The sequence below is a fragment of the Anolis carolinensis genome, chromosome 1 (genome assembly GCF_035594765.1).
Source record: "Anolis carolinensis isolate JA03-04 chromosome 1, rAnoCar3.1.pri, whole genome shotgun sequence".
Taxonomy (NCBI): Eukaryota; Metazoa; Chordata; class Lepidosauria; order Squamata; family Dactyloidae; genus Anolis; species Anolis carolinensis.
In genome coordinates, this window is record NC_085841.1 from 157,781,161 (window position 1) to 157,903,146 (window position 121,986).

A 121,986-nucleotide genomic window follows, 5' to 3' on the forward strand; every position below is an offset into this window, starting at 1 on the left:
ACATACCTTGTTCCTTATTTCTATTTACTTTGGTCTCCTCCCCCCCCCCCCCCAAAAAAAAAAAACAATTGCAGCTTATGGTTATTCCACAAGTGAAGAAGAATATCACTTTCCACCAGAAAGTTTCATTTGGGGAGTCAGTGGTCAGAAGCTTTGAGTAAAATGTGTAAGAGAAGTCAATCAATTCAAAGCCATGATTATATACTAATCATTAACTTGGAAAAAAATCCTGGCAACAGTTGGGGGTCAGAAGGCTACTCTGTTTCTAGGCATTATATGTTTGCCTTTGTATATGCTGGAATCCGCCCTGAGTCATGGAATACAAATATATTATTATTATTATTATTATTATTATTATTGACACAATGACATTGTATGACACAGCAAACAAGATAGATATGCTGGATTTCGTATCACAAAATCACAAGTCGAACACTTCCCAAGTGTTTAGGACTGTGTGATGTATTTTCGGATGATGCGCGCAGATACCTGTAAGGTAGTCTTTTGCAGTCGGCAGATTGTAATTTTGTCAATGTCCATTGTTTCCAAATGCCGGCTGAGATCTTTTGGCACGGCACCCAATGTGCCCATCACCGCCAGGACCACCTGCACTGGTTTCTGCCAGAGTCTTTGAAGTTCAATCTTGAGGTCCTGATAGCGGCTGAGTTTTTCCTGTTGTTTTTCTTCAATGCTACTCACCTGGGATGGCAACATCAATGATCCAAACCTTTTTCTTTTCCACAACTGTGATGTCTGGTGTGTTGTGTTCCAGAACTTTGTCAGTCTGGATTTGGAAGTCCCACAGTATCTTTGCGTGTTCATTTTCCATTACCTTTGCAGGTTTGTGATCCCACCAGTTCTTTACTGCTGGGCAGTGGTACTTGAGGCATAAATTCCAATGAATCATTTGGGCCACATAGTTGTGCCTCTGTTTGTACTCTGTGTGATTTTCTTACAGCAGCTGAGGATATGATCAATGGTTTCGTCAGCTTCCTTGCACAGTCTGCATTTTGGGTCATCAGCTGATTTATCGATCTAGGCCTTAATTGCATTTGTTCTGATGGCTTGCTAATGGGCTGCAAGGATCAGGCCTTCTGTCTCCTTCTTCAGTGTCCCATTCGTAAGCCAAAGCCAGGTCTTCTCCTTGTCAGCTTTTCCTTCAATTTTGTCAAGGAACTTTCTATGCAATGTTTTGTTGTGCCAGCTGTCAGCTCTAGTTTGTAGTGCGGTTTTCTTGTACTGGTTTTTTGTCTGCTGTGCTTTGAGGAGTTTCTGATTTTTGACTTCAATCAAAGCAGGTTCTTCACTTTGCTTTACATATTCTGCCAGGGCATGTTCTTCTTCTTTGACTGCTTGTTTTACTTGTAAGAGTTCTCTGCCACCAGATCTTCTAGGCAAATATAGCCGGTCAACATTACTGCGAGGGTGCAGTGAATGATGAATGGTCATGGGTTTTCTTGTTTTTCTGTCCAAATTGTCCAATTCCGCTTGTGTCCAATTTATAATGCCAGCAGTATTATTATTATTATTATTATTATTATTATTATTATTATTATTATTATTATTATTACTCTGCCTGTCCAGAGGACCTTGGAGAGCCACACAAACCCTACAGAATAAAAAAAGTTCCAAATACTTCCAACAACATCTTGCCAATGCTGAATACACTTTATCTATTTTTTAAACTTCTCTGGCCTATCTGAAGTCCCCAAAAGGCCTTTTTTCAACCGAAAGTAAACCAGAAATGGGGTTGCTTTCTGTTGAAATAGATAAGCCTAAAATGGCTTGTGGTCACTGAATTTTTTTGGAAAAAATAAGGCAGTACATCTCAAGGTATCTGATATGGGATGTGAGACTGCAATTCTTTTTTTGCAATGTGCAGGGGCCTGTACCATACAGTATTTGTGCCCAGGGGCTACTGTTTTTTTTCATTAATGGAAATTTGCAAGACTAGCACCAATGGACCAGCATTTTGATTTTCACTGCCCCAGGAGACATTTAGGGGCATTTAAGCCAATCCTTAAATGCAATCAGCAAAGGACAACAACAGAATTTCCATAGCTTAGTAACTTTGGGTATTGTTCTAAAGTTTAGATTAAATCTGTTTTCTCACACTTTTATCAGTTTGTTCCAGTGCTACCGTCTGGAGCAAAAGATTACAAGTCTGTTTCATCATCTCCATGTTCTCATATCCCTCCCCTATCCTAATTTGGATTTTGTCTTCCTAAATTATGAATGAGTTTGGTCATGGTCAAGATTCTGGAGGCTGAAATCCAAAGACTCTAGAAGACCAGAGATTGAGAATTACTGTTTTATATCAAACCATTTCTGATGTTTGGTATTTCCCTCTAGTTCTCTCTCCTTCAAGGAAAACTCATGTCTTTCAATATTCTTCCTGGGACTTGATTTCCAGACTCTTCATCATCCTGGTATTGGAGGCCCCGATGGCTCAGTGGGTTAAAGCCTTGTGACTTGAAGGTTGGGCTGCTGACCTGAAGGCTGCCAGGTTCGAATCCCGCCCGGGGAGAGCGCGGATGAACTCCTTCTGTCAGCTCCAGCTCCATGCGGGGACATGAGAGAAGCCTCCCACAAGGAAGGTAAAAACATCAAAACATCCGGGTGTCCCCTTGGCAACATCCTTGCAGATGGCCAATTCTCTCACACCAGAAGCGACTTGCAGTTTCTCAAGTCGCTCCTGACACACACACAAAAATCATCCTGGTCCTTTGTCCTTGGATGCAGTCGTAATTTGACAACCCCTTTCTAAAAGTGTAGCTTCTAAAACAGGAGACGGTACTCCAAATGCATCGTGATTATCACAGATTTGAGCAGGATTACTGCTTCACGTGCTTTAAGCAACTTGCTTCGGCCAATATAGTCCAATATTGTATCAACTTTTTCTGGAATAGCATCACACATCTTCAGTGATCCACAAAGACTTTTAGGTCTTTTCCCCTATGAATGGCTGCCAAGCAAGGTTTTCTCGGACCTATGCTTGTTCTTTGTTCAGATTTCTTTTCTTTTTAATTTTTTTAATCCAATACAAGACTTTAATCCCTAACTATCATCTTGTTATTTTGGGCTCAATGTGGTAGTCTGTCAGGATCCTTTCCAGTTGATATTTTTCCCTAGTGTTCTCTCTTCCAGGCAAACATATCGTCTTTCAACATTCTTTTCAAGACTTGAATTCCAGACTCTGTGAAAGTAGGTGTCCCTACTAGCTGTGTTATCTACAAATATAATAAGCAACCCCACTCCCTCCAGATCATTTATGAAAATGCCAAATAACATCGACTTTTGGACCTGCACACTTCCCTCCAGGGGGATCCTGAACCATTCATGAGCTCATGTGCACTTGCCCAGCCAGCCTATATTTTACTGTCTTATCAATAATGATGTAATGGAAAACTCTGTCTAAAAATGTTTGGATTAAATCAATTTAAATTACTTATGGCAAACTAGTAACTCTTTCCAGAGGGCAAGCCACAGGAGGTTGGCCTGGCATAACTTATTCCTAGAAGGTTCCAAAATCTTTAGGGGCAATCATGGGGCAAGGTTAGGTGGCCCCTCTACAAGACTTCCATGCTTACAAGAGCCTACAGCGACCTATATCAAATGCAAAAAGAAACAAAAAACTGATGTTGCAGAGTCTCGCCCCCTCAGAATGTACATCATGTCATTCTATCCAGCTTGTTTGTGCAGTCTTGTGTTCAACTCCGAGTTAACTCTTCTCCAGGCTGCAAATTTCCAGGGTCAATAGTTTCACACTGCTATTGTGTCACCTCACATCCAGCCGCTTGTTCACATTTCAGGAATAAGGCCCAGCAATGAACACTAGGGGTCACTCCAAAGTAAGAAATGAGCCCCAGCTCAGGCTTTCCTTCAGAAAATATTTTCAAAAGATTATTATTATTATTAACTAGCTATACCCGGCCATGCGTTGCTGTGGACCAGTCTGGTTCAATGGGAAAGAAATGATAGAGAAATTGTAGGTTTCAGATATATCTGATTTCACAATGCTTATGGGTAGGCAATATTTGTGGTGGTTCCATTGTCTGTGTAGATATAAAGATTGTCTGGTTTGGAGACTCTGGAACACGCAACATATTATTGTCCATGTGATAAGCAATCCGTGTTCAGATGTAAACCGCAGAATTCTAAAGATTGCCTCTGAGTGTAAACATAGATAGATGTCTACAGAAGAGATCACAGCCCTGTTTCACCATTGCCTTACCACTAGCTACTTTCAGTTGGACAATGGATTCTATGAACAGAAGGATGGAGTGGCCATGGGGAGCCCCCTCAGCCCAGTAGCAGCAAATTTCTATATGGAATACTTTGAAAAACAGGCCCTAGAAACAGCACCAAAAAAGCCAACTGTTTGGTTCAGATACGTAGATGACACCTTCACAATTTGGAGCCATGGAGAGGAAGAACTCAGCAAGTTCCTGGACCATCTTAACAGCATCCACCCAAACATCCAATTCACCATGGAAAAAGAAAAGGATGGAAAACTGCCATTTCTAGATGTTCTGGTCATCCGCAAACCCAATCAACAATTGGGCCACACAGTTTACAGAAAACCTACACACACAGATAGATACCTTCATAAAAACTCCAACCATCACCCAAGTCAAAAAAGGAGCACAATCAAAGCTCTGACATATCGTGCACAAAGAATCTGCAAACCTGACCTCCTCCAAGGTGAACTAAACCACCTAAATTGGGCTCTTCAGGCCAATGGATACTCCACCACAGACATCAGAAGAGCTGCAAGGCCAAGAACAAGCCATGAGAGTCAAGACAAAGATCCACCCAGAGGAAAGGTGTTCTTACCATACATCAAGGGAACTACTGACCGCATAGGCAAACTGATGAAGAAGCACAACCTACAAACTATCTACAGACTCACAAAAAAAATCCAACAAATGCTACGGTCAGCAAAAAACAAGAGGGATCCTCTCTCCTCTGCAGGAGTCTACCGTATGCCATGCAGCTGTGGACAAGTCTACATAGGGACCACCAAACGCAGTGCCCAAACACGAGTCAAAGAACATGAAAGACACTGCAGACTAACTCAACCAGAGAAATCAGCCATAGCAGAGCACTTGATGAACCAACCTGGACACAGTATATTATTTGAGAACACAGAAATGCTGGACCACTCCAACAACTATCATGTCAGACTACACAGAAAAGCCATTGAAATCCACAAGCATGTGGACAACTTCAACAGAAAGGAGAAAACCATGAAAATGAACAAAATCTGACTACCAGTATTAAAAAACTCAAAAATCAGAACAGTAGATGGGAAGCAACACTCTGAGGGCAGAGGAGCTCCAGGGACGGCTAATGACTCTAAACAAAGGATGCCCTCCAGGCAAGAGACAAACCTTTCCAATGCTAATTAAGGTGATTAACTGCAACATTCACGCTGACTTCCAACTGACAAAGAACTCTTCTCACACCCTGGACTCTCCACAGATATATATTAACCTTCCTTGCCTAGTTTCTCTATGCCTCACAACCTCTGAGGATGTCTGCCATAGATGTGGCGAGACGTCAGGAGAGAATACTTCTAGAACATGGCCATACAGCCTGGAATACATACAACAACCCCATAGATAGAGAGATCTTTCTTTCTCTGTCCTCCCTTTGGGAAGAATGACAGGGGGAGTGGCTTCCACATTGGCCATGCCCCAGTGTTGTTTCCCTGCTGGGAGAAGCCATAGGGCCCTCCCAGGGAGCAACCCGTGCCTCCTCCTCCCTATTATTGAAAATCTGGCTACCAGTATTTAAAAAAACTCTAAAATCAGGACAGGAAATAAAGAACACCACTCAGAAGACAGAGGAATTCCAGACATGAAACAATCAGAGTCAGCTAACACCTTCCAACAAAGGATTCCCCCAGGCAGGAAGAAGCCAGGCTTTGAAACTGCAAGGCTATCCAATGCTAATCAAGCTGGCCAATTGCAACATTTACACTTAGCTCAAGCAGAAAATAATTCTTTCTCCCACTCTGGACCTTCCACAGATATATAAAAACAAGCCTCCTACAGAACAGTAAAACATCTAGGCATCCCCTGGGCAACATCCTTGCAGATGGCCAATTCTCTCACACCAGAAGTGACTTGCAGTTTCTCAAATCGCTCCTGACACACAAAAAATACAATAAAAATATAATTATAATATAGTAATATAATGTGCTGCAGGATGTCCCGCAACAAAAATTGTTTGCAGCTTAATAAACCTTTCCCCATGTTTTTATAATAGTACCCTAAGAAATAATGACAGTGATAAACCTAGGAGCAAAAATCATGGTGTAATACTGACTTGGCCATGGTGGTCCATGCCTTAGTTACCTCCAGGATGGATTATTGCAATGCCCTCTACGTGGGGCTGCCCTTGAAGACGACCCGGAAACTACAACTAGTCCAACGATTGGCAGCCAGACTGCTAACCAGAGCAACTTACAAGGAGCGGTCAACCCCCCTGTTTAAGGAGCTCCATTGGCTGCCATTCACTTTCCGGTCCCAATTCAAGGTGCAGGTACTTACCTACAAAGCCCTGAACGGCTTGGGACCCTTCTACCTCTGCGACTGCCTTTCCCCTTATGAACCTGCACGATCTCTTCGATCATCAGGGGAGGCCCTCGTCTCGTTCCCTTCACTATTGCAGGCTCGGCTTGCTGGAACGAGGGAAAGGGCCTTCCCAGCTTTGGAATTCGCTCCCTAGGGAGATCAGATTGGCTCCAACCCTGTCTGTCTTTGTGAAACAGCTGAAGACATGGCTATTTCAGTGTGTGTTTGATTAATTCACCAACATGATAGACTCTTTCACAGAGACATTACTTCTTAGCACTTTAATCCCTTCCTACCTTACCTTATCCCATATTATCCCAGTTGACTCTCTGACACTTGTTTATGCACTTTATTAAAGCTTTAGATATTGTGTTTTATATGCCTGACCCCTTTTATCTCCAGTGGTTGATGCTGTATTATTACTCATTTGTTCTGATTTTATGTGTTTTATTGTGATTTTATAATGTTTAAATTGTTTATTTTATTTGATTTATGTTATTACTGTTTTGTTTTGATATTCATTGTAATTGCTTTATTCTGTTTTGTTTTGGGCATCGCCCCATGTTAGCCGCCCCGAGTCCCTTTGGGGAGATGGTGGTGGGATAGAAAAAAAAGTATTATTAATAATAATAATAATATATTCTAATATTCTAATAATATATATCAATAATTTAATACAATTATAATAATATAATTATGCTGTAATACAGTTATAATATGATATTATAATATAATAATATATTAACCATAATAAAATATAATAATAATGTAATACAATTATAATGATATAATAAGTAGTGGTATCTCTCAATCACCTTGCTGGGGCCCATGAAAAGGATTTTCACTCTCAGTATCCCTCCTTTCCATTGTTAGGCCACAGAGCCTCAGTTTCACATAACTCACCAAGCCGAATTGAGTGGCGAGGAGACAGGACAAGCCATCCCTTGTGGCCCTGCCCACACTGGTTGCTGAAGGGTGGAGACTCCTTGGCCATTGCTGGGTAGATGCGGGGAATGCTGTGGATGTAGCCTATCTGGATTTCAGTAAGGCCTTCAACAATGTCCTCCATGATCTTCTGGCAAACAAGCTACTCAACTGTGGGCTAGGCAAAACTACAGTTAGGTGGATCTGTAATTGGCTAAGCGAACGAACCCAAAGGGTGCTCACCAATGCGTTGTCTTCATCTTGGAAAGAAGTCACGAGTGGAGTGCCACAGGGCTCCATCCTGGGCCCAGTTCTGTTCAACATCTTTATTAACGACTTAGACGAAGGGTTAGAAGGCACGATCATCAAGTTTGACACCAAACTGGGAGGGATAGCCAACACTCCAGAAGAAAGGAGCAGAATTCAAAACGATCTTGACAGACTAGAGAGATGGGCCGAAACTAACAAAATGAAGTTCAACAGGGACAAATGCAAGATACTTCACTTCTACAGAAAAAATGGAATGCAAAGATACAGAATGGGGGACGATGCCTGGCTCGACAGCAGTACGTGTGAAAAAGACCTTGGAATCATCATGGACAACAAGTTAAACATGAGCCAACAATGTGATGCAGCGGCGAAAAAAGCCAATGGGATTTTCGTTTGCATAAATAGGAGAATAGCATCTAGATTCAGGGAAGTCATGCTATCCCTCTATTCTGCCTTGGTCGGACCACACCTGGAATACTGTGTCCAATTCTGAGCACTGCAATTGAAGGGAGATATTGACAAGCTGGAAAGCATCCAGAGGAGGGCAACTAAAATGATCAAGGGTCTGGAGAACAAGCCCTATGAGGAGCAGCTTAAAGAACTGGGTATGTTTAGCTTGCAGAAGAGAAGGCTGAGAGGAGACATGATAGCCATGTACAAATACGTGAGGGGAAGTCATAGGGAGGAGGGAGCAAGCTTGTTTTCTGCTGCACTGCAGACTAGGACGCAGAACCATGGCTTTAAAGTACAGGAAAGGAGTTTCCACCTGAACATCAGGAAGAACTTCCTCACTGTGAGGGCTGTTCGGCAGTGGAACTCTCTGCTCCGACTGTGGTGGGAGCTCCTTCTTTGGAGGCTTTTAAGCAGAGGCTGGATGGCCATCTGTCGGGGTGTTTTGAATGAAATTTTCCTGCTTCTTGCAGGGGGTTGGACTGGATGGCCCGCGAGGTCTCTTCCAACTCTACTATTCTATGATTCTATGATTGTTGTCTACTTGATCGCAAAGTACAAGGAAAGGCACAAGGATTATGTTCACATATAAAATAATAATTGAAAATGCAAATATCGTGCCTCTGGGAAAGCAAGTCCCTCTACTGCAAACCCCAGCCAGCACGCTTTCCTCCCAGGCAGCGGTTGCATTACATTTGTGCCCAAGAGGCTGCCGTAGCTATCCATTTCTGCGCATGCGCCTCAGCTGCCAGGGAAGCGCTCATTCCTCAACAATTATGGCGGCTGTTTGGAAAAGGAGCTGTATGCTGCCAGGAGTCGCCCGCAGCAGTAAGTGTAACTTTGGCCAAGGCGCCTCGGCCCCGTATTCTGGAATGCCCTTCGTCGCTCTTAGTGAAGTGGAAGTCTTCTCACCACCCAAGATAAATAAAAAAGGGTCACTTTTTTGGAAGGGGGAAGCGGAAGTATTGTACCAAAGGGGTTGGAGCTGGAACTGGCGCCCATAAATTGGAGCGCATCAGCCTGAGGCTCAGGGCGCGTCAACTCTGTAGAATGAGTCCGGTTTGACCCCGCTTTAACTGCCATGGCTCAATGGCAGAATCCTGGGCCCCTTCCACACAGCTGAAATAAAATCCCACATATTCTGCTTTTAACTGGAATATATGGCAGTGTGGACTCGGATAACCCAGTTCAAAGCAGATGTTGTGGATTTTCTGCCTTGATATTCTGGGTTATATGGCTTATATTCAGTTTCAAAGCAGATCATGTGGGATTTTATTCAGTTGTGTGGAAGGGATCTATGTTATCTGAGTCCACACTGCCATATGATCCAGTTCAATGTGGATTTTATACAGCTGTGTAGAAGGGGCCATTGAACACACTCAGGATATATATCTGGAGTTTATTTCCCAAAGATACCACATCCCCCCCCCATTTTTTTTTTGGAAAAACTGAGTTATAACTGGCAGCACATTGTTTGCTACGAGTAGAATATTATGTACAGATCAAAACTATCACAAGGTATCAAACCACTTTGGTATGGGGCCTGGAAAATGGCATTTTATAGCAAAAGATTGCTCCACAGATATGTGTGTGTGTGAGAGAGAGAGCGCACATGCCTTCAAGTCATCTGGTGACGAATTTTGAATTTTCTCCCCCTCGTTCAGCAAGGATTGCCCCGGGCCCTTCCACACATCCATATAACCCAGAATATCAAGGCAGATAATCCACAATATCTGCTTTGAACTGAATTATCTGAGTCCACACTACCATATAATCCAGTTCAATGTGGATTTTATACAGCTTTGTGGAAGGGGCTAACATAAAAATTCTGATCTCAGATGTTTCTGTAAGGCTGCGGTCACAAGCTGGGCTAGGCATAAGCTCCTTGCATTTTGATAGCATTCCAAGTAAATTTTATGGAGTCAGATTGCAGAGAATAGTTTGTTTGAATATAAAAGAGGCTTCTTAATAAAATGTAGTCCAGTATTAACACAAGCTTTTCTTTTGAAGGGTGCCTTTCTCTTTCTTTTGAACGCCTCAGCTCTAAAGATGAAAAATCAACAAAATTTAAGCCACCTCCAAAACCAGTCATTGTGGATGAGTCAAAACTTCATGCAACAGAAAGAAAGTAAAATGATTTTTATTTCACATATAGTTATGCCACATTTCTTTCATCTAAAGCAGTGTTGCCATTTTTAACCAAGCTGTTTTTGTGTTTGACAGGTTTCTCAGTCCTGAATTCATCCCTCCTCGGCAGAGAATAAATCCTTTGAAATTCTACATTGAAAGGAGAGACATGGTGCAAAGGAGGAAAGTAATGAATATTCCAGAATTCTATGCTGGTCAGTAGCCTGTCATAGAATGGTGGTTATTGAATGCCTTCGATTCACTTCCAACTTATGGCAACCCGAAGGCCTATCTCGGGGGTGGGGGTGGCAAGATTTGTTTAAAGGGGGCCTTTGCTTTCATCTGAGGCAGAGAGAGTGTGACTTGCCCAGGTTCACCCAAAAGATTTCAATGGCTGAGCAGATTTCCAGAATCATAGTCCAGTACTCAAAGCACTCAACCAAACTGGTTCTCTGTATATATCACAAAAATGGTTGTGAATTTGATAGTAGTGTCAATGTACCTTGAAAAAGATAAATTCCCAAATACCCTAAAACAAATTTTGAGTCCATGGTATTCCAGACTCAGCAATCTATATATATAAAAGAGTGATGGCATCACGGCGATTCACAAAACAACAAAACTACAGGCCCCCCAACCTCAAAATTTGACAACACAACCCATCATCCACGCCTCAAGGTTGATACAACAAAAAGAAAAGAAAAATAAAGTCCTAATTAGAGGGAGAGCAATAATTTTTTTATCCAATTGCTGCCAGTTTAGAGGGCTAATCTCTGCCCACTTGGTTGCCTAGCAACCAAGGGACAGCCAGGTTTCAGTTAGGGGACAGGCAGATTTAGGCCTCAGACTTCTTCCACAGATTATCTAATTTGCACTGGATTATATGGCAGTGTAGACTCAAGGCCCTTCAACACAGCTATATTACCCATTTATAATCTTATATTATCTGCTTTGCACTGGATTATCTTGACTCCACACTACCATATAATCCACTTCAGTGTGCATTTTATACAGCTGTGAAGAAGGAGCCTCATATAATCCAGTTCTGAGCAGATAATATAAGATTAGAAATATACAGTAGAGTCTCACTTATCCAACGTAAACAGGCCGGTAGGATAAGTGAATATGTTGGATAATAAGAAGGGATTCAGGAAAAGCCAATTAAACATCAAATTAGGTAATCGTTATACAAATTAAGCACCAAAACATCATATTATACAACAAATTCGACAGAAAAAGTAGTTCCATGCGCAGTAATGCTATGTAGTATTTACAGTAGAGTCTCACTTATCCAACACTCGCTTATCCAACATTCTGGATTATCCAACGCATTTTTGTAGTCAATGCTTTCAATATATCGTGATATTTTGGTGCTAAATTCATAAATACAGTAATTACTACATAGCATTACTGTGTACTGAACTACTTTTTCTGACAAATTTGTTGTCTAACATGATGTTTTGGTGCTTAATTTGTAAAATCATAACTTAATTTGATGTTTAATAGGGTTATCCTTAATTCCTCATTATCCAACATATTCGCTTATCCAACGTTCTGCTGGCCCGTTTATGTTGGATAAGTGAGACTCTACTGTGCTGTATTTACAAATTTACCACTAAAATATCACAATGAATTTAAAACACTGACTACAAAAACATTGATTATGAAAAGGCAGGCTGCGTTGGATAATCCAGAACATTGTATAAGCGAATGTTGGATAAGTGAGATTTTTCTTTAATATGAAATAATTACTGGGATAGAATAATGCAGAACAATATAATCTCTAAAACCAGGACAGTAAATAAACAGGGGAATTCCACACAGGAAACAATCAGGGCCAGCTAACACCTCCCAACAAAGTATTCCCATCATCAAAGTCTGGCAAATCCTCTGTTTTCTCAGGGCCACAGACAGTAGAAGCACATAAAATATTGCAAACAACACCACTCTGAAAACAAGGGAATTCCAGACAGGAAACAATCAGGGCCAGCTAACACCTCCCAACAAAAAATTCACTCAGGGAGGAAACAGCCAGGCTTTAAAGCTGCAAGGCCATTACATCCTAATCATTTTTCCTAATTGCAGCATTCATACTTGCCTCCAACAAACAAAAAAAACCAATCAGAAATATTGTATATTCACAACCTTTAGGAAATAATATCCCCTGATGGCGCAGTGTGTTAAAGTGCTGAGCTGCTGAACTTCTGGACCGAAAGGCCACAGGTTTGAATTTGGGGAGCGGAGAGAGCCCCCACTGTTAGCCCCAGCTTCTGCCAACCCAGAAGTTCGAAAAAATGCAAATGTGAGTGCATCAATAGGTACTGCTCCGGCGGGAAGGTAACACCGCTCCATGTAGTCATCCCACATGACCTTGGAGGAGTCTACGGACAACGTCGGCTCTTCGGCTTAGAAATGGAGATGAGCACCAACCTCCAGAGTAAGACACGACTGGACTTAATGTCTGGGGAAAACCTTTACCCTTGACCTTAATTACCACCAATTCCTCAATACTTTATTCCCCATACCACCATACTTCGCCACAGCAACGCATGGCCGGGCACAGCTAGTATGTACTATAAATCAATAGAGTACTTTCCAATTCTCCAGTAGAAAGTTACTTTTAAAAGTCCTGTGAAGTGTTGTGTTTCTTCGGATTAATAGATTATGTTACCAAATTGGATGTACAGAAGAGTCTCGCTTATCCAACCTTTTGCTTATCCAACGTTCTGTATTATTCAACGCAGTCTGGCTCCCACCTGGTTCCATAGCTGTTTCTCTAAGCTGCAATGTGCAGCGGGTCAACACGTCCAACAACAACACAAGTGCAACCACACTCCCAAACAAGTGGCAGACCTGTTGTAAAACATGATGTTTTGGTGCTTAGTTTGTAAAATCATAATGTAATTCGATGTTTAATAGGCTTTTCCTTTATCCCTCATTATCCAACATTTTCACTTATCCAATGTTCTGCCGGCCCATTTATGTTGAATAAGTGAGACTCTACTGTCATTTTAAAACAGGTTCATTTTCAGTGTATTCATACCAAAAGCACACATTCACAACTTGAACAGTGTTTCACTACTCTTGCTAAAGTTATTTTAGTTTTAGAATATGTAGTCTGCCCTTTTTTGCATTGGTATTCTAGGCAGATTCCAAATCATTATTTGGAATTGGTTTGGACATACCAATATGTATGTATTAATTTAAATATCAACACAAACAAAGAGAACTAAAATACTAATAGATTTTAAAATAGCGAACACTAGAATCATAAAGTTGAAATGTACCCCAAGGCTATCTGGTTTAATCTCCTTTGAGCTCAGGAATCTATCACTAAAGTACCTCTGAGAGGTTGGCATCCAACCTGTTTAAAATCTTCCATAAAGTAGAAAAGTCTACCAACTTCTGAGGGCCCTTCTACACAGCCCTATATCCCAAAATATCAGAGCAGAAAATCCCACAGTATCTGCTTTGAACTGGGTTATCCGAGTCCACACTGATGTATAGTCCAGTTCAAATCAGATAATGTGGGGTTTTATTCAGCTGTGTGGAAGGGCTTAACTAGGAGGAACTCTCGTAATTTGAAGTGGGCATGATCTCTGGTCTCATGACAAAGCAGTAGCATGGTAAATAATGATAAAATATCACTGTGGGCTCAGATTACTTTCTTGGAATTTTACTTAAGGAGAATTAACCTTGTGGTGTTTGATCTTACTATATTTTTCTAGATATTGCTTAGTTTCTCTTTACTCCTTGTAGGAAGTATACTTGCTGTTACTACAGCAGATCCCTATGCCAATGGAAGGACCAGCACTTTCGTAGGACTTTGTGTTCAGCGATCAGGAAGAGGACTTGGTGGAACCTTCGTACTTCGAAATGTAATAGAAGGACAGGGTAGGTACATGTTGTTCGACTAGGTGGCTCTCTTTTATGGGCAGAGGGAAGTGCTAGAAGCAAACATTGATTCACATGGCTCTGCAGGTACATTGTGTAGCCATGATAGAAATACATTTGAGGTTAGTACAATCTGAAGCCATTCTGGTTTATGCAAATAAATTAGATGTTGTGATTGAGTGATTCTGTTAATATCAAGTTAGTGTTGAGCATAGATCTGGATATTTCCAGTAGGCTTTTGATAACTTTTAGGCAGTAAGCTAAACTGATTGCCAATTACATGACTACTTTCTTTATTTGTTTGGTATATAGCAAGGACGGTAAATTGATGGTATGGATCTTTCAATCACTGGCTATAGCCACATTTTACTATTATTTAATTTGAGTTTGCTTTTATATGTGTGGTTTTATGTAAATGTGTTATTGTTTTTAAGTATTGATATATTGGGTATTATTTATTGTGTGGCACCTTTGTGTGATATTTTGTAAGCAGCCTTGCGTCCTTATGGGAGTTGGTGGTGGGGTATAAATAAAATGTTGTTGTTTTATTTAAGCATTCAATTGAAAGTGTGGACTATTACAAATAAATTCTATGGGAAGCCTAGTCTGTTAGCTGGAGTGCAGTCAACTGTTTCATATATAGTTTACTACTTGTAAATTCAATCTTCTTGCCAAAAGCTGTATAGCTCCAGATTTCTTTCTCCTGGCAAAGTTGTCCTACAGCAGCTATAACTATTATCCACTTTAATAAATTCATTCTCTGGGCCAGATACAATACTTACTAAAACACTTTTTTTAAGGTATTGAAATTTGCTATGAACTGTACAACCCTTTAATCCAAGAAATCAAGGTTCTGAAACTTGAGAAAAGATTGGATGAGAACCTGATGTATTTACGAGATGCCCTTCCAGAGTACAGCACTGTTGATGTTAACATGAAACCTATACCAGTTCCATTGAATGAAGATGTTCCTGTTAACAAGGTAATATCAAGAGATAACAGATAAATGGGGCTAAATGCTAGCTGTATTTGAAGAGAATCTTGCATTGTGAATGTATTTTCTGATGGACCTAATTGCTTTGTGGCTACTATACTACTATACTCTTTAATAAATTCTAACCACCAAAGCAAGTAACTATGAGCCATTGAGTCAGTATCTCCCATTGTGAATGGCTAGCAACTTTTTTGACAGAAGAAAACAATGCTTTGAAAAAAATTCTTATAATTATTATTTCCAAACACTAAAAACACTGCAAATTTCTAAGGATTACTTCTTGAAGATCGCCACTTGAACATTCCCAGTTTGAGAAGAAAAACTAATTAGCATCTTTAGGGAGTTCTATAATAAGATCTTTTGGGCTGTTGTCTTTGTTCTATTATTAATTATCTCTGTGTGTTTCCATTCTGTTATAACCAAAATAAAAGTTTAAATACAGCTCTAAATCTTTATGATAAACCATAACAGAATATAATGCATATTAATTTCTGTGCTCTGACAAAAACATAATTGCAAGCCTATTATCAGTGCTAAACATTTTCTGGATGACAAATCCATAAGTAGTTCCAGAGTGTAAAGAAAGCCCAGTGGCAATTTCAGAGATGATTGGTATGAGAAACTATTACAAGTCTGTATAATATAATATACAGTAATAAAAGACAGACTAAAACAGCAAAATGCATGACCTAATATACTTTACTTTTCATTGCATTAGATGAAGGTCAAAATGAAACCAAGACCCTGGTCGAGACGCTGGGAGCATCCTAGGTTCAATATCCAAGGCATCGATTTTGACTTATATCTCCACGAAAAAGCCAAACAAAGAGTAGAAAAGTGGAAAACGCCCTGGAATGAATTTGATATGATGAAAGAGTATGATACATCAAAAATTGAAAAGAAAATCTGGGAAGAAGTCAACAAAGAGCTGGAGGGGAAAGTATAGAAATCATGGAAAACTTTATCTAGGAAGATCAATGCTGTTAATTTTGCTTTATTGTTTCTTCAGTGATCAACTCTTGAAAAATATCCATGTATGTAAAGTATATTGAAATAGCTGTTTCTATGTAAGCTATACCTATTGACTTCAAATAATGACTGCTTATTTATATTATTTTGTGGGTTCATTTTATATTTATTAGATTTTACATTTAAAATCCAATATATAGGGACTAACCTTGGACCTGAAGGAAGTGATTCGGTCCATTTGTGTCTACTATTGTAAGAGTAGCAGAAAACAGAAATCCTGTTATATTTTGAACTCAGATGTACTTCTGGAGTAGGTATGCAGAAGAAAAAGAAATATGTCAACATGTTTCAGCCTTCCAGTTCCAATAATCTCTGATAATTCATGTTGGCTGGGATTGAGGATGAAACATCTTGTGTATGGAATGTGAGAACCATGAATCAGAGAAAACTACACATTGTAAAACAAGAAATGGAACATACAGAAATTGAAATACTTGGGTTGAGTGGGCTAAAGGGAATTATTTTGAAACATATAATAATAGTGCTTTACACAAGAAATGAAAATCTAAGAAAAAATGTTGTGACATTAATAATGGGGATAGATATTGCCAAAAGAGACAAAGGATACAATGCAGACTGAGTGAATAAGAAGACTTTAGGGGGGGAAAACTCCATCAAGATAATTATAGTTTAGGTCTATGCGCCTACTACAGAGTTAGAAGATGAAGAAATTATATGATCCTATGCTAGAGTCTACAAGTAAAGTTATCATTCACTAAAATAGCATTACAGTACTTCTTAATAATTGGGGATTGGAATGCAGTTAGTAGGGAAAAAGAAGATTATCAACGATTATAAGAAAATTTGATCTAGGATCAAGAAATTGAGGAGAGTGACTGAATGGATTTTGAGATATCAACACTGACATGCTTCAAAAGAGCAAATATGGCCAATATAGAAATTAAATAAGACTACATAATTGGAAATGGAAGATGGAGAAGCTCCATTTTTTGTAAAAACAAGACCAGAAGCAGATTGTGCCATAGACCATGAACTACCAATATCAGAAAATAGAATAAAGCTAAAGAACAGAAAAATGCCATGTCAAAATACAAACTGAAGAATATGATATAAAAATAGATTAAATATGATATAAAAATTAGATTTGCATTATTAAATCTGATTGAAAAATGTTGGACTGAAATTAGGCACTGTCAGGAGGGATGCAAAAAGACACTGCAGCCATAAAAAAAGAGAAGCCTCTGTGGGTGACAGATAAAACTCTTCACGCAGAAAACAAATGACTTCTGCAAAAGGGAAAAAGTAACTCCTATAAAAATCAATACATAGAAATAGAAGGTGACAACAACAAAGAACAAGAGATCTATTCCACATAATCTAAGAAGAAAATTTAAACCAAGAGTGGGAATGCAGTACAACCAACAGGGGAACTTGTAAATGACCAAATAGAAATAAAAATCGAATGGAAATCATACTTGGAGTACTATATAAAGATGACAGGATGGCAGATTCATTCAAGGAAGAACCATTTGAAAATGAACTTCCAGTTTTAGAAAGCGAAATGGAATCTGCACTCGGAGCACTTGGACTAGATTTCACTAGGACTAGATTTCATCCCAATAGTTGTTTCAAGATACAAAAGCATAATCCACTGTAGTTCTAACTAAAATCTGTGAGATTGGAAATGTTTACTATGTATTCCATTTCCAAAGAAAGGGGACACGAGGTATTACAAAATTCTACATCACTTTAACTGCCATGGCTCACAGTTATGAAATCAAGGGAGTTGTAGTTTAAGAAGATCTTTAACCTTTTCTGCTAGGCTGCTGGTGCATCACCAAACTATAAATCCTAGCATTCCATAGCATTGAGTTGTAGCAATTAAAGTAATGTCAAGCAGGGTTGTGTCATGTCAGCAGCAGTGAGCTTTAAATGTAAGGTTGATTTTATTGATTTTTCAATAATGATTTTAATTTAATATTTCAAGATTTTTTTCACACAAGAGAGGAAAATGGAACAGTTGGAGAAAAGGGGGGAATCAAGGGAAGGTGGGGATAGTTATTATTGTTGTTTAATCAATATTGTTATTGATTACCCCTTTATAAATATCTAGTATGTCACTGGGGGGAAAGGAGGTTGAGGGGATGGAGACCAAAACATTGTACAAAATTATAGCTGTTACATCTAATCTGGCCACGATGGTACACGCCTTAGTGTACCGTCTGGATTACTGTAATGTGCTCTATGTGGGGCTGCCTTTGAAGCATGCTCAGAAAGTTCAACTGGTCCAAAGAGCTGCAATCACGTTGCTCATTGGTCTGGCTAATGGGAGCGGTCCCCCCCCCACCCCCACTTTGCAGCAGCTTCACTGGCTGCCAGCCTGTTATCGGGTACAATTCAAAATGCTGGTTATGACCTTTAAAGCCCTAGATGGTTCAGGTCCAGGCTATTTGGACTATCGCATCCCCTTGTATGAACCTTCGCGGTGGTTGCCCCTCGATGCTGGAACTCACTTCTAAGGGAAGCCAGAATGGCTCCCTCCCTGCTGCCGCAACGGCAGGCTAAAACCTTTTTAGTCAGGCAGGCTTTCAAAGAAGGTTTTTAAGATTGTATGGGGCTGTTGTGATATTATATGCTTTTAATGATATTCAATACTGTTTTAATACTTGTATATTTTTATATTTTAAGTTGTATTGTAACGCTTTAGTGGTGAGCCGCTTTGAGTCTCTGTTTGGAGATATAAACATAATAATAGCCTGGCTATTATTATTATTATTATTATTATTATTATTATTAATATATATATATATATATATATATATATATATATATATATATATATATTTCACAACCATCCAAACAATGAATTATTTTTGTTTTTTTAAAAAAATGTTTTAAAATTTATATGGGGCTGGGTTCTGTTATTGTTAGCTGCCTTGAGTTCTTATGGGGGGAGAAGGCAGGATAGGAATAAGTTCGTCATAATAATGATTATTATTTATTTATATATTGTGCCAGAAGCAAACTGAGGGTACAGTTGTAATATATTTAAAACAAACAAAGTTTAAAAACTTGACATGATACTAAATGTTCTTTGACCAGTAGCTGGCCACTTGTAGTACCTCTGGTGTTGCTATAAAAAGGTCCTCCATTGTGTATGTGGCAGGGCAGAGGCTGCATTGTAGTAAGTGGTCTGTGGTTTGCTCTTCTCCATACACAAATGTTGTGGACTCCACTTTGTAACCCCATTTCTTAAGTTTGGCTCTGCATCTCGTGGTGCCAGAGCGCAGTCTGTTCAGTGCCTTCCAAGTCACCCAGTCTTCTGTGTGCCCAGGGGGGAGTCTGTCATTCGGTATTAGCCATGGATTGAGGATCCAGGTTTTAGCCTGCCACTTTTGGACTCTTGCTTGCTAAGGTGTTTCTGCGAGTATCTTAGAAAACTATTTCTTGATTTAAGGCGTTGGTATGCAGGCTGATATCCGAACAGGGAAGGACCAGAGATGTCACTGCCATGGTTCTTTCATTATTGGCTGCTACTTCCTGGCGGATGCCAGGTGGTGCAATACCAGCTAAACTGTATATTTCCAGTGGTGTGCGTGTAGACATCCTGTGATAATGCAGCATTCCAGGGCCAAAGAAGCAGATGGCGAAAACAGAACGCCTACCTCAGGGGAGCGTGTTTACTCCATCAATGTTTAACATGTACACACATGAGCAGCTACTGCCAGAAAGGACAGAAAGTTTCATCAATGCTGACGATTGTGCCATCACCGCTCAAGCAAGGAGCTTTTAAATGGTTGAACAGAAGCTCCTACTACATATTACAGAGAAAACCAGCTGATTCCTAATCCATCTAAAACACAGATGTGTGCTTTTCACCTTAAGAACAAACAAGCATCTCATGCCTTGAGGATTATTTGGGAAGTAATCCCACTAGAGCATTGCAACAAAACAAAATACTTTGGAGTTATCCTGGACCGTGCCTTGACTTACATGAAGCCCTGCTTGACTATCAGGCAAAAAGTGGGCGCTAGAAACAATATCATACGAAAGCTGACTGGCACAACCTGGGGATCACAACCAGATACAGCAGTGGTTCTCATCCTGGGGTCCCCAGGTGTTTTGGCCTACAATTACCAGAAATCAGTATCAGTATGCCAGCTGTTAGGATTTCTGGGAGTTGAAGGCCAAAAACATCTGGGGAGCCCAGATTGAGAACCACTGAGATACAGTGAAGTCATCTGCCCTTGCGCTTTGCTACTTTGCTGCTGAATACCCAATAAATGATGATGATGATGATGGGGCACTCTGTCCATGCTCCTGGGCGCCCCTGACTTCTCCAAGTGGCATCCAGATGTGTGGAGAGGGGTGTGCAGGTGTGGTGGGAGCTCACCTGGCGCGACCCCCCCCCCTTCCTCTCTCGCTCCAGGTCTCCTCCTCTTGACATTGTCCAGGCCTCTGCAGTGCTCTGGTTGGACCTCAACTGAGGCCAAGTGACTGACAGCTCGGGCACCGCCTCCGCCCGGACAAGCCCCGCCCCCTGTTCCCACAGGGCGGGGTTAATTGGAGGAGCAGCAGCTGAAGAGGAGGCGAAGACCCTCTCCAAAGGTGCGATATTGCGTGCGGTGCACCCTGGGGCTCCCTCCCTCTCTCCCCTGCTTTGGCCTCCTTCCCTCGTTGCCCTCCGCGCGGGCCAAATTCAGCCATGAGCGAATCTCCGCCCTGCCGGTGTTTTGGACTTCAACTCCCATAATTCCTCGCAGCCGGTACACTGGCTGGGATTTCTGGGAGTTGAAGTCCAAAGCACCTGAAGGGCCGAAGTTCGCCTATCCTTGCTTGTGAGGCCCTTCACATCAGGAACGCAGGTTTCCTTCCGGCCCAGAGAGAGGGAGAGAGAAGGGCCCTCGCCTTAGAGCGGGCTTCTCCGAGGCTTCAGGGCAGGAAGGGCATGGGCACACTTGGGCCCTGAAGGCGGGCGAGTGGGTGCTAGCCTTCCCTGTGGCCGCCGCCATGTTCTGGCTTTGACGCAGCCGCCCTCGAGGGGGAGAGAGGGAGGCGGAGCAGAAGCTCCGGGAAGCAGCTCGGAGGAGGGAGGGTGGCAGCCAAGCAGGGGCTGACTGACTGACGGGCGGGCAGGCGACGCAACAGGTAGGAGCACAGAGAAGGGCTTCTTCCCAAGGAGGGCCCGGCTCTGGCGTTGGCCGCGGCGGCACTTGGAGGAGGAAGGAAGGCAGGCAGGCCTAACCCCCCGAAGGAAGGCGCTGCCTGTGGGCGGCTGGGTGGGTGGGTGAGTGAGCGGGTGCTGAGAGGAAGGGCCGCTTCCGAAGCAGAGCCGGGCCCTGGCGTCCTTCCCCCTTCCTTCCCTCTCTCTCTCTCCCGGCCCCGTCTCCCTTCCGCCTGCTGTCAGCCACGGCGACGCAGGTGCACAGCGAGGCATAGGACGCTGCCATTTCCTCCTCCTGGCCTGCCTGGGACTGGTTGGGGGACGGGGGCGGGGAGAAAGGGGCCTTGGTGGCCGGGCGAAGGGGCGGCTGCTGCTGTTGCTGCTGCTGCTAATGGTGGCGATGATTGCCCATCTGTCAAACGCCTTGTTGCCTCCTACAGGCAGTCCCCAAGTGACGAACAAGATCAGTTCTGTAGGTTTGTTTAGAAGTTGAATTTGTATTCAAGGCGGAACAGGGACACTTTGAAAGTGTAACTCCCACCATATATGTGTGTGTGTGTGTATATATATATACACACACACACACACACACACACATAAATATACTATATATATTTGTACATCTGAAGTTGGATTTGTAGGTAAGTCTAAAGAGGAACACTTTTAAAGTGTAACTCCAGCCATACATATGTGTGTGTGTCTGATCTGTACATCTGAAGTTGAATTTGTATGTAAGTCTAAACAGGGACAGTTTTAAAGTGTAACTCCAGCCATATCTATCTATCTATAAAAGGTAAAGGTTTTCTCCTGACGTTAAATCCAGTAATGTCTGACTCTGGGGGTTGGTGCTCATCTCCATTTGTAAGCCGAAGAGCCAGTGTTGTCCGTAGACACCTCCAAGGTCATGTGGCCAGCATGACTGCATGGAGCGCCGTTACCTTCCTGCCGGAGTGGTATCTATTGATCTACTCACATTGGCATGTTTTCGAACTGCTAGGTTGGCAGAAGCTGGAGCTAACCGCGGCCGCTCACGCCGCTCCTGGGGATTGAACCTGGGACCTTTTGGTCTGCAGCTCAGTGCTTTAATGCACTTCGCCACCGGGGCTCCTACCTATCTATCTATACACATTATCTATCTATACACAGAGAGCACTGAACCCAGCTGACAACGTATCTGGACCAAATTTGGCACACTAATCCAACATGGCCAACTACGAATACTGGTAAAGTTTGGCAGTGGTTGTCCTTGACATAAGGGAGTTGCAGTTCACCTGCATCCAGAGAGTACTGAACCCATCTAACGACAAATCTCAGCCAATTTGGCACACAGACCCAACACGGCCAACTGTGCATAGTGGCAGGGTTTGGGGGTGATTGATATTGGCATCAGGGAGTTATAGTTCACCTGTCTTCAGAGAACACTGAACCCAGCAGATGACGGATCTGGACCAAATTGGGCACACAGACCCAAGATGGCCAACTGTGAATACTGGCGGAGTTTGGGGAGGATTAACCCAAGACTTTTGGGAATTGTAGTTCACCCACATCCTTATGCAGGAGCATTCATAAACAACAATAGTAAAGACTGATTTCTTTCCTAAGAAATAGTGTAATATATGACCAGACTGATATTACTTAATATCCAAAAACAAACAATGCCCTTTTCAAGTAATCCGGGCACTACCAGGTACCCAAGCTATATATGTGTGTGTGTGTGTGTGTATCTGTGTATGTATATGTGTTTGTGTGTGTATATATATATATAAATGTATGTGTGTGTTTTGGATGGCATAGGTAAGGGTTAACACCCTTGTGTGATGTTTCTTTTGCTGTCTGTGCCCCTCTTCAGAAGATTTCCCCTCACTTTCTGTCCCTGTGATAACTGGATTTTGGAAAAAAAATGGCTTGTTGTGGAAACAGGGATTGGTGTTAAAGTTTCATTGAGACTCCTTTCCCCATGATAACTTTTTCAGGAGTACATTTCCATTCCAAGAAGTAAATTTCTCTTCTTGTTGTCTCACCACCATTCTTGTAAGTCGGATGATTATTATTGAGGGACTGCCTATAATGGCAGAACTGACAAAAAACCCTTGTTGAATTCCTTGATTGTAAATTGTGCCATTTGTAGGTGGCCAGTTTTAGGTTCCTGGATGTCACTGTGAAGAAGGATCTGACCTGGGGCAACCATATGGCAGCATTGGTTAAGTGTGGCTATGTTGAATGACAATGTGACATTGGGTGCTCGGTGGTGGTGGTGGGGGTGGTGTGTGGAGGGATGGGTGTGTTGTTTTGTGGTGTATGCAGGGGAAGGCATGTAATTTTACTGTGCAATAGCACAATGACAAATAAAGCTATTCTATTCGCTATTCAATCCCTCTATCAACTTGCTGGCCATCAAAACAGAGCAAGCTATGCTTCTTTAAAAACTAAAATAATAAATAGTTCTGGGAAGATATATATTTATCCCCTGTATGAAATTTTGTGAATTTGCAATCTTCGTTGGTGTCTACTTTAGAGCTCTCTTGCTAGCGAAATACTGTACAGGCAGTCCCCGAGTTACAAATATCCAACTTACAAACAACTCATAGTTAAGAATGGAGGTGAAACAACAGAAAGTGGATGAAATCTACCACTCGGAAGGGAAATTCACTTCTGAAAGAGTTTTCATTGGGAAAAGGGGTCTCCACTGAAGTTTTATCGCTAATACTTGTTTCCACAACAAGCCAAATTTTTCAAAATCTAATTATCACAGGAACAGAAAATGAGTTGCAATCAGGCTTAAAGGCAAAACAAACACCACAGAGAACACCTTCCCTATGCTATCCAAAGTACACACACGCACATACACACACACACATATGCCTAGAGTTACACTTAAAATGTCCCTTTTCTGATTTACAAATAAATTCAACTTAAGAACAAACCTACAGAACCCAGCTTGTTCGTTATTTGGGAACTGCCTGTGCTCATTTGTATGTATTCTGTCCGTTTTAAATACAATAAGAGACAACAGGTTCCTTTATGAAATCCTCCAGATAAATTTCATCCATGAGATGGAGGATGAAGAAGAGGGGGAAAAACCCCACAGATCCTGAACATGTTCCTGTGGGAACTGTTTTTCTTTTCTTGGTAATGAATCTACAGCTGATTAAGAGTCTGGCAAACAAGGGTAAGGTTGTGCAGTTGTAGGTAACAGAAGCGTAAACAGAGGAGCTCTAGTTTAATGCCATGAACTAGAACGTAAAGGGGAAGGTTCATGAAGCTTCTAATTTTCAAAGCCAGCATCAAAATGTATAATTACTTGTCAAACCAGAAGTAGATTCTGGTCTGAGTTAATTAAATTACTCGGTTATCATTCTAGAAAATAATAATTAGCATTAGTAGAATAATTTTATCTTAGTAATCATCATGGAAGTCCTGATGTACTGCAAGGAGATAAAAGGACCTCCTTGTTAGTGACATGCACATTTTTCTTATCATGGATGTACCTGAAATAGGTGATTGTTGTGCAAGCAACTGCTGAACAGTGTATGGAAGAAGATACTGTACAAGTTTTCACTTGAATGTAACTATTAATAGCTTCAAGGCTACAGGAAGCTCCTTGTCAGTGTTCAAAATGCAACTGTGCTGAAAAATTATCTAGGAACACACACATTTTGAAACAAAACAGTGACAACAAGGAATTTTCAATGTCACCTGAAACCAAGAAGCATAGAAAATTAATTTTTGAAAAATGAAAGACAGTAATGCTATTGTTCAAATGCTTTATGGTAAGCATGCCATGTTACCCAAATTAGGAGGATAGAAATTCTTTTACAATGTAACACTGTATAAGTTTATTTAGAAGTTTATTTATCTGGACTCAGTGAGGCATATTATGTTATATATATTTACTGGGTTATAAACTAAGAATTCTAGTCTTAGTATTCTTATATATGGAGCCCCTAGTGGCGTAGCGAGTTAAACATCTGAGCTGCTGAACTTGCTGAGTGAAAGGTCGGTAGTTCAAATCCAGGAAGCAGGGTGAGCTCCTGCTGTTAGTCCTAGCTTCTGCCAACCTAGCAGTTTGAAAACATGCAAATGTGAGTAGATTAATAGGTACTGTTCCGGCAGGAAGGTAGCAGCGCTCCATGAAGTAAATTATTGACCTGATTTAACCAAAATATTTAAGCTTAGTTTGGCAGGATTTCTTCATGACAAACTGGTGCCGGCTCCTATGCCGGTGTCTATGGACAACATCGGCTCTTCGGCTTAGAAATGGAGATGAGCACCAACTCCAGAGCTGGACACAACTAGACTTGATGTCAGGAGAAAACATTTACTTTTACTTTATTCTTATATACCATGGTTCTTTCCTTGTTCTTCTCCCCCTCCCTTTTTTCAGATCATATTCTCATTCTTTTTCCTCATTTCTATTCCTGTAATTATCTGTATTTATACAGATGTAGACATTTTAAGATCAGCAATAAATACTATTCCTATACACACTCCTTGTAATTCCTCAAATAAACACATCCTTTTCTTACATTTAGCTCTTCCCAAATATGTTGCTTTTATGCATTTTAAGATATATTTGTTACACACACACAGATTTTACCTTGAGCAGGTCATTGCAAAATCCATAATTTTGGCCCCTTAACCTTCCCTTGATTTATATTTGAGGCTGGCTTATACACATATAAACTGTATATACTCTGCATAAATAGAGTAACCCTAACTGATTAAACTGAAGATAAGTTGAGCAACATTTGTTGCAAAAGTTCACTTGTATGTGGTGTTTTTCATATAGGCTGAATGTTACAACAGGAAAACTACTCAACTCTGTCTCTTACTTCAGCATCTACAGATTCTTTTTTATTCTAAGTTGGCTTATGAATCATTATTTATTGTATAGAATACTATTTGAGCCTCATACTGAACATCCTAGAAGAGATATAGAGTTGGAATGGGTTGTACAGGGCATCAAATCCAGCCCCTGCTCAATGCATGGAATCCAGGTAGAGCATCTTCAGCAGGTAGCTGCCCAGCTCTTTTTGAAAATATCCAGAGAAGGAGACCACACCACCTCCCTGGGAAATTGGATCCATCATCTAACACTCTTGCTACCCAGAGGTTCTTTCTAATGTTCTGTTGAAATCGACCCTCCATTCAGTCTGGACCTAGGAGCAGAGAACAAACCTGCCCTGTCCTCTTTGGGACAGTGTTTTGTAAGTGCCCTTTGTGATTGCACTCTTTAGATATTTAAAGAGTGTAATTATGTTGCCCCTCAGTTATCTTTTCACCAAGTTATCTTTTCACCATCTCCCTCAATCTTCTTTATTTTGTTCTCCAGGCATCACTGTTATTTTTGTTGCCTTTCTCTGAATTTGCTCCAACTTGTCTATATCCAGCTTACAATTAATGATGCGTTTAGAGTGTAGTGGGATGATTACTTCCTTTGACTTCAAAACTGATATTTGGGCTTCCAATTCTCAGAAGCCCTAGCCAGTTTGTCCAGTGGTCAGGAATTCTGAGAGTTGAAGTCCACACCTGGAGGGCCACAGGTTGTGCACCACTAATTTAAACAATTGATAAAGTATTTGAAGAGTGTTGATCTCAGACAAACACTCTGTGTGAGAGGGAAGCTTTATTTTGAAGTGCAGCCATTGATGGTAACTCTTTGGAAACAGTTTTCCAACCAATTATGGATCTATCTATTCCACATTAAATCAGTCTGCTAATCAAAATATAACAGGGAGCTGAAGTTTAGATAAATGACATCTATAGCATTCAGACCAACTTCTAAATTATTGACCTGATTTAACCAAAAGATCTAAGCTTAGTTTGGCAGGATTTCTTCTTGACAAACCGGTGCTGGCTCCTATTAATCACTGCATTGTCATCCAGATGCTCACAAATAGATCCTTTGTAATCTGTTCTAATATTTTTCCTGGTATTTAGGTCAGACTGGTTAGCCTTTAATTTCCCAGACCTTAATTTTTATTCTCTTTGAAGAGAGGCACAATGTTTCTTCTTCACTAGTTTTCTGACATCTCACCTTTTTTACAAGATTTCTCAAAAATCATGGAAGGTGGTACATCAGAGAGTACACCAGCAAGTTCCTTCAGTAGTTTGGGATGCTATCCGTCTAGTTTGCAGATTTGATCTCATATAGATTAACTACCATAGGTGATTCCTGATTACCTTCTTGTCAATCTTGTTTTGCAGTCTGTATTCCTTCTAACAAAGTCTCTTCTGCTGTATGTATACACCCAGTTCTCTCTTTTTTTTTGAGGAAAAGAAAACCTCATGCAAAATAGGTGTTAAGCAATTCTTCCTTTTTGCTGTGCTCTGTTGACATTTTACCACCCTTACTGAGCAGTGGCCGTCTGTTTCCGTTATAGTTTACTCACTTGTTGTTGCCCCCTGCTTGCCTAGGCAATCTCAGCTCATTCTAAGCTTTAGCTTTCTTCATACTGTTCCTATAAGCTTGGACTATGAATCTGTATTCTTTGATAATTTATCATTCCTTCCCTTATTTATAAATATTATTTTTTCACTTTCTCTTTGCAATTTCTGCGCTTTTTGGTGTTTTCAAAATTTTCCAATTTTTCTTCTTCTATGGGATTGTTTGTGATTATGTTTTGAAACTGTTTCATTAATTCACATTCTTGCTGGATATCTTTTTCTTTTAGCATTTTAAACCAAGGTATTTCTTCCAGTATTTCTGGGAGTTTGATAAAATCACCTTTTTTAAATCTAAAATCTGTGCTTGACTATGTGCTCCTTTGTCCTGTCCCACAACTATGAATTCTAATATTACATGGTCACTTCCCTCTACTTTGATTCCAGTGACCAACTTCTCCATATTGGTTAGGTCCAAGTACATGGTTGCTAACCCCCCCCCCCCTTGCTACTTCCTCTATGCTTTTAAAGAGGAAATTATCTGTACGGCTTGCCCATCAGGAATTTGTTGATGACCTTATAATTGGCAGACCTAGTCTCCTAGCAAATATAAGGTTAATTGCAGTCTCCTGTAACTACTAATTGTTGCATCTTTGAAATTACTGATATTTATTTCTGAAAAGCATCATCTACCCCCTATTTTTGGTTTGGTGACATGTATAGAATTTAACCACAATATTGTTTGTATTTACTTGCTTCTCTATTTGTTTTTACCCAGATGTTTTGATTTGTCTTTGATGTACACTATTATTCCCCCTACTTTTTTGCTACATCTATTCTTCTTGAAGCAGTTATATCATCCTTCAATTATTGTAATCTAATCATAGGAGCCATCACACCAGTTGTTTTTTACACCTATAAAACCATACAGTAAGCTCTTCTGTAATGCATGTTTGTACACAGTTAGTTAACACAATTAGAGAAATGCTGTCTACACAACACAAACTCCTAACTGACGATAATGTGACTCCATCTTGAGCATCCAAAATTGGTGCATCTCTGCTCTGAATTGTTAAGCAGCAACCCAACCTATCTGCTTATAGACTTAAGAAGTGAGAAGCTGAAGTGAGGTAGATGGAAGGAATGGGAAGGAGCACTTACAAGCCAAGGATGAGATTTTAATCTAGGACAGGAGTGAGTAAAGAAGATAGAAAGAGGGGGTGGGAGCATTTGAAAACCAAGAATGAGATTTTAAGCAAGAACAGGAGTGAGGGAAGGAGAGGAAGCATTCGCACAACATTTGACTGCTGCATCATGTCGATGCTCATGGTTGATAAGGCACAACAAATATTATTAGCTGCTTAAAGTATTGGGGATCCCTTTTCAGCATGGCTCCAGAGGCCGGGGAGTACTTTGACTTACCTTGCAATAATTACTTATCTTCATTTTTTTTCCAAGGATAAGAGTCAACATTTATGCTTATAATTAAAGTATATTAGTTAAAATGTGTGACAAACTAAATATTTTAGCTACTAGTCATATATTTTGAGATCTGCACCTAACCCTAATTTTTCTCATTAGTCTTGTTATTTTTAGAATGTGATTTTTTAAATAAAAACTCACTTTTAAAGAAATGTAACTATTTTGTTATAGCAGAACTTACTGCACAAAACTTTCTGCATTAGGACTTCAAGCTCATCTTGTTTGTATTTGAAACTTGTGTGTTGGCATATAGACATAGTAAAGGTAAAGGTTTTCCCCTGACTAAGTCCAGTCATGTCTGACTCTGGGGGTTGGTGCTCATCTCCATTTCTAAGCCAAAGAGCCGGCATTGTCTGTAGACACCTCCAAGGTAATGTGGCCGGCATGACTGCATGGAGCGCCGTTACCTTCCCGCCGGAGCGGTACCTATTGATCTACTCACATTGGCATGTTTTCGAACTGCTAGGTTGACAAAAGCTGGAGCTAACAGCGGCCGCTCCCGCCGCTCCTGGGGTTTGAACCTGGGACCTTTCGGTCTGCAAGTTCAGCAGCTCAGTGCTTTAACACACTTGGCCACCGGGGCTCCTATAGACATACGAAACCATATTTATTTTCACCTATTAATTTACTATTAGTTTTTACTATGGATCCCATTTTCTCCCTCCTCTACAATTCACATCCTTGTATTTAGAGCTGCTTTTGGACTGTTGTTTAAAATACTCTTTTAGCCACAAGAATTTAGTCTAAAGCCCGCTTAATCAGATTTGCCATACTAGTATCTAAAGCAGTGGTTCTCAACCTGTGTGTCCTCAAGTTTTGGCCTTCAACTCCTAGAAATCCTAACAGCTGGCAAACTGGGATTTCTGGAAGTTGTAGGTCAAAACACCTGAGGACCCACATGTTGAGAACCAGGTATTATTCTTTATCTTTATGTGGTAAAGTCTTCTTATATAGATCTGGCTATTTCTGACTACATACATCTTGACTTGCTGCTGTCTCTTCACTTCTCATGGTGTCCTCCATAGGTAATGGTCTACTATGTCTGGGAATGATGAGAGTTGTAGTGCACATACAAAAAGTGCCAGTAGAAGAAGCCTTTGAGTTTGTGTATCTATGACATTGGTGCCACAGGCACTAAGAATAATTGCAGACAATCACTCACTGTGACACCAAGCAGCTCCCAGTGTGAGCATACCTTCCAAAGTTAACACACCTCTGAGAGCAAACTTGCTTAGATACCTGGGTGCTGGCTACAGACTTTTTAGGCCAATTTGTTCAGTCCACCAATTCAAACCATGCCCAAAAACTAGCACTTGTTCCAAGCATTGGAATATCCAGTTCATTGAGAGCCTTAAAGCCAGTGCCACATACTGAGACATTCTCAGACTCCTAGCTAGATCTGTTCCTGGTCCCCAGAAGTAACAACAGTTGCTGTGCTGTACTAAATTTGCTAAAAGTAATTTATTTTATCAAGAATTTGAAGTTACACGTGAAGATTTTTTGCACAATGCTAGAAAGCAGCAGAGACTATCTAGATTTCTGAAGACCTGTTGTCATATACCTTTTCATTCCAACAACAGGAGATTTCTGAGATTCACCCACCTCAATTTTAATTTTCAATACCATCCTTCTGGTTTGGACTGTCAGCATCCACTTGCCTTAAAAAAACAGGAAGAGTAAGTCTCAGAACCACTGGCAATAATTTTGAGAATTCCCTGGAGAACAGTAGAAGTTCTAGCACACTGGAGGAAGGCAAAGGTCCCCATCTTGAAACGGGGGGAAACGAGAGCCCAATTACTGCCCAGTCAGCCTGACACCAATGCCTGGATAGATTCTAGGGCATATCTTTAAATAGAAAATTTCTAAGCACTTGAAGCAAATCAGAAAAGACACCTGGGATGGACCAAGTGGCCAATTTATAAAGAAATTTTGATAAAAGTGAAAGGGGAATTTCAATTAAGACCTCAAGAGGAAATCAGACAAAAATACGACAAAATATCATGGTTTCAATACGCTCAAATAAAAGAGCAATTTGGAAAACATAAAGGTTTGGGGTTTAATGAGAAAGAAAGTTTTTGGGACAATGTGATACAAAATGACAAGAAAGAAATTACTAAGATTTATAAAAATTTACTAGAGTGGTCCCCAGAGCCAGAAGCAGTGAAAAATTGTGCAATAAAATGGGCAAGAAATTTGAGACGCCCAATCAAAATGACAGAATGGGAGACAATTTGGAAGAAAAAATTGAAATACACACATGCCATAGATTTACAGGAAAATTGGTTCAAAATATTTCACCGTTGGTATTTAACGCCCAAAAAATTAGGATTAATGTACAAGAATATGCAAAATAAATGCTGGAAATGTAAGATACAAGAAGGGACTTATTTTCATGCCTGGTGGACATGCCCGGAAATGACGAAATTTTGGAAGATGATACATCAAGAAACACAAAAAATATTACAAAAATCACTTCCTATGAGTCCAGAATTTTACCTCCTAGGTTTAACAGAAAATATAACAAACTTTAACAAGAATGATGATATAATTTTTACATACATATCTACAGCCGCAAGAATAACCTTTGTTAGATTGTGGAAAGTAGAAGAAACCCCAACAAAAGAAGCCTGGTTGGAAAAAATAAATGAAATTTATGATATGGACAAACTGACCTATTTAATGAAAGTAAGTTGAGGTAAACCAATAAGAAAAACAGATTGGAAGCTTTTTGAAGAATATAAAAACAAAGCAAAGGATTAAAGAAAATTTAAAAAGGAGAATCCGAGAAAAGAAATCATAAAGCGACCAAAATATAAGAAATAAATGATATTACAAAGAAGAATAACACCGCAATAAGTAGAAGAAAACGGAAGACCACAAAGGCATTCATCCCCAACCAACCCATACCCCCCTTCCCCCTATATGTGTGTGTGTGTATATATGAGTGTGTGTGTGTGTGTATCTTTCTCTTTCGTCTTCTTCTTTATCGCTCTTTCCTTCTTTCTCTATCTTTTTCCTTTCCCTGAGTTCCTTATCCCCATATTTTACTCATGTATATCTAAGAAAACTTAATAAAAAAATTATTTTAAAAAATTTCTAAGCACTTACAAAGGAATATCATGCCCACTAAAAATCAACATGGATTTCTCAAAAGCAAGTCCAGACTGTAACTTTACCAAAAGGGGGAAAACATCAAACTTAGTAGATAAAAGGAATGCTGTCGATGTCACATATTTTGATTTCAGTAGGGCATTTTGACAAATTCCTCCATGATATTTTCATGAAGAAACTAGTCAAATGTAGGCTAGATAATTCTACTGTTAGGTGGATTGGGAACTGATTAATTGGCCAAATCTAAAGGGTGTTTGCCAATGGCTTCTCATCCTGGAGAGAAGTGACCAGTGGGGTGCCTCAGGGTTCAGTCCTGGGCCCAGTACTATTCAACTTCTTTGTCAATGACTTAGACGATGGAGTAGAGAGCATGCTTATCAAATTTGCAAATGACACCAAATTAGGATAGCTAATACCCCAGAAGACAGCATGAGATCTCAACAGATTAGAGAGCTGGAAGCAAGACTAACAAAATGAATTTAATCAGGGAGAATTGTATGTTACTACTCTTAGCCAGAAAAAATGAAATGCACAGATGGTGACATCTGGTTTGGCAACAGTACATGAGATAGGGATCTAGAAATCTTAGTAGATTATAAAATAAGCATGTGTGAGCAAGGAAGTAATAATACAACTTCATTCTACTTTGGTCAGACCTCACTTGGAATACTGTGTTTATTTCTGGGCATCACAATTAAAGAAGAATATTGACAAGTTGAGACGTGTCCAGAGAAGGGAGACCAAAATGGTAAAAGGTTTGGAAGCCAAACCCTATGAGGAACGGCTGAAGGAGTTAGGGATGTTTCACTTGAAAAAAGAAGGCTGATAAGGGAAGTGATAACCATGTTCAAACATTTGAAAAGATGCCACATTGAGTGGGGAGCAGGCTTGTTTTCTACTGCTCTGGAAACTAAGGGTATCTATCTAACTTCCATGGCTCAATGCTGTAGAATCATGCGAGATGTAGTTTTATGATGTCTCTAGCCGTCTCTGTCAAATAGTTCTGGTGCTCACTGAATTACTCCAATGATTCCATAGAATTCACCCTCAAACACGGATCAATGGTTTCCACCTATAGGAATAGCGATATTGGGAATATTGGGAATAACCTCCTGATTGTAAAAGCTGTTTGCCAGTGAAATATGCTGCCTCAGAGTGGGATGGAGTCCCCTTCTTGGAGATTTTCAAATAAATACAGGGTGGTCATTTGCCAGGAGTTATTCAGTTGTGTTCCTGCATGGTGAGGAGTTAAACTGGATGACTCTTGGGGTTTCTTCAAACTCTGCAGTTCTATGTTTACCAAATTCCTGGTGACATTGTGGCTCACCCTGCAAAACAGGGAATTTGGAGTGTGAGTGTTTTTAAATTTCTAAAGCTATCTTTCTGTTGCTTTCAAATAAGATGCAAAACATACATTTCCAAGTTGAAGTGTGAACATGTGATTCCATTTCTATGTAATTAGAGCAAAAAGATGCCTGAAGTATACAGACAAGGAGGAAAACATCAATTTTTGCTGCAGGCAGGTGACTTAACTTTAAGATAGGGGGAAAGGGAAAGGTTTCCCCCTGATATTAAGTCTAGCCATTATCAATATTCTGCAAGACTAAATGCAGTAGCTACTGTTATGTTGACCCCTAGCTTAAAAGAACAATGTGTGAGTCATTTTATCTCAAGATTTTCCTTGCAATTTGTCAGCATTTGGTTGCCAGTTTTGGCAACATGGTAAAAGTTGTAGGATATCTGGAATGACTGGGACTTTGCAGTCATAAATTTAATAAGATTGTTATGGTATGAATGTTATGGTATGGAATGCTAAGCAAACAAAGTTTTACATCAGCGCTATGCCAAATAATATTAGACAAAGGAAATAATATTCCTGAAATACATGAAAGCTTGAGTATCAAGTAAAGTAAATCTCTGATCTATGAAAGTTGTTTCCTAGCCTCTTGTGATGACTGGTGAATAAGATTGTAGTGATTATATGTTCTTTCTCTTGGGCTGAATATTTTCTTCAGTTGTCAAGTTATGAAATTTTGTATTTTATGTTATTTCTAGTGTTAGCCTGTCCTACTGCCTGCATGGACTGTTTGTGACCTTGGTATCTTTGATGGATAAGTTCTTGGACAGGTGTAGATAAACAGACATCCTTGTCTGTTTATTTTGGACTATCGTGTTTACTGGGTTTGATGAGAGTGGCTCAAAGGATCTGGAAGTTAACTTGTTGTATCCTGTAGTCTAATATATCTTTCCTCATAGGTTGTAGACAGCAGTATTGTTCCTCTTTGTTTAGGGTTGTGGAATTGGAGTTGGACACAAGTTTGGGTGGACTCAAAATTGGTAGATATGTATCAACTCAGGCTCTGGCTTCAAAATAAAACTTCATAGTACAGTAGAGTCTGACTTATCCAACATAAACGGGCCGGCAGAATGTTGGATAAGCGAATATGTTGGATAATAAGGAGGCACTAAGGAAAAGCCTATTAAACATCAAATTAGGTTATGATTTTACAAATTAAGCACCAAAACATCATGTTATACAACAAATTTGACAGAAAAAGTAGTTCAATACGCAGTAATGCTATGTGGTAATTACTGTATTTACGAATTTAGCACCAAAATATCATGATGTATTGAAAACATTGACTACAAAAATGCGTTGGATAATCCAGAACGTTGGATAAGTGAGACTACTGTATTTTTAATTTTGTCCCACAAACTGCTTTCGAATTATAAACAAGGTCAACTTGTACATGAGTATATATGATAAATGCCTAGTTTGCTATATATATTTCATGGGAATTTAACAATGTTTTCTTGTTCAGAAAATTTAGTCAAATATTTATATTTTATATTTTATCAGTCTAAATCGCTTGATGATGATGGTGATGATTAACATGGCGATGCTACCATTTTGCTAAAGAGTTGGAATTGAAATTAAATATTTGGCAACCTGACTCCACAGTCCTGCTTTTGTTAATCAAATTAACTTGTCCAGAGACAATCAATTATTTGTTGTCATCTATAATATTGCCTAAAGTATTCATGCCAACTTGATCTGATCTGCTATAAGATGGTGTGGTGTTCTGGTTCTTTATGAGTAAGTTGTTCGGCAATGATGAAACTTAACTGCCTACATCTCATAAGCATCTCCTTGTGTTGTGGTATTGTGTCATAAAATATTTGCTGCGGTTGGACTTTTTTCTAATATATATTTGACTATTGAGTTGAATTTCATCATTGCTTAAACCATCTGTAGATGTCCACATCATCTCATTTTATTCTTCCAAGTAATTCACAAGTGCCTTGATCTAAGGATTAAAACTTTGGCCCTGTGGGAAATCAGGATCTGAATCCCCATCATTCACAGAAACCCGCTGTGTGACTGTGTAAATCGCAGCTGAGGGGGAAAGCAATTTCTATAATACTTTATCAAATGTAATTGCATTGGGCTTAAATCACTGTGTAGGATTAAATTAAGTTTCCTCATCTGTTGGTAGTTTCAGCAGTTGATAATTTACTTTGCAGAGAAGAAGTTTCAGATTTTGAAATATTTAGCTTTCACAATAATATTACACTGGAATGGTGACTCTTGGTTTACTCATACCTCCGGTCTAAGGCATCAACTCTATCACTTTTAACACTTTCTTTTTCAACTTGCCTTTGCATGAACATTTTCTTCTAACTTGAAGAGACAGAAACCTCCCAGTTAGGACCAGAGTGAAAGGGGGCTGGGATTCTGATGATCCATATTGGTGGGCTGTGAGAAGGGGTCACTCTGCCAAAGGACTGGAAACAGCATTACTATTCTGCTGTGAGTTTGAAAATACTGTCTGCTTCAAGACTTGTTTATACTCAGTTAAATAATGTTGCCTTCCATCCAGAATCAATCCAGCATTTTCAACAGAGGTTTGAAGACTTGTATTGCTTGTTGTCAAGCCTGTTGACTGAGGAGGATGACCCTTCCTTTTGCTTTATAGGGGTTGAGATATATTCAACCCTTGTTGCAATATTAATGGTATAATGTTGTTAGATTGCAGATGGCTGACAGCTAGCAAGAAACACTCAGGATCATGATGGCACAGATTCTTACAGGCATAAATGGTAAGTAGCTTACTTAGGACGTGTTCTGAAGGTAAGGCACTGTATTAATATGCCATGACAGCATGTAATGTTTGACAGATACATTAATTGTTAGAATTTTGGTGCAGAATTTGATTTACCCTATGTGCATGTTTTCTGTGGGTTTTCAACACAAACATCCACTGTAACATAATCCTCCTGTAGCAGCTGCTAATTCTCCTGTATTGAAAGATTGTGACATACACTATAAACAATGTGATAGTCCTTTCAGTACTTCACCTGTGAATGGCAATCTATGTCCTTGTTAATCAGACCAGTTGAAATTTGGAGTATTTTGATATAGTGAATCTACTGTAGTTCTTGTTAATTCATATCACACTAAGAGAAGGCAGCATGTGCAGGGCAGCTGTTGTAAATGCTTGCTGAGAAATCAGTCCCAGTGTTTTCTTGAAGGAAGCCCTAATAAATATATACAGGCATTCCCAGAGTTACAAACATCTGACTTAGAAGTGACTCATAGTTAAGAACGGGGTTGAGGCAACAGGAAGTAAGATAAATCTACCCCTAGAAAGGGAAATTCACCCCCCAAAGAGTTATCATGGGACAAAGGTGTCTCCTCTAAAGCTTTATCACCAATCCATGTTTCCACAACAAGCCAAATGTTTCAAAATCCAATGATCACAGGGTGAAAAAGTGAGGTGAAATCTTCTGAACAGGCACAGACAGCAAAACAACCTCCACAGGAGTGTTAACCCTTCCCTATGCTATCCAAAGTGTTTGTGTGTGTGTGTGTGTGTGTCTGTCTGTCTGTCTACACATACAGTACATACAGTATATATGGCTGGAGTTTTAAAATTTAACTGTTCCAACTTACATTCATACCTTTCTTGTTCGTAGCTTGGGGTCTACCTGCATAAAATATTTACTGTCATGAGTTCTGTTTCTATTTGGTTCACCAAGAAAATGTCTTTTAAATCACTCATCGCGAGTCCATCTCATGGCGCTGGTTATCAGAATGCTAGTTTACAATTTTATTACTTTGGAAATCAGTTTTGAATTTTTTTCTACTATTTTGTCATCCCACTGTTTTTGTTATAAATGGAAAGCTGACTACTCACAAGGGGAATAGTCTTGTATGCCTAGTACCTGCTGTGCTAGTCTGTGATGTGCCAGGAATTTAAAATGCATATATATTCTTGAAACAAATAAGGTTATTTTATTGCAGATGTTTAGTATTGCAATGAATAGGCAGAATTAGGATAAATGCTTATCAGCTGATAGAAAATTTTGCTTTTCTGCACATGATCAGGGCAACATTTAATTATTGGACAAATGGCAAACTGCATGCTTGTGTTTCCTATGTGAGATAAGTAGAACATGTTTTTCCTTCAAGTAAGTCAAAGAGGTGAGGCACATTCTTTCCACATACCTTCCCACTCTCCCATAAGCTTCAGTGTGATGTTGTATAGTACTGCTGCTTTATCACTTGTAAAACACACATAACTAGCTCTTTTTATTTGCCAATGAATTGAAATAACACTTTAGTTCAGAAGGTTAAAATGCCACTTTGATTTTTATTAACAAAAGTAACTTTCCATTACCATAAAGGCTAAATAACTATAGTTTACTCCACTGTTTCTTAAAGTGTGGGTCCCAACAGTTCAATGTTGGGGTCAAATTTTTTTGGCAACAATAAAAAGTTTCTGAACGCCACCTATTTGCATAACTCTGTTAGCAGTGTTTACAGTGGACTCCGTAGAAAATGCTTCAGCTGTACTCCTCTGAAAGGAAAAACAGCCTGATTTGTTATCAGGATATGTTTTATTTTATACCTATTTTATTTATATACCTACATTCCTGAGGTCACATAAAAATTTCTCATGTGGAAAGGGATTGCAAATAGGAAAAAGTTTAGAAAGCCCTGGTACTAAGGGGTATTTTCTTGCTAAGGGCCGAGGCAAATTAACTACTAACAGATCCTGTTCTCCCTACCCTCCTCAGAGAAGGGCACCCTGTGAAATAGTGCAAAATACTAGTCTGTCTTCCTCTTCCTGGCACCATTAATGTTAACAGTAACTTGACTGGGTGGCACAGTCTCTTTCTTCCTGTGGCATTTTTCTGTGGCTACAGCAGGCAGGCAGAACATTCAGTGGATTTCCATATTTGATCAGAATCAGTTCTCCCAATTTTAGGATTGTATCTAGCTATCTGAATAGTCCTTCAGATGCCTGTAGCTTGGTGAGGTTTCTTCTTGTGATTGTGGGACCTTTTCAGAAAAAAAAAACAGAGGAATTGTAGTAGCTACAACCAGAAAGGAGGTTAACTTGCCTCCTTTGCCTTCTTTATGAATTTTAATTGTCTTATTGAAAAGGTGAGGTATTTAGTTTTGTTAGTGATCATAGTGTAACAGGGAACTTTCAACTGCAGAAGCATCACTTTTGTTTCTTTTCTAATTTGTTTTTAACTTGATTCCTGGGATTAAAGCTTCAAAATGAGCAGGTGGTCCAACAAAAATGTGTACAGAAAAAAACAAATACCAAAATATTAGGCCAATTATTATAACTATCAAGTCTGCATTTCTCAAGATAGAAACTCTGAGACTGAGTGGGTGCAAGTGGATTTCATCTTACAGTACAAACAAACAGTGCCTGATCCTCATTTCTGAAAGCATAAGATTGGCTGCAACTCCAGTCTGTCTCTTGCCTTGGCAAAATACACAGTCTGCATAGAACAAAAGGGAATGCAGTGCAGTCACCCCCAGGAGTTCCAGTTCCACTGCAGGGATCTGTGCTGACTCTGTGGTTAGCACATAATTAGCAAATCTGAAGTTTTTTTTAATGAATTGTTTTATTTTTTACTACAAAGTTACTGATATAACGGTATCTTTTAGGGAACTGTTTTCTAACCTTTTCCCTCAATTGACCCTCCATGTGCCACCACTGTTTTTCAAAGTGTATTTCCTTTGTCTTTCAGGAGGCCCAAACATGTGGGCAATCACTTCTGAAGAAAGAATGAAATATGACAAGCAGTTTGACAGCCTTAAACCAATTGGGGGTTATGTTACAGGTTGGTGTATGCTTCTGCAATCAATGGCCTTTCTTTTTAGAAACTAAAGAGTTAATTCACAAATTTGACTTTGGCTCAAATTTGCTATAATATACTACTGGAAATATGAGAGTTGTTTCAGATTTGGCTGCCCCTGTCACTCAAGTTATTGCTCTTCTGTAAATTCTACATGGAGTTGTACTGCAACATTAACACTGGGAATATAACACAATTCTGTGTTTTCATCATGCCAATTTCCATCTGTACTATTGAGCACAACATAAGGAAGTGATGGGGGGGGCGGGGGGAGGAAAGAGACTATTGACCTTATATTCAAAATTCACCCTCAATATTCTTTACATAAAAAAAGAATTTTCTAGAGCCATTGCATTCTATTGTTGTTGGACAACTCCTTTAGTAGCTTTTGTTAGAAAGCTGGCTAAATTGTTCTGGCAATTGCTCCCTGATTTAAAAAACACAATCATAGGTATCCTGTGGGAACTCATTTTGTTAGATGAGAGTAGCAACTATCCAGGTTCTCATGACAGACCAGGGTTAAAAAGTTACTTTCAAAGTTACATTATTTCATCATTGAAAAACTTCTTGTGCCCCTTGTTATGGCTAGAAAGGAAAAACATTTGTTATTTATCATTTTGGTTCCTCTGTGTTGTTATTGTCGTTCTTATTATGATTATTGGAAAAATGTAAAATAGCATAAAAAACAGCTCCTCTTCCCTCCACCCCCTAAGGCAGTCATAAGCAAACTTTTTAGGGAAGGGAGCCACATGCTTGTCTAGGAGAGAGGGTCACCAATTTAGACTATCAGCCCAAGTGAGACCACACAGTTAAAAAGTGGGGGGGAAAGTCCCACACCACCCTTAAAAAATCAGTGAAAAAGTTTGACCCTACAAACTGAGAACACCCTCTGTTTTCAACTCAGTGACTGAGCTCAAATGCTGACAGAAGCAGTTATATAGAGCTAGTGGTTGTTAACTCCACCCTCCAGCCAATTAGTGACTAATCAGAAGCCCCCATTCCTTAGACTAGGCTCAGGTGGCTTATCAGAAGCCTCACCTCTTTAGAGTAAGAGAACAGGTAATTCAACAAAGGCCCCACACTTTACACCATAAGTTCAGGTGAGAGTACACTACTCAAAAGTACAAAAATCCCACACAAACCTTAATAATTTCAGTGAAAGAATAAAAGTTAAGCCCATAAATAACATACACTCTTTGCTTTCATTCAGTGGCTAAGCTCATATGATGATAACAGCAGATATATAGACCTAGTGGCTGCTAGCTCCACCCTCCAGCCAATTAGTGACTAATCAGAAGACTAGAGGTCTGCTCCTTTCAACTAATTAATCGGGTGATTCAGCAGAAACCCCATCTCCTGTAAATTAAGAACTCAGAAAAATATGGACAAAAGAGTTCCAACTGGAATCTTTTGTCCATATTTTCTCCAACACCATGGAGGATGATTGTTGTTTATTTTATGTCATTTCACAGAACGTAAGAATTGTAATGTTTTTCTCCTGGGTAATGCCAAGATGGATCTCAAGAGATGTGATGTATGCCCTTGCATATATCACTTCTGATATTTGTCAACCTGTCACATTTTTCCTATTGTTATCCCTTCATATAATTTCGCTAGAAAGGCCCTGACATCTTTTTTCTTCATAATAGTATCTATGCTGAAATCAATTTCACCTTATCTGCATCTTGTGCTATTTATTTAGCACAAGCTCAAACACATTCAGTCTCTTATCTTGGTCATATTTGTATTTTGTCAACTAATTCCTCTCTTGTATTTGGTTTGTTAAGAACTGGTCCAATCTTTTATAAGTAATGTGTCCCCATTGGACACAATGTTCTTTATTGGTTGCTAGGGTTCTACAATTGCAGTACACAACTTCCACCACATACAGTTCTCCCTATCATTTGATCCACCAGTTTGGTTGTCTTTGTTCAGTCCTTTGTGTCTAGACAAGTTTGACACCACTATGAAAATAAAAAATCTGATTCTGAGTTTAGGATTCTTGTCTGTGAAACAGAGGGTAATCATTTCTATGTCAGCGGGGATGATGGGTAGCAGAGTGAAATCCAAAAAATTCACCATCCCGGTCTGCCTCCTTCTTTCCAGACTGTTTCCCCGTGTGGAAAACAGCACTGGATAAACTCACTCCAGCAGACGAAGTCCAACTGTTGATTAAACTTTATTTACATGATCTATATACAAATAGAGTCAATTCAGTCCTTTCCTCCATGAGTGCTTGCCGAAAGCACCCATGCATACACACAGCACATTGCTCATCGCTGTTCTCAGCTCTACACAGGAAACCTTACTCCCTCGCATTCCACAGGAACCAAGATAGTACGTCCCGGTCAAAACACACTTGACCTCATTGGTCCTGTGATACATCAATCATAGCAGACTCTCATTAACTCCATAATTGCTGAATCCAGATTGATTTTAACATTTCACAATACACAATACCCTGACATTCTAGAACCTGAGGGGTATGGTAATAGTTTCAGAATTAGCCCAAGAAAAGGTTTTTATGCAATGGAAACAGTATTTTTCTGTTCAGAAACAACATTTCTGCACAGAAAGCAATTTTTCTGTCTTTTAAAAGAAAACAATGTTTTGTGTGAGGAAAATGCTGGCTTTTGTGTACTTTTCATTGCCATTCAACATGGCCTCTACAGGACACCATTGTTAAAGGCAGAGGGTTGTGCGGGTCAGGTTCGCTGGTATTTCAAAATAAAGCTTTAAAACTGCCCAGATCGTAGAAGTAATGTTACCATTGACATAATGCTTTTTGGCCTAACAAAGAGGCAATGCCATTTCAGGTGACATTGTGAGTATTTCCCCCCCCCCCCCAAAAAAAGGCTATTTTCTTATTGTCCTACACTAGAGGTGAGCAATTCAGGTAGTTGCAGGACCCACAGTTCTACCCCTGTGACTTGAGTTGACACAGAGATTACGTTAAAAAAAAACTAAACAGGTAGTGGCCAGAAGTCCTTTTCTGGTTTTGGAATACATATATTCTCTGAGAAGAGTGACAATTTTGTCAGGACTTCAAAATTGTATAAGGAAGTCAATTAGTTGGAAGAAATGGAAATGTGCACCTCTACAGGTTCAGATAGGCTTGCGGTGTAGTGAAAGGGAATCTGTGAAATTTACATCTAAGCTAATAGACCCCCAGAATGAAAACCACTCCCTTTAGAGTCTAGCCTCATCAATAAGGTTATCTGCTCCTACTCTTCTCTGCTCCTTCCCCCAATTTTGACTTTGAGTGGCTGTTACCTCTACCCCCCCCCCCCCCCCACAGCAGCCTACGTGAAAGAGTTTTCCATCAATAAAACAGAATTTCTTCTCAGGTCTACCCTTCCATACTTAAAACCTCCTGGATAATTAATAGATGCATAGCCAGACCTCAGCACTGTGAAAATAAAGGTCCTACACTGCAGTGGATCATTTTTAGGAAAACAGTTGGAGATAAATGGTTAAACACATGTTTTTTATAAATACTGGATCATCATCTACACAATTAAGTTTCATCCACTAGTGTAATCTGAATGGTAGGATAGACATAGAGAAAAAGTATGTTACCTGTACTTTGCAATTCCTGGTGTCAAAGCACTTCACATTTAAAGATTCTGTTTATTGCAGAGCAACTATACAGCTTTTAGCTGACTTATTTTTAATTTGATTATAATTACATTTGTCTTCCTCTTGTTATGAACTCCTGAACTATTCAGGAAGGTCATGATGCAAATGCTACCTTTACATACTGCTTCTACTAACAGTTCCACAATGTTTGACCTAACTTACATTGATTAGATTGTAGAGGGGAGACTGGTACCTGTAGTAGGACTGGTTCCAGGTTATGATGGGAGCTTTTGGCAATGTGCTATTGGATCTTCAACCCATTCTCCTTGCACCTTCCCATCAATCCAATTCTCTACTATGCTTTCAAGATAGCAAATGGGCAAAGGCAGACATGTAGCCGGGGGGGGGGGCTTGAGGGGCTTCACCCCCCCCCCCCTGAAATTCTCAGGGTGGTCTGCGAGAAGGCCTTACATTTATTATTTAAACTGTTACGTTTATTCATACCATGCTCAATATATCCCATATGCATGGGGGTATTGGGATAATGATACAAAAGGTTTGCTAGGGTAGGTCTTCTCCCACTCAGACTCAGCCCCCCCCCCCCCCCCCGAATCAAAGTCCTGGCTATGGGTCTGGGCAGAGGTGACAGATACATGCTCTGTGAGTAACATGTTGAGAATGGGCACCGTGGTTCCTCTCATAGAGCAATTAAATGGTAGTCTCTGGCTCTTCATACATACACACCCAGTGTCCTCTCCCCTACCTAACACCCACACCCTATCAAGCAGCCAATTCATTCTCTTTCATACTCACCTGTGTTCTCCTTTTCAGTGATGTGGTAGTAGAGGTTGAGGACAGCGAGCCCACTTTCCCTACTACAACACCTAAGGGAAAGTGAGTAGTTTGATTGGCCAGTGTGGGGGTCAAAGTACTGTACCTAAAAAGCATACACCTGGCTAAATGGGGGCACCCCTCTGTGTTATTTTTTCCTGCTTTAAAACAGGAAAGATGGGTGTGCAGGATCAGCTGCTGCCCTATAGAGTGGCACCCAACCAGTCACTCTCCTGCTTCCCTTTCCATGTTGCGGCTGCTAGAATGGCAGAAAAGTATGGTTGAAAGTGGAGTGTGGTTGATTAGGACAGTTCTGCATTTGTGCTGTCAAGACTCAGACGCCAGTTAACATACAAAACAAAGTTTATTCCGAAGATAAGCCAAAAAATAACATAAACACAGGAAATATCCTTGAAACACTTCACTTTTCAGTGTTTCGAGAGTAGATTGGACAATAATAACTCAAAAACGAGCCACGCTAATTTCCCATGCTGGCATTCAATAAAAAACTAAATAACGCTTCAATTCAGCTTTGGAAAACAAATAGAGTTAATTGCTGGAAAATAAACAAACTAGAAAAGCAGTAAAGCTGCTTCCACGGTGCAGATAAGCCGAGAGCCTCAAAGGGATAATGAATAGCCGTTGTCAGAAGAATCCAAGGTCAGGTCAGGAGGCAGCAGAAATTCCGAAAGACAAACCAATAGTCAGAAGCCGGGAGTAGCCGTCAGTCAGAGGGCGTAGACAGAAGCCAGGTCAAATTCAATCCAAAGTCCGAAGAGGGTGCAGTCATCCAAAACAGGTCCACGATAAGACACAGCGAGAGCCAAGCCAGATGGTATCAGCAGATCCGAATCACAGTCCAAGTCCAGAAACACAGAGATCCCAATGGCACCTCAGCAACACCTTGCCACACGCAAAGTGCAGTGGCCAAACATTCCCATTTTATTCCCCTTCCTCCTGGGTGACCAAACGCTCACACCCAAACACCAGATGTCCCAAATCTACTCAGAGTCTGAACTCCACACAGCTAGAGCTCGTGGATCTGGAGTACCTAGCAATTCGTCGGAGTCCCAATCATCCTGCCCACACTTAGCCCCATGAACACTTAAAGAACCATCCTCCCTTCTCCAAGCATCCCAATTGGGATCAGCTCCTGCAGAAACCCCAGGTTCAGAAGTATCCATAAGCCCCAAATCCCCAGACATCTCCGGTGGCTGTGCCCATTCAGTGCCCGCTTCCCCAGCCACCACCTGTTCCTCAGCATCCATCTCCCCATCTGAATCTTCCTCAGAAGATTCCCCATATAGCTCTCTAAGTCGCTTCCTGCGCAACTCCTCCAGTGAACCCTCATCACGAGGGTTTTTTCTTCCTCTCCGAATTCCATCACCATCAACCATAATCCCCGAAGGCGCAGTCACAACATGTGCATTTGAAATACTTCAGAACAAAATAATATTTCTGTTTTGTACTTCAACATTATGTGATGCATAGTGGAAATATCTACATACAAATAGCATTTTTGAAACATTTATTTGGAATAGCACAACAGACTGAATTATATATGAAAAATAGGTGGGGATCACACGTGGAGACTTGCAAACCACTGAAATCTGTATGCATGGCAGGGGGGGGGGGAAACAGAGCAGGAAAGGAGACTTGTTCTCTTTCTCTCAGATTCTCCCCAACCATTACTTTCGGCAAAGCAGTTGGAGGGAGAAGATCCCCTCAGTGAGCAAGATCTCTTTCTCGCTGTAGTAGTCCTTCTAGGCAAGTAAAAAGAGTTCAAGCACTGTTGTTTTTTATTTGTAGTGCTCCCTTGTTTTATCACTACTTTCTCCATCCCTTTTCTCTAACAGCAACCAAACTCTTAAAATTACACAGTACCTTTTAAATATCATTTGGGGTATAGTGGCCAGCACCCTGTTTGGCTCTGCATAGTTCAGTAATTCCACATGCTATGCCACCACTGGCTGTTCACTGAATCACAGACTTATTGTAAAACTAATGCAGCTCCCCCATGACTTTTCAATGTTTGGTGGAGAGTGGCAGGTGATCTGCAAAGGCTCTCTGGGGTGGAGGATATTATAATATGGTTATTTGGACCTGGTGACAGGACTGTAGCCAGTTTTTCTTCGGGTCTGCCCCCCCCCCCCCCCACACACACACACACACCAGGCATGGAATGATGGGTGTGTGTGTGTGTGTGTGTGTGTATGGACTGCAGTTTTATAGTTAGTCCAGCAGGGTGACTTTCGTTATTGTGGAGGGAGGAAGAGAATTCTGTCCTCAACATCAACCAAAAAAGGACGTTGACTTATACCTGCATATGCTGCTAACAGGATGCCAGCCACTGTCTAGAAATATCCATGCAGGTGCCTAATTGCGTACACCATGGAAAAGAAAGAAACTTCACCAAAAAGTGATTCATTTTTGATGGTGTGCTTCAGGGAAGGGGGGAAATCACCAGGTTTTTAAGATTTAGTCAGGGGCTGCTGTGATTTTTAGTTTTGAATATTTTAATGGTTTTTAATAGAATTTTTAAAATACCAATGATATTGAATTCTGTTTTATTGTTTATGTATTTGTAGATGTTAAAATGTACTGAAAAACTTAATGTAGGCTGCTATGAGTCTCCTTGTTGGAGAGCAAAGTGGGGTATAAATAAACATGATTTTTATTTTTATTATTATTACAGAATTGTATCACGATGCCTTTCCCTGTCTCTTTCCTTTTTGTTTTCATATAGGTGATCAAGCTCGTATGTTTTTCCTGCAGTCAGGCTTACCATCTACAATCTTGGCTGAAATATGGTAAAGATATATAGATATAAGTATGTAGATAATTGATATTGTGAGATTAATGATGTAGTTCTTACAAATGTTGACTTAGAAGTAAGGTCCACTGTGCTCAGCAGTGCTTACTGCCAGCTAAGAGAAATATGTCAAAATCTGATCTGTAAAAAGAATACCTTTACATTAAAAGTAGTAGAAATACCAGATTTGCTTGAGTTAGAAACCCTTTAATCCCCCCGCCTTGCTTGCAAGTTTGCTAGCACTCTCACACACACTTTTCTACTATTTCCCCTTCCAGACCCTATGGGTCTTTTTCAGATTTCCCAGGCTTGCCTGTGGCCTTGTCCATAAAATAGATTAGTGGATAAAGACAGTACTGCAAGCTATTAAAATTTAATTAACTGTTATCATTCTTTTTAAAAAGCAAAACAACATGCATTTCCTACAGGTCTCTTTAGTGTCCATGCCAAGTTTCAGGTGGTCTTGGAGCCAGCTGCATATGCAAGCATCCATGCATGCACACCCACACCTGTTCTCTTTTATAAATACAGATTTCGACCAACACAAAATATATTGAGTGCTAAATATGGGTAGATATAGTCCTAGTTGGGTGCTATTTCTAAAAATGAGCTAAATTGTTTCAGCTTACCCTTCAATTAAATTCATAAAAATTAAAAAAGCAAAAAAAAAGCAGGACATTGTTTTGTAGAGTTACTTCTCATCCTTAAGCAGTGGGTCACAGTGAAGTACAGGCAGTCCCTAAATTACGTACAAAATAGGTTCTGTAGGTTTGTTCCTAAGTTGAATTTGTATATAAGTTGGAACAGGTACAATTTTTAAGTGTAACTCCAGCCAAAAAATATTATTTTATCTTTTGTGTTTGTTTTGCTGTCTGTGCCCCTGTTCAGATGATTTTACCTTACTTTCTATGCCTATGATAATTGAATTTTGAAAAATTTGGCTTGTTATGAAAACAAGGATTGGTGATAAAGCTTCAGTGGAGACACTTTTTCCTCATGATAACTCTTTCAGAAGTGAATTTCCCTTCCAAGGGGTAGATTCCCCTAACCCTTCCATCTTAACTTTGAGTTGTTTGTACGTCGGATGTTTGTAACTCTGGGACTATCTGTATAGCATTTCGCCAGCAAGAGCATTCTAAAGTAGACCCCAGCGAAGATTTGCAAATTCACAAACTTTCATACAGGGGATAAATATATATCTTCCCAGAACTATTTATTATTTTAGTTTTTAAAGAAGCAGATCTTGTTCTCTTTTGATGGCCAGCAACCCGGAAGTTGATAGAGGGATTGAATAACAAATAGAATAGAATAGCTATTGAACAATAAAATTACATGCCTTACCCTGTACACACCACAAAACAACACATCCATCCCTTCCCACAACCACCACATAGCCCCCAGTGCCACATCAGTGTGAAACCATGGAGTTCAGCATAGCCACAGCTCTAGGATAAAAGCTCTCCTGTAATGTATCCTGCCTGTAATAGTTGAACTTGAACATCACAGGATTCCATGGTTTCTGCTGAATACAGTGCAGGACCTGAATTATGATCCGTTTTCCAAATATTTAAAGCAAGCAACAGTGTACATTATACCTTTTCTCTCATTCACTTGCCCAGAGAGTATCTTAAATACAGGGTGGACCAATCACATAAGAGTTTCATCAACTCAAGACTTGCCTGCTTGAAAATCTCCAAGCTGCTATTGGCTCTCTTGGAAGCATGTTGCCCTCTCCCTAGTTTCCCTTATGACTTTGTATTTTTACTCAAACATAGATAGAAAACACTGTTTTCCCCCCTGCAGCTTTTCTCTGAACTTCCCCATTTTCTCTTCCTGGATGAGTGTGCTTCTGCAACAATTGTGATTGATATTCATTACTTCCCAAACATTTGTGTAGCAAAGTATTGTACATTGTCTTTCTAAACACACATTGTATGCAGTTGACCACATGGAAATTCATTGGCCTCTCTAAAAAAAATCTGTATACCACCTGTCTTTGGTGCAGTACACTTTGGATTACCTCTTTTGAAGTATTTTCTCCCTTCCATTAATGTTTTTTTTTCAAATCTGCTAATGTCATTGTGATAGATAGTAATCCACTCAATCATATTTAATTTTAAAAATATGCTCTATGCCCATCCTTTTTATTAATTTAAGGAACAGTCAACCAAGTAAAAGTTCTGAGGAGACTAGAGGCTTTATATATGATACCATCCTCTCCTCTTTCGGACTCTTTGCTTGTTCATTACCCACAGCTGAGCGTTTTCCATCATCTTGAACATACCCTTTCCTAATAGGTCTCTTCTCTGGAGTTGGTCCCTGACAGTAGACCCTTCTAGCAACTGAACTGGTACCTCAGTAGTTCTGGAATTCCCATCAAGCCCTTTGGAAACAGGGAGAAAAGGTGGAAATTGAGACAGTGGTGGAAATAGGATTGATTACTTGGGATCACTCCAAATTCATTTGTGTCATTTATGGGACTTGAATAATCCATAGAAAGCCAGTGCCCTTCCTCTAAAGAGTAATTTGAGTAATTTTTACAAGGAATTCTGAGGTTGAAAAAATGCTATTTTGGGAACTAAAATCATCACCAGAGGATTAACTCCCACCTTTTGATTTCACCTCATATTTCTTAAAATCACCGCCATGTAATGGAAAAAGGCGACTGGGACCTCTGCAACCAAATGTATTTATTTCACTCACAGCATTTCTGTGTGACTTTCTAGACCAAATCTCACTCAGTGTGATGTACAAAAATAATCAAAAGATAAAATACAGAAAAAATAAATTCATTGCAATTATAAAGCTAAAACAATCCTCCAAAACACTGTCTATTGGCCAGCCCTGGAAATCCAGTAAGGTAGAGACTCACTTGGTGTGCATATATTTTTGTTTTTTAAGGGCTCTCTCCGATCTGAACAAAGATGGGAAAATGGATAAACAGGAATTTTCCATAGCCATGAAACTCATCAAATTAAAACTACAAGGCCAGCCTTTGCCTGTGGTCCTCCCTCCAGTCATGAAGCAGTCACCAGTATTCTCTCCCTTGATTTCTGCTCGTTTTGGTAATGATGAAATCCAGTAAATATTTGATGAAAGTAAATTGTTATATTTGTGAAAAATATTTGCTTAAAGTAGAGTCATCCCTCTGCATTTGTGGATTTGACTTTTGTGGTTTTTTTATTTTTATTTTTCATGGATTTGATTTAAATGTTCTCTTTAGGAATCTCTAGGTCATTCAGTGCAACTCTATGGTGAGCTTTAGCCAGATGTTGACTGTAGAAGACCTAGAGATTCCTAAAGAGGACATTTCTGTAAGAATTTCTAAATCTTACAGTATGATTCTGTGCTCAGTTCCTGGTGGAAGTTGAGTTGGACTGCAAGATCTGGTGAATCCCAGATAAGTGTTCTCTCAGGTAAAAAAAAGTTCTTTAAATTCATGGGTTTTCACTTTCACAGGGATTCTGTGCTCCCAATTCCAGTTAATGTGGCGGAGTGACTATGGCTAAATATCATTTTGTTGTGTCAACCCACTTCCAATATAAATCTTATGAGTGCAATAAGGAGTGGTATTGCAGTGCTTCTCCTATGCTTTTCTGGCATAATGATAATAACAACAGCAACAATCAGAAGTCAAGTAAGCAACAATGACTTGTTTGATGTGCCCAAGAGATCTTGGTGTTGGCTTTTGTTGCTGTTTGGCTTTTAATGCCACATGCAGAACTTCTTTTCACACCAAGAGGATTTTCAAAAACAATGTTAAGACAAGAAGGTGTGCTGTTTTGAGTGAAGGAAATTTAATATCCTCCGCTCTTTCAGCAGAGGTACGTGTTCAAAGATTTGTTTTCCTTTTTTTACCAGTGGCCATCCATTGTTAAAAAGAGCACCTTGATTATATTACTGGGATGTATTGTATGGTTTTGTGGAGTGGAGGAAGGAGAACCCTGTGCTTGTCTAGCGGCATGAATAAAACACAACCATTTGTGGTCAAAGGTTTTTTTAATTGAAAATTAATTTGTTAGAACTTTAGCATTTTGACAGATACGTTGCAAATATTATTTTTTTAGTTAATGTTTCATTATGTAGTGTTCCTGTAAAAAGAATACAATTTAATACAGAATGCATACTTGTGAGGATAGATCAAATATAAAAACCATTTAAAATAAAATATTTAATAAAATACCATTTTAAATGCCTCTCAATTGCAAATACTATGATTTAAATGAAATCCCAGGAGGGAGTATTTACATTGCTCTTATGTGTTGCCTCTAGGTAAGCTCAGCTGTGTATCCCCTGGGAGAGAGTCCCATATAGTAAGGGCCACTCATAAGAATGCTGACTATTGAATTCTTCTTTCAGGGATGGGAAGCATGCCGAACCTGTCTGTTCCAACATCTGTTCCAACAATCACACCATTAGCTCCCATGTCATCTTTTGCTTCTGTAACTTCCATCCCACCCTTGGTCATTTCTGCTCCCCTTCTGCCTTCTGTCAGCACATCATCATTGCCAAATGGGACATCCAGCCTCCTTCAGCCATTACCCATGTCGTACTCTTCAAGTAAGTATAATCACTCTGTATTTAACATAAAGGTTGGCCTAACAATTGATTCAGTGGGTTGTATTAAGGGGACTTAAACAAGTGTCATTTGCCCTGCTAAACTTAAGTCTTTGGGGTTTGTTAAAATCAATGCCAGTCTGTTTTCCTGATTCTGTTTTCCCATTCAGTCAAATATGGAAATTGCTTTTCCCCAAATGAGTAGGAAGAGTTACAGGAATCCTTATCTTTAGATGGGATAGATCAGAAATTGGAAATTGCTAAAAGGTCACTGTTAATTAGAAAATGGATTTGCTAATGTTAAATAGTCACTTTTTCATTAAATAAAACAAAGCAATCTGTGACAGGAGTGTTATTTAAGTTGATGTAGTGGTGATGATGCCCACACACCCTCCTCCCAGCAAAGAAGGCAAAGAGGAAAGCAAAGGGGGAGATAACTATAAAAGGCTTTCACAGCTAGAATCACTGGAGTGTTGTGTGGTTTCCGGGCTGTATGGCCATGTTCTAGCAGCATTTTCTCCTGATGTTTCACCTGCATTTGTGGCTGACATCTTCAGAGAATCTGAAAATGCCAGTCACAGATGCAAGCAAACCGTCAGTAGAAAATTCTGCTAGAACACGGCCATACAGCCCGGAAACCACACAACACTCCAGTGATTCTAGCCGTGAAAGCCTTTTATAGAAACCACACAATACTCCAGGGAGATAACTATCAGATCAGCATACCAAAGGATCACTCTACAATGGGGGGTGGGGGTTGGTCACTGCTGTGTTCCCAGTGGGATGTACACACCCCGCTGCTATGTCCATATTCTTTTTGTGGAGCAGTGGGAAGGATAAGCATTGAAGGCAGCTCATTCTTCCCACTGGAGGTGAGGATCGGGGTGGGTGGCATGGGTCTGCCAGGGCAGAATGGGTGTAAAATTTGCATTTGTCCTCCTCTGACTTGAAGTTATCACCTCACTGGGATTAATGAGAGCTCTCTTTTGAGGGGGCTGCACAGGAGTGGTGATGGAAGTGGAGATGTATATAGAATAAATAAAAAAGAGTTGGTTACATACAATAGATCATTAGCACGCCACATTGAGAATCCTTTCAAAGCTGCCCCAGCTCTATTTGGCATGGAATCAAATGTGTGCCATGATGTGGTATATGACCACTTTTGGTATTATCCTCAATATCATCTTTGACTTATATCTTGACCTTAAGGCTGTTTCCTACAATCAGTGGTGGTGGTTTTGCTTTCCAGTTGGACTGTTAACTTGCTATTAATTCGTATCCATTTCCTCTTATTTTAGCTTTGCCTCATTCCAGTTCATATAGTCCCATGATGGGGGGATTTGGTGGTGCCAATATTCAGAAGACACAGTCCTTAATCGATTTAGGATCCAGTAGGTATGGATATTCAGGCACAAGATTTTACAGACATACATTTTTTTTAGTAGAACCACCATTCTGTTGATTTCTGCAATCTCACTGAAAAGAGTGTGCTTGGAAATGCTGAAGCTATTATTGTATATTCAGGTATTGAACATGTTAATTTGCAAAATAATAATGTCCAATTTGAATGTTGCCTGTTTGCATATTGCAGTTCAAATTCTTCTTCAACTACCTCACTCACTGGGAATTCACCAAAGACTGGATCTTCAGATTGGGCAGTTCCTCAGGCTTCCAGGCTAAAATACAGACAAAAATTTAATAGCCTTGATAAAGGAATGAGCGGATATTTGTCAGGTTAGTATTCACATACACATTCATAGTCATGCCCACTAGTAAAGCAAATTAATATTTGTGGAATGCATGATTTGCTTATGATTGCATGAAGTGGGATAGACTATTACACTATTTGTCTATTAAAGCTTATTCACTATCACCAAAAGAAATTATCAAGTCGAGACTCTTCCTGTGGTAAGATTATAATTTTCCTCCTGTGGAGACAGAGAAGCTTATGTTTTAGGGCTGCTTTTAACCTTCATGGGAACCAGGCTAGCATGTATTCAAAGCAATCTTAATACACGAATAAAATGAACTTCTGGCTGATCAAAAATCCCTAAATATCTTCCAGTTTCTAAGCAAAGAGAAAAGAAGAAATCATTTTTGGCTTGAAATATAAAATTAAACATACATTTAACTAAAGTAGGCTGACATGTATTCCAAGCAATCGAATGCCTGAATAAAATGAACCTTCCCTCAAAAAACTTAAATCTTTCAGTTTTCAAATGAGGCTGGATCTGCACTGCCATATAATCTAGATTATCAAATCATACAATCCAGATTATCTGCTTTGAACTGGATTATATGAGTCTATACTGCCATATATTCCAGTTCAAAGAAGATAATCTGGATTTTATATGGCAATGTGAAGGGGTTTGAGAAAGTTTCTTCAAGAACCAGTATAAAAATTAGAGATGGTGGGCTATTTCTAATATAAAATTAAACGTACAGTTAACTAATGAAATCCTTACATACTGAAACATAAATCCCGATAATTGATTACCAGGTAACTTAAAGGCACCACTCTTGACTCTTTTTGAGCTGCTCAGTGGCATTCCAAGATATCCCAAAGAAAAGTGTTTCTGTGAAAGATGGATATCACAATTGACCACTCCATATCTTGAGAGGTTCTGATTATTCATCCTACAAGGGGTTTCCTTCATGTGCCTTGGAAAGTCACTTTCCTCAACCCAGTGGCTTCCTAATGGGTTGGCGTCCAATTCCCAACTAGACACAATTCTGTCTGAGCTGGAACTAAAGTTGTCACACATTTGGAGAATGCCAGTTGAGGAAAGACTGTTGTACGGGGATGCATTTGTGGGAAATGTCATCCTTGGCTGAAAACTAATGCAGATATTGATACCTATTGATGGTATAGTCATGCCCAAGCACGTTCCCTGTGTGGTAGGATGGATGTGAGAAAGATTGGATTCCCACAGTTTTATTCATAAACAACTTTGTAAAACATTTCCAGGCTTTCCTTGTTATGATTGAGCCTCATGGCTCTGTTACTGACAGACGTGGGCGTAAGACTCCTCGAGAGTCAGATACTCTCGAGGAGCGAGAGAGAAAAAGACTGCGAGACATATTTGCAGCACCATCTGACGAGGAGTCTTTCGAAGGGTTTACGGAGAGAATGGAGGAGGGGCTGGTTAGCTCAGAGGAGGATGAGATGGATTGGACTCGGGTAAGGGAGGAAGTGGGTGCCACTGGCCATGATGGGACAGAAGATGAATGGGGACCTTCAGGATTAGACCCATGGTTTAGCTGGAGGGATGGGACGGGATCCACAGCTGGAGATGCTGTTGGGCGTAGTCAGAGGTGTTCCAGCTCTGACGAGGAAAGTGATGAGGAAACGCCCGGGTTAAGGAGGACAGCTGACAGTGATGAAGATTTGTAACTGGCATAAAATGGGGCTTGGGAGCAATTGCAAATTGCGTTGGGCAAGGTAATCTGGGCAAACGCTTGGGATCCGTGTGTGTGTGGGACGCTTCCCTGAAGACTTGTGTGCTTTCCTGTGCTGTGACGTAAGTTGATTGGAATCCAGGGTCAGACGGCGGGAGGGATTGTGTGGGCATTTGTTTGTGCAAACCTGTGCTTACTCTTATTAGCTTGACCCTCCGTCGTCTTCTTGACGGACGCCATCTCCTGCTTTGAGAACTCGGACTGAACTGACCACGGCTTGTCTTCCCCCCTTCTTGGACTTGGAAAAACTACAAACGTCTGCTTCTGGCTTTGATCTACGGAACGGAACTGGTCTACTCAACTGCTACAATCCTTGGCTGATTTACTCGTGTTGGAGATCCTGTCTGCTGTGTGTGTGGGGGAGCGACGCAAGTTACTCTAAGCACAGTGTTGGCAGCAGAGAGGAATCTGCTGCCAATTAGTTGCATTCTTTGTATCTTTTGTTCCTTGGCTTTCGTTTCGTTTATACCCAGGCTGACGCAAGCAGTTTGTTTTTACCCGGATTAAACTCCGGTTTAATCCGGTTTATCTTTTGAACATTTACTTTTGCCCCTTTTTGCTCCTAAAGGCAAAAACTGCCTGGCCCTTGTGTTTTACGGGCATTTTTGAGTTCTGTAATCTAATAAACTCTGTTACTTTGAATCTTGTGGCGTTCTGTCCTTGACAGATTGCCCAACGCCCATAAAAAGTTTATTGCAGCAATAAACCCGTCAGGAAGACGATGGATGAGTTGAGGGCCAAAGTAGACCAATTGCAAACGGCTTTTACCGTTAGCCAAACAGCTCAGGCTGTGAAAGGACATGTTTTGACTCCTGAACGCTTTGACGGAACCAGGTGCAAGTTGCCAACCTTTTTGGCACAAGTGGAGCTTTATTTTTCTCAGCTCAGTGCTCATGCTTTTCCTACAGACACTAGCAAGGTGGCCTTTATTTTGAGTTTGTTGACCGGTCCCGCAGGACAATGGGCCACTAATTTAATTTTGGGAAATGACCCAGTCAAGGACAATTTGAATAATTTCAAAAAGTTGTTAACTGATACTTTTGGGGATCCTCTCCGCACGGAGAACGCTGGGTGGGCTCTGTATCGGTTGAAACAGGGAAAGGGGACTGTTTTGGATTACTTAAATAAGTTTAACCTGTATCGCCACCAGCTGGATTGGGGGGAAAATGCATTCATGCTTTTATTTACTGCCGGGTTAAGTGATATGCTCCAGGATGAATTAGCACGCTTGGAGCCGGCTGAAAGCTGGGACGCCTTAGTAGCTAAGGTGCTGCGTTTAGACGCAAGGTTCGAGGCTCGTAAACACTCAAAAGCAATGTGTGCGCCACCCATGCATGTAACCAGGGCACCTGTGGTGATGGGGGAAGAGCCCATGGAGCTTGGGGTCTTTAAAAAGCTGTCTACAGAGGAAAAGAGCCGTAGGAGGCAGCTGGGCTTGTGTTTGTACTGTGGGAATGCTGGGCATTTTGCCAAAAATTGTAATGTGAAACCTTCCCAGCTTTCGGGAAAAGGCCAGCCCTAGTGCGACGTGAGTCCAACGCACTAGGGCTCCTCAAGCAGTCAACTGAGGGGAGGAAGCATGTTTTCGTACCCATTACATTATCTGTTGGGGGAAGGGAACTTGTTTCTACTTTGGCACTGCTGGACTCAGGGGCTACGGTCTCCTATGTAGATATTGAGTTTGCTAAGAAGCATGGCATTCCTAGAGTGCGCAAGGCATGCGACGTGTGGGTGGAAGGAGCAGATGGGAGACTACTGGAGACTGGGGTGGTTAACCATGAAACCTCAGCAGTAACGTGGGAGGTGCAGGGAGTAACGGGAACGTTTGTGTGGGATATTACGAGCTTGCCTAGATATGATGTGATCCTGGGGATGGATTGGCTAGCTGTAGTAAATCCACAAGTAGATTGGGCAACACGTAAAGTGATCTTAAAGAGGCAGGATTGTTGCACTCTAAATGTTACTCATTCTGATATGGAGGGAGTGCCTGCTGAGTATGGGGAGTTCTTTGATGTATTTTGTAAAAGAGAAGCGGACAAATTACCACCGCACAGGCCATATGATTGCGCCATCAAGTTGGCAGAAGGTGCGAAACTGCCAGCAGGGAGGCTGTATGCCTTGACTGTACCGGAAAGGCAAGCTTTGCGGGAGTTTCTAGATGAAAATTTAGCCAAGGGGTTTATTCGCCCATCTAGTTCTCCAACTGCGGCACCAGTATTCTTTGTAGCCAAAAAGACTGGGGAACTTAGGCTGGTCTGTGACTATCGGATCCTAAACAAATACACCATTCGGGATAGGTACCCGCTCCCTTTAATCTCGGAACTGTTATCAAGGGTGCAAGGGGCTAAGGTCTTTACCAAGCTTGACCTGCGGGGGGCCTATAACTTAATCCGTATACGGGAAGGGGATGAATGGAAGACGGCATTTAACACGTGTTTCGGATGCCACGAGTTCCGAGTCATGCCTTTTGGGCTTTGTAATGCTCCTGCGGTATTCCAGAGGTTCATGAACGATGTGTTCAGGGACCTAATTGATCAATTTTTAGTGATTTATTTGGATGATATCTTGATTTTTTCTAAGGACGAGAAAGAACATCGTCAACATGTCAAGCAGGTTCTGCACCGACTGCGGGCTAATGGGCTTTTCGCCAAGGCTTCCAAGTGCGTCTTTCATGTGCCTGAAGTGGAGTTCCTAGGTCATGTAGTGTCAGGTAGGGAACTTAAAATGGACCCACATAAGGTTGACGCCGTCAACTCATGGCAGGAGCTGAAGACTAAGAAGGATGTACAAAGGTTCTTGGGTTTCGCTAATTACTACCGGGAGTTTATTCCGAATTTTGCAAAGCTCACGGTACCTTTGACGCAGCTTCTGCGCAAGAAACAGCCATTTGTGTGGGGGCGGGAAGCTCACGAGGCGTTTCTACAACTAAAGTCTAGTTTTCAATCGGACAACATACTAACCCATCCTGATGTTGACAGACCGTTCGTGGTAGAAGCGGACGCTTCTAGCTACGCGTTGGGGGCTGTATTGTCTCAGAAGGATTCCTCAGGGACCTTGCGTCCCTGTGGATTTTACTCGCGGCAACTAACACCCTTCGAGCAGAACTATACCATATGGGAGAAGGAGTTGTTGGCGATTAAGGTGGCGTTTGAGGTGTGGCGGCACTGGCTTGAAGGGGCACGGCACCAGATCGTGGTCAGATCTGATCACAAGAACTTAGAGCACTTGCAAACAGCAAAGAAGTTAAACCAGCGTCAAATCCGCTGGGCTTTGTTTTTCTCCAGGTTTAACTTCAAGGTGCAGTTCGTGGAGGGGAAGGCAAACTTGCGGGCCGATGCTTTATCCCGCAAGCCGGAATTTAAGACCAATGAGCAGGTAGTATGTCAGACCATCTTGCCTACTGCCTCTCTGTGTGTTGTAGATAATGAGCTTGGGTTACATGACCAGATCCTTGAGGCTCAGAAGGATGATGTGTGGACTCAGGAGCAACTGATGCTGCTCTCTGCAGGTAACCGTACCATACTGCCGCATCTCCAGGATCAAGACGGGGTATTGGTGCGTAGGGGGCAGGTTTACGTACCAGTAGGGACCCTCAGGTTGGAGGTGATTAGAGCCCACCATGACGAACCCATGGCTGGGCACTTTGGCAGGTTCAAGACCGTACAGCTTATCACCAGGAGCTACTGGTGGCCAAAGATGCGGCAAGACATTCTGCGCTTTTGTGACAGCTGCGCCGTTTGTCAGCAGAGTAAGACGCCTGTTGGGCGCCCTAGAGGGTTGTTATCGTCTTTACCTGTTCCGGAGAGGCCATGGCAAATCATTTCCATGGATTTTATTTCAGATTTGCCTAAGTCTGGGGGTTATACTTGTATTTGGGTGGTGGTGGATTTATTTAGTAAACTGGCTCATTTTATTCCTTGTTCAACCATTCCGGCGGCCCCTACGTTGGCCTTACTATTTACAAAGCACATCTATCGTTTGCACGGAGCACCCGAGGTGATTATTTCAGATAGGGCTCCGCAATTTGTGTCACGCTTTTGGAAACACTTCCATGAGTGTTTGGGGACTAAGTTAAACGTGTCTTCAGCTTTCCATCCGCAAACGGATGGACAGTCGGAACGGGTTAATGGGCTCTTAGAGCAGTATCTGCGTTGTTTTTGTTTAGATCAACCCACGGCTTGGGTAAAGTGGTTACCGGTGGCGGAATTTGCTTACAACAATGCGGTGCACACGTCTAGTCAGCATACGCCATTTGAGCTAACTTATGGTTTTCACCCACGGGGAGGTGTGGCGCCGTCGACCAATGTGGTCTCTTCGGACCCTGTGTACCGCTCTTCGGAAATGGCTGCATTGCATGATGTTGCCCGTCGCTTACTGTTGGAAGCTAAGGCAACGCAGAAGACTCAGGCTGACCGCCACAGGCAGGCAGGGGAGGAGTTGGAAGAAGGGGATTTGGTGTGGTTATCTTCCAAACATATTAAACAGGCTGGGGGAAAGTTTGCGCCTCGGTATTTGGGTCCCTTTCCTATCGTTAAAAAGATTTCTTCTGTTGCGTTTCGTTTGCGTTTACCGTCTAGTTTAAAGGTCCATCCAGTCTTTCATCGTTCGCTGTTGAAACTTGATACCTCTAGTCGTCGTGGTGCTATAGCGGAGGGTATCACTGCCGCTTCTCCGCCATCGGGGGAGGAGGCCTTTGTGAGAGGGGATAGTGTTATGATTGAGCCTCATGGCTCTGTTACTGACAGACGTGGGCGTAAGACTCCTCGAGAGTCAGATACTCTCGAGGAGCGAGAGAGAAAAAGACTGCGAGACATATTTGCAGCACCATCTGACGAGGAGTCTTTCGAAGGGTTTACGGAGAGAATGGAGGAGGGGCTGGTTAGCTCAGAGGAGGATGAGATGGATTGGACTCGGGTAAGGGAGGAAGTGGGTGCCACTGGCCATGATGGGACAGAAGATGAATGGGGACCTTCAGGATTAGACCCATGGTTTAGCTGGAGGGATGGGACGGGATCCACAGCTGGAGATGCTGTTGGGCGTAGTCAGAGGTGTTCCAGCTCTGACGAGGAAAGTGATGAGGAAACGCCCGGGTTAAGGAGGACAGCTGACAGTGATGAAGATTTGTAACTGGCATAAAATGGGGCTTGGGAGCAATTGCAAATTGCGTTGGGCAAGGTAATCTGGGCAAACGCTTGGGATCCGTGTGTGTGTGGGACGCTTCCCTGAAGACTTGTGTGCTTTCCTGTGCTGTGACGTAAGTTGATTGGAATCCAGGGTCAGACGGCGGGAGGGATTGTGTGGGCATTTGTTTGTGCAAACCTGTGCTTACTCTTATTAGCTTGACCCTCCGTCGTCTTCTTGACGGACGCCATCTCCTGCTTTGAGAACTCGGACTGAACTGACCACGGCTTGTCTTCCCCCCTTCTTGGACTTGGAAAAACTACAAACGTCTGCTTCTGGCTTTGATCTACGGAACGGAACTGGTCTACTCAACTGCTACAATCCTTGGCTGATTTACTCGTGTTGGAGATCCTGTCTGCTGTGTGTGTGGGGGAGCGACGCAAGTTACTCTAAGCACAGTGTTGGCAGCAGAGAGGAATCTGCTGCCAATTAGTTGCATTCTTTGTATCTTTTGTTCCTTGGCTTTCGTTTCGTTTATACCCAGGCTGACGCAAGCAGTTTGTTTTTACCCGGATTAAACTCCGGTTTAATCCGGTTTATCTTTTGAACATTTACTTTTGCCCCTTTTTGCTCCTAAAGGCAAAAACTGCCTGGCCCTTGTGTTTTACGGGCATTTTTGAGTTCTGTAATCTAATAAACTCTGTTACTTTGAATCTTGTGGCGTTCTGTCCTTGACATTCCTAATACAAGAAACTCTAAGGTCCCTACCACACAGCTGAATAAAATCCCACATTATCTGCTTTGAATTGGAATATATGGCATTGTGGACTCAGATAACCCAGTTCAAAGCAGATATTGTGGGATTTTCTGCCTTGATATTCTGGGTTATGGCTGCGTGGAAGGGCCCTAAGAGGGTCATAATTTTAAAGAAAAGAAATTGCTGCTAGAATCCCTTTATTATATGTTGTTATAATAAATAATTTTTCTCAAGCAAACTTTGAATTCGTCAGCCTAAAATGGGGAAATGGAACTCCATTTTATATGTAGAATTGAAATGATGTTTGTGTCTGTGGATTTTCATTACAGTACATTGGGCTGCGTTCCTTTACTCATTTATTTGCGAATGTGTCCTACTGACTGAAGTGGGACTTAGGGCCCTTCCACACAGCCATATAACCCAGAATATCAAGGCAGAATAACCCACAATATCTGCTTTGAGTCCACAGTGCTATATATCCCAGTTCAAAGCAGATAATGTGGTATTTTATTCAGCTGTGTGGAAGGGGTCTTAAATTCAGAGTATAGGATTGTATATTATACATACAGTATTATGTGGTAAATATATCCTGGAGGGCTAGTTCTTGAGATTTGAACAAATGATTTGCTTGCTTTATTTTCTATAGTCTGCATCACTACTAATATAAAATAGATTTTATATTAAAATATTTGATTTACTAAGGATTCCAGGCAAAAAATGCCCTTCTGCAATCAAACCTATCCCAGACCCAGTTAGCTACTATTTGGTAAGTTGACATGTGTACTGATAAGACCCTGATAATTTTGTACTATTTGTAATAGAATTAAAATGTTGCTAAGCATAGGGTATGTTCTAAAGAGATATAAATAAAATACAGCAAACAAAGATATCCATATTGTGTATTCAGTAATGTAGTATTTTTAATTTTATATTTATATCCTTAGAATGCTGATGAATTTATTTCATTTCTTTCAAATTTTTGCTGTTTCAGTTTTGTGTCTGTTTAGAATAAAGAATATCTGATGGAATAAATAGGTGAAGGATTTCCTATTCTCAAGGGAAACCCTAATAACATTTTGCCACTCAAGATGCATGGGCTTTATTTTCCAGTTAAAATAAGCAAAATGTAAGAGGGCATAGCATGGTTCACGTCTTCACATCCTCCAAATATCACGTACAAAGTTTAAACCCTTCCTATATCGATTTGTAAGATTAACTTTTTCAGAATTGGTCCATTTGATTATGTATCTTGGATAACATTGCACCAAGCAGATATTGCTGCCTCTTGCTCTCTTAGCTTTGTTAATGCAGCACATTGTTCTATCTTTCCTAGGTCACTTGCTGACATTGATGGTAATGGGCAGCTGAAAGCTGAAGAGTTCATATTAGCCATGCACCTAACTGATGTGGCCAAAGCTGGGCAACCTCTCCCATTAACTCTCCCTCCTGAATTAGTGCCACCTTCTTTGAGGTGCATAACACAAGGTGACATGTTATTAAAATTCTATTATGAATGCTAAATGATATAAAATGTAAAAAACAAATACACTGTTTCTTCCCTCCAGAAGTGAAAAAAGTGTTGAAAAAATTAATTGTGTTCTGCCAACATACCAGAGAATTCAAGAAGAAGAACCTCCCCAAAAAGCTCCAGGTAACTGTGGGGTTTAATGTTAAGAGTAAAAAGCACTGATTCTCTACTATCTCTGTCCCGGCACTGCTTTTGCCTTTTTGAATGCCTCTGTGGGGAAATGATGGTGGTCAAGGATGGCTGGTCTGCCAGAAGTGGTGCTGCTTCTTTCCTATCTTCACAGAATGATTCTAAATTTGTCCATGGGTCATACCAAAATTGAGAATTTTGGCCCCAAAACCTGCCCTTGACTTATACATGAGGTCAACTTATACATGAGTATATAGGGTAAAATTCATGAAAGATAACCAACCAAAGAAGGCAAGATGTGTAAAACTTGATGCCTTAAAAAAATCAATAATAGGCATTTAAAATTTAAAATAGGATTTTTGTTTTTAAAATCATGAATAAACTACTATATTTCTCTCTTGATTCTCTTCTAGAAGTAATCTTTAAAGTATAACTAAATCAGAGATATGTCAACTGAATATATACTTCATTCACATAATTAAATATGGGCATTATTTAAGCCAGTGGTTCTCAACCCGTGGGTCCCCAGGTGTTTTGGCCTTCAACTCCCAGAACTCTTAATAGCTGGTAAACTGGTTGGGATTTCTGGGTGTTGTAGGCCAAAACACCCGGGTAACCCACAGTTTGAGAACACCGGTTGAGAACAGCCTTTTTTGAAAACTCCAGTTTGTAAAGCATTGAACAGCAGTTACCAATCGTGGCTTCAAGTTCAGGACTGTTTTTTCAGCAAACTGCAGGTTTACATGATGAGAAACATAGCATAGGCTGAGTGAGACAGTCTCCATTGGAGTGGAGCTAAGCCAAGCAAGACAGAGAAGTTAGTGAAGGCAGAGGGGCAATATAGGGAAGGAAGACAAGAGGTACCTGCACACTTAGCCACATTTTACAATAAACACTACTTCTTTTAGGTTCTCCTAGGAGATAATAAGCTTCCACTTTCCACAATTTTAGTCAGAGAAGGGAATAATTCCTTTTTTAAAATAATGTTTTTATTGAACATTTCTAATTTTTCCATACAAAAAAGGGGGATTGGGAAAGTCAGAGGAAGAAACAAGAATAAAGAAGGTGGAGGTAGTAGGGGTCGTGAGGTTATTGTTAGTGAGTTTACAAATACCTGGTGTGCTGTAGAGGGAGAGGGAGGAGGTCTGGGGGAGGGGGAAAGTATTGTACAAAGTTTAAATTGACACATACATTTCTTCATATCAATTACCATTACATTCATTTCCCAAAATATTTTTAGTCTATATGTCCTCAGTAGCAGAGAGAGTAGAAATGTTGTCCTCTTGTTGTCCTCTAACCTTAAGTGTGCTCTTTATATCTTCTTGTTATTCAATGTTATTCTAGTCTTCTCTCCCAGCTATTCACCATTAAATGTTTATCTTTATTATTCTTATCAGATTGTTTATTTTAAATCTTTTACCTAATTTTAATTATTACCTAATAAGTCTAACAGTTTAATTTGATCTGCTAGTAAATTAGTATTGTGTAGACGAACATTTACTATATTTTACTATCGTCCTCTCTTCCCTTTTTAAACTTTACACAAAGTTTATATTTTTCTATACAGACAATCCAAATCTACTTGGGAGGTGCTAATACAACAATTATCTAAAATCTCTTAGATGTGGGGTAACTAAGTTGTACAAAATATGTATATAGGGATAGTTCCTTTTTGGTGAGAGTTATGGTACAGTATTCACATTGACCGATAGATAAGCCGACCCAGGTATTTGAAGCAATGTTTAATTATAATGTCTACCTTAATGCATGAGTATATACAGTAGCTATTTTAAGCAAACAGCAATGTTCTGTACTTCATTGTGTTTGCAAGGAGAACCAGTGTTTGATCAGTTTTTGTGGATGCCATTTGCTTTTTCAAAATTTAGCTACATTTGAGGATAAAAGAAAAGCAAACTATGAGAGAGGGAACATGGAGCTTGAAAAACGACGGCAAGTACTTCTGGAGCAGCAGCAACGAGAGTTGGAACGTAAAGCTCAGAAGGAAAGAGAAGAGAGGGAGCGGAGGGAGAGGGAGCAGCAGGAGCAGGAGCGGAAAAAGCAACTAGAACTGGAAAGGCACTTGGAAAAACAACGTGAGCTGGAAAGGCAAAGGGAAGAAGAAAGAAGGAAAGAAATTGAAAGACGGGAGGTTTGTCTGCTCAGTCTTTGTCCTTTAAATTGGACAAGTCTGTATCCAGTTTGCTATGTGATAATGCTGTTGGCTTAGATATACTGGGACAAATACATGCTTTCAGATAAGATGTGCTCACTGCTCCAATTGTTTGACTAATAACTGAGAAATTGAGATTTGTGGTTGTTTTTTAGCTTTGATTTCATTTTGAGCAATTCAGGAACAAGACCTACATCATCTTAATATAATCTTTTTAAAAAACCAGTGACAAGTCTGACTTTAAAGAAGAGGAGGTGTCCAAAACCTAACAGATTATTGTTGTGTGAGGAACAAAATCTTTGCCCCTTGAATAACAAAGCAATTATTTTAAGAATTCGTTCACCAATACATTTTAAAAATTGCATACCAAACAGACAGAGCTTAAATGTGTAGGTGACCAACAATGAGCAATTAAATCAGAAGATTTTGCAAAATTGTAGACGTATCAACCTGGTGAATTTAAATATCTGGACTTCTGGCTCACCAGTGTGATCTTGGGGGATTTTTGAGATACATATACACAGTATATGGTTTAGTTTTCTAGTGCCAGTAGTAATTCCTAACCCATTTCAATGTTGAGCTACTTGTAAAGAGCATCCTGGAAAGAAATGGCAGAGATTAAATTCATATTAGTGGAAATACTGCTACTGAAACTTTCACTTGGTCTCTAATTTGTGGTTATTTCAAACTCAAATTGTGGGTGACAAATAAAACTAGGAAGAGACCTATCACTGTTACTCACAGTGTGGTGTGGTAGGAGTAAGACATGCAAATAAAGATTTTTAAGGTTCAGAAAATGCAAAATAACGTGTGCCTGAAAAATGAATTCATTTTTAATTTAAAAAATTAAATACAAAAGAATGTTTATGTATTCTTTTTTGCCTCTGGATCTCATGGCAAACAAAATGCAAGAGGCGCCCCCTGTAAAAATTTCGTTAATATTTTGCCACCTCATATTTAACATGTAAAAATATAACTCCAAGAGGCCTTCCAAGAGACATTGGCTTGGCACTTGAGATTCTGTTTTTTAACACCAAAGATGCTTTTATGCTGAAGTATGCATGTAGTTTGGCCCCACTTGAACTGCCATGGCTCAATGCTATGGAATCATGGGAGTTGTAGTTTGATGAGCCAACAGGACAATTTGGCAAAGAACACCTTATAAAACTACAAGTTCTGTGATTCTGTAGCATTCAGCCATGGCAGTTCATGTGGGGTCAAACTGCATTCATTCTATAGTGTGGATGCACCCCTTGTATCTAGTTTTCCTATGCTCTTTATTTACTTAGTGCTGAGTTTTTAACTTCAGTTTTATTCCTTTGTTATATTAAATTTTGTTTAAATTGCTATTTTTATGTTTTATGTTGCATGAGTTTTATGCTTTAATATGAACTTCTTATAAATCATATATGTACTTCTTAATCTTTAGGCAGCAAAGCAGGAACTTGAACGCCAGCGGCGTCTGGAATGGGAAAGGATTCGGCGTCAAGATCTTCTTAATCAACGTAACAGAGAACAAGAAGAAATTGTCAAGCTGGCCTCAAAGAAGAAAAGTCTTAATCTTGATTTAGATGCATTGGTAAGTCATAAAGGACATAAAGAACCACAGTTCTGAACTGTGGTTTCACACAGCTAGAGTATCTTCCTCTGTGCAAGGTCTTCCCTGTAGCAGCATAATTGAACTAACAATGTATTTTGCTCATGCTTTTACAGGTCGAAAAAATCCTAAATATTCTTATACATCTATTTTTATGCTTCTTGTAATTAGGTCATCACTTCCTCCACTTTTTGTTGTTCAGACTGTAAGTTCTTTTGTAGCTAACAAAAGGCACAAAATAAGATTCAAGATGTCTTTGATTTGAGAAATGATACAGCACAAACTATAAATTTCAATAAGGATGGGTGTAAAGTATTGTTTAATCAGGAGAAGGATCGCTATGTGTATATAAGATGAATGACACCTGCCTTGCCTGCAGTGTGGGTCGAAGGGAACTTGGGCTCTTAGTAAACCACAGACTAACCATGAGCCAACAGTGTGATGCAGCAACAAAAGGATTACTGCAAACAATAGACTTACAGTGTTCAGATGAAATGAAGTATAAAAATGCTTCTCTATTCTGCTCTGGTTAGCCCTCACCTGGACACTGAGTCCATTTCTGGGCACCAGAGTTTCAGAAAGATCTTAATAAGCTATAATTGTACCCAGAGGAGAGAGACAAAAGAAACTGAAGGCTCTGGAAATCATGCCTTGTGAAAATCAAAAATTGAAAAAGTTGTGTAGGTTGAGAAAAAAGTTGTGAGAGATTATACATTAGCTGGTTACTAAGTATTTGAAGGGGTGCTACATAGGAAATATATCCATTTAAACCAAGTGTGGGAATAAATTCAAGGTTATCATTTCCTTTTTCCACAGCTAAACTTTTCCAAATAATTTCCAGAAATTTGCTTTTCTTGACATTTCAGGATGTGTTTTAAAAGGATAAATACATGTACACAATTACAGTACGACTGTTCCACACCTCACCCTTATTATCTTGCAGTTATTATGCTGCAACTACTGGGAACTTCATTCCTTTTGTTTCTGAAAAATCGCTCTCTGTTGAAGCTATAAGTCATGAATTTTGTCATCTTACCTTCAGAGATCTACCCTGAGAGCCATAATCACGTTGGAATCATGGGATTTGCAATTTGTGGAAAGGACTTTCAAAGTCTCAGAGAGCTCCAGTGCCTTACTAAACTATTAATCCCAGAATCCCACAGGTTGTTGCCTTGGCAGTTACGGTGCCATAATGTGCTAGAACAAGATGATGTGATAGATCCCTTAGATAATTACTTATGAGATTAGATGTTTGATATTTCAGATGTTTTTTCTCGGCAGAATGATAAACACCAGCAGATCTCTGGGAGACTGAAAGATGTACGAATCAGAAAGCAAAACCATAAAAATGAACTTGATCTTTTGGATAAGAAATGTGATTTAGGAATTATTGAAATCAAAGAACTACAGCAACAGCTTCAGGTACGTGATAATTTCTTTCAACATTTAAAGAATAGAGAATAAAGGACAAAAATGGAGAAATGTTATCTTTATCAAATGTATATATTTATTTAATATATATAGCTGACTCTTCTGATTATGATTCCAGGGCTGGATAGATACATATCATGAAAACAGGACACAATGAACATTACAGCTTAATTGAGACCACAACTTCAGGAGGGAAATTTTCATTTTCTTACATCCATTTCTGAAAGCTTGTATAAAAAGATGCATCTTGACTCAGTAGTGAAATATATATAAAATAAAATAAAGGTGCCAAGTACATGTTAAAAAATTCTTAGGATCTAAAGCCTTTTTAGGACTTGTATCACTGGCCCATGAATCACAGGATTGTGCTGTCTGTGCTATATAAAATATTTTTTCAGATGTTTGTAACATTACTTCTGTTAAAACATCCACATAAAGATGTAAATAGAGATGAATAGTCCAGATCCCAGAGAGTACTCAAATTCAGTTTGCCCAAGGAGCCTCCTCATTCAGAGCATTTTCAAAGCTTCCTTGTACAGTTCCATGAGAATGTTATGTGACTCTACTGTCCTGATAGATCTCTACTTCCTATATTCAGAAGAAATTAATTGTGTTTCCTTTCATTGCACGTAATATTTTGGCCATAGGCAGTTGCAGCAGCAGTTATAAACAAATGGTCAAGTTAGCTTTCAGTAACAGAAGATTTCACCTACTTTTGGTTAGAGCCTAATGGTGGTTATCAAGACAGTAGTTACTATCAAAGGAGCCCCCAGTGGCGCAATGGGTTAAACCCTTGTGCAGGCAGGACTGCTGATCTGAAAGGTTGGGTTGCTGACCTGAAGGTTGCCAGTTCGAATTTGGGAAGTGCAGATGTGCTCCCTCTGTCAGCTCCAGCTCCCCATGCAGGAACATGAGAGAAGCCTCCCACAAGGATAGTAAAACATCAAAAACATCCGGGCATCCCCTGGGCAACGTCCTTGCAGACGGCCAATTCTCTCACACCAGAAGCAACTTGCAGTTTCTCAAGTCGCTCCTGACACACACAAAAAAAGCTATCAAAGGAATTTCCTACATAAGTTACCATTAGAGTATTTTTTGGTTAATATAAAAAAAAGCAGAAGTACATAACTTGTTTGTTACAGGGCAGAAGGAAAAATATAAAACTGAAGAGACATGACAAAAGAGAAGAGGACATTCTCTTTTAAAGCTGATTTATGTATATATGTTCGAATTTTAGATTTCTGTTTAGTGTAGAGATTAATGTAGAGAAATTTTATAGTTATGTTCTTCAAGTATAAGCATTGTTTGTTTCTTTAATTGCATAAAAGTTAGATAGCATTTTGTACATATTTAAAAAAATATTCAAGAAAGTAGAAAGTACTTTGCTATTGAAACAGAAGATCTTTTTTCAAGGATCATGTACCTAGTGGCCTTTGTTGCATATCAGTCAAGGAGTCTTTTTTGTATCTGTGTTGTTTTTTAACTGTAATGTAACTAGTATGTGAGTAACATCTTTTCTTGTTGTGTTTGAAAGATCTGAAAGTCTGTAATTACTTTTATAAAATTTATAACATTTAAAAGAAGCATTTTTCATCCTTCATGATGAAAAATGTAAGATCACAGAATCTAAATCAGTGGTTCTCAACCTTTGAGCCTCCAGGTGTTTTGGACTTCAACTCCCAGAAATCCCAGCCAGCTTACCAACTGTTAGGAACTGTGGGAGCTGGAGGCCCAGAGGTTGGGAACCACTGCTCTAAATCAATCAGTCTCCCAGCTTAACTCCCACCCCATACAAACACACAATTTTTCTTGGTAAGGAAGGAACTGCAAAATGTCTCAGCATATCTTCTTTAGGTTGCATTATACAATTGATTTAGTGATACCACATACAAATTATGCTTATGTAACTTTGAAAATTTTCTTTCAATTCTGCAGGAATATCAGAACAAGTTGATCCTCCTTATTCCTGAAAAACAGCAGCTAAATGAGAAATTGAATCACATGCAACTTGACAACTCTTCTAGTATGTACATTTTTTTGTTTTCTTTTCCCAAGTTTTCTTTTGTTTACTGGAATAAAACTTAAGCAATGATGAGAGCATAGGAAGAAGAAACGATAGTAAAAGGTTGAGAAAAAGTAAGGAAGCATCTGAGTTTGCAATTATTATAATGCAGTTTGACTCATATAATGCAGTTTAATTGCATTGAATTGCAATTATTTGCAAACAGCATCATATGGCAGTTTAGCTGCAGCCTAAGAAAGAGGTATGTGTGTGTTATGTGTGCATGTTTGTGTTTTTGTGAGCGTGCACATGTGCTTGTGTGAATGTATTCATATGTCCCTTTGCAAATGGGGTCTTAGCAATCTATTTGGAAATACATGCTAGCAATGGGATTGTTCTACTCATTTTGGGATCTAGCAAAAAAAATTTAGCCCTTGGGTTGAATACTGTTCTTCATCTCCATTTTTAGGGCTTGTTCACTTGTATTGAACTATGATAGAGATTAGAATCCCTGTTCACTGTTGGATCAATTAAGTGTGTTTAGCCAAATCCCAACTTTTAGTCCAGAGTCCCTTTAAGGGGTAAATTATAGTGGCCTAGCTGACATGATTGCTGCAGGAATTCATGAGCTGGGATAAAAAATATTGTTATTTTTGCAAAGGATTATTGAAGAAAAAATAGATTTGTATGTAAATATGGTCATTGAATAATATGTCTTTTCATCTTCAGGAACAGATCTTAACTCACTGCACAAGAAGTCTTCAGAGAAAGAAGAATTATGCCAAAGACTTAGGGAGCAACTAGATGCCCTAGAAAAAGAAACAGCTTCCAAGCTCTCTGAAATGGATACTTTTAATAGCCAGCTCAAGGTAAGGTCTTGATTTATATTTCCAACTTATCAAGTTTCAAATTTTCAGATCCTTTTCAGTATCTTCTGCAAGTGAACCTCCATGAAAGAGCATTTCTTGCCTCTCACATCTTCTCATCCATGCGGTTCAGATGCTCAGCCAATGCTCATCTTAACTGATTTAATGTTTTGAAGTATAGAGAGTGGTTTCTGTCACTATTTTGCAATTTGAAAGCCAGCGTATGGGCGACATTTTACATTGTGTTAATGAAATAAGTATTAATGTATATTGTGTATCTGAAGCAAAACTGATTGTGGGATATTCAGAAATAATCCTGGTTTTATCTATCTATATATATTTAAAAACCATTAATTCATGAAAGTTAATCGCTATAATAGTAATACGTAAAGTAAAATTATCTATTTCTCTTGCCATCTTTACCATTTAACAAAAATCAGGGCAGCTGTGCTTTTTTCTTTATGGCTTACACATTTTGGCCAGGACTATCTCCATCTCTCACACTCTTTATTTCCAGTCTAGAAGAAAGAATACTATAACTTAGGAAGCTGGTCCTTATCATGTCTTCCCTCTCTCAGAACAAAAATAGATGCATACAGATAAACTGGCGTGTTTATTAAAGGACTGCCCAGTCCAAGTGTTTTTCAAAGATGATGAACCATACAAAAGACAGGCAGGCCTTGAAATCGTTCATCAACATGTGATACCTGGAAAGCAATCTGAGCAGATGCACAAGCCAATTAGTCACAGTCTACTATGGTGAAATATATTGTATTTCACTTTAAATTATAGAAATTATCTCTAGATTTGCATCTATGAATCTAAATGAGCAAATGTAGGTGTGCCTGCCTGTGTGTTTTTTCTCTGCCTCTAATTCTCTCTTTTGTATCCAAAACACCAACACCTTTTAGTAATATGTAAGTAGCCTCTCTGTGTAGCTGGAAGGGAAGCTCTTTGCTTTGCTCCAGTATCTGAGCACCTAGCAAGGTGAGTGGCAGCCTAGACTAAGAGCTTTTCTGCTGATCTTGAAATGGCAGAGGGCCAAGGAGAGCCTGGCCTTACAAAACAGCCATACTATGGTATGGATTATCAGATAGGCAGGCACAGCACCCTCTTGAGATCTGCTGCTTTGGGGCAAGTGGGAAAGTGTGCCGTGACTGCTCCTGTCTTTTCTCTGGAGAGCAATGAAACTGGAGATGCTGTCTGAAAAGAAAGTGATTTTCTGGACAGTGTAGCATGGAGGTTCAATAACACAGTGTAAGTCTTTATGCAGGCAAAATATCACAGGAGGAATGTTTCAGCAGTCTTGGGTGGCAGGATTTACTTGGAGTTCTGGCCTCTTTCTCCTTCCCCTTCCTCTCCAATTTTCAGGTATTGCAACCCCCCCCTCCCCCCCAAAAAAATCAATTTTCAGATAAGGAAGACTTAACCTGTAATAAGAAGGCCAATTCTATCTAGAAAAGATACAAATTTTAGCCTATATAACTGATAAAACAAGATGGAAAATTTGATTGTTCTTTTTTAAAACGGGGCTAGCATGATTAATATATGACATGCCAGTTCTACCTTTCAAAATGATCCAGTACAGTATCAGAGATTCCCAACATGTATAACAAATGTAGTACAAAGTTTAACAGCTTTTTATCTGACTTATCTTACAGTGTGAGACAATGGATGCTTCTGTTCTTCAGTGCCTTTTGTGTCTGCTAAGCTGTCTCAACAACCTCTTCCTCTTACTTAAGGTTATTTTCTAATCTTTGGCCTTTTTGCTTCTAATAATTTCATTGTTTTCTCTGTCTTCTCTGTGTTTTAAAAACATTCTTTCATGCTTAACTTTAAAACTTGCCTAATGCAATAATCAGTACTGGACAGCATGCATTTTTTGCCCCTTTGCTTGCTTTTGAACTCTGTTTGCTCACTGAATGCTTTAAATTAGCTAATGAAGCAGGAATAAAAATAATAATATAAAAGTAATTAACATTTCTTAGGTTATCAGTTTTTAGATATTTTTTTAATTCCTTATGCTGCACACAGATTTCCATCCACCTTTAAGAATTTACTATTTCATCTGAATTGGTATCAAGACTGACTTCAAAATGGCCTACAGTTAAATAATTCTGCATTGTTGTATCCAATAACAGAAAAATAGGTGTTCCACTTGTGCATATATAGTAAGCACAAGAGAGGTTTAGAATGAGATTTGGACATCAGGAGGGTGGGTTTCCATGGGCGAGTGGAGAACCTTCATCTCCAGAGTCATTGCTTCATGCTAAAACCACCACACTGCTGGCTGTCATCACTGCTAGAAATGTAAAATTCCTAGAAGTTTTAAAACCACGAGAAAGAAGCATTTTCCCCAGAGTTTTCCTCCAGGCCCTCACATCTCTTGCAGCCTGTGTAAACAGGCTCCAAGTCCTGTGAGAACAGATTGAAGGTACTGGGCGTTTTTAATTTGGAAAAGGGCAATTAAGAAGCAATAAGATTGCTTTCTTTGCATATTTCAAAGGCTGTCATACATCCAATGAAGTAAATGTATTTTCTTTTGCCACAGCAAATTAAACCCAAATTGGTGGATTTAAAGTACAGAAGGAGGGATTTTGACTAACAATAGAATGATAGTACTAGCTGTTTGCCAGTGTAATAGACTGCCTTGGATTCTTCTTTGTCATAGTCTTTTTTCTTTTCTTTTTTTTTCACTAGAAGCTGGATAGCCACCAGCTTCTGCTGAAAAATCATGCTGGAGAATTTTCATACCATTTTGAGAGCTTAAGCTGGGTAGTTAATTTGTTTTAGCATTAGCATTCCATGAAATGCCTATACTAAGAGAACCATATTTTACTCAAGTATAATGCTTTCCTTTTTTGGTTGAATTACACCATCCAAATTGAGGTGCACATTTAGAATCGGTGGCATGTTACAATCACACACACCCGTGTGAAAAGGCCTGGAGAGACCTAGAAGCCAGACAAGGAGATGAAGGACCAAGAGGCTGTTCCCAGCAAAGGCCTCAGGATCTATGGTGCCCAGAAAAGGATAGTAACCCAGTCATTCACTGTGGAGGGACTGGGGTCATCAGGTCTTTCTGGCCAGAGGAGCTGGAAGCATCACCCTCACCTTCTCTCTCTGCGCCAGGGCTTGACCACACTTTCTGCCTCCCAGGTAGCCCTCGAGGTGTCTCCACCTCGACCTCACTGCTCGAGGCTCATTCCTGTGCTGTTCCCAACTGGCCTCATTCATAATGCCTTCAAAACTGAGGATGAGGTTTTGAAGGCCTCGTAAATGCGGCCCGTGGCTGCCAGTCTTGGCCTGATGTAGGGGCGTGGCTTCCCAAATGGCCTCATTTATCCCTGACTTGCTATGCCTGCACTGTTGGGACAGTACATTTGATGGCAAATCTGTTCTTTTTGTAATGTGCATATTCAAAATTGAAGTGCGCATTCCATTCAATGCGGTGTTATATATGCTATTTTCTGTATCACACGAATTTGAATGATCTTGCATCTGAAGAGAATGGAAAATGCTTTTTTAATCCTGTAGGTGATGTTAATGAAGTTGCATTCTTATATCTGTACATGAAACAGGTAAGTAATGTGAAGGAATCACCAAGCAACTAAGGGGATGTTGAAGGAATAAGTAATAGCATCCTATCTCAGGCTGTGGCATCAAATGATGGCAACAATGATTAGCTAACTGAAAATAAGGAATACAAAATGCAGACCAAGGTTGAAAGAAGAATGGATCATATCCCATTTATGAAGAAAAGCATTAACTTGTAAATATTTACTTCTTTGTATAAATCAAATGCTATGTATTTTCAAGGAAGATAAAACTAATAGTATAGTGAATATGAAAGTAATACTATAGATTATTCAGGCATAGTCAGACATGCATTCTTGACTTTAAGAATGCTGACTTCAGTAAACTTAGGGGAAAACATTGTGTGATTCCATGGTCAGGAATATTAAAAGAGAAAGGAATTCATGACGAATGAGAGTCTCTGAAAAGCAAAATATTGGAAGCAGAATTTCAAACAGTTCCATTGAGGAGGAAAAATAGGAAGTGTCTAAAGAAATCAGACTGGATGTCTGAGGAGCTTTCAGATGAACTAAGATTTAAAAGGGACATGTACAAAAAACAGAAACAAGGGAGAAATAATTAAAGAGGAATTCAAACAAACAGGAGTTTCAGGGAGAGGGTTAGGAAAGCCAAAACACAAAACGAGCTCAGGCTTGCTACAGAAATTAAAAACAGTAAAAAAGTATAGGGTTGTTTTTGGTTATGCCAATAGCAAAAGGAAGAACAAGGAAATGGTAGGGTTGCTGAACAGGTAATGGCAAAATGCTAATGGGACAGAGAAAAGACAGAACTACTCAGCATATTTTCTGCCTCAGTTTTCTCCCAAAAGGTTAACAGTGCTCAACTTGGGGAGAATGGAGCAGAGGATGTTATAGCTGTTCAGGAGTGGAACCCTCTGTCTCAGTCTGGCGAAAGCGCCTTCCTTGGAGGCTTTTATACAGAGGCTGGATGGCCATCTGTTGGGGGATGCTTTAATCAATTCATTAATTTACCACACTTGTACCCTGCCCTTTTCACCCTGAAGGGGACTCAGAGCAGGCTTACAAAGGCAACGATTCAATGCCACACATATACATATCGATAAATAACGCATTAAAATCCAAAACAATTAAAACATCCACATTAAAACATCAATTAAAATCATGCAATTCAAGTCATGCTCCAGGGCCGTTCCATCCATCACTGTGTTATTTCATGGCTGAACACAGAGTGCTTTCCAAAGGCTCCTCTTAATCCTGGAGAGAAGTGACCAGTGGGGTGCCACTGGGTTCTGTCCTGGGCCCAGTACTATTCATCTCTTTCAGTGACTTGGACAATCTGCTTATCAAATTTGCAGATGACACCAAATTAGGAAGGATAGCTAATACTCCGAAAGACAGGATAAGAATCCAAAATTATCTTAACAAATTAGAGAGCTGGCCCAAAGCTAACAAAATGAATTTCAAGAGAGAGAAATGTAGGATACTACACTTAGACAGAAAAAATGAAATGTACAGATATTGGATGGGTGAAATCTAGCTTGAAAACAGTACATTTGAAAATGATCTTGGAGTCTTAGTAGAGCACACACTGAACATGATGCAAGACTGTGATGCTGCAGCTAAAAAAGCCAAAGGATCAATAGGAATAGAGTGTCTAGATCAAAGGAAGTAATCATCCCTTTCTATTCTGCTTTGGTCAGATCTTACTTGGAATACTGTGTCCAGTTTCAATATATTTAAGAAGAATATATTTTCAGGCTAGGAAAAACTTCTTGACAGTAAGACCTATTCCACAGCGGAGTGTACTGCCTTGGAGCGTAGTGGAGTGTATTCTCTGAAGGTTTTTTAAAGAAAGACTGGATAGCCATTTGTCTATCTTTGACTATGTGATCCAGAATGGCAGGGGGTTGAACTGGATGACCCTTGTGGTCTCTTCCAACTCTAGGATTCTATGAATAGTAAGCTTATGGTGCAGATTTTGACCAGATTATGCTGATGTCCTAGTGAAAACTAGCATTTGTTAAGGAAATCAGTTTGGGATTGAAATATTTATCTGGCCTAAGACTAAATATACCTCCCCATGGACATCCAAGACAATACTTTCTCTGTGCCTGTCAATTGCCAGATGTGTAATATGGTTTAAAATATTTGGAACAGCAGCTTGAAGCCACGTTTTTGCCACAGTTTGTTTTTGTTACGCGTTTATTGTTTTAGCCTCGATCTATTTCATCTGTGGATAAATCTCTATCATTACTATATTTAGCTAGGACAAAGTGTATAGTATATCCAAATCAGTTCATGTGATAAGTTAAGACAGGTTGAAAAAAAAACTTTTCGCAGAAGGCATGTTAGTAAAGTTAAAGAGTTAATATTCAGCCAAGAACCTGAATACAGAAAGGTGTATTCGGGCTCTTGGCTAAATATTAGCCAGAAGCAAACATTCTTTAAAATCCACATCCCAACTGAAAGACCCATTAACCTGGTCACAAATTACATACATAGGCATCCTCCCTTCTTTTCCCATTGAACCACTTTGCTGGCCTCCCCACTCGCTTTCCATAAAAGCCACTCTCCCCAATGTTGGCCTCCCAGTCTGGATCAGGGTTTAGCTGTGATTCCTGCCTGTTAGTTTGCTTTGCAGGAGCGGGTTCCATTGAAATAAAATTAGATTCTGTTTTCCAGTGCCAATTGCAGGTACTGGATTGGGGAGAGGTGAGAGACAGAGACAAAGGATTTAAATCTATATTAGCACCCCTTGTTGACTGTTTGCTTGGTGGTGGTGGGGAGTTGCTGTACATGTACACCTGTTGCCATCTTTCCAGCTTCAATTCCCACTATCTTCTGTCCCCACTACGTTTATATCTTTCTTTTCTTTTTCTCTGGGAGGAGGATGCCCAACATTTTCATTTTCCAAGCATGTAGGCCCATGTCAAGATCCAATGCCAGACTAAATAAATAAGCATGGCACTTTTCAGATGACATGGCTCCTGAATTTGTTTGTTTTAAAATGTGAAATAAAACAATTAAGGGGATTGGACAGATACCAAAGGAGGTCCCTATGGGCATAGTGCATTGGGGATCCCTAGACTTAAACCGAAAAGTGGGTTTGTACCTGGTGTGTGTCAGAATACAAATATAATGTCATCATGTAAAATTATTGTATAACAAGATTTTGAAAATGTTTGTTGATAATAATATAGTATTTATTACATGATTACTGAAAATATTTACAGTATAGCAGCATAACATGATGCTGTAAAAGAGCTATTTTATTATGAAGAAGTTGACCAGCTGCTTTCATTCAGGTAATCTCTATGTTCAGGCAAACTTGAATCAGTTTTTGATTCAGTAGCCAGTCGTTACTCCTTTTGATAATCTGTAAAGTCCTATCCAGTCATAACATGTATTAAAACAATAAAAAAGAGATTAGTTTAGACATTCCATAAATAAAATGAGTTATATTAATAAAAGGAGAGCTATTTTACAGTGTTCAGTTTAATTTTTGTTTTTGGTTTTTTTTTGTTTTAATAGCAATTTAGATCCATTATTATGCAGTTTCCCATAAAGACTGCACTTATAAAGAAAACTACATCATTTCTCTGCTAGAATAATCATTGAAAGCTCACTTTAGATAAAGGGGCAAAAACCAAGCAAGTGAGAGAAGAAAAAAATAAACGAAAGAAAAGAATAACAAATCAATTTTCCAAAATAATCAAGAAAAGCAATAATTTTGAATTAATTCAGTCTAGTGGGATAAAAGGAATTGATAATATCAAGTCTATTCAAATGTTTAAGTAGCTTCATAGTGATACTCCTAAAACAATCTGGCTTTATCCAGGACTGATTAGGAAAACCTGCCTCTAGTATTTCTCTTCTCAAATTCTGAACGTTTACTAATTTATTTCTTTATTTACACCCTATTTCCTTAGCTTTAGTCACTAAAAGAAAGTAGTTATATTAGTACTAGTAGTAATTGTCATAATTCAAATGCAAATTTTGAAGTATCAGAATCTTTTATTTTTGAATCCGTTTACCTAAATAATTACATGTCTTACTGTATAATTGATTTGTATTAAAGCTTGGATTACTAAGCATAAAAAACTTGCTTCTCAGAGTAACAGTTTGCCTTAAACTCACTTTATTCCATTTTTTATTTTTAAAAAACAGGAGCTGAGAGAAACCTATAACACACAGCAGTTAGCCTTTGAGCAGCTTCACAGGATCAAACAAGATAAAATCCAAGAGTTAGAAAGAAAGAAAAATGAACTTGCACGGAAAAGAAGAATAGAGGATGAGGCTGCACGGTAATATGCTAAACTATTGTGAGCTTGGAAATTACTATTTCATTGCACTCTCTCTGATCCCATTTAAATTCTTGGGAGGATATCCTGAGGTGCATGGGGTATTATAAACTTTCAACTGTTCTGGGAATCTACAAAATTCAAACTGGGAAATACAAACCAGTATACCTCAGATGAAGGAAATACATGTCAGATCTTCCATCAAGATTAATAGGGGGCTTTCTTCCTTTTCCATTACAATGCCAGTGGAAAGATAAGACTGGAACCTCTTCACAGTAAATCTATATAGTACTTATACCAAGTCTTACTATTAGCCTTGCTTTTTAGCTTTGGTATCATGAAGCTCTGATATACTGACATTGTTTTCCCCATTATCTTATTTAAGAAAAGCAAAACGGGAAAAGGAGAACTTGTGGCAGGAGACTATCCGGAAAGAAGAAGAAGAAAAAAGAAAGCGATTACAGGAAGAGCGCATTCAAGAAAAACTCCAGGAGGAAAAACAAAAAGCTGAGGATGCAACTGCCCAACACCGAGAGGTCCAGCAGCAAAAACTGGCAGAGGAGAAATCTGAAGTGGGAAGAAGGAACAAAGAAGCAGAAATTCTGAGAGATTCTGAACAGCAAAGGCAGAAACAAAAAGAAGAAAAAAGAAGACAGGAAAAGATTGCGAAAGAAGTTGAGGAAAGGCATAAGCACTTTGATGAAGAGAAGAAAAGAAAAGATTCAGCCAATTTACGAGAGTCAGAAAAGGCTATTTCTCAGTCAAACTTACTTGAAAAAAATACAGACATCTTCACAGAGACTAAGAATCAATTGCTTAAATCCCCATTTAAGCATGAAGGTATTGCACCCATGTTTTTTGTGTACATATGGTTACTTTTAAATGTTATCTAGGATCCTGAGTTCAGACTCCTGGCAGAGCCTTCATTAAATGGATTTCTGTTCCTGCTATTTGAGTTTCAAAAGGGGAGCAAGGGTAGATATAAAGAATCTCCTCTCCCCACCGCCTTCACCTGTGGGATCCTCCACTGCCTCTTGGTCTTCTCCATGAATAGACCTATTTTCATTCACAGATGCTTGGCTAAGATACATTGAATTATGTCTATAATGTGTTGTTAGTTGTTTCTAGTTACTCGTATAGACTTGTGTATAAGTCAAAAACAGGGTTTGGGGCCAGAATATGGATATGACCTGTGGATAAGTTGAGACTCACTCCATGGAGAGAAAAGCACCAATGCTACCTTAAGGGGGGAGCTCTTCCTGACTACTGCCAATTTTATTCCCAGACGTTCAAAAAGGCCTTTTGCCACTGTACTCAGAGAGATCCTAAATTCATAAATATTTAGGTAGACTATTAACTCTTACCAAAAAAGGAACAGTCCCCTTGTCTGAATATGGTGGCAAAAGGCAAAGCTTTGTTCATCTTGGGATAACCTAAAAGTAGTACTGATGCCCTATACTCTTTCAGTGCTCCTTTGAGGGGCTGCTGCTGCTGCCATTTTCCTACCCAGGCACTCTAAAAGTCCAAACATGGCATTGTAGTGGTGTAGTGGTGGGGGTTAGTGGTTCTTGTAGGTTCTCCTGGAATGGATTACACTCTCATCTTTCACAACTCTACGTAGGGTTCCTTTTTTGAAAAAAGTTTGGCTATAGTACTTAGATCTATGGATACATTCATCCAAGTTTTCTGGGTCAATCTTCTTAGGAAAAATGTTAGACTTTTACATGAGTGCATACAGTAATTGTTATGTATGGTCATAAATGGGGTCCCTTCTACACTTCCATAAAAATCCAGATTGTCTGCTTTGAACTGGATTGTATGGCTGTGCAGACTCATATAATTCAGTTCAAAGCAGATAATGTGCACTGACCTGATGTATTTGGTCAAGTCAACCTTTGGTATTAACCAGGGTTGAGAGAGAAGCCAACACTGTCCACCTGTGCTAATCCTAAATATGTTACTGTTGCTTTATTTTTTATAAAAAAAAACACAAGTAGAATGACTATCTAGCCATTATTCTTCCTCAACCTTTCAGGTCTTCCTGTCCGTATCTCTGAATCTGGGAAATTGGGTGACTTTGTGAATTACAGAGCATTATATCAATTTGAAGCAAGGAATCATGATGAGATTAGTTTCAATTCTGGAGATATAATTCAGGTAAGAAGCAGGTGATGCATGATTGTTTCTGAAAAATAAACAGGCTATTTATTTTGAAAAGAAACTGTGTTTCTTCTCTACAATATACCTGAAGTGGCATAAACTAAAATAAAGAATTAAAACAACGGTTAAAGTAAAAAGAAGTGATTACATAATGTTTGTTAACAAACCTGTGGTTTCTCATTGACTGTATTTGTATCATTTCTTGTTTTTCTCCAGGTTACTGAGAAAACTGAAGGAGAACCTGGTTGGTTATATGGGAGCTTCCAGGAGCGTTTTGGCTGGTTTCCCAGTAATTATGTAGAAAAAGTATCTGAAAAAGGAAAAAACGTTTCACCTGCTAAAAAAGCTTTACTTCCTCCAGCAGTATCTTTACCTGCTGCCTCAGTTCGTGTAGCGTAAGTGCTGCTCAGGACTCCAATACCTCTCTGAACAGAAGTTATATACAGTTTGATGCTTTTTGAGAGAATGCTTTGTAACAGCTATAGCTGTGTAATTTTTAAAAACAAAGAAGCATTTTAATTTTATTCTAGTTATTATATTTTGTATGCTAAGAAGTAAAGTCCATGATTCTCATGACTCACCTACACATTGATAGAGTTTGTGTTGCATTCAGTTTAGAATTTCTAAGATCATTTCCTTTCCATATGGAATTATAGAATACTTTGGTTAAAAGCCAGGGATTAATCAGAAATTCCTTAAGGGGATGGAGAGGCTATCAACCCATGCCAGCATTTGAGTATCATTGGGATCCCAGGAAGTCAGGTAGTTCAACCCTTGCCAGTGCAGGAATCCACAGGTAAAGGATCATTAATAGATGAACATTCAACCAGTGGTTGGGAGCCCCCAGATGGCGTAGTGGACTAAGTGACTTGAAGGTTGGGTTGCTGACCTGAAAGCTGCCAGGTTCGAATCCCACCTGGGGAGAGTGTGGATGAGCTCCCTCTATCAGCTCCAGCTCCATGCGGGGACATGAGAGAAGCCTCCCACAAGGATGGTAAAAACATCAAAACATCCGGGCGTCCCCTGGGCAACGTCCTTGCAGACGGCCAATTCTCTCACTCCAGAAGCAACTCCGGTTGCTCCTGACACGAAAAAAAAAAAAAACCAGTGGTTAAAAACCTTCAGCAAAGAATCTATCCCTTTCTGAGGTGTTCCTCTCCACTGTCAAGCATCACTTGATGTTTGGAAGTTCTTCCTAATGTTTACTCAGAATTTCATTTCATTTCATTTCTTGTAGGAAACAAACTTACTTAATATTCTACTTGACACTTTTTGATATTAGAAGATAAAGTTTTACGTCTATGTCTGTTTAACCTGCAGATCTACTTCACCAAGTAAGCCAACTGAAGAAATTGATTATCAAAATGTACCTTTCTCAAGTTTAAATGTTAACACATGGCAGAAAAAATCTGCCTTTACTCGTACAGCTTCCCCAGGATCTGTTTCTCCCATCCATGGACAGGTATGTTCTACTGAGAGGAAAGCACGTTATGTTTCTGTATCCTTGTAATTTGTTCTGCTCACCTCAAAATGTATTCCATAAGAAATCAATTGTTGAGCTTTCATATAAAGATCTACAGTCTACAGTTCTAAAACTGGGTAACTATTATTAGTTTATGGGAATGATTTTTCCCTTGCTCTTATTCAGACAGATTACAACAGAACTGTACCAGTTTTTCTTTTTATTAGTTGTTGTGGCAAAATCTGTCAGAGTTTTATTAGCTTGAATAAATATGCAAAACGGTGGAGAAAACATTAACTTTGAATATAAACTAGAGTTTCCAGAAATCCTGTTTTCTAAAGGAAATCTAATATTGAAAATAGTTGTCAAATATTCATATTATATGAGGAACTCCAATTCTCATGTTTGTGAGTTTGTGGCAGAAGTATAGAGACAGCTTGAGAGATTATGGCCTTTTATGGAGAAACTAGCAGTGCCCAGCCATGCGTTGCTGTGGCAAAGTGTGGTGGTATGGGAAATAAAGTATTGATGAATTGGTGGTAGTTAGTATATATTCTTTCCTAAAGCTTGTGAATATACAATATTTCTGGTTGTTCCTTTTTTTTGTCAGTTGGAGGCAAGTATGAATGCTGCAATTAGCTAGAATGATTAGTATGTTATGGCCTTTCAGCTTCAAAGCCTGGCTACTTCTTCCCTGGGGGAATATTTTGTTGGGAGGTGTTAACTGGCCCTGATTGTTTCATGTCTGGAATTCTCCTGTTTTCAGAGTGTTGTTCTTTATTTACTGTTCTGATTTTAGAGTTTCTTAATACTTGGAACCAGACTGTGTTCATTTTCATAGTTCACAGCAACACCATAATAATAATAATAATAATAATAATAATAATAATAATAATAATAATAATAATAATAATAATAATAATGACTCTGATAATACACACTACTTCTCTCCCTCCTCAGCTTCCTCCCTGGGGGAATCCTTTGTTGGGAGGTGTTAGCTGGCCATGATTGTTTCCCTGTTTTCAGAGTGTTGTTCTTAATTTTAAAGATTATATTGTTCTGTTTTATTATACCACAGTGCTTTGTATATATTATATTTATAATCTTATATTATTTGCTTTGCACTGGATTATATGAGGCCCCTTCTACACAACTGTAAAAAAATCCACATTGAACTGGATTATATGGCAGTGTGGACTCAAGATAATCCAGTTCAAAGCAGATACTGTGGATTATGTGCCATGGCATTCTGGGTTATATAGCTGTGTGGGCCTTGAATCTACACTGCCATATAATCCAGTTCAAATCAGATAATCTGTATTTTATAGGCAGTGTTGAAGAGGCCTAAGTGAACTCTCAGCCGTTGTGACTGAGGGGGTTGCTAGGACACAAAGAGAGCAAGGCCTAAAGGGGGCAAGGCCTACCCTTCTGACTGGCAGTCAGGGGGAGAATGGCTCTTCCTCATTCTCTGTAATTTGGACTTTATTTTTCTAGGGTTTTTATTGAAAGACATAGATTGGATGACTATGTCATTTGTGGCCAAATTTGGTGTGACTTGGTTCAGTGGTTTTGTTGTTTACTCCATGGGGAAAACGCGCATTACATTTTTATAGATATAGAAGGCTGAGGAGCAAGAACATCATTCTAACTGAAAAGATAAAAACCTGCATGGGAAGGAAGACGAGAAAACCAGGCATTGCAGAAAATTGCAGAGATGGTTGTCTAATGTATTGTTCATTGGCTGTATTTTGCTAGGGCCAAGTTGTAGAAAACGTAAAAGCGCAAGCGCTTTGTTCCTGGACTGCAAAGAAAGATAACCACTTGAATTTTTCAAAAAATGACATTATAACAGTATTGGAGCAACAAGAAAATTGGTGGTTTGGAGAAGTAAATGAAGGAAGAGGATGGTTTCCCAAATCCTATGTAAAGATCTTGCCTGGAAACGAATCCCAAAGGGAGGAGTAAGTAAAGCTGTGGAAATTTGGAAGTGAATACATTTTAAAAGTATGTCTGAGAGAGAGTAGAATATAAATTGAACACTTAGGCTGGTTCAGAGGTGCACCCATTTCTTCTGTCTTTCAGAGGACATTCCATACTTTGGGGATTAGCCTTGCACTCAGGCCAATAAGTAAGGTCTCATAGTATCTTCCTCTCCAGTGGGCAGAAGGAAGAGGAGAAGGAGCTACCCTAATCTCTCAGACTTTCCCAGCCCAATGTCAGTGTTGCAGAGTTGAGTTGAGCTCTCTGGGGGATCAGAGAACTGTCTTACAGTATTTTTAGCTATGTTCACACCTCCCACCCAACACAACTTAGAGAACAACAGAACCTTATAGAAGAAAATACAGGTAGGTTTTTGGGATAAGCCCAACACCCTATCTAAGCATACAGTGAAACCTTGACTTACAGGTGAACCAACATGCATTTTTTGAGATATGAGCCATCGCTCGCTCGCTTGATTTTTTTTTGACGTGTGAGCCAAGATTTGTGTTACAAGCTAGCGTGAAAGTACGCCACCCTCCATCTTAAGCAGGGCTTTAAGGGAGCAGTCAGGAAAGTTCCTTGCTGTTGTCCTTGCTGTATAGGAAAGCTGAATGGACAGGAGTCTATCATCAGTAAACTTCTATCCTGATTAAAATAAGCAGGGTGCACAGGTACCTGTTGGTCTAATTGATCATTGCAGAATAATTTTACTGAAGTTTCCCACTCATAGCAAGAAAAAGAAAGTTATGCTATTGGCTTTTAAACCTTCCAATCCTGCCCCCTCCTCCAACATCGAGGGAGCTTTCCATGCCTTTCCTGAAAATAAATCATGAAGCCAAGTCATTGAATCAGGTGCCTGTTAGGAGTCAAGCATATCCCTTGAAGCTTATTAAAGCGGTACACAAGAAGATGATTAAGTGAAATCTCATCTTGAAGGAAAATACATACTATACGCTTATTAAATCTGGTTTATCTCTTTATGTTCTCTTTTATTATGTAGTATGTATTATTGTTTATACATTAATTGTTTTTTATAAAGTACATTTTTCTTATTTAAAAACATGTTTCAAAAATGATATGGTTTTGTGGTGCTGGAACTGATTAATAGCATTTCAATTAATTTCAATGGAGAAATTTGGATTTGACATAAGAGCTATTTAAAAGCTCAGTCGCAGAATGAATTAAACTCGTAAATCAAGGTATCATTTGTATTTGGGTCCAGTAGCTATTACAGCAATAGAAGGATGACTCTCCACTCTAATCTTTATTGTACACTGAGAACAGTGATCCTGCCCTCCCACTTTTTTGACAGATAGAGAACTGAGTGCCCGGTACTAATGCCAGTGTGAGGATGTTAAGAGCCCAAGCATCCCACCGTCACCCTCCCCCCTCGCTTTTATAAGGCCCAATAACATTTACATCTTCTTCTTGCAAACAGGGTTCAGGTAGGGACTGTTTTTTTCCTCATATGCACTGTTCATTCCTCAAGAGGCAGTAGAGACGACATTCTGGAAAAATCCAGCTCCACAATTATTGTAAGCCGCCCTGAGTCCCCTGTTGGGTGAGAAGGGCGGGATATAAATATTGTAATAAATAAATAAATAAATAAATAAATTATGATTCTCCCCTACTTGACTTTAGCTTTGACAGGAGCAGCTATTATTCTTGGGTTGTCACATTATTTAAGTTAAGCTTAACTATGCTAACTCTCCCTCCTAAATGGAAAAAGCAGCAGCAGTACTCTAGGATCCCCCTACTGGTTCCAGATTGCCCCACTGCTCATGGTCTTATGCCAGCAATGTTGTAGATGGCTTAGTTCTTTCTTGACTAGAGCTCTTCCAGCTAATAGTTTGGAAGCTGAATAGCGATGAATTTGATAACAGATATTAGAGGACATTTGGGAGAGCCTCTTGTCCTTTACAAAGAATGCAACGAACAAAATAGCATTTACAGGAGACACTGGAGAGGGAGAGTTTACAAACTAAGCACCCTCATGTGAAATTGTTTCTCAATGGAACCAATACTGAATCCCCCTACTAGAGACTTAACTTTTAACTCATAACTCTGATTTTCTTGGGCTATAAACTAGCTTGTTTCAACAAATCAAGATTAATCATAGATTGATAAAAATAAAGTTGTTGTTGTTGTTGTTGTTGTTATTATTAGAATTAGAATTAGAAATAGCAGATGAGCATGGGAAGAGACTAGGGTTGATTATTGATAGCCATAAACCATAAATTGTGTTGGTTTTGTTTCGTTATTGTTTTTGTGGATTTATTGGCTTTTGTAAGTTTTGAATCACATATCACTGAATAGGAAACACTGTATCTTGCAGTGGCTAAAATCATTTTTTTAATCTGCAGGCCAGAAGCTGTTTATGCAGCTATAAATAAGAAATTTACAAAACCATTGTATACTTTAGGAGAAGGTAAGAATTATAGTTATAGAATCTTTGTCCTATTGTTTGGGGTTTTTTTTTCCTAAGTTTTAATAAAATAGTTTGGAGAAGAAAATGTACAATACTGCAAGTTAATGTGGGAAGGAATGGTGAAAAAGCATGAATGATTTGCAAATACTGGCCACAGGTAGAAGGAATGTGGCATCTCAATCAAGAAAAAGAGATCAGTATATCACATAATCCCAAATGTACCAGTTCCAGTGGAATTCTTTATTAGCTTTTGACAACCCTAATTTAGCTTGAGAAGGGAATAAAACTGCTTTTAAAAAATGTCAGTTTTTGTAGGTGTGAAACATAGTACAGTACACGGTATCTTGTATCTATTTCTGAGCCTTATTACATATCAGTAATACTTGCACCAAAAGCCACAAGATAGTGCAATTTTGCATGCATTCTTAATACACGTCCTGGTTTACATATATATTAAACTTATTTAAGACTCTTAAGTAATTACAAAGGTGAAAATTGTAGATGGTTATAATTTAGTGCATAGAGTTACAATATTTGACATTTACTTTTGTTGAAGATAGTAAAAAATAAACTTAAAGCAAATCTTTTCATTTGATTTTGTTTTTCGTGAAAAATCTGATGTGTTTGAGTTTGGGGATTTAAAAGGCATTTCAAGGATAAAAGTGTTGCAATTTGTAATCATATATACAGTAATTTTGCTAGGTAACTGAAATTGTTTTTACTTTTTCAGAGTATATAGCACTGTATTCTTACACAAGTTCTGAACCAGGTGATTTAACATTCGTTGAAGGTGAAGAAATTTTAGTCCTTCAGAAAGATGGAGAATGGTGGACTGGAAGCATTGGTGATAGAACTGGGATCTTTCCTTCAAACTATGTCAAACCAAAGGATCAGGATGTATGTTTTTCTTGCTTTCTTTTGGGGAATAGGGAGGGGAGGTGCAGTATCTCAAAACAGAAACCAAGGCTCTTTTCCAGATAGAACAGACTGGAACAGCTCTCCTTTGCTTCAGGTGGTTATTGCAGTCAACTCAAATAGTACTGCTGGTCTCTCAGAGAGTAAAACAGGATCTATGCAGGGAAACCCTATCATCTAAAAAAAGGAAACTCTCTGGGGGAGCACTTTGTTCCCTTCCAGACAGACCCTATATCTCAGGGTCTGATCCCAGGTTTTCTGCTTTAAACTGGATTGTATGAGTCTGCACTGCCAGATAATCTAGAATAAACAGAAAACTTGGACTCAGATCCTGGAATATAGAGCCTGTCTAGAAGGGTCCATACTGTTTCCCATGACTGTTGAACTCACCAGGCTCCACAGATTGCTCTTTTTTCTGGCAAAAAAAAGTCATTTTTCTCTAAGAATGGTAATGTGTATTTTTAAGTAGGTGGCAGACCAATTAGATATGTCCTAACAAACATTCCTAGTGATTATGCAGTGGAGGTGAAGAATAGATTTCAGGGACTAGATTTAATAAATAGAGTCCCAGAAGAACTATGGACAGAAGTTCACAACATTGTTCAGGAGGCGGCAACAAAGTACGTCCCAAAGAAAAAGAAAACCAAGAAGGCAAGATGGTTATCTGTTGAGACACTGGAAGTAGCCCAAGAAAGAAAGAAGGTGAAAGGAAACAGCGATAGGGGGCGATACGCCCAATTAAATGCACAATTCCAGAGGTTAGCTAGGAGAGACAAGGAACTATTTTTGAACAAGCAATGCATGCATGTGGAAGAAGACAATAGGATAGGAAGGACAAGAGACCTCTTCCAGAAAATCAGAAACATCAGAAGCAAATTTCAGACAAAAATGGGCATGATCCAAAACAAAGATGGCAGGGACTTAACAGAAGCTGGAGAGATCAAGAATAGGTGGTGAGAATATACAGAAGAGCTGTATAGGAAGGATAACAATATAGAGGATAGCTTTGACGGTGTGGTGAGTGAATTAGAACCAGACATCCTGAGTGAGGTTGAATGGGCCTTAAGAAGCATTGCTAACAACAAGGCAGCAGGAGACAATGGGATCCCAGCTGAGTTATTTAAAATCTTGGAAGGTAATGCTGTCAAGGTGATGCATGCCATATGCCAGCAAATATGGAAAACACAAGATTGGCCATCAGATTGGAAAATATCAATTTATATTCCCATACCAAAAAAGGGAAATGCTAAAGAATGCTCAAACTTCCGTACAGTGGCACTTATTTCCCATGCCAGTAAGGTAATGCTCAAGATCCTGCAAGGCAGACTCCAGCAATACATGGAGCGAGAGTTGCCAGATGTCCAACCTGGGTTCAGAAAAGGCAGAGGAACGAGAGACCAAATTGCTAATATCCACTGGATAATGGAGGAAGCCAGGGAGTTTCAGAAAAACATCTACTTCTGCTTCATTGACTATTCTAAAGCCTTCGACTGTGTGGATCATAATAAACTATGGAATGTTCTTGGTGGTATGGGGATACCAAGTCACCTTGTGTGTCTCCTGAGAAATCTGTATAAAGACCAAGTAGCCACAGTAAGAACAGATCATGGAACAACAGACTGGTTCAAGATTGGGGAAGGAGTACGGCAGGGCTGCATACTTTCACCCTCCCTATTCAACTTGTATGCAGAACACATCATGCGACGTGCGGGGCTTGACGAATCCAAGGCTGGAGTTAAAATTGCTGGAAGAAACATTAACAACCTTAGATATGCAGATGATACCACTTAGATGGCTGAAAGCGAGGAGGAACTGAGGAGCCTTATAACAAAAGTGAAAGAAGAAAGTGCAAAGCTGGGTTGCAGTTAAACATCAAGAAAACCAAGATTTTGGCAACCAGACTGATTGATATCTGGCAAATAGAGGGAGAAAACATAGAGACAGTGACAGACTTTGTATTTCTAGGCGTGAAGATTATTGCAGATGCAGACGGCAGCCAGGAAATCAGAAGACGTCTACTTCTTGGGAGGAGAGCAATGGCCAATCTTGATAAAATAGTGAAGAGTAAAGACATCACACTGGCAACAAAGGACCGCATAGTTAAAGCAATGGTATTCCCGGTAATAACCTATGGATGCTAGGGCTGGACCATAAGGAAGGCTGAACGAAGGAAGATAGACGCTTTTGAACTCTGCTGCTGGAGGAAAATCCTGAGAGTGCCTTGGACCGCAAGAAGATCCAACCAGTCCATCCTCCAGGAAATAATGCCCGGCTGCTCACTGGAGGGAAGGATATTGGAGGCAAAGGTGAAGTATTTTGGCCACATCATGAGAAGACAGGAAAGCTTGGAAAAGATCACGATGCTGGGGAAAATGGAAGGAAAAAGGAAGAGAGGCCGACCAAGGGCAAGATGAATGGACGGTATCCTTGAAGTGATTGGCTTGACCTTGAAGTAACTGGGGGTGATGACGGCCGACAGGGAGCTCTGGCGTGGACTGGTCCATGAAGTCACGAAGAGTCGGAGACGACTAAACGATTGAGTAGCAACAGGCAGTGCTTGATTTTAAAACAGCTATTCAAATGCAAAGGGCTGTTTTCTTTATTTTTGTCAGTCTGTGTAGATTCCTACCCTAGATCACTGTGCCAGAAAATAAGGTTGTAATAATTCACCTAGGAAAACAGTGGAATAGGCTCCAGTGAACACAATTTAGTTGTTATGCCTCTTCTGACATTTCCTTTTGGTATTTCTTTTCCTTGCTGTAGATTTCTTCTGCTGCTGCTAGCAAAGCAGGAACATTAAATAGAAAACCAGGTGAGTATTGAATATTTCAGTTTGTGTATGTACATATGCTTATCTTTGCCAACGGTGAATTTTTCACTGATATATGTTTGATTTTAGAAATTGCTCAGGTTACTACAGCCTATACTGCATCAGGAGCAGAGCAGCTGAGCCTTGCCCCTGGACAGCTGATACTAATTTTGAAAAAAAACTCTAGTGGATGGTGGCAAGGAGAATTGCAGGTAACAGAGATCGATTCTTACTTATTGGGTAACATATTCATAAACAATTTTATGTCTCCACATAAACAAAATAATGTGACTTTGTGGCTTTCTGTGGCTTGTTTTACAGGGAAACGCAAAACTGTTTTTTTAAGGAAGTGTGTATTGGTATTTTGAAATAAAGTTCAGAAATCAATGTTCTTCACAGAAAACAAAATTTTAAATCTTTTAGGTCTACCATTAAATATAATAGCTTTTTGCAAACCCACCTCATGATCAGGTTTAGTTAACTGCAGATTTGAAGGATTTATATTTATTAGAACACATTCAAGGTGCAATTAACTGAACAGAATGATCTCTACATATGCTACCACCATGCAGATACAGATTTTCCACAATGGCATTCAGTATCATTCTTTGTCCAGTGTTCAATTTCACGATACTGTTGAAAGTTTACCTTTCAATTAGTTTGTGCATTCTTATTAAATATCTAGGCCTCTCAATGTCACTTGCAGTTTGCAGTTCAGGGTATATCCACAGTTTGATGCCAATTTAATTTCCATGGCTCTGCCCTATTGAATCCTGGGTTCATTAGTTTGATGAGATACTGAGAAGTCTGTAATCCACTCCCCTGGCAGACAGCACTAGAATTATTTATTTATTTATTTAATTTATTACAGCATTTCTACCCTGCCCTTCTCACCCACTAAGGGGACTCAGGACGGCTTATAAATATGAATTACATATATAAAACAATTACAATTACATTTCAATTCAGTTTGCATTAAATTACATTAAAACATTCATATAAATATACATATAAATATACATGCTGCTGCTATTGTTCAAAAGCCTGGTCCCACAACCAAGTTTTCCCTCTTTTTTGAAAAGATAGGAGAGAGGGAGCTTGTCTGATTTCATTTGGGAGGGCGTTCCATAGGCGGGGAGCCACCACTGAAAAGGCCCTGTCTCTCATTCCCGCCAGCTGCACCTGTGAGACTGGCAGGACCGAGAGCAGGGCCTCCCCTGAGGATCTTAAATTACGCGATCGGTCATAGAGGGAGACACATTCGGAGAAGTAAAGTTGGGCCTTCTCTAATGGACAATTCTAAATACCTCACCAAACTACAAATCAAAGGAAGACAGAGCTATGGCAGTTGATGTGGAATCAAAGTGCTACAGTTGTGTTGTGTGGATTATCATCCATCTCACCTAATATAATTCAGCATAATAGTAAGGAATGTAAGTTCTTTTAGTATTTTAATGAGGATTGTTCATTATTTGTACTTTGATTAATGACATCTTTAATTTCTTTTTGCAGGCTAGAGGGAAAAAAAGACAAAAAGGATGGTTTCCTGCTACCCACGTGAAACTTTTAGGTCCAAGCAGTGAAAAGACTCCTCCTGCTGCTCTCCCAGGTGTGTATCTAAAACAGTAGTTCCCAACCTTTTTTTGAGCAGGGACCACTTTGACCAGGGACCACTTTCCAACATTAGTTCCAAAAGGGTTGTGAATCAGTTTTTGGTCAACTTTAGATTCATTTTGGTTATTTGGGGTGCTAATTCAGAAAATTGCATTGGATAGACCACATCAGCTCTAGTACCTGCCATCCAGCAGTCACCATCTGCTCGCCCACAGAAAACCATATTCAATAATCTAGAGCTGATGTGGTCTATCTAATGCAATTTTCTGAATCTACGCCCCTGAATCTGCACCCCAGGAACAGGCATTCCAGGCGCCACATAGAACGACTTCACTCAGGGGGAGGGAGGAGGAGGAGAAGCAGCTTTAAGGAGGCTTGTTGTCGCGACTTTAATGGGTAGTCAGCCTCTCCGCTCCCCATTGCCTTAGCACTATAAGAGGGTTTCGCAAGACCAGTCACTCTCGTTGTAATAGTGTAGTAACTGTGAGGCCGCAAACCATATTTTAGTTCTTGAGGACTACTGGTGGTCCCCGGACCACAGCTTGGGAACCACTGATCTAAAAGCTTATTTATATTTTCCTTAGATTTAAAGGGAAATATATACATGATACAGATCTACCCCAATAATTACTATTAACAAAAAAGTAAATTATTTTCAATGGAGAACTTGTAAAAGATCCTTTCTTCTCCCCTTCCTCCATTTCAGTGCTTTATTTGCTCCAAATTATTTTAATAAGCTCCTTTTCTACCTAAATGTGCCTGCCTCATTTCTTTCTGACACACTATGGTCCCTGCTTTTCTTTGAAAAATGAATATTAAAGATTTACCGTATATACTGGAGTATAAGCCAACCCGAATATAAGCCGAGGCACCTAATTTTACCACAAAAAACTGGGAAAATATATTGACTTGAGTATAAGCTGAGGGTGGGAAATGCAGTAGCTAATGGTAAATTTCAAAATAAAAATAGATCCCATTAAAATTACATTAATAGGGGCATCAGTAGGTTAAATGTTTTTGAATATTTACCATATTTCCAAAAAAAGTAAACTAGCTCTATAAGTGGAAAAGTAGGGTCAACAAAAAGAATATGGTATTAAAATAATAATAATAACAACAACAACAACTTCATTTGTACACCGCCCTATCTCCTCATGGGGACTCAGGCCAGCTTCCAACATAGTAACAGGCAAAAATTCAATGCCTTTATAAACAATGCAGAGCTAGATATAGATCTATATTTATATATACTAATTTCACATACGCATTTCCCCCTGAAACATTTGCAGATCCTCTCTATATATGTGCATTTCCCTCCTGCAATATTTGTAAACCCTATATATTTATGTTTATATCTATCTAGACATCTCTATATGTGTATGTGTGTGTGCTTTTCCCCTGCAATATTTAAATTAAATTAAATATAAAAATATTTAAAGATGGCTATTGTGGTACTTCTCAGTTGTCTCTAAACCAAATCTACTTAACACCCGCCGTAAACACACAGAGCCATGAAAGGGGGAGGGGGGTTAATGGGAATAGGACAAGATGAGGGGACCGTATGTGGTTGTATGAATTTACTCCTAGTTGTACAAGAGCAGACGTTGGCATAGGGTAACCCATTGGGGGTAAGGGAGTCCTACTGCATCTTCAAAACCCCTTTACATGCTTCATATCAGAAAAAAAACAATGCAGTTATGTACTCCCTAAGGCCTTGGGAGGTTCACTTGGCCATTTAAAGGCAATTTCAGAGGTCTCCAATGCATCTAGTTTAGGCCATAAATGGCCTTTTTAAAATAGCAGTGACTGTAAGTGGCACAATTATAAACATTTTTTAAAAATTGTCAGACTCAATATAATTTGGTTAATTCATGAGTGGATCTAAATATCTTAGTCATCAGATCCCCTCTATTTTTTAAGCTGGGCAGGGTCAGCACTAGTTAGTACTTGGATGAGCAATTCCAAGAAATACCTGGTGGTTGGAAGGCAAAACCACTCCTTGCCTTTAAAAAAAAAACCCTATGAAATTCATGGGGTGTGTCATCATAAGTCCACAAGCAAGATAAAGGCACATACACACATGACCCTCAGGAATCTTACTACAGAAGCCACTGACTTGCTTCTCGGGAACCTCTTTCCATTTGCAGAGGGGTAAACACAGAATTACTAAAGTTTCACATTGGAAAGGACAAATGAGGTGCTGCAGCACAATCTCAAATTGAGCCCTAGCCGGTCTCCTGCACTGCTGTGTCTTCTTCATTGCTTGGAAAGGCTGGAGTTCCTGGAGTTCCATGTTTTTACTTCATTTTTAAAATGTATACTTGAAATACTGAAATCTCCCTCGATTGATGTAAAGTGTGTGCGTTTGTGTGTGTGTGTGTGTGTGTGTGTGTGTGTGTGTGTTTACTTTGAAAGTAGTTGTTATACGCCAGAAACTTCATTTTTGTGGCTGCTACAAACTATGTTGAATTAGCTGAGACTTGATGAGATACATTGAGAAACAATAACAATGTGCTGCAGAATGTCCCACAAAAAGTTTTTGCAGTTTCATATACTTTTTCCATGTTTATATGAGAGAACCAATTAGGAAATTACATTTATAACCCAGGAACAAAAATCTTGTTACATAGTGTAATAAATGACTAGCTTGCTCCAGGTGGAGATTGTCCTTCCATGGAAAGAGGACCTGCTTATTGTTTGTGTGTGTGTATGTATACACATACACACACATATACAAATATATATGTACCACACAATTTAAACAGGAGATAACACTTTCAAACCAGGAACATATTTTTTCATATTTTGTTACATAGCGTTATATGAGTTTAACCAGTTACAGCACTGGAATTGGGAAAGTGATAATTTAAAATGGCACCCATTTCCCCTGAGACAGCTCTAGTTGTTAAACAGTTTTTGGCATGTTGGTGCTACCAAATCATGCAATGTAATGTGACAATTTCCTTGCTTTCCAGTCTGTCAAGTGATAGCAATGTATGACTACTTGGCAAACAATGAAGATGAGCTCAGCTTCTCCAAGGGACAGCTTATTAATGTACTGAACAAAGATGATCTGGATTGGTGGCAAGGAGAAATCAATGGCATTTCCGGCCTCTTTCCTTCCAATTACGTGAAGATGACCACAGACTCTGATCCAAGCCAGCAGTGTAAGTGAAACAGCTTTAAGTAAAATATTGGTTAATTTTTTTATCTTGCATGTGGTATATGCACATTTTGATTTTGGTACACTAGAATTTCATCACTTGAATAAACAATTTGAATGTTTGCAAGTGTGGCAATCTATAAATTTTCCCACTTTTTCAACCAAAACTAAAAGTCAAGGTGGCCGTTGGATAACTAAAAATAATACCTTAACATGTTTCACTTTGTTCACATATGTTGCTTTATGTTCACGTGTTCAATAAAATGAAACATAGCTGTATTCTTGTTGGACCTTGCAGCTTTCCTTAGATGTTGATAGTACTTCACTAATTGCAATATGTTTATCACTCTTGAGAAGCACAACCTGGCATAGGGACTTGCAAGCTTGTGATATAACACACTTGAACGCTCTAGAACCAGATATATGTGAACATTTCTGAGATGAAATATTTCTATAGGCTCTTTTCCATGCCCAATAATGCATTTTCATGACCAAAAGTATACTTCTTTATCTAATGGTAAGGATTCTTTCCCTTCCAAGAGTTTCCCTGTGCTCCAGGAGGTTGCAGGTGGAAGGAGAAATCACTGTTTGTGTTAAAAAAGATAGTGATTAAACAGATATGTAGCCCTAAATCCTGGTCTATAGACATGGCACTTATCTCTTTGAACATTGGTATTTCTTCAAAAATTAGTACAGAACGCCTAAATACATCTGATCGTTACCAGGATTGGCCACTAACTTCTTACTAGAGCTGAATTTTGTCCTTTCTTTAGAGCAAAGGGATAATAAGAATCAGGCTTCCTTATATAACCCTTTTTTTTAATCACTGAGGTGTGGAGATATATTGTGTGATTTAAGTGCTTCTTCATGAAAATACGCTGAAACATACCACCCCACTTCTCTTTTTGGCATACTCAGCCTATTTGCCAACTCCCATTGGAGAGAATACCTGGCATGTTTGATCACAGCAAACAATGATGAAAAAAATTAAGTCCTCCCTTTGGAATCACTGCAGCAGGGTTAGAATTTCTCTAATCAAGATTTCTCAAGAAAACAGTGAATTGCAGTTACTGACAATGCAAATGTAGGCTGCATTAGGATCCTATATTGTGTGTTCTAGGTCTTTATGACTTTCACAAAGGTTTTTTTCCATTTACCTGTGGCACTATGACAGCTGTTTGTGTCACTTCCTGGCAAATATAGCATTCATGCGGAGTGTGCTTTTGAGGCAAAATGAAAAATGCTCCCACTCTTCAAGCCAGTCAGTCTAGCATAGTTGGATACTTCTACCAAGAGTTATAAAGGCGTATTCTACAGTGCTACTTGATTCCTTCATCTTCACCATCATTCTCAAGAAGAATAGTGACTGAAAATTGGTAATTCTCTAGAAATCACTGACCTTGTGCATTGGGACAAAAAAGTGTTGGAAACTACAATGAACAGGCTCTGAGCAGAATTCCTATCCAGTGGATCTCATGTATGTGACTCATGTTCTAGTCCATCCAGTTCATAGCAGTTATCTTGAGATGTCTTCATTCATATGATACCTCTGTCACTCTTCAACCAGAATATCCCAGATAACAAGGAGTTATTTGTGGAGTGGATGTCAGTATGGGAGCTCCTTGAATTCTGTGGAGATCATTCTAGACCAGGACTGCACAATCTGTGGCCCTCCATCTGTTTTGGTCTCCAGCTCCCAGAAACCCTAGCCAACTCGTCCAATGGCCAGGAATTCTGGGAGTTGCAGACAAAAACAGCTGGAAGGCTGCAAGTTGTCAGGCCTGGTTTAGACATTACTGAAGCATTATCTCATTGAGTATTGAACGCTTGTAGCATCAGACAGAAGGCAGCTCAACTATTGGAACTCCCAAGGTATAAAATGTGCCTCAGCTTTTGGAATCAGTTATAGCAACCCTCGGATGCGACATCACTTTCTGCTGTGACTCCTGATATTCTGGCAGCTCAAGATTGGATTCTAGCAGCTGTAAGGAAATTGCCCAAATGTTGCCTTTCAGCACTGTCAGTTGACTTCAGGTGTTCTTTAGTTCCTAAGTCTGGCTTCTCTCTGAGTCTTAACAGATTTTTTTTTCTCAACTGTCTTGCAAGAGGAATAAAGATGCATTTATTCCCAGCTTCAAACTGCAGTAAAACGTCCCCCTCCATTTCAAAACCAACAACTATAAGCTAACCTTCCAACAAATTCCTGACGTGCCTTGTAGACAGTATCGGAAGGAGAAAGTAGAGATAATGTTTTTGCTATAATTGCAAGAATTTGGGGAAAGCCATCATCACAGGCTCCAAAGAGGAGAATCCTCTTGGAAACAGTAGTGTCTGTAAATACTCCTATGTTTCCTGCTGTAGCTTCTTTCCGCTGTCCTGTTTCGAGCTAAATTACCTGTATATATCTCAGCCCTCTGCCTTCTGTTTCAATGATTACTTTTTAAAATGGAGGCAAAATCAGGTGCTCAGGATATATTTATCCAGAATGTATGGGGAGAGAAAGCAGGCTAACCTGGCACAAGCACTCCTGCCTTGACCTTTAGCCCATGTTTGGAGTAGCAACTGTCTAAAGAGGAGGACCTTCAGTGCACAGGAAAGCTTTCCATGCAATCTGGAGCCCTGAGAAATTTTGGCTTCCACTGAGAAGAAGAGGATGTATGCATTAAGGATGCTGTCCTCTTTGGCCTTTCACACAGTGTACATGGAGAGCAGTGACAGAGAGGGACATTACCAGCCACAGCTTCAAAACATTTTTTTAAATCCCAGAAATCAAAGCTTGATTTTGCCATATGATATAAGAGACATAATTTTACAATGTATATAACGGGACTTCAGCATTCATGGTTTGGATATCTGTGGCAGGTCCTGGAACCAAACTCCACCAGAGACCATGGGCCCGATATTGTGCATTATTTGGCCTAAAACAAGTTTTCTTTCAAATGATAGACAACTAGCAGGGTGCAGGGCAGAATGGGAGAGCATGGTAATTTCATGTTAATAAGAACTTTACTGTCTTACGCTTCCTCTTTGTGTCATTTATTCCTAATTTGCTTTGTCTTTTTTCTTTTTTTCTTTTCTTTTTTAAGGATCCAATGTTGTCTTCCTGGGTGAAAGCACCTCAGAGACCCACTACCCAAGTTTGACTATAACATGGAGGCAGGGTGGACAGCCTGTTCAGACCTCTCTGAAAAAAATCATTGGCTTCGCTTCAATATTTAATCCACTCAAGACATCAAATTTGGTTTTCTGCTGTACATTTACAGTCAATTTCTGCAAACTGCTTAGTGGGTCTTTGTGTGGCTTTCTGCACTTTCCATTACGGTTTCTTCTATTCCCTTTATTTAGGAACAGTGATGAATGATTAGTGTCCTTGTCAAGTTATCTCTTGACATGGTGCAACTGTAGACACACAAAGACCTACTATTGGTACTTTTTACATGGACAGTTCTGTTCTTATGATGTTGCACCATATGTTTCTTTTGCTGATTTATATTTGATACATTTATCTCTCACAATGCACTTCATTTATGATTATGACCACAGTGGCAGTACCGGGGTGGGGGGGAGGTGGGCAGAGGTAAAATGAAATCCTATGTGCTTTTTATGCACTTTATACTGCCACTGTGTCTTTTGAGTTTTAGATCGTAGAAACTTGTACAGATATGCTTTAAAATGGAACATAATGACAGAACAGATGTAAGCCAAATCTGGTTTTGTGGCAAACTTTTTGTGGTCCTATTTAAGAGTCTTGATCAAGACTGTGCATAGAAAGGTCTGGAAGTTCCTTACACCTTGCTGTCCATCTTTCAGATTGTGACAGTGTGATCCCTTCCTCCTCTAATGCCCAGCCCCTTCCCATGAGCCCTGAGCCTTCAGAAGGGGAGGCCTGGCCCACTCGCAGAAAGCAGTGTCTAGGCCACACATTGTGCTCTCAGCAAAGCATTTTGTTCAGCCTCTTGCGTCACATACAATCCCAGGCATGATGGTTTTCAGTGACATTTTCATAGGGCTTTATCTTATACCAAGTGTGTATAGAACCGCAATTTAATAATCCTATACAGTTCTATACATGTTACTCGGTGGTAAATCCCACTGTGTTTCTTGGTACTTATTTGCTAGTATTTGAGATTGTCACCTAAATAAGATGGACGTACATGTATTTGAATGGATTGCCTTTATCTAATGGATTGCTAGGAAGATTACTTTGTGCAATACAGAGTGATTATGTGCCTACATCATGCTAAGAATGAAGTTTTAATCTTCTTTGTATTGTACTGTGATCATTTCTCACAGAATAATGTATGACCAGTATTGGTGATAGCAAATAGCTCAACCTTCACCTGACAGTTTCCCCTTTTTTGTACACAATAGGACTTTTAGCTGATGCCACGATGCTACATCAGTACAAAAACTAAGCATACTGGTCTGTTGTCATTGATTACCATTGTGATGTAGCATCTTAACAAAGAAATAGCTGGCAATCAAATATTTGGGACAGTAATGTGGAAACAGAGCATTACATGAGTGAATTGCACCTAATTCAGAACTAAATTTATCCCCTTATCGGAGTGTAAGCAATATATTTTTGGTATCCCAATAACCAGAAAAAGTTTACCTGATTTGTTTTGGTTTATTGGTTTATTGACCTGGATTTGTCACAACATATTTTCATTATAACACAATAAAAATTAACATAATTGCATCCTTTTTCAGTGACCCTTTTAGTGCATTATTCTCTGAAAAATGTTGGATGGAAAACAAAATTTTAAAGATTTCATCTGAAAAGCTAATATATGCCCTCAGTGGCAAATCACATTGTTGGTATTAAACAAGAGCTTCAGTGTGGTGAGCAAAGTAAGTTTTAGATATGACATGTAAACCAGTCCCATACTAACCTAGGTTTGGACAACTGTAAAACTCATATAGTACAAGTGCTGGAAGTAAGAATGTTATTAACAAAAGATCCTTACCTTTTGTTAGTACCATGGCATCAGTATTGCTTTGCCATTTAAAAAAAAACACATCTGGGTCCCACACCATTTATTTTTGTGTTTTAAAATATTTCACAAATAAAATCTGAAATAGGTCACAAAATGATTAGGCATTAGATAACACTATGTAACAACATTTGAAAAGTTTTCTGTTCCTGGTTTGAAAATGTTATTTCCTGTTCAATTGTGCAGTATTTACTTTGAAAGTAGTTGTTACACTCCAGAAACTCTGTTTTTAGCTGCCACAAACTATGTTGAATTGGTTGAGACTCTATGAGATATTCATTGAGAATCGATAGCAAAATGTGCTGCAGGATGTCCAGCAAAAACAAAGTTTTTACAGTTTAATAATCTTTTTTCATGTTTTTAATGATAGAACCAATTAGGAAATGACATAACGCAGGAACAAAAATTGTGTTACACAGTGTAATGGATCGTTTATTCAGAAATGGTTGCATAAGCCCTTCCCCCTGCCAAGCCCCAAATTGCCCCTATGGCACACATCCCAAGCAGTTCTGCAAGCCCCAAAAGTTGTTTCCTTTGTGGCATGAATGTCTGCTTGTTCAAAACAAGAAGCCAAAAGTATATGAACCCAAAACTTTGGGTGTGCATATGTTTTCTCTCTGAATTGTGGTTTTTAGCTTTAAATATGAATGGCTTTGTTCTTGCACTTTTTTGTGTGTGGTTAAGACTCATTTTCATGCAAGTACAGAGAATTACAGTATATAATTGGGGCAATGTAATACAGTTGTTTGGGGGGGGGGGTTGTTCCCCATTCCAGAATTAGGATTATTTTTCTAGATGTATGGGGAATGATAGTCATGAGACTCCCATAAGAGTAGGGGGAAATTAGGAATGTGGTTCTTTAGGTGTACCTAGAAATTAACATCTAATTTGATTAAGCATTCTAAGGAACACATAAGCTTGCTTGGGACTGTGTGATATTTAAGTCATGAAAACAGCAAAAGAAAATTCTAAACTATTTTCTTTACAAGTAGAAATATAACAATTAAACTTTGTTAATTTTTATATAAAAATTATAGTGACTCACACCACTAAATTGTGATTTGCTAATTGCTTTATATCACAGTATTTGCCAAACAGTATCTTGTGGCTTATATTACTTTTTTATCCAGTTCAGGTGTGAGCTGCTTTTGATCTATCTGTTACATGAATGTTGACAGACCTCTAGTTGTAGTGGTGATTTGGGCTGCTACAGCATAATGCTGCTTTAATGTAATTGAAATTTAACTCTTTACATATCATAGTGTTGAATGTTGCCTTAATCTTATTTTGTTTTAGGGCTTTCTATTATTAAATGTTTGGAAATAATCACCAGTGTTTCATCATGCAAACACAGCAAATGCTGCGCATGAGATCATTGTAGTTGTTTTTTAAAAAACTGGAAATAACTATGCAAACGTATTTTATTAAAAGGTCACACAGAAGAATATATGTGTGTGTGATTTCTTTTGCATCATAATTAGCCTAATTGAGTTTATCTCTGGGAATAATTTCATACATTTTCTAGAAATAGATTCAAACAAAAGCCCAAAGCTCTTCAGGACAGTTTGGGTCCTTCTTAGAAGGAGAGATTAGGAAGGAGAGCGTGTGGCTGATCAGCTTGTAATCCTTTTCTCCTTGCCTTCTTGGAACAGCAGGACACCGCTGTCTTGCTCAAAATTAATCAGGTTGATGAGTTCCATGAATTGATAGTTATGGCTGGCCATCCGGCCATGAGATCTCTCATATTAGACAAGAAGCCATGAGACTTGGGATGATACTGGAAACTGCAGTGTTGCATGTGTCTCTGCCTTTTCTCCACTTGAGGGGCCAACGCTTCTTCCCCAGCTCTAGCACTTGACCTTGGCAGGAGACCTTGGTGTTCAGATCTGAATGCAGGAATAGAGTTGAAGCGGCACAGCAGTCCACCTGCTTCTCCTTACCTTCATCCATCCTGTGCGGAGGCAGAGCAACCATTGCCACTTCAAAACAAAGATACTGGATCAGGGAGTCAGTTCTACTACTACCTCTTCCAAACAAAACTGTGTTGATGGGCTAACAGCGACCTCAAAGCAAAGAGTAAAAGAGCATCCTGAGACTTTTCTCTATCTCTGAAAATGCTGACTCCCCACCTCACCTTCTTACAATCTCTTCCGCGAGGCAGGGTGAGCTCTTGTCTGTCAGCTCTAGCTTGCAGGACATGAGAGAAGCCTTGGTAACGTCTCTGTAGACGGCCAATTCTCTCACACCAGAAGCGACTTGCAATATGTTCTCAAGTCGCCTCTGACACTATATATATAAAAAAACATTTCCTCTGGTTTTAACCATTATTATTGACTGTCTTGCCGCAGCTCATCCATCCTGAGGTGGTTGCGCCCCTTTTGCCAACCCCCCCCCCCCGATACTGTGTTTCTAGTTTCTAGTGCTGTACTCTGCTACCCTGCATTTTTTCAACAATAACACCCTTTGAGAATGATGACCATATGTATTTGGGGCCATCTTAAATAGTCCAAGCATATATTTGTGATTGCGGCTGTCACGTTTCCAAGCAATCCAGGTGCTGTTCAAGACTGCTATTAGAAATACCATAAAATAGTTCTTTATGGTGCCAGTAGATACTATTGGCTCGTGTTTAAATCATTTTCAATTTTGTTTTAAGCCAAACATTGAAACAAACAGTAAATTCACAAAAGACTAATATCCTAGCTGTAATATATAAATATTATTATATATTCCGATCTATTATAAGTTTGTGCTTAAGATGTGTTCAAAATGGATAAAGAAACCAACACTGCCTATTTTGCAAAGTACATGAAAGAGCTCTAGCTTTCTGACAAGAATTGAATGGAATTCAGTTGACCAATATCAAGATGTCCCTTGATGCAGAAACATATGATGATCTTTTTTTCATTGCTTGATTTCTGGAATGTGTATCAGTCAACAGGTTTCAGCCAATAAAATTGATAGGTTTGGAGTCTCTGTCTTGTCAAATGTTTCATGGCCAGGATCACAGGGTTGTTGTATGTTTTCTGGGCTGTATGGCCACGTTCCAGAAGTATTCTCTCCTGATGTTTTGCCCACATCTATGGCAGGCATACCTCACAACCTCTGAGGATGCCTGCCATAGATATGGGCGAAACGTCAGGAGAGAATACTTCTGGAACATGGCCATACATACAGCCCGCAAAACATACAACAACCCTTTGGAGTCTCTGATTCAAAGTAGTACTCATGTCCAAGCCTAGAAATTTTAGTCAACGAATAGACCCCAAAGAACTGGGTCAATGTAATGACCCATGGATATTCAAAAAAGGGAACAATATCTGAGTCAAGTGCAAAAGAGAACAGCTTAGTCTGTCCTGGGAGAACATAAAAAGGTACAAAGACACTCTCCCACAGCGCTTTTTGAATGCCTGGGCAGGAAAATGACAGCAAGGTTGGATAGCTCCATGACATTGTGCTGCTATTTTTCCTGAATAATCCTCAACTTCTCAACACATTCATTCAAAATCCATAATTTTGGCCTCAAACTCTGCTTTTTACTAGTTTATTTATTTATTTCGTGTCAAAAGCATTGCATAACAAATACATTTTAAAAATGATGAAAAAAATAGAGGAAATCACAAAACTAGTATATATGGTAGACTTACACACGAGTATATGCGTCATATATAGCAATATAAGAACTGGATTTAATTGGGGGTTTTTCAAACTGTTTAAACTGAGAAACAGTTCCAGTAAATATTCAGAAATCTGCTTCTATTTCTAAGATGCCAGAAGAAATCAGAAACTGACCAAAACAGTTTGAATGGTTTAGTATCTAATGTATATTCACAAGACATGTTTTGAACATTCCTGGGCTATTTCTCTCTGGAATGTTTTTCCCTATTTCCTTAAGCATCCATAGATATGTGTCCAAAATTAATTGAGATACTTTTAAACTAATTCTTTTTTGTAGTTTGGAAATAATTAAAATATTAAACTATAAGATTGTTTCTGAACACATTGGTTCTTGAATATAGCTTTTAATATGCAGATACTGTACTTTAAAAAAAGATGAATTGTGACATTCCTCTGAGTCAACGGAATATATGATGCGATCACACTTTGAAAATTAGAGCTCTTCTGGGATTTCAAATCACTTTCCTGCTGAACAGAATTTCTCTTCTCTACCCTAGCTTTTTGAATCCTGTACCATAGGTGGGAAGGACATTGCGGAGCCAGGAGGGCCATACAGCCTGACTTTCAGTTCTTCAGCACACCAGTCTAACCCCATTTTTAGAAAAAGCCCCCTTTGGGTTCTAAAACACAATCCAGATGAACATAGGAACATTGCACCTTACCTTTTAGTGGACAGGTGCCTTTTTAAAGGTTTTTTAAATGTGCCTGGTGGATATATGACCCCCACCCATCCCCAAAGATGAAGTTGTCTGCTTCTGATTTAAAGTCCCTTCTGATTTAAAGTCCCTACCATAGTGTAGCTAATCCCAAATCAACTGCTCATAGCAACATTAAATTCAAGATGCCTCCCAAGCCTCCAGTGTTTCCCAGTTTTCTCCAGCCCAAATCTCTAAGCACTTAAAACAGCTTTAGGTGACTTAAGATGCTACCCTACCTTCATAGAGAATGAGATGCCCCTGTCTTGCCAAAACCATAGAACACCCAGCAGATTCTGGGGTCCAGCAGGTTAAACCAGCAAGCACTCTCTGGTCCAGAGCTACAGGCAAAGAAACTTTAAACCATAACTGACCTGAATGTACGGACTAGAGTCAGTGTCAAGACCATTTCTATAATAAAGCACAGGCACAAATGGAGGAGACTAATATATTTTCAAAGAATAAGCTATTTTAAAAATCTATTACTATCTCATCTTCTTTTTTTTTTTGGTGGTCCTGGGACACAAGTTGGCTTACAAAATTAAAACAAATAATGCAAAAAGTTCATATCACACAAAAATTAAAAGTGCAATTAAACTATCAATAGAAATAATGGCAATTTATGTATTTTGACAAAAATGGGTGTTTCCCCCTGGAAATAATACAACAGAAGAAAATCAAAACAGCATAGCTAAAGCTTACATTATGTACTAGACATGATCCAGACAGTAAGATGTACATAAGGCATATTGGCATTGGCCAAGGAGGCATGGCTACTTTATGGCAAAACACATGGCAATCAGAATTATTTCTTATACTTTGTATATGTGCAGAACAATATCCAGCCAGGCCTTGCTGTGGGGTTCAGGGAACCTAAACTAGTGATAGGACTTTCACACTATCACGTGATTACAAGTTGTTAGAAACTCAGCAAGAACATTGATTTTGTGTCACACATTTCACCCAGGGAGTTGACTTGAAGTGATTGACTGGCTGTCAAAGAAGGGACTTATAAATGAAATTATATGAGGCCTTCTCTATATCACTTTCTGTTCTATTTTAGGACTTTATCACATGGGCAAATTTACACATTGTACAACACTATCACCGCAGGGGATGGAGCCTGCTGGATCCCATCAAACGATGTAGAGTTACTTCCAGCAGGGCTCCGTCCACAAACATTGGTGTAAGCATCATATGAGGAAGCAACGAGAACATGGGAGTTTTCCCATGTTCTCATTGCCTACAACAGGGCGAGTGGGAAGCTAGGCAGCTAGCTTTCTCCCGTGTGATGGGGAAAGCGGCAATCTGGGTCACAGGGCAATGGATTTCCCCACTGCCCGCTGGATTCACCATGCTGCCTGCTGAATCCCCCTGCTGTTGCCAGCATTGGGTGACTGAATGTGATGAGATCCTAAATAAAAGTCTCCTCCTCCCCGCCTCCCCCACCCCCCCAAAAAAAAAAACCAATCTAATGTGCACATTTTTCTTTCTTTTTCCTAAAACAAAAGTATTGTACAGTATTTTTTAACATCGAAATGTGATAGAGAAACAAAAAAACAAGAGCTATATAAAATGTTGGAAATTTGCATGGCTGTTGTTTCACTGATTTTTTAATAGTCACACAATGTGAGATATGTGGCTTTCAATGAAAGTATACTACTGTTACATAATATAACCCCTGTTTATGCAGAACTGGTATACATGGTTTCACTTCTCTGTGGTTTCGCTTGTTTGCTCAGGGCCTCCTATATAAATTACATCCCCTTCTTGATACCTCTGTTTTTTGTCCCATTGAAAAGTAGCAAAGTTTGCTATTATCTATGGTTTCATGTAGCTGTGCAAGGTCCAGGAACATATCCCCCATGACTGTGGAAGTTTACTGTTCTAAAAATACTCATTTCAAATGGTACAGCCTAGAACTGTCCAACATCCTACAGATACACATGACTTGCATAAAAGTCGGCTAAACCAGCCATGCTACTTACACAGCGTTTGCAAAAAGGAGGAATCAGAAATGACAAAAGGAGGGGGCTGCCAGTTCTCAGCCATCCCTGAAAGCTGGGCATTTGATCAGTAGACAACTATGGCTCATCTACACTGTCACATAATGCAGTTTGATGCAGTTAAACTGAATTATATGTGTATGCACTGACCATAAGCTAAACCTCTGAGCTGCTGAACTTGCTGACTGAAAGGTTGGCAGTTCGAATCCGGGTGCTGAGTGAGCTCCATCCGTTAGCTCTAGTTTCTGCCAACCTAGCAATTTGAAAACATGCAAATGTGAGTAGATCAATAGGTACCGCTCCGGCAGGAAGGTAATGGCGCGCCATGCAGTCATGCCGGCCACATAACCTTGAAGGTGTCTACGGACAACGCTGGCTCTTTGGCTTAGAAATGGAGATGAGCACCAGCTCCCAGAGTTTAACATGACTAGACGTAATGTCAGGGGAAAACCTTTACCTTTACCTTACATTGACCATATAATGCAGTGTAGACAGAGCCTGTAAACCAGCATCGCTGTGTTTTCCCTCTTGTTGCTAAGACACCTGCCTTTCCCCCTTATTTCTGATATTTTCCTCCTCTGACACCTAATCTCAACTTTTGGAAGCAGAAAATAACATCAGTTTCAAATATATAGTTAATTTTAGAACAGATCTTAAACTGGTTGGTGCTTCGCTTCAATCTGTAATAAATAAAATTATAATTTTAAGCTGTCTTTTGGCATCAGGTGAAAATAAAAATGGACATACCTCTCTGGAGGTGGGTATTCCACGGCCGTGGTATCACCACTAAAAATGGAGCTGCGATGGCACAATGGGTTAAACCCTTGTGCTGGCTGAACTGCTGACCTAAAAGTTGGGTTGCTGATCTGAAGGTTGCTGGTTCGAAATCGTAAGATGGAGTGAGCTCCCGTCTGTCAGCTCTAGCTTGCAGGGACATGAGAGAAGCCTCCCAGTAACACATCCGGGCGTCCCCTGGGCAACATCTCTGTAGATGGCCAATTCTCTCACACCAGAAGCAACTTGCTGTATGTTCTCAAGTCGTTTCTGACGTGATAAAAAAAACACTAAAAAGGCCACCTGTCTTATAGCTGCCTCAGTGAAAAACTGTTCTTCAAATGGGAAAACAAGTCATTCTTTTGTCCTTCCCTGTATTCATCAAAGGATATGAGATCATCTTCAACCTATATTTTTTAGCGTTAAATCAGCAACTAGGTGACATATTTTGACATATTTTGTTTGTGCTGTTTTGTAGGGTGTGCTGATCTCCAAAGCCTCGACACGATGCAACCCATGGAAAGAAAAAGGCAGGGTTATATACATGAGTTGATCCAAACAGAGGAGAAATACATGGATGACCTTCAACTTGTTGTCGAGGTGAGATTGCAGCAGACTAAAAAGTTTCTTATAAAAGTGTGACCTTTAATCCCTTTTGGGTATCGAGATCTTTTATGCAGATATAATCTCTGCAAGGCAAACTGCATCGTAACAATATATTTTATAAAAATGCATAGAATTTAGAATGTTTTTAGTCCTAAGACTTACCAGATTTCTTACGCAAAGGACAAATTAGGTCACCAGTCACTCATTTTTTTACATACAGTTGTTAAAGTAACTTTGTAGGAATTCTTATTTGCTGCCACACAGAAAGCAACAACATGTGGCCGAACAAAAGGTACATTTTCAGTTCTCACAATATTTGTGACAAGGAAAAAATTCTTTATGGTATTGACCCCCTGAGTTGTGGAGCTACTTTTTTGTTTTTTAAGATCTCCTTTGTGTTCATGTTTGATCTTTCCCATACATACATACCGTATGAATGAATGGAAATCAAAATGGACTGGAAGGATGCATCACCCAAGAGAGTGTTGAATTGTCTGTGATGCCGATTCCCCTTATAAACCACTTGGCCTTCTACTCCCAGAAATCCTAACAGCTGGTAAACTGGCTGGGATTTCTGAAAGTTGTAGCCAAAAACATCTTGGGACCCACAGGTTAGAACCACTGCTCTAGATGCTTTCTAGTTCATCAAAAACATTGTTTAAACTATAGCACACTGGGTGAGGTAATGGTACAATTGCTGCACATCTGAACACAATTATTTTGCTGCTCCATGCTGTGTTTGTGTGTGAGAGAGAGAATAGTGGAGACAGCAATTAGTTTTTCATGATGTTTTCATGAAGAAAATCTGAGCATCATTTCAATTATGAGAGTAATTGAGAAGTTACGAGTTGAGAAGTTCTGCTTTTGTCTGTCTCCTGCTAACGGTCCATCTCATCTATGTCTTTATGCTTTATAGGTTTTTCAGAAGCAAATGGCTGAATCAGGCTGTCTCTCAGAAGCTGAAATGGGGTTAATTTTTGTCAACTGGAAGGAGCTCATAATGTCAAATACAAAACTGCTGAAGTAAGTGCTGCCGTTGTTGTGTTACATTTTGTTTCATTAGCTCTCTCAATCCAAAAAGGGTTGCACCCGCTGTGAAATAAGCCTGGGAACTTATTTTATAGAGCCTGGGAACCTGAAATGACATGATCTTTCGGTATCTCTGCATTCCTGCAGTGAAGATGACAAGTGCTTCTGCATCAGCTGTTAATTTTCCTGAATCAGCCAGACTTGGAAAGAGTCATCCCTGTCCTCCTGGCTGTATTACGCCTTCACTACTAAAATATGCTTTGCGTTGGGACTACATTAGAGATTTTCGAGGCTATACTTGAATAACATCCAAAAATTATAGCTTCTGTGAAATGCAGAAGTCATAATGATAACTGACACGCAATCACTGTTCAATGTGTTGTCGAAGGCTTTCATGGCTGGGATCACAGGGTTGTTGTATGTCTTTTGGGCTGTGTGGCCATGTTCCAGAAGTATTCTCTCCTGACATTTTGCCCACATCTATGGCAGGCATCCTCAGAGGTTGTGAGAAACTGTGTTGTTGAGCAATTATTGAGGTGATGCCATTCTTGTACATAAAGTTATCAAACTGCATTAATTGTATGGTGTATAGGTACACCTTTTGTCATGTTAATCTGCACCTGTAAGAATGAGAGAAAGAAATTAGGTGCATATGCTTTGCGAAAACTTATTCTCCCAACTTCTTTCTCTCAATTAATCTTGCGGGTGCTACAAGATCCTTTGGCATTTTGATAAGAGATGCCAGAGATTGGGATCCAAAGTGAATTGGCATCACTGGACTGAAGACCTTCAAGAATTAAAACAAATCTAGAGATCAAATACTTCAGGAGCATTTCTGACATTTCAGTAGTTTTAAACTTTTTTCCCAGCCTTAAGTGTACATCTCTGTTCCATTCAATAGTGGCAAATCGTATGGAAGTATTTTCTGCTCTGGAAGATCTTTGTTTGGTTTATAGTCTTCCGTGATATAATTTCAAGATGTATGAAGTCCTATGTGGGTATGATGACTGTCAGAGAATTAAATTTGTGTATAGGACAAAATAACCTTGCACCTATTGGTCATTCCTCCTCCACCTGCCTGTCCACATTGCCATCGTCCCCACATTTGGGCATGATCTTCACATGCCAGCTACTTTCATGGGGTAGGTTTGCAGGGTGAATCCCAACTGTAAAACATCTCCTCCAATGAGGAGATGGTAGTGGGGATAGCAGAGAGGCGATGTCGAGGAAGGACCTGCATGTGTGGCATCCCTCCCCATCCTCTGGAGATTGTACACCAACATATGGTTCATATATGTAAAATTCATTGAAGAAAATCGAAGACTTATCTGAAGGCATGTACATCAGAAATGAAAGATATTTATAAATAATTATTGGAAAAGAGACCTTACTAAAGAGGCAGAGGTCTAATAGTCCTGAGACTCAACAGGAAGCACTGTTTACACAGTTTGACTGTGGACCTACTTATGCCTGTTTGTGAACAAACTTGGCAGCCTGAGGTGCCAATACTAAGAAACTGCCTGTTGCTGTTTTCCCTGTTGCTATTTCCTCATGAGGTATGAGGTGGTGGTGGTGCCACTGTGCTGAAGGCTTGGTTGCCTCTTCAAGATGTCTTCCAGGGTCTCAGGGAGGGAAGAGAGACATTACGCAGCAACAATGGAAGAAGCTGTGCGCCTCACTTCTCCTATATCCCTCCATGTGGGTGTGAGGCCCCATTGTAAACCCATAATCTCATACTTCATTTGGGCATTTTTTTTAGATTTGTTGCATTGCTAGAATGTTTTTGTTTTTGTTTGACAGATGTAGGCCTCTCCCTGCCTAAGATGGTGAATGTGTTTTGTTTGAGCCATACACAGGGCTCGAAGGAGGGTATCTGTGTACGTACTGGGTGTGAGCTGAAGCACTATTGGCTTTGGACCGAGAGATCTGCAGTTTGCAGGGACTGTGTGTCAAGATATTTTATTCCTCACCAAATATCTCCTCAACAGTATTTACTGAGTAGTTTTTCATAGGGTTTTAGCATAGAGATAAGCAACTTTGCAGCCCTGTGCCCAGCTTCATGGAGACATGAGCCAGATTTGTAATCCGTATATCAATTAATTGCTAGTCATTTCTTTATTTATTCTTTTGCAAGCCCTTGAATCGAGCCAATATGCCTGTATTTTTACCTTATTTTACTTGTAGAGCCCTTCGTGTGCGTAAGAAGACTGGAGGTGAAAAGATGCCTGTACAGATGATAGGCGACATCCTGGCTGCTGAACTGTCCCACATGCAAGCATATGTCCGCTTCTGCAGCTGCCAACTTAACGGGGCTACCCTGTTGCAGCAAAAGACAGATGAAGAACCAGAATTCAAAGAGTATTTGAAAGTATGCTAATCTGTCACTTTGTAAACCAGACCTGCTTCCTTTCTCTTCAGGAGTTGGGTGCAGATATCTCTGATAATCACCGTTATCAAATTGGAAAACCAAGACTTGGGAATATGTGCTGCCATTCCATACATCAAAGATGTGCTTCCAATTTTATTACTTCCTTATCATTTGAATGGCTTTTAGGGAGTCATGTTGGGAAGGATCTCCTTGTGAGGAGTTTGTTTGGTCTATATTCCAACTGTATGTGTATGTATATATACTTAGTCCAAATCTAGGATGTTCTGGATCAAATTGAGTCTTGCTTTACATCTTTAAAAGACAAACTGCCTCATCACACCAGAACATGGATCTCCTTTAAATCCGGTTTCTGCCTTCTGCAGAATTCTGAGGTTTGTAGTTTGGTGAAGCCCAGGACCTGTCTGGCAGAGCTGTTTAAAAGCTCTTCCTTAAAGTGGATTTAAAGTAGATCTAAACTCTAGTGTGATGAGGTCAAAAGTGTTTTTCTCATCTATCTAATAATGCGCCCTTCTCTCTCAACTGTCATGTTCCTCATTGATAAGACAGGCTTCCAATATCCATTCCTTTGTGACAGACCATAGAGGTCTTTGAACACTAAAAGAATTCAGCATCAATACAAATAATGCTACCGTGTCATTTAAAAATTCTGCTTTAACTTGCAGAAACTGGCATCCGATCCTCGTTGCAAAGGAATGCCGCTCTCCAGCTTCTTGTTGAAACCTATGCAAAGAATTACTCGTTATCCACTTCTGATTAAGAGTGTGAGTATCCAGTTGTTTGCTCTTTTAAAATGCTAACTGAAATAAGAAGCTAAAGTGGGCAGAGAACTGTAATTATACTTATGAAAAAAATTAGAGAGTAGATTTTCCTTAGAATTACACTGTATTTATTACAAGCTTGGAGCTTCATTTGCTTTTTTTTTCCAAACAAGATTCTGGAAAATTCATCTGAAACGCATCCAGATCACAATAATCTGAAGCTAGCCCTTGACTGTGCGGAAGAACTGTGCTCTCAAGTTAATGAAGGGGTGCGTGAAAAGGAAAATTCAGACAGACTTGAGTGGCTGCAGTCCCATGTGCAATGTGAAGGCCTTGTGGAGGTAAAGTGTGGCTTGCATGGAGTGTTGAAGACTGGCTGAGTATAGGTGGAAATTGCGGCTTTAGAAGCACTACCCAGAAATCCCAAGCCTGTTATTGGACTGCATTAAAATAGGATATAACAACTGATATTAGGGGGGAAATTAAAAGGAAAATTTGCAGAGAATTGGCTTTAGTTTGGTGTTTGAAACTAGTATTGTAGAGCAGATGATCCACATCATTTGCTTTGAACTTAATTGTTGGGCAAGTGGACTTATTAACAAAAGACCCTCACTATAAAAGTATAGCAGAGTAACTTAGTTAATTTTTAATATTTCTGACAGCTACAGTGCCATATAATCCAGTTCAAAACAGATAATCTGGATTTTATTTGGCAGTATAGAGCCAGGCTCAGGCAATCAATAGTCAAAAGGTTCTTCTGCTCCAAAGTAGCCAGGAAGTCTGCCAGTAGAGGAAACAACAGCTGGAAGGTTTACCATTTTCAAATCGGTAGGGATCTAACCGAAAGAGCTGAAGCTCTATAAAACAATAGAATGGAGAAGTGAAAGGAGTGGTGTTGCCCTACTAGTGTGTTTTAGGATCAAAGCCAATTGTTAAATCCAGCTAAAGGATTTAGCTGTGGTGGATCCATTGAATTAAACTTACTTAAGAGTTGGCTTTTTAAATTCTTGATAATGTGATGTGTCTGCTCTAGTTGGGACTAATAACTGCATTCAGGCCTAACTTTGTTTTTGAGTTGAATTATTTGCAATGGCAAGGTGACACCAGTTGTTTTCTCTCCCATTTAGCAACTGGTTTTCAATTCTCTGACCAACTGCTTGGGGCCACGGAAACTGTTGTACAGTGGCAAACTTTACAAGACAAAGAGCAACAAAGAACTCTATGGCTTCCTTTTCAATGACTTCCTGCTTCTCACCTACATGGTCAAGCAATTTGTCTCTACTGGATCAGACAAACTTTTCAGCCCAAAATCCAATTCGCAATTCAAAATGTATAAAGGGGTGAGTGAAGTAAACAGTGAAATAAGACTGCCAAGTAACAGATAGGTATTAATCTTTGACAACTATTTGATGAGTAATTTTTGGGTTTCATCCCCTCGTATTTTTTTAAAATTTTGCTTCAAAAATCAACTTAAATCATATCAATAGCATTGTTTCTGTTGCTTCTTTCACTCTTTCCCCATTCTTGCCCATTTGAGAAACAGTTCATTTAATTATCATTGTGGCTCAGTTTATTCAAAAATGCATTTGTTTCTTCTAGCCTGTTTTTCTAAACGAAGTCTTAGTAAAACTGCCAACTGATCCTTCTAGTGACGAACCAGTTTTCCACATCTCCCACATTGATAGAGTATACACGCTTAAAACAGACAGCATCAGTGAGAGGTGAGCCCAAAAATGTGTTGTCTAAAAGATGTTTGGGGAGCTTGTGGTTAGTGCTTAGAAAAATAGGTGTTTAAGGAAAATGGGTTGAAGCACAGACATGGATTTTGGGAGATTCCTGTGCAAATTGGATTCCTATACTATGTGATGGCAACTATTATGTGATGAACTACAGTATATTACAGTGGACCTTTGTTATCTGCTGAGGTTTGGTTCCAGGCCTCCCTGTGGATACCAAAATCCATGGATGCTCAAGTTCTATTATATACAATGGTGTAGTAAAATGGTGTCCCTTATTTTTTTAAAATGGCAAAATCAAGGTTTGCTTGAACCATGGCCGTTAAAGTGGTGTCGAACTGCATTACTTCTACAGTGTAGATCAGGCATGGGCAAATTTCAGCTCTCCATGTGCTTTGGAATTCAACTCCCACAATTCCTTACAGCCAGTAAACTATTAGCTGGGATTTTTAGGAGTTGAAGTCCAAAACACATGGAGGGCTGACATTTGCCCATGCCTGGTATAGATGGACCCATAGTCTCTGGAGCAGCAGAAAACAAGCCAGTTCCATCTTCAATATGACATTTTTTTTCAGATATTTAAACATGACTTATCTTGTCCCTGCTTAACCTTCTGTTCAAGCTAAATGCACTCAGCTCCCTGAGCCACTCCTCATACCTTTCCAGATTGTTTTAAATTCTTACTGGGTTTCCTAGTTATCTTTTGCAATTTGCAGGACTGACTCATAGTTCAAAATAGTGTACAAAGCACTTTCCATGGTGTTTTGTATTTATCTTTTATACTGTCTTGGAAGCATCCCAATCTTTCTGGTAGCGTCATCTAATTTAAATTGTTAGTTATTAATGGATATAAATCTGTTGTGTGTTGTTGTTGTTTTTGGATATTAACACAAAGTCCTCACTTTTGCAGAACTGCCTGGGTCCAGAAGATTAAAGGAGCATCGGAACACTATATTGAAACTGAAAAGAAGAAACATGAAAAGGCTTATCAAGGCAAGTATCAGATTTACCCTGTTGATTCATAAACTGTAGATCCCCTTTGCTCAATGTTGCTCAATGTTGGAGTCCCAAAAAATTTGGAACAACAGGTTTTCGGAATGGAATCCATTTAAAAGATTTACACAAAGCTGTTGTGCAGTGTCTATACTGGACTCTGCAGAAGATAGAATCATCGAATCATAGAGTTGGAAGAGACCTCACAGGCCATCCAGTGCAACCCTATTCTGCCAAGAAGCTGGAAAATCTCATTCAAAGCACCCCGACATATACCTATCCAGCCTCTGCTTAAAAGCCTACAAAGAAGGAGCCTCCACCACACTCCAGAGCAGAGAGTTCCACTACTGAACAGCTCTCAGTGAGGAAGTTCTTCCTAATGTTCAGGAGGAATCTCCTTTCCTCTAGTTTGAAGCCATTGTTCTGCATCCTAGTTGCCAGAGCAGCAGAAAACAAGCTTGCTCCCTCCTCCCGATGACTTCCCCTCACATATTTATACATGGCTATCATGTCTCATCTCTCAGCCATCTCTTCTGCAGGCTAAACATGCCCAGCTCTTTAAGCTGCTCCTCATAGGGCTTGTTCGCCAGACCCTCTAGACACATTCTAGCTTGTCAACATCTCCCTTCAATTGTGGTGCTCAGAAATGGACACAGTATTCCAGGTGTGGCCTGACCAAGGCAGAATAAAGGCAGATGCTTTAGCTGTATGTCATAAAATGGAAAATCAGCCTGTTTAGCCAGCCTTGCAAACAAATGTTTGGTTTTTATACCTATACCTGAGGCCACATAAAAATTTATCTGGCCAAAAGGGGTCCCAAGGGAGAAAGTTTAAGAAGCCCTGAGTTACCCTGCATTTTCTTCTGCCAACTTTGATCTTTATTCCAAGCTTTTAATTAATTCCAACCTTCTTTTTCAGCTCGCACGCAAAAAAGTTCAGGAATAGGACGCTTGATGGTGCATGTGATTGAAGCCACTGAGTTAAAAGCGTGTAAATCAAATGGTAATAATTTTAGGATGGATTTTCTTATGTTTGGCAAAATAATTTAATTTGAACTAGCTGAGATATACAGAATTTGGTGTTATAGAGCTGTCAAGAACAATTTTAGGAGAAGAAATATATATAATGTGCAGCCATACATCTAACAAAATAGTTTTCACTGTATTGTCATTAAACTGAAGGTAGAGTTAACACAATGTAAACTGAATGCTAAAAAAAAGTAACTCTGGTGAAAATTGAACATTTTTACTGACAAGCTGGTTTGCTTATATTATTCTCTTTTAAAAGAAAGGTTTCATATATCTATTTCCCTTTTTTGTGTTAAGGAAAAAGTAATCCATACTGTGAAATCAGCATGGGAGCCCAAAGCTATACCACAAGAACACTGCCAGACACTTTGAACCCAAAATGGAACTTTAACTGCCAATTCTTCATCAAGGACCTTTATCAAGATGTGCTATGTATCACCGTCTTCGACAGGGATCAGTTCTCGCCTGATGGTATGTGTAGCATTTTGTCTATGTTGGTGAACATTATCACTCTTTGTCCCAGGCTAGTGACTGGAAATCAGTAGGGTGTGCATAGGTAACAACACAGAAAAAAAATCTACCAATTCTAATTGACAATTTTGAGAGAAATCAGATATAAAATCCCATGTTTCTTACCTCCATCACTGTAATCTTTCTGATTAGAAATATATCAGATATTGAGAGTAGTCATTGAAGATTTCTGTTCTGTAGTTTTCTAAACTGAGGCTGGATGGGCATCTGTCAGAGGTACTTAAGACTATGTATTCCTGCATGGCAGTGAGTTCGACTGGATGGCCCTTGGGGTCTCTTCCAATTCTATGATTTTGTGTTTTTAGGAAGGACAGAAAACTGTAAGGGGACAATTAGATTGCATTACTTAGAATGAGTTTTTTCCCATAACGTAAGATAATCACTCCTTTCACGTCAGCTACACTAATAGAATCAGAATGCATAAGGGTGAAGCATAAACCCTGCTAAATTTTGAGTGCATGCTCAGATTCCCCTTTAGTTGTCAACACAGAAGTTGATGACATGCCCTGCTAATTACGTTCTGGCATTTAGTGCAAATGTATTCCACTTGACAGCAATCACTTGCAGTGTTTGTTTAATTCAGCTTTAATTCATGGTGATCCTATGAATGAGAGACATATAGGAGCCTCAGTCATCCTCACTGCTGCCCGAGACCATAGCTTCCTTGATTGAGTCAATCCATCCATAATGTGGTATTCCATCTTTCCTTCTTTTTCTACTCTCCTGAGCATGATTTTCTTTACCATTCAGCCATATGTTCTCATTATATGTCCCTAGTGTGATAACCATATTTTAGTTTTTAGTCAGTGTTAAACTTTGGTTTGCTTTTAAACTCAGTTGTCTTTTTAGGAGTTCATGCTGTCCAGTTTTCACCTCCATATGTACAAATCAGAAATATCATGTTATGTTATTCTGACTTTGGGATTCGGTGATAGGTCCTTTACTCGTAAGGATATTGTCTTGTTCCATCATTGTTGCCCTTCTAAAGCGTAATCTGATTTCTTGCCTACAATTTCCATATTGATTAATAACTGAAACAAGGTGTAGAAAATCTTTAACAATGTTGATGTCATAATGAACCTTAAAATTATGTAATTTTCTTGTGACCATTATTATTATAAATGCCCAGCTGTAATCTTCCTTTATACGTTCTTCCTTAATATTAATAGTTTATATTCTTCTAGGCCAGTGGTTCTCAACCTGTGGACCCCAGAAGTTTTGGACTTCAACTCCCAGAAATCCTAACAGCTGGTAAACTGGCTGGGATTTCTGGGAGTTGTAGGCCAAAACACCTGGGGACCCACAGGTTGAGCACCACTGTTCTAGTAAGACAATATGATCAACATATCTGATCTTTTCGTTATACTTTAGGTGTAAGAATAACAAGAAAAATCAGACTAATGACTGTGCTGTTGATTTAATTCATGATTTTTCTTTGTTAAATAGACTTTTTGGGTCGCACTGAAGTTCCAGTAGCCAAAATCAGAACAGAGCAAGAAAACAAGGGTCCTACAACAAAACGTTTACTCCTTCATGAGGTTCCAACTGGAGAAGTTTGGGTGCGCTTTGATCTGCAGCTATTTGACCAGAAAACTCTTCTTTAAAGAAAAAACTGCTTTGTCACCATTGGAACCCACAAAAATGGACCAGATTGCTCTCATTCCAGTGGAAACGGTTCTACAAATAATTCTTCCTATCAGGCAGATATCCAAGTGTGATTCCTGTCACATAATTGCTTTGCCTGGTCACTTGTCCCGTATTTCTTTGATGCGTGTGCTTATGTTGGTGAAGAACTATGCAATGTAAAATGTACTGTACTGTATATATGATAGTGTAGTACACTGCCTTTCCATGTTGATATTGGAATTTTCAAATGCAGATGCCAACGTTTCCAGTTGCAGATGTGTTAGGAATATTAGGAACTTGGCATTTAAAAATGTTTTAAGTGTTATTATTTTGATTACTGAAGAATAGTTTTACTCAGGGCTAGAATAATTTCCTCTGCTGCCTGGAAAAAATAATCTGCTTGATTTTGATCTCAGGATATTAATTGTGGGGAATAAATACTAAAATCTTAGCACTTCAGCTTCTATGAAACACTGCTATGTTATTTTGAGGAAAAGAAACCACAGTTCTTTTTGGAGGACTGATACAGAAATCACAGCAGGCCAGCAAGCCCACCCATTCAGTGGGAATGCTCCCACATGTCCAAAGCCCTGCTGGATTCTTGCAGAAGGGAGGGATGAAGCTTTGCTTGCCCTACTGTCCTCCCGGGGGCTGAATATACTCTCCCCTGGGATAATAGGGGTGCTATTTTTTGCAAGAAGGCTCCAGAGCCTATTTGTTCCATCCGCTCTGATCATCCCCCTCTACATCAGACGGGAACACGTTTCTCCTGAGGTGTCTTCAATGTCCAATCCTACCATATCCCTCTGGCCTCAGAGAAGGGGGTCCAGTTTCATCTCTGGCCCCTACTGGGACACTTTCCCACAAACATATGGCTGCACCTTTAAACTCTCCTCCCCCCCAAAGTTCATTTAACCATTTTATAATCACTTCCGGGTTATGAAGAGAATAAGGGGGAGGGATTTACTTTAAATAAGATGTGATCTGCAATGATATAAGTATTTTTCACAATATTTGTAAAATATATGTAAAAAAAAATTAAACAATCCTAGATTTTGTTAATACCCATAAAACAAGCACCTTTAAAACCTTCCATAGGCAAAGACCCTTTAATATAAAAGTTGCACTTAGGTTTGTATAGCAAATAAAATAAGCTTATTGATGTAAGTTGTTTAATGATCCATATCAATGATTTTCTACAGGGTTTTTGTATTATGCTAAACATGAAATAATTAGAATACAAGAACTAAGGAAAGAGAAAATATAAATTAAGTTATGTTTGTCTCATGGGATCTTACAGAAGTGAATATGCAACAAGCCAGATCTTCCACTTCAAGTCAAAAACTCCTTTGTACAAGCCCTAGTCAAAGATATCCAGTCAAAGATATTGCATGTTGGACTTGCTTCTCTAATATTAAGAGCTTCTTTTAATTTAAAACAGCAAGCGCAGTTGTGTCCCTAAAGAGCTATCTTATGTTTTAACAGAATTACAAAACCAACTGGGATGAAAACATGTGTTATGTGATTCATGTTTCTAATGCTAATTAAAATTATCGTACATTCTTTGAACTGCCACATTGCTGGTAAGAGATGCTTCAGTTACATGTTTAATAGAGACAACGGTCAGGACAGAATCTCAATAAAACTTTAATCTATTTCTTAAGTAAGAACTGGTTTGCTTAAATTTGCCAGTGTTAAAGGCCACTTGTACTACTGTTTTCACAAGACATGATTATTTACATCTGTCAACTGAAAAAAACAGGAATAATCTGTGTGTAGAGAAATCCAAGTATCACAAAGCAAATCAGAGTGAATATAACTTCACAATTAATAGAATTGTGTATTTTGCTTTTCCTAATTGCAGCTGGCACAGTTACGGACACACTGTGGAAGAGGAGACAAGTTAGCTCCCAGAGGTCTACAGCATGTAGCCAAATTAGAATCTTCACCCATTCATTTCAGAAAGATGCTACAGAGAAAAGGGGCAGTCCAGTTGCTTTCCTGAGAAAGTGCCCATCCATTGTGGGTTTTTATCACACCAAAGTTCAACAGGATGTTTTTAATTTAGCAGGCAACAGCTTTCCCTCTTAGCTTTTCTCTTTTGAACCTTATGAATGCATAGTAATTTATCTGGCATTGCTGTTATTGCTTGGACCACAGCTGCCAGTAGCTCAGCAGCACCTGTACTATTAAAAAAGGATCAAGAGCCAGGTAATACATGTGAAAGCTTGAAAAGTTCATCTGGGGTAGATTAATAAGCAGAATGTATTAGTTGCTTTAAATAGGGGGAAACATGTCAAATGACATGTATTGCAAAACTGACTTGGAATCTTCATTTCAGTCTATGCCTTTAGATTTCACTTTTATGTGTAGCTGTCATCCAAATACTTCAATTTAAGATGGAAGTTCTTTACTTGGAAATTTATAGCTTGTCCTTGACATCTTGCTTCAAAATCAATGACATACTAAGAACTTGTTTTGGTTGCCATTAATTGAACTCACTCTCTGATAGAGGGCTGTGGTCAATAACTGAAGTACAGATGTGAGACCAACTGGATGAATGCATCGGGTGTTTTCTGTATGAGTTCTGGTCTCAGTGTGGAGATGCTATTTGAGAAGAAAGTTTAGCCTTAACCAAATTGTGTCCTGGGTTTTGTTTGGATGTATAAGTTCAAATCTAAGTGGATAGGTTTTCTTCTCTCAGTATTTCAGAGACATACGTGTTGCGTTCATAATCAACAACTTTCTAGACTAATATGTCTTCTTCATAATTAACCTATAGAGTTTGGTTGCTTGCTTTCTTTAGTTTGAGTAGGTTTGTGATACCATTTGCATATGAACTCAGGGAATGTAACTACTAATCAGTTTGAATAATCACACTACTGCAGCCAAGGGAGCTGTTAAACATGCAAAATATCTTGGTGCAAAAGTTTACAATATCTCAATCTTCTGCACTTAATTAAATAAAAGTACAGAGTTGCAAAATGGGTTACCTGTACTTGTGCAGTGCACCATTCTGAATCTTCTAGTTTTATTACATAAGGATAGCCTAAGCGTATGCTTCGGCATAAGTGCCAGAATCATGCAGGTGTAATTTCACTACAATTCTCAGAGATGGAATGGACCCTGTGTCAATGGTTGAAGGGCCTGCTCAAACAAGAAAGCCTTTAACTCGAGTCCTGATTTTTGCAAAAGGCTTGCAGTGGGTACAAAACTCAGACAGTGTCGTTCACCATAACACAGAAGGCAAGAGGCATGCCTGTCCATTTCAGCAATCTTTGCACCATAAGAGGCAAATTTTTGAAAGGAATAGAAGAGGACATTTTGGAAGAAAGGTAACTGATAAGCCATTAATAGTGTTGATAAATGGGCCAAATCAAACCAGTTCAGAAATTGCAACCAAAACCAAGAGAGTGAACGAAAGAATAATTACAATCCAATCCAGAAAAAGGGAAACAAGTAAGACAAGAGAAAGAATAACTCTGAACAGTTTCCCACAATGCTACTGATGGGACAGATAAAAAGGAACTGAAAGTTTGGGTGGGAACCTTGAAGGAATGGTGACAAGAAGACGCACAGGGTTATCCCCCAAAATGTTATGTAATAGCTGTGTAAGGCTATGAATGGTGCACTGCGCAGATACAGACGACCCCATATGTCTGGTTCACAGTACCCACAAAGAACCACTTAAGGATCTATTGCTATTTTCAAAACATGCACAATCAGCCTGCTGTATCCACAGATTTTGTATCTACGGATTCAACCATTCTACCCCCCCCCCCCCCCCCCCCCGCCCAATCTGAAAAGCAAACCTTGCTTTTGCCACTTTATAGAAGGGACACCTTTTTACAATTATTATGAGCACTTTCCACTAACACCTTCTCGGGTGTTTTGAGCCAAAAGAGCAACTAGTCTCTAAAGGCACCTAAGCTAGACTGTTTCTAGATTTTTGGTCAGCATCCCAATGGCATGAGCATAGTGACCTTCAAGCCACTGTCATAGCATTAATAGTTTGGGCAGCAAAACCCACTAAATCATGTCCTGCATCTGCTATATATTCTAACACTTTCCTAATTCTTGCTAATGCTTTCTGCAATTTATGAGAATGCAAATCCTCATTCTATGATTATTATTATTATTATTATTATTATTATTATTATTATTGTTTGTACCACTTCTGCATTGATCTTCCTTTTCCTAGATCAAATTTTTGAGAAACCATGTTCTTCTCCACACTGGAGCCATTGCCTTCAAGCTGCTATTTTCAAAATGGCAGTTGCTGCTTAACTGCAATATTCTTCTCTACTTTGGAGCCATTGCCCTAGATCTATTTTCAATTTTATTTTTTTATTTTTTATTTTTTGTGTCAGGAGCAACCGG

The 121,986-nt window shown here is 39.5% G+C and overlaps 2 protein-coding genes across 7 annotated transcripts; both read left to right on the plus strand.

Moving 5' to 3' along the window:
• The first annotated feature begins 8,915 nt into the window (after nucleotides 1-8,915).
• Nucleotides 8,916-16,354, plus strand: mrpl19 (mitochondrial ribosomal protein L19). The gene is made up of 6 exons (XM_003215319.4): nucleotides 8,916-9,053; nucleotides 10,236-10,353; nucleotides 10,449-10,567; nucleotides 14,112-14,246; nucleotides 15,047-15,228; nucleotides 15,959-16,354. The coding sequence occupies exons 1-6, from the start codon at nucleotides 8,960-8,962 to the stop codon at nucleotides 16,184-16,186; spliced, it is 876 nt and encodes a 291-aa protein (XP_003215367.2). The 5' UTR covers nucleotides 8,916-8,959; the 3' UTR covers nucleotides 16,187-16,354.
• A 4,401-nt stretch (nucleotides 16,355-20,755) lies between these two features.
• Nucleotides 20,756-119,269, plus strand: itsn2 (intersectin 2). Of its 6 annotated transcripts, none has more exons than XM_008116547.2 (40): nucleotides 20,756-20,838; nucleotides 36,402-36,472; nucleotides 39,425-39,517; nucleotides 46,689-46,752; nucleotides 49,656-49,819; nucleotides 51,114-51,314; nucleotides 52,610-52,706; nucleotides 52,903-53,045; nucleotides 61,351-61,414; nucleotides 61,982-62,119; nucleotides 62,214-62,299; nucleotides 64,192-64,454; nucleotides 65,905-66,054; nucleotides 67,354-67,494; nucleotides 69,439-69,526; nucleotides 70,235-70,374; nucleotides 72,033-72,113; nucleotides 78,096-78,232; nucleotides 78,615-79,069; nucleotides 80,265-80,386; nucleotides 80,606-80,784; nucleotides 81,710-81,851; nucleotides 83,607-83,812; nucleotides 86,195-86,259; nucleotides 86,990-87,156; nucleotides 89,938-89,986; nucleotides 90,074-90,195; nucleotides 91,496-91,592; nucleotides 94,573-94,764; nucleotides 107,389-107,510; nucleotides 108,433-108,539; nucleotides 110,730-110,913; nucleotides 111,597-111,695; nucleotides 111,866-112,033; nucleotides 112,820-113,032; nucleotides 113,292-113,413; nucleotides 114,339-114,421; nucleotides 115,340-115,423; nucleotides 115,747-115,920; nucleotides 117,427-119,269. In XM_008116547.2, exons 2-40 carry the CDS (start codon nucleotides 36,442-36,444, stop codon nucleotides 117,582-117,584), a joined length of 5,391 nt encoding a protein of 1,796 aa, XP_008114754.2. In that variant the 5' UTR covers nucleotides 20,756-20,838; nucleotides 36,402-36,441; the 3' UTR covers nucleotides 117,585-119,269. The 6 variants fall into 6 exon arrangements, with proteins under 6 accessions (XP_008114754.2, XP_008114753.2, XP_016851724.2 ...); XM_008116546.3 differs by lacking the exon at nucleotides 20,756-20,838 and adding an exon at nucleotides 21,097-21,378; XM_016996225.2 differs by lacking the exon at nucleotides 20,756-20,838 and adding an exon at nucleotides 35,909-36,182.
• The last annotated feature ends 2,717 nt before the right edge of the window (nucleotides 119,270-121,986 follow it).

Bases quoted from the DNA above. Each gene is read 5' to 3' on its own strand.
- itsn2 (XM_008116547.2), top strand. From the start codon at position 36,442: ATGATGGCACAGATTCTTACAGGCATAAATG. The intron at 64,455-65,904 runs GTTTGTCTGCTC...CTTAATCTTTAG, and splicing joins AAGAAATTGAAAGACGGGAG to GCAGCAAAGCAGGAACTTGA. The intron at 87,157-89,937 runs GTATGTTTTTCT...TCCTTGCTGTAG, and splicing joins TCAAACCAAAGGATCAGGAT to ATTTCTTCTGCTGCTGCTAG.
- mrpl19 (XM_003215319.4), top strand. From the start codon at position 8,960: ATGCGCCTCAGCTGCCAGGGAAGCGCTCATTCCTCAACAATTATGGCG. The intron at 9,054-10,235 runs GTAAGTGTAACT...TTTCTTTTGAAG, and splicing joins GCCAGGAGTCGCCCGCAGCA to GGTGCCTTTCTCTTTCTTTT. The intron at 15,229-15,958 runs GTAATATCAAGA...TCATTGCATTAG, and splicing joins AAGATGTTCCTGTTAACAAG to ATGAAGGTCAAAATGAAACC.